This window comes from Cimex lectularius, unplaced genomic scaffold (assembly GCF_000648675.2).
Source record: "Cimex lectularius strain Harlan isolate CLEC.00 unplaced genomic scaffold, Clec_2.1 scaffold28, whole genome shotgun sequence".
Classification (NCBI taxonomy): domain Eukaryota; kingdom Metazoa; phylum Arthropoda; class Insecta; order Hemiptera; family Cimicidae; genus Cimex; species Cimex lectularius.
This window is the reverse complement of record NW_019392712.1, coordinates 1793424-1937602: the sequence shown is the minus strand read 5'-3', so window position 1 is coordinate 1937602 and position 144179 is coordinate 1793424. Positions and strand designations below refer to the sequence as shown.

The window sequence follows — 144179 nt, the reverse complement described above, 5'->3', positions numbered from 1 at the left end:
ATTCATACAAGGAGAGGCTAGGAAAAGCTCATTTAGGCTCCAAAAACAATTAAATTGGAAAGGAACCAAACAATTCGGGCATACAACCATAATCAATAAAATCAGACACCCATTTTTAGAAATGGGGACTGATTACATGATCCCGGAAACAATCTTCACAACTTCCTATAAAGTCTCAACAGACTATAAAGGAGAGGAAGAACACAGGAAAGCACCAGATACAATGACATGGTATACGGATGGCTCCAAAACAAACGAAGGAACCGGATCAGGCGTTTTCTGTACAAGCCCAAAATATGAGCAATCAAACTCATTACGGAAGTATACTTCGGTCTTTCAAGCAGAAATACATGCCATGAACGCTTGTGTCCTGGAAAATCTCAAAAGAGGTTACACTGACAAAAAAAATCCTCATAAGATCAGACAGTCAAGCAGCTATTAAAGCATTGGCATGTAAAAGAATTACATCAAAACTAGTCAGTGAATGTATCCAAAATCTCCAAAACCTGGGAGAACACAACAACCTGATGATATCTTGGGTGCCAGGGCACAGGGGAATTCTGGGTAACGAAGAGGCGGACAAACTGGCCAGAAGAGGATCAGCAAGACCATACATAGGCCCCGAACCTATCCTTGGGATAACAAAAACAAACATAGAATCCTCCATCGCAGAATGGATCCAAACAAAACAAAGAGAGAAGTGGATAAACTCTAGCGGTGCTAGACATAGTAAACTTATGCTGAAACAACCCTCACCAAAATTGGCAAAAACACTGCTGCAATTGGAGAGGGCAAAACTCAGAGGAGTGGTGGGACTACTAACCGGTCACTGGTATCTGAGAAAACATCTACACAACATGGGTATATACAGCGATGACCCCATTTGTAGATTATGTAATGAGGAGAAGGAAACAGCCACTCATATCATCTTCGAATGCGAAGCAACAGCTCAATGGAGGCTTAACCTAGCGTACGAAAAAGACACAGGGAACCAAATTGCAGCAATAACAGTCAATGACTTGATGCTTCTGAGAAGAAGGATTGAGTCTATTGACTAAACTAGGGAACTGGGAAGGTACAATAAGCCAGAAGGCTGCAGTGCCCGGGGAGTGCAAACCCCGCTTCCTAGTATCCTATTCTACCATACCATACCATACCATACCATACTATCTCTAAGTAACTAAGAATCATAATTTGATTGATGACATCTGTTCTGATGTTACATACAATTAATCCTATGCTAAAACAACCCTCAGACAGGAAAACTCATTGTGACAGTTCGAAAGGGCTAATCTCAGAGGAGTGAGAACAATATACCAGTCACTGCATTTGAGAAAACATCTATACAAAGTGGATATATTCAACGATGACCCCATTTGTTGGTTGTGTAATGAGGAGGAAAAAACAGGTACAAGAAACAGGTATAAAGAAGCAGCTCAATGGGGACATAACTGGTATACGAAGGACATCCAAGGAATAGGATTGTAGCAAGGACAGTCAAACCTAGTAGCTTATCTAGTACCCCTTAAAAGAAATATTGAGTGGATTGTACTGAACTAAGAAACTAGGAAAGTGCAATAAACCAGAAGGATGCAGTGCTTGGGAAACAAAAACCTTACTTTGTTGTATCCATCATCATCATATGTAAATACGAGTTTTTGTTGTAGATTTTATAAGAAGAATAGATTTATATTACACACTATTTGAAGACACTTTCTTTCAAGTCCCACTGTAATTTGAAACTTAACAAGATCATGATGACTGTGTTTATAAACTGAAGCCCTAAAGTCAAATAGGTTCTTTAATTTACATTAATGGAATACTTGATCATTTCACGGAAGTGGCCTGTGCAACTTGTAAGAACAAGGTCTTCACTCGTGCGCAGATCATTAGAAACTCTTTTTCAAACTACAGCTTTTAATCAAGAATTAATAAAGTAGGTTATATTATAAATTGAGGCCACTGGATTTCGTTTGTTTTGGTCTGGATCGATCTTTTCTCTGACCTGGGGATGTTCGCACACTTTGCTCCGTTGTAAAATAGAAATTACAGATTATAACAATTCATCATTCTTTTTATCTAATGTTTTTGGTTGAAACGAAAAATAAAAAGGATAATTAATTGGAATAATTACTATGGTCAATTATGACCACTAAACAAATATGGATTAATTGTAGATTATCTTTTATTTACGTAACACTAAATGTCGTTTAAGACAGACCAACTAAGCTTATCCACATGGGAAAAACAACATTTTGAACTTTTCTCAAAAATCGTTAAATCAATTAGAATAAAATTTTACGTGCGCGTTTGTGAACGTGTAATGAACCGTTTTGAAATTTGAAAAAAAAAATTGTTGATATTGATTCCTTTTTAATTTGTTGAAGTCATGAAGAGCAATTGAGAATGAGGTAGTTTAGAAAAACGACTTTTTCATTTTTTGCCGACGTTTCGATCTTTATTCGGGTCATCTTCAGGGCATAAAGTGTGTTGCTATTCTTGTCGAGTCATATTGGTTTTGTGTGAAAGTGTTGTAAGACATTTCTGAACAACTTCATTCTTGACCACTCCTCACTTCAAAAAATTATGAAAAAACAGGTCACTAAGAAAGACACATTCCTTTTTAACTTTAAACTTCTTATAAACTATACAATTTTGTTCTATTACAAGATAAAGGGAATGATTTTTCAGGGCGGCAAAAAAACCCACAAAGCCTTTAATCGTACACTTAAAGACGTCAGTGGGACGTTTCGATGTTATCGTGCGCTCACCTCAATGTTCTAAATCATCTATTAAATGATGTTTAAAAATGCGATATGAAAATGTGTCCGTTCCATTCGGAGAAAAAAAACACTTTTATCCCTGAAAACATGGTTTTTCTGGATAGTGGCAAACTGGAAACGTCTTCAATTCTCGACGTAAAGAAATCGTATGACCGTTCAACAGAACATCAACATCGTATTAGGGAGAGCGATAAGTAGAACCGTTTACTCAAAAAGTTTAAATTATTTTATCATTATTATTCTTTTTTTTTAATTCTTAAAGAAGTTATGTTACTTTCTGTAACGAAATAATTATTCTGACATCATCTCTATGGAGGTATTCCTCCCGAAAATCATTAATTAATTTGGAAACGACTTGTTTACAAAATTCGTCGATCTCAGAAATGAATCAGTCTAAAAATAATAGTCGTCAGTTAACAATTAAATTAATGAATGATCATAATATTGAACTGTATCGTCGTAATAATCTCGGTCCTTTTCCAGTTTGCATATTAAAGAGCAAGACAAAGCAGGGGTATCAAGGTTCATCCTATGGCAATAGATAAATTAATTTTAGTTAGCCATCCGAAAATAAAAGATAAAATAGTTAAAATCGATAGTCAATTCTAAGTAAAGTTTTTTTTTTTTTTTTTTTTTTTTGCATATTAGCCATGGTACGAATTCTTGTGTGTTCAAATTGGGGGTTATCGGGAAAAAAGGACCAGAGGCGACGGTGGGAATCGAACCCACGACCGCGGCGTGAGAAGTAAAGTTAAGGTCGCTTTAGCTGATTTTACAAGCGCAAACTTGTTGACAACATCGACAACTCTGTCGGAAAAAGGATTTCGTGCATTTGTACCAACACATCTTATCAAACGTTATGGGATAATTAGAGGTGTGGACACTACAATATCCGAAGATGAAATTAAAAGTGAATTAAAATCCAGTGTAGAAATTTTAGGGGTAAAGCGATTTTATCGCAAGAATAAAAAAAGACTATGGTAAGTTAGATTCCATACCGACGGGTACAGTGCTAGTAACTTTAGAGGTCAACGCCTACCGGAGTTCATGACGCTTCATTATGTTAGGTGCCGAGTCGAACATTATATACACAACGTTATAATGTGCTTTAAGTGCTTAAGATATGGTCACTTTAGTAAGGATTGTAAAGGTGGTAAGCGCTGTAGTAATGTGCGGGTCCACATAAGAAGGCGGATTGCACGATTGAAATTCTCAAATGTGTGCATTGCGGTAGCAATCATTTTTCAGTGGATATGAAATCGTATCCGGAATATAAAAGGCAGAAAGAAATTAAACAAGTCATGGCTATGGAAAATTTGTCTTATAAGTAGGCTAAGGATAAATGAACAAAAAAACTGTTATCTGACATTGTGAACCCACCTTCCCTATCTGATAAGATGGTCTATCCTAATCTTCCCAACACGATTATATCACCAAAAACACCGGTAAATCTTATAATAAAACCAGTGAAAGTAGGGGTAACTAGAAAACGAACCTCGTCACAAAGTAATTGGGAACCGGAGGTTAAAAAACTAATGACACCCATAACTCCGAGAAATGTGGAAGGGGGTATAATTAAATTTAACTCATACCGACCAGCAATAACTTCTAATAACACTGCTTTAGATAAGTTCAAAATTTATGACATGGTAATTTCGATATTAAATGAAGTAGGTAACAAAATTCCCGTACAACAAGAAGAGCATATTATAAATATGATTAAAGAACGAGTTAAAAGTTTAGCATTAATATAGATATGATAGAAAATCTCAAAATATTACAATGGAACGCTCGTTCAGCTGTAGCAAATAAGGGAAGTTTGTAAATATTTCTTTTTCAAAATAATGTTAATATAGTCGTTTAAGAAGACATGGTTTAAACCAAAACGTGTATATACATTTAAACATTATAACATACTTCGATTGGATAGATCTGATGGCAATAGAGGAGTAGCTTTGTTAACTAAAGAAAATTTACCCTTTCAAGAGTTAAAAGTAGTACATGCGAATAATAATGTTATGGGTGTTGGTGCCACAGTAAAATTTGAAAATGAAAAATATATTAATATTATTTCAATTTACAATCCTCCGTATAACAAAGTTTCCCAACAACAATGGGAAAGCTATTTTCAAAGAATTCCTAGTCCGGTGATAGTAACGGGAGATTTTAACAGTCACCATAGAAGTGTGGGGAGCACCATTACGGACAGTTAGGTAAAAATTTGATATCGGCGGCACAAGAGTCGGATTTGATTTTTCTTAATGATGGATCCCCTACCCTAGTCGGAAATGTAAACGAACACAACAAATCTACTATTTATATTACCTTTTGTTCATCAGCTATTGTGAAAAATTTAGACTGGATTATTCATCCTGATACCTTGGGTTCGAGGATTCAGTAAATCTGGAGGACGTACATGTTTACAAATGTATATACAAATTTGTTGGCGATATTAAAGTACCTTTTTGAACATATTAATAGGTAATCAGAATGGGTTGAGTCTGAGTCCTCTCCAGCGGCCAGTCGGGGGAGGCTGGGGTGGTGGTGATGACGGCGGTGGCGCCCCCTTCGGGTTGTAAAAGTTTGGTTTGCCACATGCACGGGGGGGGGGACACCAAATGAGAGTGTCTTGCGCAAGTAGTAGTTAAGATGTGAAAGATATAACCTAGTATACAGCAAAAGAGTAGTCTAATCGCCGACGCTTTCGGCGCCGCCCGTCTGGCTATTGCTCCGGGGTTGCGGTGGGGACTCAATAAATAAAAATAATCTGGCTGTGGCTGTCAGGCTGATCAAAAAAAAATGTAATGCGAAACCTCTACTAAATGACGCTAAAAGTAATTTTTCAAAATCGGTTTATAACATTTTGATAAAAGTTTACTTTTATGCGTGAAGACATAAAACACCTAAAAACACACATGAGCCCTCTCCAGTGTCTCTAAAGCAAATAATAAATTCTGCTAAAAATGCATTATCGATTCGATAGATAATATCTCCAAAAGTGAATTTTTATAACGTTTATAACTTATAACTTGTAAACGCAAGTTTCGAGGAATGTCAAACTAGAAAAGTCTTAATTCGTCCCATAAAGACGTCAATATGACGTTTCAATAAATGAATGGGTTTTATTCCATGGTTTAACACAATAAGTAACTATAAATTTGGGGGACCGCGGTATCCGAGTGGTTAGCATGAGAGACTCTCACGCCGCGGTCGTGGGTTCGATTCCCACCGTCGCCTCTGGCCCTTTTTTCCCGATAACCCCCAATTATGAACAACATATATAAGAATTCGTCATGGATATGCAAAGATCATAAGGCCAATAAGAAAAAAAAAAATATATATATATATTCACCTTACTAGAAAGTCGAGCTTATTTTTGTTGTGTTTGAATGCAACGAAATTTTCTCACATCGAATCCTCAATTGCCTTGGAATCCAAACTCTGTAAATTCTGTTCAAGAGCTTTCAAAAAATTCGATTTCAGCCAGCAAAAAAAGGCAAGTTCTTAGCCAAATTGAATACACGAATCGAGCAGTAAAGCTAGAAGGAAGATGAGGATGTAGTAGTAAGTAAGGCTAATAGTTAGAGCAAGCTGAGGGTAAGTCTTCATATAGGATGAGCTTGTAAAACAGTAATAAATAAATAATAAATAAGTAGGTAAAAGTGCTTTTATTCTTTAAATATTCTTAAAAATTGTAAGGGATTTCAAAGAAAAGTATTGTAAAGAAAAAATTCAAACATTAAAATTACAAAACTGTTAGTATACAATATTTATAAACGCTTCTTCCCAAGCTATAAAAGATAATTTCGGATTGTTTTATTGAAAATAACATTGGATGTAGCAATGTTTTTGGTTGGAGGGATTGAATGGCGGGATTTTTGATTAATATATATTGTTATGTAGGATGTCACTTTTTATTCTCTTTTGGTCTATGAATTGAAATCAAAATGTGTTCCGGCCTTATCACGTTTATATACATTACGCCGTTCTTGTGTCTGAAAGAGCGGAATTTTTTTTTTTAAATGAAAACTAGAAATTCTTTTAGAATAGATTCCACATTTCGTCGTTTTGATTGATTTGGTCATGAGATAATCGTTGAAGTGAAATGTCCGGTTGAAAAATCCCTAGCTCGCTATCTATTGACCATTGCCAGCCGTTCGCCATTCAATAATTGAAACATGTGACAGACTGGATGAACTTTTGCCAGCCCTTTTACTGATTAACTTTTGGTGATGAGGAGATAGGTTTCACATCGTCAATTTGGGTTTGATGTTCTCGCTCGTTATTTGATTAATCTTTTCGCTCTAACTTACATCAGTCTGGGAAGGCGTGAAAGCCGAGGAAATGGGCTCCTCATAAATTGACCGACCAAGCTTCAGCGTCTAAATATCCTGTATTCGGCTACTCGTGTTACAAACTTTGCCAGTAGATTCTACATTCAAAATGGAACCAAAAAGTCCTAATTAACTGTGGTCCAAATCTTTACAGTTTCGGAGTTATTTCACTTTTTCTGCTTTTTTAAGATTTCACGACCTTTCTTCAAATAAACAATGATAACCGCAAAACTAAAGGGTTTTGGACAAATCCGTTGAGACTATTGAAAAGTACGTTGAATTTCCAATAAGATTGATCAACACTAAACTTGTAAACGCTAGTGAACTTTTAAATTTTTTTTCAAAGTTGAAAAACATACTATGGTGATTCTAAAGTACTATTTTCAAATCTAGAGACCAGCTAATTTCAGAAAACGTACTCGATCTAATATCCTTTTTAGTGGTGCAACAGCTTTTTTATTTATTTTTTTGAAAGAAGAAGAAATTGATAAAGTAAAAGAAAAAAACCGTGGTTGAAGGATCGGTAAGGTGGAAAGATTAATAATAATAAAAAATAAAAACTTAAGGAAATTTTGAATGAATTTATTAAACGTGTTTTTAATTTTGATTCTAAATGCTCTCCACCCTTCGCAATGTATTTTCGACGCACCGCCGTTGCATTAAACCCGCAAAACCTGTACATAGGATGTACATCAGCGTATTCTTCATTAGAAAAAGAGCCATAGTGTTCACAAGAAATCACACAGATAACTACAAATCTTTTGAATCTTAAAACTCTTTTATTCCGGAGAATAATAATGCAATAATCCTTTAATCAAAGTTGCAGTCGTGTTGGTAAATCAGTAAACAATTTCCTTAAATTTTTATGTTTTACTATTATTAATCTTTCCACCTTACCAATCCTTCAACCAAGGTTTTTTCTATTCCTTGATTAATTTTTTCCTCTTTGGAAATGTAATTAAAAAAGCAATTGGACCATTAAAATGGATATTAAATAGAGTAGTTTTCTGAAATTTGCTGGTCTCTAGGTTTGGAAATAGTTGTTTAGAATCACCATAGTAAGTTTTTCAACTTTGAAAAAAACAAAATTTTCAGAGCTCTCGCTACTAAAACGGTTATTTCACTAACGTTTACAAGTTTAATACTGATCACAACTTAAATCTTGGGAATTTAACATACTTTTCAATGGTCTCAACGGATTTGTACATAACCTTTTAGTTTTAGTCGTGAAATCTTAAAAAATCAGAAAAAGTCAAATAACTCCGAAACTGTTGAGATTAGGACCACGGTTAATTAGTACTTTTTGGTTCCATTTTCAGTGTAGAATCTACTGGCAAAGTTTGTAACAAGGGTAGCCGAACACCCTGTATTTGGCTTTCATTGTTTGCACGGCACTAATTAGAGACTTTTTGACCGGATTGTCACATACGACGCAAAACGGATCCTGTACAGTAATACCAGGAGGTCGTACCGGTGACTTTAACCAAATGACTGTCCCATTGACACCGTAAATCAAGTATTCACCAACAAAAAGTGATGTTTTGTGTAAAGTGGAATACGACAGGCATTGTGCACTACGTGTCTGCCACGTGGCCATACGATTACCCAGATAATCTCCTCAGTCCAACGGCAACGAGTAGCTCTTGCCCTGTCCCAGAAAACAACCTCTTGCGAACAGAAAATGAGTCATTTTTCACCAGAACAGCGGGAGAACTCATACGGCTTGAACGAGACACGGGGTGATAATAAAGCTTGCTTGGGAACTCCTAATACACCAGACCACCAACTGACTTTCACTTTTTACTAGCAACGGACTATTGGAAGTTCGTTAATCGCCTAAAGCTGGAAGACGACATGAATTTATATTTGAAGTACAGAGACTAAAATTTTTTAAGAAGTGCAATAACAGTAATCGAAACTTGATTCAATTTAAAAAAATTATCTATTTATCTGTAGAAATATTACGTATATACCATTATGCTCAAACCTCATTTGTAGCCAAATACAAATTCATTTTTCATTTTGGAACTTAACGTAATTTAATGATCCATTCCGTTTGTAGAGGAACCAGTGGTATCGACATTGACCTGAGAAGAGTGGACATCGACCAATGTCCACTGCCGCCAGGAAGCACACAATTAAATATTTTTGCCGCTTCGGACAAGTGCAAGAAAAAGACAACCGAGGTATGTATGTGACATATTCGTAATTGAAATTTTCATTATTGTAAAAAAATTATGTCGAAATATTTTTTTCAAAGATATGTGCGAGAAAAATTTAAGAAAATTATCAACTTTTTTGTCATGAGTTAAAAGTTTCATCGTGGACGATCTGATCTGAGGTTTTTATTTTAAATTTGTTTTAAATATTTCACCCGGCCATAGGTACCGTAACAGGCTATTCTCTTTGGAGCGCTATTCGCGCATACTGAAATTCGAAAATACCCCTCATCCTCTTAGAAGAGACGACGTATCGTGGACAAAAACAGATGAAGAGAAAGGATCGCTATACTCAACTTATTTGAGTACTTGTACAATACGTCCACATCAAAACGGCTTTACGCATAACATACCGCTGAAGTCGAAGCTAAACTAGACAGACCTCTACCACTCGACTCCCATCCCCCAAAGCTTTCTCCCCATCTGATGTCAAACGCATTATTTGCAAATTCCCTCGTAAAAAATCTCCCGGTTATGGGTTGCAAATAGCACTACCAAAGTCTTAAACATGCCCTTATCCACCTGTATAACTCGGGCCCAAGAACCACACACTTCCCAATCCTTTGGAAATTTGCCTCAATTATCATGGCCTCAAAACCCAACAAACCATTGCACAAGGTCTCTTCCTATCTTCGTAACTCTTTCTTCCCATGTCGAGAAAAATCCTTAAAAAACTTCTCATGCAACGGATTTATCCAGTACTTAATTCCCACCATTCCATCATTAAATCCCTGAAAATCAGTTTATTCCTGCCTTATTCCCAGTTTTCTACATCATCACTCTACAGTTCAAAATTCCACCTCGTTGTAGAAGTTATCGCCTTTAAAAAAAAAGTTTCCCGGCTGTCTTTCTCCAGTGTTCTGTCTTTGGGTCTGCCATGTTGGGATACTTTGAAAATTGAATCTGTGTAAAGGCATCCTCCCCACTACCTACTACAATACTTTACTGTTAAGACGACTGTTTCTTCTGTGTCACATAAGCTTCTTCCTATTTACCTATGCATCCGTATAGGCAGGAGTCCCGTAAGGTAGTGTTCTTGGTTCATTGCTTTACTTAATATACTGCTGAAATCCCTAATCGCTCCCGGCCCTGTTCACATTTACCGAAAACACTAAATGCTGTCAATAGAAATGATAAATGATGGAGTGAGTGTGGTGTTCAATACTTTTTAAAAGGATAGTTCCTACTCACAGTAAGTTGTTTTGCAACGATCCGGATTTCGAGCCTTTTAGCTCATCAGGTTGAAGGACTTCTACAACCACGTCTGTCGACATGAATTGCCAAAGTGAACCGCTGATACCTCCGCNAAATGTATTGAGAGTATGGGAAATTATTTTGATTAAAGAACATTGCTTTAAAGTAACTAGTTTCTTTTTTTTTGTTTAATATCAAAATCCTGCATTATTTTCCGGACAACCCAATATAACAGATTTTGATCTACCTCCCATTTTAAATATGTACATAAATAATATCAAACATCCAAATAATTAATCTAATTATATCAGCGGTTCACTTTGGCAATTCATGTCGAGAGACGTGGTTTTAGAAGTCCTTCAAGCTGATGATGAGCAAAAAGGCTCGAAATCCGGATCGTTGCAAAACAACTTATTGTGAGTAGGAACTATCCTTTTAAAAAGTACTAAATGCTGTCCTCTCACAATGATCATGTCCTTGCTGTTCGTTCCTTACTATCTTACCTTACCGTCCTTGAGCCTTGGATAATGAAGTGGAGGAAAAAATAAATGAAAATTAATGCCAGTAAATTAACTTCACATTTTGGCTAGCAATCCTTCCTCCAGTATACATCAACCGTGTTCATCTACCTACGACGAACTGTGTTCGCTACATAACACTATACATCGACAAACGCCTCGGGTGGAATCCCATACTATTCTTAAACGACAGGTACTTAATAGACTATACAAACCTCTATCGCGATTCTCAGGTAGAAGATCGAAACTATCCATTAACAATAAAGACTAATCTACAAACCACTGCATAAACCGATATGGACTTACTGTAGGAAGTATGAGGCTAAGCCAAAGAATCTATCTCCCTTTCAAATCCAATCCTGCCAGTCCAAAACCCTCCGTTGTATTACAAATACTATTTGTTATGTGTCCAATCGTACCCTTCACCATGATCTCAACAGCCCTTATGTTTCCCACGCCATCAATTCAAGATGCAAAAAATTCCACTCCTTACTTACTGGTCAACCCAATCCCTAAGTAACCCAACTTTCCTCAGTCATACCTTCTAACAGTTCACAATACAGACTGAAATGCCGATGGCCCCGTGATCTCATCTTGAGTGATAGCGTGTGAATGCTTAGATTTACTTATATCGGAGTGTCACTTCTGAGTAACTTCTCCGCTCAAGACAACACAGTCAATTACATTTCTCTATCATTATTATATTTCTTTGTGCTATTTAACAGTTGTAACTTTTAAATAAAAAGAAAACAAAAAATTTTTTGCTATTTTTTAAATTCAGATTTGCTTTCGCTTTATATTTAAGATTTTTCACTTTTTTAACATGCCAATTACATGCTGTTGTAATATTTTAATTATTTACATTAAAGAAAAAATATTCGTGTTAAATAGTTACCTTAATTTTCAGTAAAGTTTTTCCCAATTTCAATTTTTTCCAATTTTTATATTTTTTTATCGTTAACTTAAATTTACGGGTTTCCTTTGTATGTGATATATCTGTTTCATTAAATTGCCGAATTTGAAAATAAACTAAGTCAACTTTTATCTCAGAAAAAATAACGAACAGAGAACCCAAACTGGCAGTATATTTTTGATCATTATTAAAAATAGTTAACTAAATCAAGAGGGTTTCTCCCGATTTTTCCAAATTTTACTTGTAGCTTTTCTCAAGTTTCTTCTTAAACGCGTAGAACGGTTGAGATAGATTGCACATTCCTTTCATCCGTTGTACCGATAAAAATTGCCACGTCTACGACTTTCAAACGTATTTTATATCCGAGTTGGATTAAAAATATTGTCTGGACCAGTGTTTTTCGCTTCTCGCCCTAGGAGGTTTTCTCCGAGTGGCCTGTTTTTTTCATAAAAACCTCTCAATATTCCCTTCAAAAAATAGTTGATTCCAAGAACTGGAATAGACCTGAATGTTTAATAGTCCTATATTAAACACATTTCCTCTCTTTAAAATTAAACCTTTTAATTAAAAATTTTTATGTGGACTAAATAATAAAAACGAAAATCTCCCAGGAAATTTCAGAGATCACAATATATTAATGTCGCCTAAGGCAGAAAAATCCAACTGAGGAAAAAACGCTACAATGACCGTCAGAAACTCAAACGTTTTTGAAGCGAGGGATATTGGGAGGGGGAGTGTAAATACTCTTCCATAAGTTGGGAGTAAGTATTATGGTCTATTATGTAGGGGTGTGGAGAGAACATTGGTCATATAAGAGGCGACCTAGTAAAACGGTCTAGATATTTTGTGGTAGAAATAATTTTGCACCTCCCCCCCCCCCCCAAATCATTTATTATATACTTTTAGTGATGCTATAAACCATCTGAATCGGTCATTCCATGTAATTCCGTTGTCAATTCAAAGGCAACACAATTTTTTTTTCGTTTTAGGCTTCATCATATTTTCTCTAACTTATTAAACTTTTCTCAAGTTGTCTAGATAGTCATATGAATTGGTTTCGGAGTTCGCACCTTTTTTCACTTTGTCATTCCTGACAAGAAGCGTATAGATAACTGATCTAAATTCTCTCGTGTGTTCTGTTCTAGCTAAAAGCCGAAAAGCTTCGGGGCGCGGGTTAAAAACATTCATTAAAATTTAAACCATTTGTCCGACTTACGCTGTAGGCTATTTTGATATGTAGTGGTGTATCTCACTCTCTTTCAGTACAATTCTTTTTCCCTTCTGTCTCTCACTTTATCTCTCTCCATCCCCCTATCACCCCCTTGCCCACGTGTGTATGTGCGTTTTTTAATGAGTTTCGGAGTAAGTGACCAACTATTTTCGTCTTGTTTGACAACCGAAAAACTTCAAAGCAAAGTAAAATCTATACAACGCAAAACACATGATATTAGTAGATACGAGAGTTTTTCACACAACAAGGAAAAATATTGTAGAAAAGCTTTCAACAAATCGCCCCATGAAAACTTAAATCAGACTTATTTAAAGTGTAATTCTAAAACATAATAATGAAAGCAAAAATCTGAGTTTTTCCATCATCCTTTTCACAGATTCAGGGTGCCCCGTAAAGAGACGTCAATATTTCAGGAGGTCATCCTAAATGACAAATTGTTCTAAAAACCCTCTCGTCCATATTCTGATTCTCAATTGTATTCGTAATATTTCACTTTTCAGGTCACTTCAATCTTTCACAATTTAATTCCATAAAGTCCCCTCCACCTCATAAGATGTTAATCCTACTGTCTGTTTGACTACGACGAGCGTTGTAAACCCTAAGGGATTCATTATTTTTACAGTTACTTTAAGCTAATAAAATATAAAATCACATAGAGCATCAACTTTTACGAGTTTCCAAAGTTCTTATCTAAAGGCGAAAAAAGTCAAAAACCTAGAGCTTTGTTGCATTTGAAATGATGTATTGTATGATGAATAGCATGCCTTAACATCACTGATTCTATTAAAACAATTCATGCAGCCGCAAGAGAACGTATACGGAGGATGTCCCATGAATATAGTCTTACATTTGGAGGTTATACAACCTGTATATTTGTACTAAAAAAATCGTATTGACCAAGATGCTCAGTTGTATTCGAAATATTTCACTCTTCAGGTTATTTCATATTTTTCCACGTACAGTCCATTAGGTCCGACGTATATATCTGTTTTTTTTTTTCTTTTTTTAGTTTTAACCTCAAGGAAACAAAATACAAAACCACTTAAAACATAAACTTTTTGGTAGAAATGATAAATGATGGAGTGAGTGTGGTGGTCAATCCTTTTTAAAAAGATAGTTCCTACTCACAGTAAGTTGTTTTGCAACGATCCGGATTTCGAGCCTTTTAGCTCATCATCAGGTTGAAGGACTTCTACAACCACGTCTCTCGACATGAATTGCCAAAGTGAACCCGCTGTTACCTCCGCCAACGCGACGTTCCAATTATCAGCTGATTTTTTTAATGACGCTCAATTTGAACGTGCGAAACGCGGAAATTATAACACAAATAAATATTAGAATAATAAATACTTAATATTACTATAAATTACTATAAAAATAATAACAATTAAAATAATTAGATTAATTATTTGGATGTTTGATATTATTTATGTACATATTTAAAATGGGAGGTAGATCAAAATCTGTTATATTATTAATGCATTTATCACCATGTTCAATTTTACATTTTTTAATTTCAAATTTCTCAAACCAATCTAATTCTTTCCCTTTGTTGAAACTATGTAACACTCTTGTATTTAGATTTGAATTGAAATTATGTTTTGTTTCTTTTAGATGGTCCTTAAATTCCGAAAATTTGCTCGATTTAGGCAAGTGTTCTTTTACTCTTGTTTTTATTTCTCTACCGCTTTGTCCTATATATTTAATATCACAATCATTACAATTGAGTTGGTAAACCCCGCTTTTTGCCAAGTTGTCTACTTTGTCTTTAGGTTTTGAGAGGATGTTTTTAAGTGAACCCGTACTTCTAAAAGCTATTCTAAAACCTTCTTGTTTAAAAATTTTACTAACTTTTTCCGATAATTCACCAATGTATGGCAAACAACGGAAACCTAATGATTCATTTGTGGTGGGGTGGCTGAGTCCTATTGTTGATTCGTTTAAAGTTAATTTTTTTATTATTTTAACTAGCAACCTATCAATAAATATTTCTTGATAGCCGTTGTTTTTTGCTAAGGTTTTAATTCTTTTTTTATAGTTATCAGGTGTTAGAGGAAGTTTTAACATCCGGTCTATGAGCCAAATGAAACCAGCGCCTTTTGGGACCATGGGTGGGAAGAATAGGTATCATAGTGTCTTTAGTTGTGGGTTTTCTATATACGTCTATTTCTATTAGGCTGTTTATTATGGACAGTTTTAGGTCTAAAAAGTTCAAACAACCATCTTTGCCAATTTCCAATGTAAAATTTATATTACGGTGTAGAGAATGGAAGAAGTTGGAGGAATTCTTTGGGAGCCTCTAATGTAATAATTTCCGCGTTTCGCACGTTCAAATTGAGCGTCATTAAAAAAATCAGCTGATAATTGAAACGTCGCGTTGGCGGAGGTATCAGCGGGCTCACTTTGGCAATTCATGTCGAGAGACCTGGTTGTAGAAGTCCTTCAACCTGATGATGAGCTAAGGGCTCGAAATCCGGTCGTAGCAAAACAACTTACTGTGAGTAGGAACTATCTTATTAAAAAGGATTGAACACCACACTCACTCCATCATTTATCATTTCTATTAAGTGAAATTCCGTAGTAGCAATTATTCAAAGTTTATTTTATTTTTAGTGTGTTGCCATACCTGGCCTCGGATTTCGCCGAGGGAGCTATATGTGTGTATGTAAAAGAGGATTCTTTTACCCTGACATTAAAGCGCATCACAGATATTATAATGGCACAGTGATGGAAGAGGAATATGAAAAACTAATGTTGGTAAGTATCTTATTCACGTTGCTTGTGTTAAACTCAAAGCAAATTATTCTTAATAAATTTATCTTTAGATCAAAATGTTTTGCTTTGAATAAATTACAAGGAATCTATCCACCCTAGGGAATATATGATTGATTCACCCTAAATTGAACTAATACATCCATCTCAAATTTTGTGTATGTAAAATTCAGAATACATAAAATTACTGTTTGAAATGATAAATTTCAATATTGTTAGGAGATATCAAAATAATTTTATTTTTTAACTTTCACATTAATAATAAACTTTAATAAACATTATTATTATTGTAAATTTTAAAATTATTTTGTTAAATATAAATTTGTTAAATTAGGCTCCGAAGATGGCGTAATATACCTTGAAAGCTAGGCAAGATTAAAGTGTATTTATCTGTTGATCTCCATCCGAATCTGTTTAACTTAACAAAACTGTTTATTGGTTTTGCAATTTAACACTATTTTCAAGCTAATTATAACTGAGTTTAAAGCAGTGATGGTTTCCTGGCTATCCGAAAATATAGCTATGTCTTTGTTTATATACGCATCAAATTGAATTGAGTGGGTTTCTCAACTGCTTGTTCCTCTTAAAATGGCGTCCATGCCCATGGTCTCTGAATGTTTAGTCCTGGAAGGAAATAATCCATCCTCTGTACGTTCTTGTCGTACATCCAATATTTATTGACAGGACAGAGCAAGTGATTGACAGTGCCGTCCGATACTATCGTTGGATACATAAGTTTTCTCTTGAAAAGTTCAGAACAACGTTCAAGTTTTATTTCGGTTATAGAAACGGCCATGATAGGTACTTATAATCACGAAAATTGTCATCATAACTTTTCGGCAAAGCAGATTTCCGTTCGGAGATCTAATCGAGTAATTCGATGGAAATCAATTTAGATATCCCCGTTCGACAAAATGACAGTACGTTTTGACGGGAGATTGAAAATCTCATTTCGCTTACAAAGCTGTTCATTAAACTTCTGGGGTTCTCTCGGTTTTTTAAGGCTGGTCCAGTTCTCCAAAAAGTTTTCTTATTTAAACAATTTTTCATTATATAGAGAGTTTTAAATTATTTAATTGTCTTATGTTGCCCCTTTAAAGATTATTTTCCAGCAAGCCGACTAACTTTCTTTGCAATTGATTTACGTGTATTTATGAAATATTTAGCGTTTTCTTAATCATTTTTCATTTATGAAATGGACGTGAGGAAACTGCAAATTAAAATATAGGCTTATGTTAAAATAAACCTGTTTAATTGTTTTCTCTAAACTTGTTATATTTTCAAATATCTTCTATGATGACTGGTGATAACTTTGAAACCGCCCCGCCAATCTGACGTCAGCTTTACAGGTTTAGCCTACAAACAATGGCACAGATTTGGCCTTCGTAAAAAAATAAAAAATAAATCATTCAAGGAGTTTTTGTTGAATTCTCCTATTCATTTTGATTAACAATGACATAATCTCAAAGCATTGTTGACACAGCACAAAGAAAAAAGTCTAACTTTCCATCAGGTAATCATAAAGTTCGATTTAAATAAGAATTATGATATTTTTAGTGAACACAAGACGTAGGAGAAAAATTGCCCCGTCTCATCCATCCCAAAATTTTTCGTTTGTTTGTAATGATAATTCGAATTTAACGGCTTTAGTTTCTTTGTTCTTTTTTTATTTATTTATTTATTTTTTTGGTGGGAATTGTTGATGATTTTTCATATATCTTATGTTATTAAACCTGATTCTGCTTATTATCTTCTTTCCCATATTAAAAAAATCGACTCACATATAAGCTTGAAATATATGTACACCAAAAGTTTAAAAACCATATTTTCGAAGAAAGATTAAGCAAATTGCAAAAATATTTTTTTCCTCGGCTTGTATTTTAACAAACTACTAATCCCACGTTCTAGCATCAGGTTTGAGTTGTTTTTAGGCAAACCAGGTGGTGTATTAGTAAGTTGCCTCCCTGAATTACAAAATTATATATTGTAAGTACTATTGTTTCATAAGTCAAACTTATTCCCCAATTGTTTTTTTTTTTATTTGCCTTACGTATTGAATTTCAATCTTTATATCATGCGTGCCATTATTCAGGAAAATTATATTGTTCCAACGTGTTATAATAAAATCCAGTTTTAAGTATTATTACAAAATTAATGAATATAATGTTTTTTCTTCAAATTTCAGGGTGAACCAAGTGAATATAACGAAAGCGGAATATTTGAGTGCCTGCCCTGCGCAGAGGGATGTGAAGCCTGCATAGATGGAAGTCCTTGTGTTGTAACCCTCAATTGGTTGCTCAGAACAGCTATCCTAGCACTTTCCTGCCTTCCAATATGTTGTTTACCTTTCGTGCTCGTATTTACCTATAAATATGCAAATGTTAAGGTATGTTTGTGTTCAGGTATGTAATTTTTCCCTCCCGAGATTTTCAGAAGACTTTCTTCATTCCCAACTTGTTTTTATGGTGAGAAGTACTGTAGGGTCCGTCCATCCGACCAGTAGCCTTTTAAGTTGTTATGTGGATTTTTTTGGATAAGACACAAATTTCATATTTTTTATTACATTTCGCTACGAATCAGTTTTTTTGATGATCTCCACTTGGCGTATTTTTTTACACCGTCGTTTGTTATTGAGGCAAATTGAGTATTTTTGTTTTCTTCACTTGTAAATATTATCTATTTTTTGCTCATTATGGTTGTAGCTGAGTTGGTACTAATTACTGTACTCTTACTTAGAGAAAGGAGATATTTTTTATCTAAAATCACCGCTCTATTATATTTTACTGAAAACCGACAAATGTGAGCGCTGCGATATTACGTGATGTTAAATTTAAAATGACAATATTATTAATTTAATAGCACATAACGCAGGAATTCTATTGGACAAAGAATTTAAAATTTCAAAAGGGATAAATACATAAAAAAACAAGGTTTTTGTGAAAAAATAGGAAAAATCAATTGGTGCATAAAGTGCGCCAGCGCGCAGACTCAAGGGTTCAATTACTCACGAATTTTTTTATAAAGTATCATTAACATTAATTACCTGAAAAATAAATTAGCTGCTTTATGCTATATAAGAAATAATAAAAGATGTGTCATACCCCATCTTTGAAAATTTAAACTAAAACTCAATACTTCCATTTCAATTTATAAACGGTTTTGATATCCATTTTGTTGAACGTAAAAGCTGTCAATTCAACACTGTAATTTTAAATATAGCTTAAGTAATATTTGTGGTGATAAGTGACCGTTAATCGATATTTATTTAGAAATCGTGAGATGCGGTCTGGTGTGATGTAGGTTTCAGAAAAACATTTTCTTTATCGTGCCAACGTTTCGATCTTTATTGAGATCATCTTCAGGGCCTGGGATTTACAAACATTGTTTACATATAACAATTACATTTTTGATGTGGAAAAGTCAATTTATACAATGCAAAATATATTTTTTATATATTCAATCAAAGTATACTCACTCAAAGTGTTTGTCTTCTGTGTAATTGTGCCATTCTTGCGTGTCGTGTTGAAAGTGCCAGTGAGATTTTGTTTTGTTTTTTGTTTATATACGTTGGATTTTGAAGGGGTGGGGAAGGAAGTCGGTATAGAAAAGACATTTTTGTATAAGGCGTCGGCTTCTTTGAGGTGAAAAGAGCCGACGAAGGGAAAAAATGTGTTGGTAATGGTTCGGTCAGATTATCCTTTCAGGAATAGGAAAAGGAAAGCTAAAATGTTGGGAAATTAGACTATTTGAAAAATATTTGATGTATGGAATGTAATGTGATGATATAGGTATGTTATCTGTATTGAATTTGATTAATTAATGAAACGTTGGCACGATAAAGAAAATGTTTTTCTGAAACCTACATCACACCAGACCTCACCTCACGATTTCTAAATAAATTAAGTAATATTATTTTCTTAACTTTCCCATTAGTGGACGAACTAGGCAAGCAATAACAAAAATATCAAGGTTTCGATTAAATGCCGTAAATTACAAAGCGGTCCCCACTTCCAACTCCTCCATGAAACATAAAGTTGAACAATAAGCATTTTCTAAATGTATATCTGAAAAATTAGGTGCTACTAATTAATGATTAATTTAGTATTTTTTCTAGGTCGTAAGAGCTGCAAGCCCTGCCCTTTTAAGGGTAATAACACTTGGAGCATTTTTTATTTATTGCACTGTAAGTATAATTTTAATTAATATATTAATTTAATTACTATTCTTATATTAAATTATCAGATTGTGTTTAACATGTCATTGTATACATAGTCCTTTTTCTGTGATCCTCCAAGGGACCTAACAACCACAAATCGAATTAAAACAGTTCAATTTACTTAACGGAATAATTGATTGCTTGGAACTCTAAAACAAGATTTCTTATTTACTTAGTAAATGTGTTTGCTATTCTACTGTGCGGTGATAATTAAATAACGAACTGTTTTTCAGACTATTGTGATGTATCCGAGGCCAAATGTGTTCACCTGTACCGCACGAGTATGGTTGAGAGAAATAGGTTTCTCACTCACATACGGTGCCCTCATGTTGAAAACTTGGAGGTGATTGAATTTTATCTAATCATTTTGTATTATAATAGTAATTATCATTTTTCAAGCAAGAATCGTTAATATGTTTGTACGTACTAATTTACTGACTTGGGTAGTCACCAAATTCGTCTTAAATCAAATACTGATTGTTTTACGGCAAAAAGACAACAGCAAGCTGGGATGCTGGAAGCCTTTCGCAATGGTTGTCAACATCGTCTGGAACAAACAAGGTTAAATCGGTCAACTCTCTGTTTTCTACCTGCTCTTACGACGAAAATTTGCCTGCTTCGCTTCGTGAAGACGGGCGGGGTTACTTAATGTAATATTTTTTTTTTTTTTTAAATTTTTTTTTATTTATTTGTAGCCTATACATACTTGTACATAATACAAATGTTATCTCAATGTATATTGTTTACCGCTCGGTCACAGCACTAACACTGATGCCAGCGCTGCACCCGGAGGACGCATGCCATGAGAAGCCAGCCAGTGCTGGCACTCATTTTAATAGATTAANTATGATGCTTCCACTACAGCGACATCCATAGAACTGAGATTTTTTGGAGGTTACTGATTTCAGCCCCACCATCGTTTTAAAATGTCTAACACCTACGATTTTAAAACAATCACTACCGCTGATACTGAGGCCGTTGCACCCAGTAAAACAGCTAGAGGAGGATGTCGAGGCAGAGGCAGTCGAGGCCGTACTAAGTACAACACCGCCAGGAAAGAATCCTTCCGTGTCGACAAGGGTCGACAATACATGAAGGATATGCAGGCTAGCATCGTAAAAGACTTGTACGTTGGAGAAAAGTCAATAGAAGATGCACTTGCTAAGCTCGAGCAAGACAGAACGTTACAAGCGATCACTACCACCATAACAACTCGTGAGTTTCGTTGGCACAGATCGAAGTCAAAGTCCAAACGCAAAGAAGAAGCATAGCTCACGTTCCGCGCTACTCTGAGCACGTAAGACCATTTACTAATATGTATGAAATGAAAGAGGCGACAAAGGCTCTAACGATGAGCTTCACGCCCGTAACTGAAATTTTAAACTCCATTGGGCCTATCAGTTACAACGAAAAATATTTCATACCAGTCTTACCTCCTGACGCGACTGACGCTCAAGGACGCTTTATTCCACGCCCAGAGAATATCGTTTTGTCCAATCTACGGAAGACCGTAGTCGCCCTCGCAGATGAGAACACGCCGGCTCAATATCGTACGGCCTTTATAAACAATAACTCGATTCCAGGAGCAATCTTCAACACGGCAGATGTATTGACCAACCCAGATGAGATAATACCACCTGACTATTCGTCAGAGAAGTTGGTCGCTGATGTCGGATTTGTCTTTCCCTTCCTATCAAGACTAGAAAAGAAGATACCAAAACTAGTTGGAAAGGCAACGCTCACACCTTCTGGACCCGGCAGTGTATCGCAACTGGTATCAAATAAAATGGAAAATCTGAAGATACCTCCTCGTCACAATGGTGAGGATATGCGTATTTATTATGCAAGATGTTATCCCGCTGGAAACATCACAGAGTATTGGTGTTCCGAGAAACTAACATCTCTCGAAGCAGCTCATGGTCAGTCAAACATTACTGGCGAGCTACCAGTATACACCTCTCTGAGAACTCCCTTATTTCTACCAAGGGAGGAGGCCGTTGCAGCGTATTCCTTTAATGGAACGTATCGCGGCATATATCAAATTAAATACGCTCCATGATTCTAATGTAATATTAAACTAAAAATGGGCGCCATGCTGTTTAATATGACACGGAAACAGCGAACCGTAAAGAAAAAATAAAATAAAAATAAATCAAAGAAAATTAAATAAAATTAAAATTAGCTAAGTAAATAGAACACAATATTTACATCAGGAAAAAAAAAAACATTTATTCCCAAGGAAACCAAAGTACCAAACATACATAAATAATAATTTTCAACGGGTAACATTTTAACAATATGATAACAAAGTTACACACTAAATGAATCTCAATTATCTTAAAATCTAAATAAACATTCATTACAAGTTAAACTTTCCTCGGAACCAGTGTCCATCTATGCTTCTTGTTTCAGACGATTGAAAATCCCCGCTTCCAGGAAAATGTGGAGCGCCTTCTCTAAAGTTGGGTGGGTCCGTTGTCAACTTCGTCGATCAAGGAATTGATAATTTTCTAATGATCCGGCCAGGCCATAGACTCCGTCTCGACGCACAACGACCTCTCTTCCACCCTCTCACCTACACTAATCTAAGCCTAACCTAGGCCATCTTAATTTTTGATTGACTTCCTAAGCGAGGAGTGGAAGGAGAAATGTAATTCTGGAGGTGAACCCAGAAATGAGGAGGGAGTTATTGAGGATAGGGAGGATCAGAGTGGGGTGGGTAACAAGTCGTATAGAGGATTTTACGACGGTTCTCCAGTGTGCAAAGTGAAGAACAAGTTGAAGAATTCATAATAGTGAATAATTTAGACGTTCTAAATAAAAGTGGGAACCTATCAACGTTTTACTACAAGAGAGCATCCACTAACATTGATGTTACGTTGAGTGGGGTGGGGATAACAAAGAATATAAGGGAGTGGTGTGTGAAGGACGTAGAAGTAGGGACGGACCATAGATTAATTTATTTCGAGGTTGAGGTCGGTGGAAAGAGAGGGAGAGGGAAAAAGAGCGCAAAATGGGGGAAAATAGATTGGGTAAAGTATAGGAAAGAATTAAGGAACCCGGAAGTAATGTGTGGAAGGGGAAGTCTAGAAGAGGACATAGGGAAGCTGGACGGGAGGATTATGGGAGCAATTCATGGGACAAGGAGAAGAGGAAGGAAGTGATCTATTCAGCAGGCCTGGTGGAGTAAGGATCTGAGAAAAGAAGGAAAGAGGTTTACAGGTTGAGAAGGAGGATGCAGGCCAGAAGTGAGAAGGAAAGAAAGGAAGAGCTGAGATCCAGATACAAGGAGGCGAGGAATATATATGTACAAGAAATTAAGGAAGCAAAAGAGAGGGAGTGGATGGAGGGGATAAAAAAGGAAAGGAAGACGGTATGGGCTCAACATATAAAAAAGAGGTCGGTAAAGTTAAGGAAAGAGGATTACTTTCTCACTAAAAAAGGCGACGCTCACACATTGACTGGGAAGGAAACCCTGGAGGTGATCTTGGAGAAGTTCGTTGGAACAGATGTCCCGGCTAGAGGACCTGTGCCAAAAGGAAATTAGAAAGGAGTTGGATAAGCTGGAAAAGGATATACCGGAGGAGGAAACACAATCAATAGAAGAAGAAGAGGTCTTAAAGGAGGAACTATCCGGTGACGTGCTGTGGATATTGGAGGAGTGTCGTAGGAGAAGAGTATTTCCCTAGAGATGGAAGGTGGGGATGCTGGTAATGTTATTAAAAGGGGATGACAAAGATAGTAGCCAGGTAAGCTCGTACCGACCGATCTGTTTGCTTCCGATGTTGGGCAAGTTGTGGGAGAGAATTGTTCTGCAAAGAATGGCCACGTAGGCGGAGTTCCTGTGCGACATCTTAGGGCACGGCGAGGTGGACATTTTGCTGTTCCTGTACCTCAGGGTTAAAAAGGATTTATTGGAATAATGTAATGTATTAGCGTGAAAAGAAGAGGGTTGTTTGATCCTGCCTCCTCTTCTGCGCTGAGAATGTGACAGCTGGAGATTAAAAGTAAGTTATTTGGGAGAGTGGATTGGCTCCAGCCGCGCCGCGTAGCATATCCAGTACTCTGGGGAATGAAGGTGATCGTGGTCAGACTTCTAGATTTGTATAGGGTGATGGTGTATATACACTAAGAGGCAGAAAAGGTGGACACACTTGTTTTTTTACGTAAATACTTGTAATCGTTTTAATTTTAAATGTTACTGTATTAATAAGTAAATATAACGATGTATATGAGTATTTTACAACAGTTTATTATAAAACTTACATTTAACAATTTTTTTTTCATTAAATATAGTTTCTTTTAAAAAATATGCATCCATATTTAAATTTTTTTATATAAAATTTTGTATTATTTTTATGTAATATTTAAACAAGAAAAGTTTACTCACCGACAAGCTGCATGGCCAAGATGGAAGGTAGAATACTAGTTATCCTTTGTTATACTTGTCCCGTTTAAAAATGTAGATACTTAAGATTAACAAATATTTTTTTGTTATTTTCGAATAAGTAATGAATTTACTTTTTTAAAAAGCCACATGGAATTGCTTTTTAACAAAGACGAACAATTTAAAAAAGGCGAATTAGTTTTAAAAATCTCCTTGTTATTAAAAAAAAACACCTATAATAATAATATTACCTTATTGTTTATATAAAATAACACTCAAACATATTCCTTGTTAAATACACATAACCATTCTGAAATAATAAAAACTCAAACGTTTTATCAATTTTTCTATAAACTCCTAAAATCACTGGTCGAAATCAGTATCCGATAAATTAGAGGCAATCTGCTTTTACTCCAGAATCGTTTATCGGCTTAACAAACCAGGAAAACCTTTCGATATAATCTGTTTTCCAGCACAAAGTCACTTCCGTAAAGAAGGTCTTAGAGAGGCTAAAGCCTCAATTGAAATGATCACATGGTGCGTTGAAGACACATAAGCGTTTGAACCTCCAGGTTTAATTTAGTTAATAAGCCATTTTGCAAAAATGACCTAGGAGTTACAGCATAATTAAATGTATAAGATGAAGTATTATCTTTCTTTATGATTTCAAACTTTTATAATGTGAAGTATTTTGATGATGTTTGCAGGCTGTTTTATGAAGCTTGATTGTCTTCCAAGCCAGAAGTTGGCAAAGGGTCAAAACGTGCCTAAAGTGTGATCAAAGACAGAAGGAATAATTGCTAAAAATTTATAATTTAAAAAAATTACAATCAAGGGAGGCCATTTGTCAGTTTAAGACACGTCTTGTTTGTTTTTTAAAATTTTTTTTTTAAATTTTTATTTTACGAGAGTTCACAACAGCAGAGGTTATATCAACCCTCGGGGTGCCGGTGTTTTTGAAAAAAAAAGCCCATTTGTAAGTATGTCGGGTTCGAATGCAGGGCCGCTGGATTCGAACCCGGGACCTTTACCTTACAGTGATGAGCGCCGTGTCAACGCCTAAACCGTTGCGGCCACCGACGTCCCCGACACGTCTTGTTAAATTGCAAACATATGCAATCTGAACTCGCAAAGTTTTTTCGTTTCGGAAGATGGAACTATAGTGAAGACGAGCCTAAATGGGCCGAAACTAAAGGAGTCTTATGTCTCGTGGTCCTTCTCAAACTGGCAATTATATTTCATTCGAATTCGAAGATCTAGGAAAGAAGGTAGTAAAAAGTGAATTATTGAAAGATACATCTACACGATTAAGAGTAGGGCATTTTATGAGACGACTTTGTATATATTCAACATAAATAACTCTTTTAAAAAAATTAAAAAACTCTTCAAGCAGACAAATCCGTGCTTTTAATAAGACGGCCGAGAAAATTATTCCGATATCTCTGATTAAATGTTCAGCAAGCGGAGACATAAATACCAAAAACATTAAGTATTACACATATCGTCTAGTTTTAGGCTAATGTTCTTAAGGATTTTATAGCATTGTGTCATATAATTCCCATATAGAAAAAATTGAAGACACATTGAAAACAGTTAACCTAATTGATATGAGCTATTTCATAAATAGAAATTTTCAATACGCATTGGAAATCGAGGCACTATTTCATGGCCTCCTCTATCATGAGAGAATTGACAGCCCTTGATTATTTCCTTTGACGTCAAATATGAAGCTAGTACATATATCGAACTAGAGCATGCTTTCACAAAATTTCAAAGTTTTAAAAGTTCAACTAGACACAATCTATTTATTCTTAAAACACTAAAACACCTAAGTTTTCGAACCAATTGATACGATGAAGTCAACAAAATATTACATTGTTAAAAATTACTGAATTCATTTTTGACAAGAAAATAATAGGCTAATTTATTTGGTTAAAAATGACTGTGAGAAAACAGTCTGATCATTGTGGCAAATAACACCCTACGTATTTAAGAATAACAGTAATTAAAACGACAATGATTCAAGACACAAAAGATTGATACAAATAATTTCTCAAGCGTTGTGCTTCTTTATTCGTATAATATAAAACAATTTGATAATTCCTATTGCGAAACAATAAAGTTACCAGATATTGTTGCACGTTTTTTAAATTAATATTATTATTGTGTGTACGTGACGATATACTGCTAAAAGCGATCAAAGATGTCCAAAAAACTATCAAGATTGAAATCAACTCAAAAAGCGCCTGGATACGACCTAATTACTGATTAGATTCTAAAGCAATTACCTAGAAAGCCAGTGGTCCGGATGTCGAGGAACCAACGCAGCCTTCAGATTTAGACGTAGACATAAACGTACATTTATTGCCAATAAACGTATGTTTGTGGCAAGGGTGCCAAACATATCCAATATTTTTTTAAAGACACGTAGACATTGTAAAGATTTTTGTAAGCAATTGAGATGTAAGTAGGAGCAGGATATTAAGTGTTCGAATTGAAAGTATGTAATTAATAGAAAGATAAATATACATTTAATATGAAATAAACAACAAAATACAAGTGGCATTTTTTCTTAAATAGGAGAGACCACCGATATTTGGACTAAAGCACTTGTATCAATGATCTATAATAAAAAAGGGGAAAAAATATTACCGATAATCATCATCCCATTTGAATTACGTTTTGAAAATCTTTATGCAAATCATTTTAGACAGATTAATTTTTTTCGGATAATGCGATGGGTATCTCCCCTGAAACTCAAAATGCATTTACAAACATGCATTTATACATACATACTGAAGTAGGTGGAGTGACGATTCAAATAACGTCTAACCTGCAAAGAATTATGTGCGGGCCATATATCAAGCTGGAGAATCATTCTTCGTTGTTGTTGCAGAGTAACATCGTCTAGTAGTTTTGGTAAAACTTCCCTCAAAAATTTAAGTTTGAGTATCTTTAAATTATTTTTGTAGATAAGGCCCATAATTTATTTACGAGAAGTCCATTCTGTTGATTCTATGAAACACCTGATGATGACAAGAGTATGAAATTCTCGGATTTACCTCTGCCCACAATACGACCCTATGGTATGGTATGGTATGGTAATATGGATACTAGGAAGCGGGGTTCGTGCTCCCCAGGCATTGCAGCTTTCTGGCTTATTGTACCTTCCAAGTTCCTTAGTTCAGTGCAATAGACTCAACCCTTCTTACTGTAAGTATCAGGTCATTGATTGTCGCTGGTACAATTTCATTCCATAGATTTTTTTTCGTATTTTAGGTTAAATCTCAATTGAGCTGAAATAATCTGCAAATGGGAGGGATCATCGTTGTATATGCCCATGTTGTGTAGACGTTTTCTCAGATGCCAGAGACCGGTTAGTAGTCCTACCACTCCTCTGACCTTGGCCCTCTCCATTTGCAGTAATGATTTTGCCAGTTTTGGTGAAGGTTGTTTCATCATAAGTTTACTGTGTCTAGCGCCGCTAAAGTTTATCCACTTCTCCTGTTGTTTTGTTTGGATCCATTCCGCGATGGACGATTCTATATTTATTTTTATTATCCCAATCATAGGTTCGGGGACTATGTACGGTCTTGCAGATCCTCCTCTGGCCAGTCCGTCTGCTTTCTCGTTACCCAAAATTCCTCTGTGCCCTGGCACCCAAGATATCAGGTTGTTGTGTTTCCCCAGGTTTTGGAGATTTTGGGTTCATTCACTGACTAATTTTGATGTGATTTTTTTAATTGCTAATGCTTTAATGGCTGCTTAGCGAACAGATCTTATGAGGATTTTTTTGCCAGTGTAACCACTTTTAAGGCTTTCCAGAGCACAAGCGTTAATGGCATTTATTTCTGCTCTAAAGACCGAAGTGAACTTCCCTAATGAGTTTCATTGCTCATGTTTTGGGCTTGTAACAGAAAACACCCGATGCTGTTCCTTCGTTTGTTTTGGAGCCATCTGTATACCAAATCATTATATCTGATGCTCTCCTGTGTTCTTCCTCTCCTTTATAGTCCTTTGAGACTTTATACGATGTTGTAAAGAATGTTTTCGGGATCATATAGTCAGTCCCCATTTCTGAGAATGGCTGTCTGATTTTGTTAATTATGGTTGTATGCCCGAATTGTTTAGTTCCTATCCAATTTGATAGTTTTTGGAGCCTAAATGAGCTTTTCTTAGCCTTTCCTTGTATAAATGTTTCCAGTGGAGATAGGTTTAGCAGAGTTTCAAGTGCGCTTGTAGGGGTTGTTCTCATTGCCCCTGTGATACATAAATTTGCTAGTATCTGTATGCTCCCTGATGATTGAGTAGCTACTTTTTGTTGAGCTTTGGTCCACCAGATTAATGATCCTTAGATTTTTTTGGGTCTTATTATTGGCGTGTATAGCCAATAGGACATTTCCGGTTTTAATCCCCAAGATTTGCCTACGGTTCTTCTTGTGGTCGTTAGGGATATTTTGCTTTCTGCTATAGTATGCTGCAGGTGAGGGTTCTAGGTTAACGTATTATGAAAGATTATTCCTAGGTATTTAACCTCAATACGACCCTATGCATCCTGATAAATCATTGGAAAGGTTTTTTTTACGCTGAAAACAATGGTTCAATCGGATTTTAAATTGGGCAAAAAAATACAAAGTTATGGCAAAAAGTTTGGAAAAAACGCATTTCGTTTAATCATTAGTGTATTAGTTGTTTGTTAATTCTAATAATTTGCTTCTTTACTAAAGTAAACATTAATTAACTTTATTTGTGTCATTGTTTTTCAAACTCTCATTTTGAGAGCAAATCTTAATTCCTCGAAGGAAATAAATTTTACACTAGAACCTATGTGTTTCCGATCAACAGCGAGTTGATATGTACAACTGCTTTATAGATAGTGATGGTATTGCACATCATGCAGTCGAGTTGTACTCCAAGAAGTTTCCTGATCTTCCCAGAGTATATTATTAAGCTCTGGTAACTTAAAGGAATCCTACCATCTATACAGTATCTCATCTTTTAATCCTACGGGACCGACAGATATTTTAGAGTATGGGTGGATCCACCAACTCTCTTTTGTACAGGATGGACGCGGGAGTCCCTCAGGGTAGCATCCTTGGCCCACTACTTTAATTAGTAATATTGCTGACATCCCTTCCCAACCCACATCACTATCCGAATTTACGCTTCTTCTAACTCCAACCCGGTCATACCTGACCGAACCTTCCAGACACACCAAGCGAACAATGGTTCAAAAATGATTCATAACGACCTAAATGTTCCCTTTTTAAACGAAGTTCAAGTCATTCTAATCTCTATGTACAACCAATTCCTCTCGATCTCTTCCTAACCATCCTCCTTGACGTCTATTAAGGTACGAATGATTTATAATTTAGAAGTCCTATCACTGGATTGTTCCCCATTCATGGCCTTTTAGGTTTGGTTTTTATGTTTATTTTAATTACCTCGTTATCTATGTAACTTATTGCGCTTGCTGCAGATTGCTACTGTATTACACCAATACAAAAATTGCTGGCCATAACCTAAACTAGTACATAAAAAAAGAATTGAAATTAAGCCAATAGAGGTATTCACGATGTTTGTAAGATGTTAACTCGTGGTAACTCGAATACAGAAATGTCCAGTAAGATCGTGAACGACCCCTTCTTTTCTTAGCAACATCCCCTTCTTATTATTCCGCAATACGGCGCGTGACGAATGGTAGAACCAAAGATAAAGCTATAACAGTCCTTAAAGGCTTTTTGTTGTTATGGTTTTGTTTTGTGTTAAATTGTAAGATGCCAGAAGTTACTAAAAAAGTAAAATTAATCAACTCTTGCATTCAAAACGTTATCTTTGAACTCAAAAAGTTCTAACAAATGACACGCTTCAATTCGTGCATACATACTTATTTATACCGGTTAGAGAATCCCTAAGAGAGGAGTTTGTGGCAAGAACCATGATGTCCGAACATTACACACTATACAGGAATCTAAATCCTAATGTAAAGTGTGCAAGTTTAACTTGAATAAACAAGTAAAATTTATCTATTCGACCCATCGAGTTGTGAAGTTAAGGGGCGAGTTGCTTAACCTGAACTACAAACCGTACCAAGCTTCTGAAAGAGAAGCATGCTGTCTTTGTAACCTGAAAACAAGGGAGGATATTTTCCATTTTATAGCGGATTGCTCTATTCTTTATGAATATGGAAGATTATTCTTCGGGTGCAGTGTACTTACAAGAAAAGAATTTTTAAGTTTGTTGGATGGATCCAATTGGGCTGCATTGGTGGAATACACCAAAGCAGCCTGGATATATAGGAAAGAATATATTGACGGATAACATTGTTTTTACTATTATTTGACGTTATTATTATTTTTTAGTTCTTTTTTTTATTCTTCTGGGTAAACTTATTTCCCTCCTTACTTTTATTCTTGTTTATCCTTATTTCGTTTACTTAATCTATTTTTTCTAGGATTTGTGGCATTTAACTAATTCTTTATATTAGTTTTTATTTAGTTATTTATGTTATTTCGAGAAATTTGTACTTTTGTAAACCATTTACAATAATTTATAATCAGAGAGGTTTATATTATTTTGCAGTGTATAAAATTAGTTATTTATTTTATTTATATATTTTATTATGATTATCATTATTACTATTATTATTATGTCCTCACCGCCTACCGGCAGACGGAGAATCCATGCCGTATTGTTTATTTTTTATTGAGTACATTTATGTTCACTTTATTATAAATTTGCTTACAAATTTAATAAACTATTTTAAGAAACTACACTCCTTTGGATAATTTTATTAATTTTGTTAAATCTATTTTCGGAAATATATTTGTTTTCAATTGGCAACACACCCTCGGACATTTGTTCACCTTGCAATTGAACAAGTCCTTTTTAGTTTAAACTTTGTGCGTTTTAGCGGAATAAGCGAATGTTTAACATCCCTGTTTAATTACTAGGCACAGGGGTTCTCTAACGAAGCGTGGATTACCACACTTGTAACTACAAGGCGTCTTCATCAGGGGCAGTGTTGTCCTATTAAAAAAAAGGCTGCACTTTAGTAGATTGTTAATCAATAATTTAAATAGAAGCTTTCCCGTTATTTTCACGCGGCCTTTTGTAATAATTAAACTAACTATATACTATCAGATCATGTTCTTCTGCAGCAACGACAAAGAATGATCCTCCAGTTTTTGGATGCCCCGCACACAATTCTTTGCAGGTGAGACGTCACTTTCGGGATAGGTGGATCGGGCCATGAGGTCTTATTTGTTGGCCTCCTCGCTCACCCGATTTGACTATTTTCTGTGGGGCCATTTAAAAAACAGTGTCTACGCCAATCATAACCCAGCAACCTCAGTTGAAGAATGCGGCAAAGGATAGAAAATGCTTGTGAGTCCATCTCTTCTGACTCCATCTCCTTTGAGCACCGGTAAAGATTGGTTAAAAAGAGCAAATCTTGGAATCTTTACGCAAGGCTAAACATTTCGAACATAAAATGTTATTAATTGAATTAGAAATTCCACGGATGGGGGTGGGAATCGAATCCATTGCCGCGGGGCTCACAGAGACAAAGTCGGAAACACAAACTATTCGGAATTGGAGTTAAACACAAATATTTGTATTTTTTACTGTTATATTGTTATTTATTAAATTCACTAATTTCGTGGTCCGCTTGACCAATTAATACACTACAATTAATTAAGGTTTTTAGTTGAGATGAAAAATGGCAAAAAGGAGGGAAAACTCATAAGGTCGGGTTGAGATAGGAAGTTGATGTCCGAGTGGATCGAGGTCACGATAGCTCAAGTGGTAGAGCAGCGCGTATCTAGCCGAAGATCGTGGGTTCGAATCCCGCTCGTGCCATTAGCTTTTTTTCATCTCAACTAAAAACCTTAATTAACTGTAAATTATTATTTATGTTCCGATGTTTTACCTCATCTGAACAATACGATCTTAGATAAACAGAAAGATAGAAACTTTTATTTACAACAAAAGAAAAAAGTCTACTACTAAAAAGAAATTTGTAAGTATATACAAAGATGGATTAAAACTGTCTGTCGGAGGTTGTTGCTGTTATCATAAAAACAATACGTAAATTTAAAAAAAAAATAGAAGCTGGCAGGTACATAAAAAAACAAAGCAATACAAAGTACAGAATAGTAAGTAATTAAATAAAAAAATTCAAAATTGAAACTGCCTTTGGAGAGCAAACCAGAGATGAAGTGTGTCGTCTCAGTATTCATAATTAAATTGATGGACTAATTCAAATCCGTACGTCCGTGCATGGTGTGCGTATTCGATTAATCTGTACGGAGCAAATTCACCATCCAAATATATTTAATTAGGAGATCCTTAATTAGCACAATATTACAACACAAAACTAACGTAATTCCCCCAGTACTGTGGATTCCGCTATACAGTGAAAAACTGTTTCCAAAACGTTTCTACGGAGCAAACAATTCAATGATCATAATATGACTCAAATAGTCTGACAATAATTTAATCTAGAACTTAATAAAAATTAAGGCAATATTCTTGAAAATATTAACCGTTTCCCTCCCACAGAAGGATATAACTTTTTTTTACTATCATTTACAATTCAATTCTACGAACCTCTTACTTTCCCCTACTATGTAAATATTCCGTAATCACTCTAATACCTAAACCCCACAAACAGACCTCTTTTTAAACCACCAAATACCCATCCTAGATTTACGTACAGTTCATTCCTTCACCAATTTGGTTTCCGTTCTTGTCATTCCATGATTCAGCAATGTTTCAGGGTTGTTCACTTCATTTCCTATTCTTTAGAGACAAGAGAGTACTGCTCGGGTGCATTCTTACACATGAACTAAGCTTTTGACAGGGCCTCGAACCCGGGAGTTGTGTTCAAACCTAAGCAGTTCCTACCCACTCCTTATTCCACATCCTAACGAACATATCGTTGCTTTAGAGTAAAGCCTAGTACGCACTGAGACTCTTTGAATCGATTCGTGTTGCGGGGCAGAGTCGGGGCTGCGTAGATTCATTGTTGCGATGCAGCCCCGACTCAGCTCCGCGATAAAGCACCGTGTCCAGACCAAGATTCAGTTCACATCCATCAGTGCCTGCGAAAATGACGGAGGAAATCTCTCAGGAATTTCCCTTGCTCTTTTTTGCATTGTACGTAGTGAATCCAATCGGAGGTGCATTAAAAAACGACCAAAAAGATGGTGTGAGTTCGACAAATATTTCACGGCCGGAAAAATCTTTTGGACACGTTGAGATTAAATGATGGCGCAGGGTTCAGAAATTTTTTGAGGGTGTCCCCGACCGATTACGAAATCATTTTAATGAAAGTTGGCGGTCAAATTTCCAAGAAAGATACCAACTTTCGGGAATCTTATCTCTCCGGCAGACAGATTAGCTGCCATTCTCCGGTTCCTAGAGAGTGGAACTCGTATACAAGCCTCATGTCCACCTTCAGGATTTCAAAACAAACGGAACTGTCCTTTTAAAGTGTGTATTTTTTTCAATTTCGACGACGGAATTTTTGGGCTAAACCGTTCAATGTTTGCTTTCCAATTTCCAATTTCTGTATTCCGTGAATGATACATCCCACAAACACCGATGGGAATGCATGTCTTCGATAAAATGTAATGTCAACTCGGTACTCCACAACATACCTTTATACAAGACACTGTCAAAATCTTCAAGAAAACACTCACCACAACGTCAACTAAACAAATGAAGCAAGAGCGCTTGTTCCGATTCACGTCCGCACTAGGAAAATTTTGCGCAACATTGAGTCAAAGAATCCCACATCGGATGGGATTTAAAAGAATCCGAAAATGCTAGCCCGCAACACACCAGGGGGCAGCCCGAACTCAGGCTAGACGCAGCCGAGACTCTCCGAAGATTCAAAGAGTCGACTCAAAGAATCCCAGTGCGTACTAGGCCTAAGGTTAGCAATGAGTTATATGAGACATGACCGAGCGAGGCTGACGTCCCGCAAGGCAGCATTCTCCCATCCGTATATACGATTTATATCTGCTGATACATCCCAACACCATCCTCGGAACCTACGCTGACAATACTGTAATTTTATCTCCTAACTTTGATCCTACCCAAGCCATGTTCAGTATCCACGAACAACTTGAGCCCATTGAAGAATAGAGCAAAGCGTTAACGATGAAACTGAACAAGTAAAACCCTTAGGGCTATACTTATACAGTAGACTGACGTAGAACCCTAACACAACGGTCAACTAAATAGACGATTTGGACAACTACGAAAACTTTTAGGACCGAAATCAGACATGACGATAAAGAACAAACTAACTCTGTAGAAAACATTATTTCGACCTATTTAGACATAATGATATGGGGTTTCGCCAAGACATCTAATTAACGTCCAACGAATCCAAGCATTCCAATCAAAATCCTCCGAAGAATTCCCCATTCCCTTCGTACAAATAAACATTAAAAAAAATTAAAAGGTTTCAGCTAAGCACTTTTTCATCATCAAGCTACAAAAATTAAGATAACCCATTATGTGTAATTGTTTCAGTGGAAAGAAATTTTCAACGGCAAGACACCTGAAATTCCCATTCGCTAATTGTAAGTATTTTTCCAGGATATCTGTAATTTTCCGAGTGAGGTCGGCCAAAGCGGTTAAAATAACAGATCTTGACTTGATGAAAAGACTTGGCATGATAGTTGCCGTTTTCACTGTCCTCCTTGTCATTAGGACCCTGGTTGCTCCACCGCTGGCCATTGTCGCAAGGACGGCAGACGACTTGAAAGCTTACCTTTGTCAGACCGATTGGTGGGATCATTCCTTTACAACTTGTAAAATCAAAAAATAATCTTTTACCATAAATAAATCGGTTTTAAACCAATTATAATTGATTTTAGTGGAAGTGCTATTTCTCGTATGGGGCATTCGACTGTGCATTGTTGTGAGAAAAGCGCCTTCTGAATTCAATGAAAGTCGATTTATTTCAATGGCCATCTACAACGAATTCTTGCTCTCTCTATTCCTCAACATTTCTATGTAAGTATTATATAAAAACTATTAATTATTGACCAGAGCTATTATTATTTTTATTTAATTTTTAGGTTATTCCTTCAATCGCCAGCCAATCCGGATTTGCTCTATATAATATTTTTTTGCCATACTCAACTGACTGTCACGTTATTGTTGTGTTTTATTTTTGGAAGCAAGGTATTAATAGTTTTATTAACACATATTTCGTATTAAAACTATTTTTAATTAAAAAGATTGTGACTGTTGCATGAACAATAAATATACTCTTCCTGAAAAAAGGAGATCAGTCGAATAACTTTTACAAATTGTGAAAAGTTAATATTTGAGTATTTAGTCAACATCAGTCCTGATGGTGCTTCAGATATCCAAATTGGACATAAGAGAATTTCAATATACAATTTTTTTTATTTCTCGAATCGTTGATTTCTAATCTTTTTTAATTTTACCTCTGGAAAACCTCACAAAACACCATGAAATCCCTCTTGTCACATTATTCTTTAGGTATCAAACCTTTTCAGGACAAATTGGAGATCGCAAACTCATGCTATGGAAATTGGGAAAAAAACGTATTATTCGTACGTATTTTATTCGACGCTATCCCTTTGGATTGCGACGTAAGCATTCTTACAAACCTCCCTCAAACATATTGTTACCATTGTAAAGTTTAAAAATCTAATAATTGTGAACGGCTTTTTTCTTTCTTTGTCATTTACAATATCAGGATCCTTCGACGGAAAAAATAATCTGTGAAAAACAGAACACTGTATTTCAACGTTTTCAGATAAAGAGAGCTTGGTCATCAAAAAGAGTGGCTTCTCTCGTCAGATTCTTATCAAAACTTCTTTGCTTTAACTTTGTTTTTCGCGAACGAGTCTCGTATCGACTTGTTATCGTAATACAGATTTGGTAAAGGTGTGAATCTTCTTACCTTTGTTCGTGGCTTCATGAATTAAGTAATTTCAGAGAAGAGAATAGTCTGTATTGTCAGTAGATAATAATAATTTCATTTTCGTAAATTAAATTTATCTTTTTTTGACAATCGAAATTGACGGGCTTAGAATTTTTAACTATTGTTAAAACACACTTGGTTCGAATAGTGATTTTAAATCTCAACGTTAAGAGAGTAAAGGTTAAAAGTTAGAAAGAATGTATCTTGTGTATCGCGATATTGGTCTATTTTGCAACATCCATATTTATCTAGAGCTCAGTAAAGCTTAAGGCTTTTTTCCAGATCCAAAAGCTTTATTTAAGGCTCAAGCGTGTATTCCAGGAGTAGAAATCAAAGCCACTGGTCTCCGTAGCGTCAAAGGGCATCTTCCGCAGTTTTTTTTTCTACTTTTAGGACGAGGCAGTAAGTGGATGTAAAAATGCACTTGAGTTTCTACAGGAAACCCTAGGGCTACACTCAACCTCACGTCTAGGGAAGCACCCATCTGCTAAAGAATGATGCGATGATGTCCACCACTCTGTGACACTATTGAATGACAAAAGTTAATGTTAAAATGAGTCGGCTTCTTTACGACCTTTCCACGAACAGTATTGATCTATTCACAGAAGTAGACTGCATATATACCATCGGAGGTCATGCTCTTCTGTTTTTTCTTTTTCGTGGCAATATCTGCACAGGCTTGTTACTGCTGCTGCGAGTCTATGCATATACCTCCGGAATCTGCAGCATCCAGTTAACAGTCCAAAATTGTAGTCCAAGCCCAATATCTGTTGAATGGTAGAGTAATGTCGACTGAAACGGAATGGGATGGAATGTCTTTAACTTTCAACGATCGGATATAGTTGCTTTAGAAGGGATCTTTCCAGTTTGCCATATAATGATAGTACTCCGATAGTACAATATGTCTTAATGAGATGTGAGGTTTTAAATGCTTGGGAATGGGTTTCACGAATAACATTTTCCATTGGATTGGGATGTAAGTAGTTCCAGGGTTATAGCTAATTAGGATTGTAGGGCTGTTTATTACTTAACGCACCACGAACAGTATTGGTTTAATGTGCTAAGGACGTTTCTGTATGCCTCAGTCGTAGAATACCTAACCATTTAACTGAGGGCTTATTCTGAGCCCAATGGTTGATACATCTTTTACCCTTTGGACAGCAAATTTATAGACCAAAACGAGTTACGGTGTGCTGATCGAGCATACCTTAGCTAATGTATCAACCTCTTACATCTTTTCTTCTCCAAATAGTCGGAAATTCATCCGGCATAGTCCTTCATACTGACTAAGTCTGCACAATAAAACTTCTATCCAGCGTCATGGATATGCCTCCGGAGTTTATAGTGTCTAGTCAGCAATCATGGTATAATTGTAGACTCGTCTTAATTTTAGTAGTTGTTTCTGCAATGTTTTTTTAATGGGCCTTTTTCCATGACTCTGTCCTAGAATACATTACCATTGAACTGATACTTATTATTAACTCATTGCCTGACATATCGCAGGCAATTAGGATTGCAATTTGGTATACCACAGAACGCACTGTTACCCAAACAAGGAAAATTTTGTTGTTTTCTTCAGTATATGTCGGGGCCAGTATGCAAGCACAAACTGCTCTGAGCTTTACTACCGATGAGGTGCTTTTAGTGCCGTCTGGCTGTCCGACTTTTGTTCGTAATACCCAGTCTCCTCCTAAAAGGGAGTGGAATATTGCCCAACCCAGATACATCGGGCATTAGCTGGGATCCATTTCTACTGTCACATTAAAAAAATCATTCACTTCCTTTCAGTACAAAATTAAAGGATTACGTCTTCAAAATGATAACATAAACGTTGAAAATATATTTCATTGTGTACAAAGATGACCTATTATCCCACCTTCAAGAAGGAAAAATAATAAGATTGTGTATAAATGAAAATGCTGTTATCTGATAAATGTTTTTTTCATGATAATTGTTTTAAGCAAGCACTCATCGTTAATGTTTATAAAAATATAAACAAATAATCACTTAGGTTGCAGTTAAGCTGGACGCACCTAGTTCGGTTGGGGGCTTTGTGAAAGTCCGCACACTATGTAGGAACCGCTCTCGGCCGCGTGGGTCGAATTTGTCCCCTCCATCTGACCAGCGATGCGGTTTAGTGTTTATTTTGTATTTGCACTGTCCCACGTGACAATAATTGTATCCATAATAAATAGTGGCGACGAGGAAATTATTTTTCTGGTCGCGTTCGTAGAGTTGGAAGAGGAGGAACAAAGGCTGAACCGAAAACGAAAAGCATGGGTACATGAAATAAACACGAAGCGTTTGGAAAATATCACCATTATTTTATGGAAATGATCTTGTTTTTAAACTTATCTTGAAACAATGCTACTACTATTCCAAAAAGCAGGGTAAACAAAGCAACACATTGGCTTTTCCAATATGGCGTCCGAGAGCAGCAGAATATACACCGCGCCGCAGCTCCGGCTTCCAGAAGCCTGGCAACTTCTCCAGCGCCGACCTAGTGTGCGGGGTTACATTCATTTCAATGTATTTTTCTTGGGGTCGGTTCCGCGCCGCGCCACCCCACCGACCTAGTGTGCGCCCAGCTTCAAAGTGTATTGAATTAGTTATGTTACTTGGAAAGATTTGTTTTAAAATTATTTAAGAAACAATGTGTTAATTAATTGATTTTAGGCGTACATGGTGTTCAAAGGACATGGCAAATCCGATGATACTTTTAATACGGCGCCCAAAGTACATACTACTAAATTCCTAAATAAACCACGGTCTGGGAATTCGCAATACGCCGTTTCTACGAATTCGTCTACAGCCGGCCCGGAAATTAAATTGACGGAGCAAGACATACAAGTAAGTACAAATGAGAAATTATTTAGACCTGTGGTCAATCCACCTTGTAAGTATTACTTCGTATTATGTTTATATATATATATATATATATATGTTTTATATAAAAATAGGTACAATCATCTTTTTTTTTTAAATTGGGAACCCTTCACATATGATTGCGTTTGTCATAAACCATTTGATCCAGCTGAACAACTTTTAAAAATCGTGCTTGTTAATGTTTGACGAATAGTTGTAGCAAACAGAATTTTCCTAAATTAAGTATTTTTAATTTGACAAGAAGTTTAAATTTGAAAAATTATTTATACATTTTTGTAGTTGCAAGAATCTGATTGACCTTATATGTATTGGGATGTCTGCCAAATGCTAATTCCCATCGAAATAATAATAATAACAATAATGTGTGAAGTTTATGGGCCGACAAACGGCTGAGGTTTGGCTTCTTTTTCTGGGTATTCTAACGTATTTTTCAACTTGCGGCCATTTAAGTCAAAACCTCGCTTTACTCGATTCTGTCCGGATAGTTTACGTTCTGAAGCTCTCAGTAAGTTGGAGTCAATAAAGGCAGAAATGCCACGGAGTCGCCAAAAAATGATCAAAAGCTTCAAAATAATAAGTATGAGGCAGGTACAAGCTGAAGGTTTACCTTCCACAGGGCGGTTTAAAAAAAGTTTTGAATAAAACGATCAACAAAATAAATTGGGTTTGTTTTTTTAATATATTTATGAAATCCCAAAACAGTTCAAAGAAAATATATTTAAGATAAGAATAAGAAATATATGCTTATACTCAATTCTTCTAAAGCTATAAAGCCATGATCGATAAATTAAATAATTTTAAAAAATGCTCCTCATTCTCGTGTTCTTTTTTTAAACACCATTTAAATGCAGGAAAGCCTGATTTTTTTAAATGTATTTATTTAGATTGGCAAACGGGGTGAAGTCACTTATCATGTTACTGAGTGGTGGTAACGACAAAATTCAAAATTGAGCGGCAATCGCTGAAGCGATGGCATCGGAATGTTGAGGATGATGTAAGAATTACCGCTCTTTTTTCCAATATGTTCATCGCACGCTCAGTAACTGTGTGAGTTAACTCTTTTCATTAGCTCGTTAGCGGAGCCCCATTTCTACTGGTAACTATTTAAAAGAACTCTTCGACATTATTAACCCTAATCAAGGGAATTTTTTAATGAGAATCAGCGATGTCAACCAAGCCTAATCTCGCCGATTATCCGCTCTTTTGTTCAATACTTTGTCGTAGCAGTCATTTCTACAATGATAGTTTGATGTTATCAAAAATGTAGCTATTGAGAAGCGATTCTGATTTCTAACAAGTATAGAAACCATATAATTGAGAAATGATCAATACTGATTGAATGTCGTGCAACAATACTGTTTCGTTTTATTAAAAAAAAGTACTGAGGATCAATAATTCTTCCAGACTACCTTCTTAAATATAACTCATATAATAGCGCATATAAGGAAAAAAATTAAAACTCCCTTTTAAAAATTAAAAAAAAACCTCTAAAACTGTTATATCATTATCTTTTGTCAATCATAAAAGACTAATTGTCTTCTTAAACAGTAAATGGATTTTAATGGGACGTCTAAATGGAATTGTGTTAAAAACATTTTTCCGACGTGAGAAAAAGATGAGAAAGAAAATCGGGCTTTTCCCTAAACGGCTCTACTTAAAAAAAACCTTTACTGGATTTCTTTTTTCCCAATCTGGAGGCGTGCTGTCACTTCGATGTCAACCTCATGACACCACATTGAACCGCCATTCTATCCAAGGGATGCCAATAAATCCCGCAAGTTTATATCCTAGCTCTATACTAAAAAATTTAAACGGGTGGGAGAATCTGAGACCATTAATTTATTATTACTTTTTACAATTGAACAATTAGGCGTGTAATAAACATCCTGTTTCCTTGATTATATTGATATTAAATTTTACCAAAGGCCAAAAAAAAACTCATTTTTTTTGTAATAGTTAATTAAAATGGTGACTGCATGGATGGAGTGATAAAACGAGAAAAACTTATAAATACTTTGTTAAATGTAAACAATGTTTGTAAATCCCAGGCCCTGAAGATGATCTCAATAAAGATCGAAACGTTGGCACGATAAAGAAAATGTTTTTCTGAAACCTACATCACACCAGACCGCATCTCACGATTTCTGAATACTTATAAATACAACTGAATACGCCTGTGTGAATAAAGCATTTTGTAAAATTTAGTAATTATTATACATAATAAATGGCAAGGGTTCATAAAATTTTCATTTAAATTTCTAATTGAATTTAAAAAATAAACTATATTATTTAACTTTATAAGGTAACTAGAAAAGTTGGTGAAGTTTTTCATTTGTTATTGTTTCATTTTTTCATTTGTTAATACGGTTAAGCAACGGTAGAATGATTAGGTGATTACGTCAAGTAATGCCAAGGAGATAATGCTTCAGTTCATAAAGAAAAGGTGTCACGGTAAATTATGAAATACTTTATTTCTCATAGCTTCAAAACCTCGTACGAATTCAAAATCATTGCTTCTGGGATTGAAGCTAGACTACGGTCTGGTAGCCTTTCTGTCTTGAACGACGTAGTTATGGAACTTGATTCGTGTCAAACATGTCAAGGGCTTGCCAAAATCTTCAACGTTTAGCGACCGTGGTATTTGGTTACCTTCTGTTATGAGTAGAGCCGATGGTCGATGCAGCATGAGTCGGTATACACGGTAGCAACCGTAGGGACTGGTTCAGCATGCAGCCACGTCGGCTGTCGGGAGACTTATCTGCGAGTTTTTAGATATAGCTAGTGATGACGGCTTGCCCCATTAGTATGAGTTGAGAACTAGATTCGTCTCAAAGGGGCATACGATGTGAGGCCAACTTTCTACAAACGGTTAACGAATCGTTTGTGTTGATAAAGGCCTTGCCAAAACATCTTGTACTTCATTTACGATTTGGCGGGGGACCATATTTATGTCCTCCCTTAGCGTCGTAATGCGCTGAGTTCTACTACCAGGCCTCCAATTGGCACTTCCAGTCTCTCAGAATCGGGTTTAAGACCGGGCTGAGAAAGGCCACTGCCTCTGCGATATCTACTTGCCGGTGACTTCAATGACTCATTCTCACAATAATATAGCGAACGTCTAATGATGATGTCTTTTCATTGCTAAAGGGAATGCCACTGGATTAAAATAGTGAAAAGACGAGAAAATGTGTTTGTTTACAAAATGAGTAACGTTTATGTTTACTATTCTTAAGTAAATCCGTTATTAAAAATGCGGATTAACACTGTATCTTCCGTAAATAAATTTAAAGCGGAATAGAATATAACGTTGAAGTGTTTCTTGTTTATTTTTTTCGTTTTGTAGATTTAATCTTTATTCTTCTTACTTATAATAGCCTAATCTAAACATTCCTGAGACAGACTGAAAGAAAATAAATAATTCAAATTTAATTAAAATTGTAATAACGTTAGATATGTATATACAACATATAAAATTCAAGGGTTTTACTAATTTTGAAATGGAACTCAGGACATCGGTGATAAAAAATTCGCCCCCGGCAAATCCACCGGCCCAAAAATGCCTTGTTATTATTATTATTAATTTTTAAATTTTAATTAATTAATTTTTGTACAATGAGAATTCTTATTTAAAAGGTCTAAACGCCGCTTTAAAACGAATAAGAGTTGTTTTTTATAAAAAAAAGTTTTTTTTTTCTACTTTACTCTGGAAGCTAAATTAGATTTTCTGGAAGCTAAATTAGATTTTTGTAACTTCTTATAATATCTAATCTCATTCTCTTCAATCTAGCATATTATTTTCTTATCCTAGATACATATGCAAATCGAATGATATATCTATCGAGAAATATGTGCACAACAAAGGCATAAACACTTATTTAAAATTGACGATCGTCTAGCAAGTTAATGACTTTTTTTACGAATTAAATTATTTCATAAAATCTTCTTCCTCTCAAAGCAAAATTTACATCTCGAGAGCAAATTATGACCGCAATTCAAGTCAATCCTCAAGTGTAGAAGAATGGTGTTTCAGCAATTAGCAATTTGCGCAAATTTTCGGATTATTTAGCATATTTAAATTAATTGAAAAGACGAGATTTTATATTATCGACATATTTATTTAGAAATCGTGAGATGCGGTCTGGTGTGATGTAGGTTTCAGAAAAACATTTTCTTTATCGCACTTTGAGCCCTGAAGATGATCTCAATAAAGATCGACACGTTGGCACGATAAAGAAAATGTTTTTCTGAAACCTACATCACACCAGACCGCATCTCACGATTTCTAAATAAATATCGATTAACGGTCACTAATCACCACACATTATCTACATATTATATAAAAATGTACATATTTTATCATATTTAAAATGAGCGGTTATTGAAGCGATATCTTCAGAATAAAAAAAATTCTTATCATACACCTCTCCAGTACTCAAATTTTCTGGTGGGGAAACCCATCTTCAACGGTATTTTCCGTTGTGAATTTGTAGATAATAGAGTACTTTCAACTTTTGTCGGCCTCTGTGAAGATGTAATTGTATCCATCCCTTACTTGTTCCCAGAAGAACGGCTATACAATTAATCATACGTCCCCAGATATTTTCCGAAAAAAAAACCTTTTTATTAAAGGCTTATTTTGTGTGTTGTTTTTTTAAAACATTCACATGTACGTTTTAAATTTAGCTAATTGAAATCAATCAAAGCTAATTAAAATCACCTATAAATTGTTGAGTATTATAAACCTAATATCAAGGGCTAAATAAAATGTAATTTTTTTTTCGTTTATCATTGTTTTTGCGTTTAAACCAGTAGTGCGCGAATTAATTATGTTTTAAAAATAGTCCAAATTTTCACCAAATCCTAATGCATACAAAGAAGTCAATTTAAAAAAGAATTGTTATCTGTCTTAGTTTTACGGAACCTGTCAACAACATACACCTCCAGGCACGCTAAGCACCTAGGGTTAACCCAATTAAAACAATTTTAAAAACTTATGCATTAAACAATGGTAAATTATGCAGATTAAAAAATGCGAAACTCTGCAAATATTTTTTTAAATTATAAAGCTTTATTAATTTTGTGGGGAAAATTAGGTTTATTTTGTTCTGAGATTTTCTTAAAAACAGTTTCTACATACGCTCACTTTATATATTGTGTATTTACGCCCTAATTGTTCTTTTAATGATCGTACATTTGAACAACATCCCATTTTTGTTGGTTGTCTACTATTATTTATGTGGCTGTAAATTCTTGTCTGACCCTAAGTCTAACTCCTCTTGACCTAACCTTACTTGTACTCAACTTAACCTAACCCAACCATTTCCAACCATGCCCTACCCATGACCCATTTTTGTCTCAATTTTTTTTTTCGTCCCGTAGACCCCGCGTTCGTGGGTTCGATTCCCGCCGTTGCCTCTGGCCTTTTTTCACGATACTCTTCCCCCCAAAACGAATACGCATAATAACATTTTCATTGGCCAATATGCAAAGAACATAAAGCCATTAAAATAAAATTTTAAAAAAACCGTATTGCCCCAATTAAGTATGTTTAAAAAATAATCAACAATTTTAATAAACACAAATGTATTAATGCTGTGATATTTTTTACAGGAGGAATTCAAAAGGTTGTATGTTCAACTGGAGCATTTGAAAGAAAAAAACATGCGGCACGGCAACAGGCATTTGGCTGCAAAAATAAGTGCAATGCAGGAGGCTGGAAGGCTGGAGAAAGCGAACGAAGAAGACGAGAAACCCGGCCAGAAGATTGAAAAGTGGTGTTTAACAGCTGCCAACTTAGAAAGCAAAGTACCTCTGCCTGTGATATCAAAGCCAGAAGATATGTCTGAGACTTCTGGCCGTTTGGCGATCCTCCTGAATCTCGATGAAAAGAGTCAATATACACAGGAGGTCACAGTTTGATACTTTCTTAGCTCTTATTGTTTCAAGACGAACGTCTTTCAGTGAAACACTCGACAAAGTTTCAAGCCATATGGACCTTCCATCTTGAATGTTAAGAAAAATCTCAGGGTTCAAGATTATTAGTAAATCTGCAATAAACTCTTCGAAATAGTAATTTTTAAATGTGCTTTCTTCAATTTTTCTTGTGTAATTTTCTTATTTATTGATACATGTAGGCTAAACACTTTTCTTTGGAAAATTATGTTTATCTACAAAAATTAGAACCTTTGTGTTTTAATCTAAATTAACTTATGGTAAATGATTGATACAAAGTTTGATGATATTTTGTAAATTTATACAATCTTTTTTTTAAGAATCATTCGATACAGTTTTTGGTTAAAATGTTTTTTTTTTTTTTTTTTTTTTTTTTTTTAAATGAAAAAAGAACAAATGTCATAGCAATGAGTCAATGAACAAAACTGTTGTTCATTTAGAAAACTTATATTTGTAAATATCCCTTGTATATATTAAAGCAAAAAGTATTTGTGTTATATTCATACAAAACAATAACTTGAATGATCTCTTTTGTTTATTTTTTTATTTTTTATTTGTGTGTAAATACCTTAGAATCGAAACACTGAGTGTAATATCATAATTGTAATGCTGGAAATGATAAAATGGTGTCAACCATAGGTACGACTGTACTTAATAACACAAATAAAATTGTTTTATAATAAAGTACGTAACAAAAATAATAAAGGTGTTAACTGTTATAAACTCAAAGTTAATAATTTTGAATTTCAGTGTTAGAAGTATTGACCACTTTTTCAGTCATGAATTTTCTAGATGATGATATGGTCTTGGAAAAAAATACAGTTGTTACTGCCAAGCTTTCAACCTATTTTAAGGTCATCTTCAGGGCAAAACAATCATAAATATGTCTAGATGGACCTAAGTTTTATTACAAGCGATCTCAAATTTTCTTTAAGACCGACTCAGTCCTAACATTGCCAAGGACTAAGTGTATTTAATATTGTTTTGCCCTGATGATGACAAAATAGGTAGAAAGCTTGGCAGTAAAAAATATATTTGCTTTTGTCTCCAAGACCATACTTTGATCTTGAGTGTTTGTGAATAATTTTGAAGCTATGTGTTGTAGCTTAAACCTAGATAATAGTAATTATTTTTATCATCTACATATTTATTAATTATTATGTATTTAAAAAGTAATACAACCTATATATGTTAAATCAAGACTGGCTACATTGTTATATCTTCCACTATCTAAAGTATGGTAGAAAATTTTTTTTTTAGCTGTTTGTATAGTGGTTCAATTGTAAATACAGTTTATTTATCTTTGTAAAAATATCCACATCTGCTTTGTGTCACATAGTGATTTAAAACTTTAAAAACATTATAGGATACTCTTGTATGTTTTGTAAATTATTTTTTACCTATTCAGATTCTTCCATTGTACCATTAATTAGTAAGAATAATTGTGATGTATTTTATTGTAAAAAAAATGTAGGGTTTATTATGTACATTATATACAAAAATAAATAAATGAAATATTTCTTCGGGGTCTAAGAAGTAGTCATGTGCTACTAGTATATAAAAATGGCATGGGGATTTAACTTTGATGTAGGAATATATTGATTAAATTATTATGGAATCACAGTGTACAATAGTGTAAAATAATTGTTCCAAATCTTTTACAAGTTACAGTTTTATGCTTGTAACTGAATACAAACAATTATTTTAGTTTTCATCATTGTTGATTTCAGTAAGNAATTGTTCTTATTGTTACATGTTAAAAGTAAAATGAATATGTATTCAATAAAGTCCTTAGAGTTGTTATTCGGGTATAATTATTGCACGATGTGACCTTTGTCATTATTCTGTTTCTTGGTCTCTTAGAGGTTATGTCTCTCTTTCTTTTAATAATCATAAATTATAAGGCAATACAAAAATCTCCTTGAAAAATTTATAAAAAAAAAATCAATGCCTATCTGCCCCATTGCAGCAATGGATACCACTTCCACCCTTACATATTTATGTACAAAAAGTGGCTTTTGGGTTTGCTAACAGACTCCTGAAATACAAGGAAATAAAGTCTCTCCTGGAACCACTAAAAAATTTTGAGAAGAATTAAGAGAAATGAGATGGCTATTACAGCACCTGACAATATGAGAGAAAAACTTAACTTTTAAGGCCCTTACAAGAGGTCTAGTTGAGAGAGAACTTTGGAAGGTAGGTAGCTGTAAGTTTCAGGAATTTCAGGCCCTAATATGTTACACAGATGGATAGAAGAGAGACCAGCGATTAGGTGTAGGGGTAAAAATTCCATACTAAAAAAAGGTTAAAAAGGCAACTAATAATAACAATTGTCCAAGCTGAGGTCCATACAATACAACTGTGTACAGAAGCTAATAAAGAAAAATATGAAAGGTACACAGATTGATACTCTCAGACAATCAGACAGCTATATATGCACTAAATGTACATGCTTTCAATTACAAACTTGTCCGGAAGTTCTTAATTGCCTAATGGGTCTAGGAAAACACAGCATGATTACCTTAAAGTGGGTTCTGGAACATGAGGGTATAGAAGGAAATGGAACAGGCTGACCAACTAGCCAACAAGCCTGTATCTCAGCACGCAGGGTTTGAGAAAAATGATAAGCCTCTATACTGGCCACTGCCCTCTTAACTCCACGTAAAGAAGATGAGGAAACACAGAGACAGAAACATGCGACTCGGTTAGGAGAAACTGGTACCTTCTGCACATTTCTTTTGGTATGTGAAGTATTACCCTGGTTACAGTACAGCCACTTTGGTAAGGCAAGTCTCATACCAAAAGAGATGCTCGAAGGCTCACTGAGGAATGTGCTTAGTCTTATAGGAAAAAGTGCATTTTCAAAGATATGGTTATCCTCATTCCTTAAAAGAAGGTTAATTTGAGCACACCTTAGTGTTTTTAGTGCCAGGCTTTATTTACTTTATATATCTATTGACCATTATGACATTAAGAATGTAAGTAGACCTGTATGCATTCAGGCGATTATAACAAAGGTCTTTGATAAATTACTTTATGATATTCTGGCTCCAATGTGTCATAACATTAAGGTTAGACATAACATTTAAGGCATTTGACCTTGAGCTACAACAAAATCCCACCTTAACCAATACATTTTTCAATGAATGCCCAAACATTGTAAAAAAGGCAAAAACTAAGTAGTTATAATCAATCATTTAATGGATTGACGATATTTACCAGACAATATGGGTTAAACTCTAAAATTTAAGATTTCAGAATTAACTCAAAATCACTAAATAATGACATAACAGTATTTTCTGAAACTTGTCTAATTTCAAATGTTGAAGGTCTTTGAACTGGTAACTATGTTGTCTACAGAAGATATCGTAACTCTGCTGGAAAAACTAGAGGAGGTAGTGTATTAGTTGCAGTAAGCAGTGAACCAGTGAACATCATTTCTCGGTCACATGTGGAGAACCTCATTTGAGTAAATATTTGTTTCCATGAGTGTTAACAAAAAAGTTTATAATTAGTGCTGTTTATTTACCATCTGGCAGTTCAGTTAAGGACTACAGCAGTCAATGTCAAACAAGTGAAAATATCTAACTTGTACATCTTACTGAAGAAATGATTCTGCTAGGTGACTACAACCTTCCTAAAACAAATTGGTCTATTCCCTCTAATGGTAATGCTGTTTACCAAATCATTCTCAACCTCATGTTCGTAGTCTATTATCTCCCTCCACTAGAGTGTCAATATTCATTTCATTCTTCATACTTTTTTAATCAAAGTACTTTTAGCTTCTACAATTTTAGAAATTGTGATTATGATTTCGTTAAGAATTATTTAGCTAATACTTAATAGCAGTCTTCTCTGTTGGTTTCACTCTTATTGGGAAAATGTATATCAAATAGTCAAAGTTAATTTTTCTTAATCTTTTCAATTTACAGTTACTTAAGGTTCCTCCGGGCTCTCATATTAAGACCTATTACACTTCTTGTTTTTATAAATGACATTTTCTCTTTGTTTAATGATATAAATGTTATTCTCTTTGCTGATTACCTAAAAATCTTAAAACCTGTTTTTTTCTTTTCCTGACCACTTAACCGTCCAAAACAATTTGAATTTTCTACATTCTTGATGTTTAAATAATAATCTAAATCTTAATTCTTCAAAATGTTTCCATATCCACTTCTTAAGGTGCAATAATGGTAGCAACTACTACACTTACACATCTAATGACAACTCAATATAATAGAAATGATAAATGGTTAAGTGAGTATGTTGTTCAATCTTTTTAAAAAGACAGTTCCTACTTACAGTTAGTTGTTTTCAACAAACAGTATTTCAGGCCATCATCATCAGGTTGAAGGAGTTCAGTGTCTCGACATGACTGTAAGAGTTAAGCTGGTTTTTGCAAAAATGCAAAAATCTTTTTTTTTCCCCAGGGGAATTCAACAGCTAGCAATATTGCAACACACACTCAATACACAGTCACACTAATAAATAAATTCACACCTATATACATTGATCGCACTCATTCTGTTTAGTAGATGGAGTACTCGATATTTCTCCATCTACCTGTTCGCTATAATAAACTAATCTAAATTGCGGTCAATGAGATACTTGTATAAAATTTCCACCATCAACCCAAGTCATACACACAACCTGAGGGGTGGTGGAAAACCTACTTCACCATCAGCCCCTCCCCATTCACACCAATAAATGCATTCACTCATACAAGACCCAGAAACACAAAACACATAATTTAACTTCTATATACAATAGAAAATTCCTAATTTCCTTCAAAAACGGAACAGGTGTCCTTGAAGCTCGCTGTCGTGTCCGAGAACCTCTTTTAAATCTGGCGGCACGCCTACTCGCGTCCTGTAGAGAGCCAAGGCACGACACATCGAGCAACCTTTCTTTCCATAAGGGACACCTGCGGGGGGATTGGCCACTAGCAAGTGCCCATATATCAACCGCGTATGACCTATTCTTAATCTGGCAAGAACTATTCCTTCTTTACGGCTCAGATCCGCGACAGGGCATCTGCAGGAAGTGCTCTGAACAAGAAGGAGTCTCTCGGATGACCCTGACCACTGACGCTGCTATTTATCTCCCATCATCCTTTTTGCAGCTTTTCGCCGCCGCGTCTGCGCATTCGTTACCTCTAGGCCGATGTGTCCAGGGACCCAGACAAGAACCACCGTTTTTCCGAGGATCTCAAGTTCGGCATATCTTTCTAGTAATAAGAGCACGACGAGACGGCCGGGGGTGGGGAGAATCCGTCACGCAGATCCCAAACAGCGCTCAGACAGTCAGAACAGGAAGGCTGAATCTTCCTCAGTCCGCACCGCCTCAAGAGCGTACCAAATCGCGTACAATTCTGCCGTGTATACGCTGCTATGAGGAGGCAACGGCTAACTTGGCCGCTATACATGGCACACGCCACACCATCGCCGGTCCTCTACCCGTCTGTAAAAAACGAGACGAAAACAGACGTATCTGTTCATAAAACATAATCTTGTAGAGGTATGGCGGTGTACACGATTTGGGCAACTTCGACATATCGTTACGGACGAGTACGGCCGGAAGTGTCCAGAGTGGTGTTGGTTTGTCACTCAGACGGAGCACCGTCCCCAGGGCCAGTCAAGCCCTTCCTAGAGCTTCATCGAAGCAAATCCCGAGAAGTCGCGTCTACCATTGAAGCACGTCGTAGATTTCTCTGTACGGGCATTGAAGGATCTTTCCAGCTAGAGGATACCACGGCTTAGCCAGGAAACCAACCGCGTGTCCGTTCCTCCGCAGTTCGGGAGGCAAGACTCCTAGTTCGCAGCACAAGCTAGCCAAGGGGCTGGTTCTGAACGCTCCCCAGATTGCTTTCAGGACCTGATAATATAGCTTATCAATCTTTCTCATTCGCGTTTTACGGGCCAAGGAATAGGTAATACATCCATAAAAGACCCTCGAACAAAACAGCGAGTCAAAATTTTAGTAGAGTCTCCCTATCCGCTCCCCACTTAAAGTGTCAGACTAACTTTAACAGTGCGAGGGTTTCCTGCCCTTGATCTCAGTGGCGTCGATGTGTGACTGCCCTGTCAATTTATCATCAAAAAGGAGACCGACAAACCTCACCGTCTCAACGTACCATACAGTTGCGCCCCTCAAACAGAGTTGGGGAGGACTATCCGCCCTCCTCAGTATGCAGAAGTGGACGCACACCTTTCCGATGTTGAGAAGGTAAATCCGGTTTTCTCTGCTTTCGGAGCCACAACGTCTATCGCCGACTGCATCCCTCCTCCGACCTCCGCCAGATCCTTACCTGAATGGTAGAATCAGAGGTGCAGAGCATTCTAGTTTATTTGCCCTGATGATGACCTTAAAATAGGTCGAAAGTTAAGTTTAAATTTGTTTTACCTCAAGACCATACTACACATCGGGGCAAAACAATCTTAAATTCATCTACAAATAGACATAATTATGTTTTTCACAGATGATTTCTAATTTGTTTGAATATGTCCCAATCGCAACATTGCTAAGACCTGAAACAGTGCTTTAAGATGGTTTTCCCCTGATGAAGATCTTGGGTCTTTTCTAATCTTAATCTTAATGCTACGACACGTGTAAAAAATGTAATACGTATTTATCAACTAAACCAACTAAGTTTGATAATGTTACTTTCCGGCCAAAGGCAGAATAGATAACCGGGATCCTGCCCCACTACATCAATACAAAGGAAACCGCTCTCAATTTTCTACCCTTACGTATTTGTATAAAAAATTTTTTTTGAGAGTGCCAACAGCCTCCTGAGATACAAAGAAATAAAGCCGAATCTAAGGAGAAATCATTACAAAATTCTTGATAGAATTTAAAATAAATAATGAGATAAAAAGTCAACTTTGACACACCCTTCCAAGCAGTAATATATATGATACAGGCATTTGGACGAATGTAGCCCCAAGGTTTTGGAAGCGATCGTAATATGGTAGACAGATGGATCAAAGATGAAACTAGGAGCAGGTGTAGGGATGAAAGGGCCGAACTATACCTGTGCACCTCCATTGTTGTCTAGGGTTCTTAATTAAGCTTAAGGCGTTTTACCAGATCTCAAAGCTTTTGAAAGGTCTGTATCCTGCAGGCCTGAGCTTTTCTTGTTCTTACCCTACATACATGACTTATGGATCATTAATCTGGTGGACCAAAGCTCAACAAAAAGCAGCTACTCAAACATTAGGCAAGACTAGCAAACCTATGCAACACAAGGGCAATGAGTACAACCCCTACAAGTGCACTAGAAAATCTGCTAAACCTACCTCTACTGGAAATAGTCATACAAGGAGAGACTATGAAAAGCTCATTTAGGCTCCAAAAACAATTACATTGGATAGGAATTAAACAATTCGAGCATACAACTATAATTAACAAAATCAGACACCCATTCATTGAAATGGGGACCGATTATATGATCCCGGAAACATTCTTTATAACATCGTCTAAAGTCTCAACGGAATATAAAGGAGAGGAAGAACACAGGAGACCATCAGATATAATGGTATACAGATGGCTCCAAAACAAACGAAGGAACCGGATCGGGTGTTTTCTGTTACAAGCCCAAAACATGAGCAATGAAACTCATTAGGGATGTACACTTCGGTCTTTAGAGCAGAAATAAATGCCATCAACGCTTGTGCCCTGGAAAGTCTTAAAATAGGTTATACTGGCAAAAAAAATCCCCGTAAGATCTGATAGCCAAGCAGCCATTAAAGCATAAGCATGTAAAAGAATTACACTAAAATTAGTCAGTGAATGACATCTAAACTTTCCAAAACCTGGGGAAACACAGCAACCTGATGATATCTTGGGTGCCAGGGTACAGAGGAATTTTGGGTAACGTGAAAGCAGACAGACTGGCCAGAGGAGGATCTGCAAGATTCGTCGATCGCAGAATGGATCCAAACAAAACAAAAGGAGAAGTGGATAAACTCTAGCGGTGCTAGACATAGTAAATTTATGATGAAACAACCCTCACCAAGACTGGAAAAATCACTGCTGCCACTAGACAGGGCTAAACTACTAACCGGTCACTGGCATCTGTGAAAACATCTACACAACCTGGGCATATAAAACGAAGATCCCATCTACAGATTGGGTAATGAGGAGGAGGAAACAGCCATCCATATCATCTTCGAATGCGAAGCAACAGCTCAGTGGAGATTCAACCTAACATACGAAAAAACTTAGGGAATGAAATTGTAGCAGCGACAGTCAATGACCTGATATTTCTAAGGGGAAGGATAGAGTCTATTGCACTCAACTAAGGAACTAGGAAGGTACAATTAGCCAAAAGGCTGCAGTGTCTGGGGACTACAAACCCTGCTTCCTAGTATCCTTATCACCATACCATACCATACCATACCCTACATACGCCTTCTCACCAACAAAGGACATAATTTGCTGTCTTTTCTCCTTCCTGGCAATATCTGCTCAGGCTTGTTTATGTGAGCCGCTGTGAGTGTATAAAAAATAGGCCTCCAGAATCTGTAGTGTTCAGTTAGTAGTCCAACTATTATTCCGGTTCTAACACAACCTAAATTGAGTAGTTCATTTCTGCGATGATCGTTTGATGAACTTTTTCGTATGTTTCTGTCCTGGGTTACATTCCCATTTAGCAGAGAACCTAGTTTAATCAATTGCGATGGATCCCGTTTTTGTCAGTTTGGTATACGTCAAAAGGGTTCAGAGCCAATAGATGACGTCTTCGAACTTCGCTTGGCCAATTTATCGGGGTCTTCTTTGCCTCTCTGTTCTTTACCCAGGCAAAGGAAATTTCCTTGCTTTCCCCCATGTTTGACAGGGTCCTGATGCAATCGTGAACAACTCGGGACTTTACTACCGATGCTGTTAGTCTTCCGAAGAACTCTAAACAATTGCACAGTAGACCAATATTGGTTTTGGTAGACTCCTTTTGGCCACAACCTAAACCTAAAACTTTCTATAACGTGTACATCATTTTACAAATTTATATTTATATGGTATATGTATTTATCACTAAAGAGCTAAACGTTGGCACGATGAAGAAAATGTCTCTAGCCTACGTCACACCGGACGGTATTTCTCGAACTTTAAATTTCTCTTCTTAACTCTGTAGTCAATTTGTTGAACGAAAAGTAAATAAGAATTAATATTTCTTATCTCCCAGTTCACATTTATTTGGTTAAAATAGTTGGATTTCAATGTGAATTCTATAACCTGGAGAACCCATAGTTTTCACCTGTCATGTCAATTTCACCACATTCATAGTACAAATGGGAAGGTAACAAATAAAGTAAATGCAATTTAAAAAATAATTTTATGAACTCGATAGTACACAGTACTATTGTAAAACAACTTTTATAGAAAATATGTCCAGATGGATACTGTAGGAGGAAACTGTTTACATATATATGAAATACATTTTCCTTCCCTCGTTTTTGAAAAACGAAAATACAGACACAACGTACACTCAATTCAAAAATGTTTAGTGAATGGCACTTTAAAATTGTATTGTTGTAGTTTAGAACGTTAATTATTACACAACAAATCGTGAATTTGTTTGTTTTTCACCATTCCGTGTCCTTTCCTAATTGCTAAAACTATCACAATAGCACACAAACTAATAATCGCTGCAATAGCGAAAGTAAAAACATCACTTTTAAAGAAGGCTGAAAAGTGATCTGACATTTGGAAATGCTGGCCATCTTGATTGTTTATATTTCGTTTTGACCGTGACATTTGTTCACCATCTAGAATATAAAACAAAAACAGGTGTTAGGCTGACATGTACTTGTCTATTGTACAGAAAAGCAAAATTAATCGATTATAAATTATGGCTGTTGATTTACGTACCATGTGTAACAATATTAGGCAGTCCAACAAAACGTTTCATTCGGTTAATACCAGTTTCTTCTCGTTTTAAGCGGGGACCACTGGAAATAACCACTTGTTCAGGTGAACTTTCACCATCAATGGGAAAAGGAGGCAGATAAGTTGGGGGGAACTGGGTCGAAGAAGGTCTGTCAGGTTTAGGACACTTAGGGTCAGGAGATCCAGGATAACAATCATTTGGATAATCTGGCAAGGTAGAGGGTTGAAAAGGTGGGGAAGAAGAACATCTTGGATCAGTTGACGCGGGATAACATTGGGGTCGTTGAGTAGGTGCAGGTGTCGCTGGCCTAGAAGGTTGAGGTTTCGGGCAGCGTGGATCACTAGATCCCGGATAACATAGAGGTCGTTGAGTAGGTGGTGGAGTTGGCCTAGGACATCTAGGATCTGTCGATCCAGGATAACATTGAGGTCCTTGAGTAGGGACTGGTGTTTGTGGTCGAGAAGGTTGAGGTTTGGGGCATCGTGGATCACTGGATCCGGGATAACATAGAGGTCGTTGAGTAGTTGGTTGAGTTGGCCTTGGACATCTAGGATCTGTTGATCCAGGATAGCATTGCGGTCCTTGAGGAGGGATTGGGGTTTGTGGTCGAGAAGGTAGAGGTTTCGGGCATTGGGGATCACTAGATCCTGCATAACATAGAGGTCGTTGAGTAGTTGGTGGAATTGGCCTGGGACATCTAGGATCTGTCGATCCAGGATAACATTGAGGTCCTTGAGTAGGGGCAGGTGTCTGCGGCCTAGAAGGTTGAGGTTTTGGGCAACTAGGATCACTCGATCCCGGGTAACATAGAGGTCGTTGGGTAGATGGTTGAGTTGGCCTTGGACATCTAGGATCTGTTGATCCAGGATAGCATTGCGGTCCTTGAGTAGGGACTGGAGTTTGTGGTCGGGAAGGTTGAGGTTTCGGGCATCGTGGATCACTAGATCCGGGATAGCATAGAGGTCGTTGAGTAGTTGGTTGAGTTGGTCTGGGACATCTAGGATCTGTTGATCCAGGATAGCATTGCGGTCCTTGAGTGGGGAATGGGGTTTGTGGTCGGGGAGGTTGAGGTTTCGGGCATCGTGGATCAATAGATCCGGGATAACATAGAGGTCGTTGTGTAGTTGGTTGAGTTGGCCTGGGACATCTAGGATCTGTCGATCCAGGATAACATTGAGGTCCTTGAGTAGGCGCAGGTGTCTGCGGCCTAGAAGGTTGAGGTTTTGGGCAACTAGGATCACTCGATCCCGGGTAACAAAGAGGTCTTTGGGTAGATGGTTGAGTTGGCCTTGGACATCTAGGATCTGTTGATCCAGGATAGCATTGCGGTCTTTGAGTAGGGACTGGGGTTTGTGGTCGGGAAGGTTGAGGTTTCGGGCATCGTGGATCACTAGATCCGGGATAACATAGAGGTCGTTGAGTAGTTGGTTGCGTTGGTCTGGGACATCTAGGATCTGTCGATCCAGGATAACATTGAGGTCCTTGAGTAGGGACTGGGGTTTGTGGGCGAGGAGGTTGAGGTTGTGGGCAACTAGGATCACTCGATCCCGGGTAACATACTGGTGGTTTAGTCGGCCGTTTAGTGGGCACAGTAAGTCCTGGGGGCAAATATGTCGCAGGGGGTCGGGCTGTAGGCGGGGAACATCTTGAGTCTGTTGATCCTGGATAACATTGAGGAACGTGAGTGGGGACGGGAAGTTGTGGTCGAGAAGGTGGCGGTTTAGTACATTTCGGATCATTCGATCCAGGGTAACATACAGGTCGTTGTGTAGTTGGCTGAGTTGGCCTTGGACATCTAGGATCTGTCGATCCAGAATAGCATTGTGGTCCTTGAGTAGGGACTGGGGTTGGTGGTCGAGAAGGTTGGGATTTCGGGCATCTTGGATCACTAGATCCTGGATAACATAGAGGTCGTTGAGTAGTTGGCTGAGTTGGCCTGGGACATCTAGGATCAGATGATCCAGGATAACATTGAGGTCCTTGTGTATGGACTGGTGTTTGTGGTTGAGAAGGTTGAGGTTTGGGGCATCGCGGATCATTGGATCCTGGATAACATTGGGGTCCTTGGGTAGGCGCAGGTGTCGGAGGCCTAGAAGGTTGAGGTTTTGGGCATCTTGGATCACTGGATCCTGGATAACATTGGGGTCGTTGAGTAGTTGGATGAGTTGGCCTTGGACATCTAGGATCAGATGATCCAGGATAACATTGAGGTCCTTGAGTAGGGACTGGGGTTTGTGGTCGAGAAGGTTGAGGTTTCGGGCATCGTGGATCAATAGATCCGGGATAACATAGAGGTCGTTGGGTAGATGGTTGAGTTGGCCTTGGACATCTCGGATCTGTCGATCCAGGATAACATTGGGGTCCTTGGGTAGGCGCAGGTGGCGGAGGCCTAGAAGGTTGAGGTTTTGGGCATCGTGGATCACTGGATCCTGGATAACATTGGGGTCCTTGGGTAGGCGCAGGTGTCGGAGGCCTAGAAGGTTGAGGTTTCGGGCATCTTGGATCACTGGATCCGGGATAACATTGGGGTCGTTGAGTAGGTGCAGGTGTCGCTGGCCTAGAAGGTTGAGGTTTCGGGCATCTTGGATCACTCGATCCCGGGTAACATTGGGGAGGTTGAGGTGGCTTCGGACACCTCGGATCATTTGATCCAGGATAACATTGAGCTGGTGGAGTTGGTGGTTGGGGTGGTGCAGTTGGTGGTTGAGGTGGCTTCGGACACCTCGGATCATTTGATCCAGGATAACATTGAGGTGGTGGAGTTGGTGGTTGAGGTGGCTTTGGACACCTCGGATCATTGGATCCAGCATAACACTGAGGTGGCGGAGGTGGTAGGCGAGGTGGTTTCGGACACCTCTGATCATTTGATCCGGGGTAACATTGTGGTGGTTGTGTTGGTTTTGGACATCTTGGATCTGTGGAGCCAGGATAACATTTTGGACGTCCAATTGGAGCAGTAGTAGGTGGTGCAGGAGGCAAATAAGTAGCAGGCGGTCGAACTGTTGGTTTTGAACAATGAGGGTTTGGTGATCCCGGATAACACAGAGAAACAGTTGTGGGAGGTTGACTTGGCCGTGGGCATCTTGGATCGGTCGAGCCAGGGTAACATTGTGGAGCTTGAGTTTGTGGCGGCTGTTGTGTGCTTGGCCTTGGGCATCTTGGATCAGAAGAGCCAGGATAACATTGAGGACCTTGAGTTTGTGGCGGCCGTTGTGTGCTTGGCCTTGGACAATTTGGATCTAATGATCCTGGGTAGCATTGCGCTTTTGGAGCCGTTGGAGGTTGTGTTGGCCTTGGGCATCTTGGATCAGTAGAGCCTGGATAACATTGAGGACCTTGAGTTTGTGGGGGCCGTTGTGTGGTTGGTCTTGGACAGTTTGGATCTAATGATCCTGGGTAGCATTGAGGTCTTGACGGTGTTGGCCGTGGAGTTGGTCTAGGACATCTAGGATCTAATGATCCCGGGTAGCATTGCGGTTTTGGAGCCGTTGGAGGTTGTGTTGGCCTTGGGCATCTTTGATCAGTAGAGCCTGGAAAACATTGAGGACCTTGAGTTTGTGGGGGCCGTTGTGTGGTTGGCCTTGGACAGTTTGGATCTAACGATCCTGGGTAACATTGCGGTTTTGGAGCAGTTGGAGGTTGTGTTGGCCTTGGGCATCTTGGATCAGTAGAGCCTGGATAGCATCGAGGTTGTGGAGACGTCGGCGGTTGGGTTGGCTTTGGGCATCTTGGGTCAGTAGAGCCTGGATAACATTGAGGACCTTGAGTTTGTGGCGGCCGTTGTGTGCTTGGGCTTGGGCATCTTGGATCAGTAGAACCTGGATAACACGGTGGTCTTGGAGACGTCGGCGGTTGGGTTGGCCTTGGGCATCTTGGATCAGTAGATCCTGGATAGCATTGAGGTCGTGCAGACGTCGATGGTTGTGTTGGCCTTGGGCATCTTGGATCAGTAGAGCCTGGATAACATTGAGGACCTTGAGTTTGTGGGGGCCGTTGTGTGGTTGGTCTTGGACAGTTTGGATCTAATGATCCTGGGTAGCATTGAGGTCTTGACGGTGTTGGCCGTGGAGTTGGTCTAGGACATCTAGGATCTAATGATCCCGGGTAGCATTGCGGTTTTGGAGCCGTTGGAGGTTGTGTTGGCCTTGGGCATCTTTGATCAGTAGAGCCTGGAAAACATTGAGGACCTTGAGTTTGTGGGGGCCGTTGTGTGGTTGGCCTTGGACAGTTTGGATCTAACGATCCTGGGTAACATTGCGGTTTTGGAGCAGTTGGAGGTTGTGTTGGCCTTGGGCATCTTGGATCAGTAGAGCCTGGATAGCATCGAGGTTGTGGAGACGTCGGCGGTTGGGTTGGCTTTGGGCATCTTGGGTCAGTAGAGCCTGGATAACATTGAGGACCTTGAGTTTGTGGCGGCCGTTGTGTGCTTGGGCTTGGGCATCTTGGATCAGTAGAACCTGGATAACACGGTGGTCTTGGAGACGTCGGCGGTTGGGTTGGCCTTGGGCATCTTGGATCAGTAGATCCTGGATAGCATTGAGGTCGTGCAGACGTCGATGGTTGTGTTGGCCTTGGGCATCTTGGATCAGTAGAGCCTGGATAACATTGAGGACCTTGAGTTTGTGGGGGCCGTTGTGTGGTTGGTCTTGGACAGTTTGGATCTAATGATCCTGGGTAGCATTGAGGTCTTGACGGTGTTGGCCGTGGAGTTGGTCTAGGACATCTAGGATCTGTAGAACCAGGATAGCATTGTGTCTTTGGAGACGTCGGAGGTTGTGTTGGCCTTGCGCATCTTGGATCTGTCGATCCAGGGTAGCACTGGGGGCTTGTTTTTTGACATCCCCCTTGACATTTTCCCGTACATAACTGTAACAAATTAAATGTATGTTATTAATGGGTTTCAAAAATTTGTATTGCCGAGGTTTATGTGCAATAGTACCTCAATGTTACAAGTTAAGTAAACTTGTTGCCTGTCTGGAAATTTAAAAGCTGTCATTTCATTGTATGCTACCATTGTAGCGCCATTTGGTAAATTTGTTTTTGATGTTTTCCAATTTGATATCAGTTTAGGTTTTCTGCAAATTAATGATTTTTAGTGATTATTTCCATTACCTCTCATTTTGCACATGTATATATCTATAGCCCTCACTTTGGACATCCATCAACATCAGTAAGTTGAAGTTTTGTCGTTTTGCCATCATTATAATTTTCATTATCATATGCATAACAATCGTGTACCAAAATGTCATATTTATTTTCTCTGTCTTTCACATAAACTAGAAGACTCAGTTTTTCACCTATTTTGATTATTCCTTCAATCGGTGTTACCTGAAATGTATAAGTTGAATTTTTATATAATAAATAATAATTTGTTAATTTGCCAAGGTATATTTGACGTTGCAACCTTATCTAGACTTACATTGTTTTACACTGAAAATTGTCTAATTATACCTCAGTCCGATAATTGTACGATTAGCCATAAAATTCTTGGATTATTGGATATTGGAATGTAGGAACATTTAAACGTTTAGTTAAGCCCCAAAGGTCTAGTCCATAAGTCTGATGTTATTAAAGTATTGTCATTAGGGGATTTGTTATTCAATGACAGTTTAGACCTTAGAGATTAAATAGTGCCACCGTGCCATACTTAATCGGATGTGGGGAAGTCATGTAATATTATGGCAGAGCATTCTTTAAGCCCAAGCCAGCATGTGATGGCATTGCTCTTCAGTGATGCTCTGTACCTGACGTCCACTTTTTACACCAACCTTCGATGTGGGACACCGGCTTGTATTGGCCTGATTTCAGAGAACTCGTTACCGCACCTCACTCTGAAGCAGCGGTCTGTTAGGTAGTATAAGGTAATAAGGAGTGGGTAGGAAGCGTTTGAGTTTATAAAGTATGCCCGGGTGTCACACCCTGTCAAAAGCTTGTGCTGCATCGAGGAACGCACCCAGGCAATACTGTTTGTTCTCAAGAGCAGAGGAAATGGTGTCCACAACTCTAAAACCTTGTTGGGTTGTAGAATGATTTGGACGGAAGTTGAATTGGTGAAGGGAATAATATAAGTATCTAGGATAGGGATTAGTCGTTTTAAGAAGAGCCTTTCAAGGATTTTGGACATTGTAGGAAGACGGCTAATGGGTCTGTAGGAGGATATCTGGTCGGGAGGTTTATCAGCTTTAGGAATGAGGATAACAACGGAAAATTTCCATAAGAGGTGAAAATAAGTAGTTCGTAGGATGGCATTATATATGGTGGTTAAGAAGACTATGGTCTTTCGTGGTAGGTATCGGAATATGGTGGAAATGATTAGGTCGTGCCCTGGAGATTTTCTCTTTGACGATTTGTGAATGTAATATATTACTTTAGAAGGATGAAAAGGTTTGAGGGGGAGATGAAGTGGAAGTCGAATGTTAAGGTTATCCATTACATCTTGTGTGTGAAAGGCACCGCTTATGTTTTCACGAGGAGTAAATGTGTATTCTAAATGGGCTGCAAGTAGGTTTGATTTCTCTTTGTCGTTCCTGATCCAGGATCCAACAGGTAAACGGATGGGGGAGTCAACTGCTTGATATTTTAATAAGGTTTTTGTAGCGGACCAGAGGGAGTTGTCATGTGTGGAAAGGGTTTCGAGATATTTATTGTATTGAGAAGATCGGTAAAAGGATAGTTGAGTTCGAAGAGTCACAGTTAACCGGTTGAGAGTTCTTAAAGAGCGGATGTGACTTGGAAGATCATCTTTACGTGGGAGATGGTGGGTTCTAGGGGTTGAGGATTGAGGAAGGAGTACTGTATAGTGTTGGTGAGCTTCAAAACAGCAGCATCAACCTCGTCGGTTGATTTCAAGGAAATTTTTAGGTTTAAAGAGAAATTCATGGTATCTTGGAAAAGTTTCCAGTTAACTGTGTTTTGTAAAAGAGATGGTTTTGTAGATTTGGGGAGTGGAGTTATATTTAGAGTAAGTAGTACTGGGGAGTGATCTGAGGATGTGTCTTGTAAGCACTGGATAGATGAGAAGATGGATCCTACGCTAGATGCAACAAAGAAATCCAAAAGATCAGGAAGACGATTGGGATCGGACCAATAGGTGCCGCCAGCCCAGATTAGGGGTAATGCAGCCGTATCGGCAGCAGTAAGTGGCAGGAGCTTACCTCCAGACCAAGGCTCAAGCAACGCCCGATGTCGGCGTAGTCCGTCGAATGCCCGCCGAATTGAGAGAGGGCTTGATCGGGTGAGAGCCTTTCAGGCGCTGGGTCAAACCCAGCGCCCAAATCAAGGGAGGCAACCCCCCCTCACCATATCTCCATCCAGAGCCAGTACAGCAGCAGTTGACCACCCACGATATGATGGCCCATCACGTGGCCCTTTCCCGCTAAACTATGTTTATGCCATTAATAGCGAGGAAATTGGCTTGGCTAATTTTATCGATGAGAAGTGACGCACTATCACTGCCGGAGACCCGCAACTGTGCCGCAGATTACCATTCTACATGTACCAGCACTACATTAATGAATTAGGCCGGACTGCCCGTATCTCCGAATCGATCAAATGCAATAAACACACTAGGTTCGAGGTGACTGGGGACCCCTCTGACTTTATGGATGTGACGTAGTACCACATACCATGCCCGATTGCAGAGTACATCGCCGGAAGGACGACCCTTCTTTCCACCGTACGTATTTTATCATAATCTCCCTTTCGCTGCCATTCCAAAGACGTATATTACAGGAAATGCTGGCGCGGAGCCAATGCCCAGCGGTAGTTTTGGTACGGCTGATACCGGCCACCACAACGCATACTAGTGTTACCACTCTTCCTTGGTAACCCGGGATTACATACGTGCAACTATTGAGGCGAACACCGCAGGAGGGACGATAGGGCAGCCCTGACCGAATGATGAAAATGTAAGTTACGAAGAGTAGACCTGTTTTTGGGATATGGATTTATGTATCTTTGAGGTTATGAGGTCGAGGCTTTTTCGTAGGATGCTTAATCGACTCTAAGTATCAAAGATTTATACCTGAGGGTATTGTCCTCGTTGGATATCCATCCAGCAATCTATGGATCCGCTGTCACCTGGTACTGACACAACTTCCAGCATATCAACTAATATTGGTTTAAAGTGGACAGCATTTGAGTTGGTGTTAGGGCTTCCGCAAGATATTTTTCGCGCTATGTCCCAAGCTTCCTAAAAAGCCACCAATTTGATTATTCACTAAAACATAATTAAAATTAAATATATAATTTTTAAATGCATCACCTGAACGTCTTGATCGGACTGTATGATGATAATGTTTTCAACAGAATGGCCCAGTCCACACGACTCTGATTTGCAGACACCAGAGGCCCCATTGGAGCCACATTTGTTCGTCGGTATCACAATAGTATATGATGTCTTGCCAGTACCCGATTGAACGTACCTTCAATATTTATGTATTATTTCTAACACAAAGTTATTTTAAAGCAGTGGAACAAATAATTTTCTATAAGGATGTTCATTGATTTTAATTTATAATAATTTGGAAAAAAAGTATTATTAAAGTATGGTTTGATCTCTCCTCAATGACACTTCACGGGTAGTTGAATCTGAAGCCCTCCTTCCATAATCGGTCATGAAATTGTGACCAGTGTAAAAAGGTCAGTAAACGCATCCAAAATCTCGGAAAATAGAACAGCCAGACAATACCTTGGTTGCCAGGAGGCAAAGGTGTTCTGGACAGTGAAAAGGCAGACGAACTGAGGAGTTAGAACGTCAGAGATGCCAGACACAGAAAACTTACTGTTAATCAGGCGTCGTCAAATCTAGCACATTGCTACCGGCAGAACGACGATGAGATATGATAGCCAAGTGGCCCTAAAAGCAACAGTCAATGAATCCCAAATCTGGGAATTTCGGATATTGAAAATCAGTCAAATTGGCCAGAGGAAGATCAAGGCGACAGACTATAGATCAAGAACTTATAATCTGGATAACTAAATCAAACATAAAGTCTTATTTCAGAATGGTCCGCGCAAAACAAAAGGAAACATAGACCAACTCTAGCGATACCAGGTACAGTAAACTTATGGTTAAAGAAATCGTCAAAGCTTACATTGTTATAGCAGATGATGACTGAAACTCATAATTAAAGAACCCACACCAAACACTGGCAAACACATTGCTACAGGGTAAAACTCATGGGAGTGTTAGGACTATATACCGTTCACTGGTATCTGAGAAAAACACCTACAGAAAATGTCATAGTCTATAAAATTGAGAAAGATATTAAAAAGTAATTTACCTGCAGTTGGGGTCACTGTAATACCCTTTGCTATAAATAACTCCATTAAAACGCTCCTTAAACTCCACGGTTACGGTGATACTGTTAGATGCGCATACAACATTATCTATGTTGACGTCTACAGTATGTCCATGTTTATATTCTGCTATTTCATTTGTGCCATACGCTCTTACTTTTCGGACTGGCATTTTTACCAGCTGAGTGGAGTCGTACATTTCAATGAGTGTGTCATTCTCAGATGACCTTTCCCCATCCTCAATCGTTTTACTGAATGAAAGCTGAAAAAATAAAGCTATTATATATTATGGAAAGAATGACTACTCATTAACAAAAAGATAAGTGAAAAATAAAGTTTTTTTTTTCAATATGTGATTTTAACGTGTTGTTTTTTTGCAATATTAACTTTTTCTGAATCAATTTTCAAGTGGTTTTCGCCATTTTACCGAAAATGGAATGACTAAGAAGAATCTGAAATTTGAAAAGAAATTCATCTTAAAAATATTGTTTGATTTTTTTTAATGTTAAGTAGTTTTTGCGATAAGTAGGTGAGACAATAGCATGTTGACACCCAGTACAGAAAATTTTCATAAAATTATTATAACTTGTGCAATTTAAATATTTTAGTCAAATCTTGTGTTAGTTAAAAGAACAAACTCGGATGTTCCACATGGCAGCATCCTTGTTCTTATTCTGTATTCAATGTACACTACAGATATTCTTTTCAATCCCGATACAGTACTCCTTACATTTGTACACAGTACCGCCATCCTTTCTGCAAAATCAAGACAATTCCAGGACCACCTTTCCTGTTTGGAAGAATGGTTCAAGGAATGGAGGATCTAATTCGACGAAATCAAATCTCATCAAATAACTTTCACCCTTAGAACGTCATCTTTCCTCCCATCTGTTACAACTTTGTTTTTTCCCTAGCAACCAATGTTGGTCGTTAGTTGGGATTTTACGTCGCAAAAATACTATTTGACAACAGATTGCTATTCTCACTACAGATCAAACATATTATTACGGTCAATCTGGAATCAAACTGTCGGGTCAACCAAACGTTCCAACCTCCAAACAATCCAATCCCCTAGTCCAAAATCCTTCAAACCCCTCGTTGCCCAAGCTCTCTACTTCATATTTGAAACACTTAAACTTAAAAACCAAACGGCTCATTCGCACATCATTACTACAACCAATCATAACTGGACTGTTTGGTTGAACCGAGTCGTTCCGACCTTCAGAGAATTCACTCCAGTCCAAAATCCTCGAACCTTTGAACAAACATCTTTATTCGTATCCAATTTATGGACACATCTCCAAATTTAATTTGTCCTTGAAGTAGCATCACACCTCCATAAAATCCTAGACCCTCTTCCGATCCCCCAGTCAAACTCTTCTCATCCCGAACCTTTCCCATAAATCCTCTAAAGACCTAAAGGCCTAAAGCGCCAATGGTTTCTTTATTGAGACTGAATAGTACTGTGACAGGAATGTAATTAACAGATTAGTACCTATTAGTTGGAAGGCGTTTTGTCCACCACTTTTGCAGATATGATAATAAATGATTTGATTGATTGGGTTCTAAATCTGGTTATTTACCGTATTAAGCTCATTTGCAAGTATGTTTGTTGCTTTTGCCGAAGACTAATTTAGACAATCTTCTCAACCCTTTTTTAGTTATTATGGGAAACAAATTCTTTTCACGCCGAAACTCCAATAGTGTCAGGTATTGCTGAAGGTTGGAATGGAAACGACAGAGTTGATTGATAGGATCGCTGGCCTGACGATAGTTTGATGATGGGATGCCAATTAAGTAAACTTTAAAAAATGTAAAGTGTGCAGGCCCAGAATGCAACCGTGATGAAAACCCGGAACTACAATGAAATTTGTCAGACGTTGATCCTTCAAGACGGTACTGATTAGTGAGGTTACTGCGTAGGATAAGATAGTAGGCAGGGTGTTTTAGATGAGAAACAGCAGGGCCGCGGGCGAAACGCGATCAAAAGTCTCATTTAAATATTCAAAAGTCCAAATTACACCGAGGCAAGGCCGGGACGTCCCAACCTCCGGTCTTAACCAGCCCGATGACGCTAAAAATACAAAAACAACATGATTAAAAGAAGGTGGAAGCGTCGGTGACCGAGTCGGCAGGCTCTCACGGAGAAGAGAACTGTCGATAGATGGTGACCCTCGGAGATCTGGCTTTTAGAAGAGGAGTCATCCTCACCACATTAACTTTCATGCGGGCGCGACTTTTTTTGTCACTCCTAGGCTCAGGGCTCTACTGGATACTCGTTTTCGGGAGTTTTCATCCAATATCTCATCCCAATCTTTTGAAATAGGTGTACCTTTGATAGAAACATTGTAAAAATTTATTCAAAATGACAAATTGACCAAATAATAAATCCCGAGCAATACGAGATCAACAGACTATATCAGTCTTTAGAAGTAAATGTATTGCACAAAAAAAACATGCATGAAAAAATGAAACCTGTGAAAGACATTTTTCATTACCGTCTAAATCGTTTTGATTCAATGAATATCCTCAGGGTTTTAGAAACGTGCCCTAAAAAGGTAAAAACCACCCACTTCCTTATGAGGAGAAGACAGATTTACACATTGTAAGTTGTATATTTGAAAGAGATAATATTAGGAAAATAAAAATAATATAAGATAATGATATTAGAGAAAGAGAAAGATATCAAATAATAATGAAGAGAACAAAACAATCTTAACGTTGAAAAAAAATTGATAATAATACGGATTTATAAGAAAAACTTGATAATAGTGCATAATTATGATTCTTTAGATAATAATGAACAGCGTAATGCACTGAAAAACGTTAATATATTACGGTTAGTACTCTTAAACGCAATAAACTTACAAAAATAAAATTGATAATTACATTTCGCTGTGAGGGTCGATGAAAAACCGAAACTTTACTAGCGCAAGGCGGTAAACTACCGGCTACAAATGTTTGACTGTGAATGATTGGCGCGACCCGCCGATCTGGAAGATGATTACTTCGCAATTTAGTTTCATATTTTGTAAATTGACAATGCAACACCCACATGGCCCTCTGCACGACCGTAGAACAAAATTGGTAACATTTTGTGGCGAGGGCGGTAGACTACCACCTGTGCGCCCGCAACGTCAAGGATATGCCAAGCGAGATAGGCATACGGACAATTATTTTGGGGCCAAAGTCCGTGTATGTGTCCGGCATGTGGGAAAGGTTGCTCCTTGGCTCTAGATAGAGAGCGTTTAGGACTGCGGGTGGTAGGAATATCGAGTTCTCCACCACCCTAATTGGATGGATGGTATGTAGATGTATTTAAAAAGGAGTGAGTGTGAATGGGTTTGAATCAGGAACTGCATGCGTTGGGTACTGAATTTACCTAATTGTTGCTGTCAACAACCTTGTCTCCAATCCCGGTAGTTGGACGGATATGGATGCCGACATACGGGGAGGGTGATTCTCTATTCTCCTGCCGGCCAATTATTGTGAATTACAAAAGCTCAGCTATGTAGATGTGTGCTGTATGTACATACCTTACATACATGTGTGGATTTGGGCTATATAAATCCAAATCCAAAGTATTGGTTTTGCCAAATAAAGGTTTATGTAGCTGGTTTTTTACGCAATCTGTTGTAATTACGCATGAAAAGTCTGCGTTTAAAAGCAAAACAGCAAGACTTCAATAACCTTTAACTATAGGCGATAAATAATCATGATACCCCAATGAATCTCCTTTAAGATTGTCGAAAACAACATATTTTCAGGACGAAGTGGCATAAAGGGAAAGTTGAAGAAGATGGCAGAGGTCAGGGGTAAAACTTACATATAGAAACTTGACTTCATAACAACTCCTAGTTCTATTACACAATCTCATCTACTACTATTATTCATTTAAATGAAAATAACTTAAAAAATAATACAACGATCTGAAAAACGCATTGTACAAATAAAAAAGCCCAACGGATCACGCGTCTGACGAGTTTGACGAGAAAGGGAGAAATGGGAGAGTCTCGTTGGATGAGTGCTTAGTCCTTGACATTGAAAACTGAAAGTAGGGTCACGAGGCTACGCGAATTCTTTCCCGTTAATACATTCTAATTCTATTCAACCATCTATTCTGCGATTTCATAATCTCGTTGAATTTTACTGTTCAATTACAATTATGTGCAAAAATATCTACTTAGAGCTTGAGGGTGACTTGAATCTGTGTAAACGTTCACTGAGAACAAAATTTGGCTGACAATGTTAAAATAACTTCATCAATCTATAGTCCAATTTATAAATATGGTGAATAAAAAAATTATAATATTCACACAGTGAGAGTTGTGTCTGGGGGATGATGAACCAGACTTTATGTAAGAATTCATTTTTTGACATTTTTTTCACCTTTTCAATTGTATAAGGCTTGATATATATAAACAATATTTTGGCATATTATCCGACTTGTGCTTAGTCTTGCGGCATAGTAGCGGGCACAGATCGTTTCAGTACTTCAGGGATATAGTGATTTTCAAATGTATATAGTGTTTATATGTGTTTGTATTGTATCTATATTGTGTTTAGGTAGCTGATTGGAATGAATTTAATTTATTAGTGTGAAAGGAAGGGGTTGTTTAACCCGGCCCCGAGGAATGTGTGGGGAGTGTGTGACGTCTGGAAAGTAAAGTAAGCTATTAGCAAAAATGAAATAGGTTCAACCTCGCCCCGTCGAATGTAGACGAATGAATGCGGACAGTCTTCCATGTTTATTTGGGTATATACAGGGTGAATTGCTACTCGTGCTACAAACTTCTCCAGTAGATTCTTCACCCTAAAATGAACAAAAAAGTTCATATTGTCCATGGTCCGATTCTCAACCATTTCAGAGTAATTTCGCTTTTTATCGATTTTGAAAGATATCACGTCCTGGCGTCGGAAAATCGTGATATCTTTTAATCTAAACATTTCTCTTAAAATCTATAAGCACCGTTGAAATCCCCGTTAATTTTTAGAGAGAATCAAAATCATAATTCCATTGAAATTTTTTAATTTAATTTAATGCCCATTTAGTATGTAATGCTTAAGAAGTTTACAAACAGCTAGAAGGTCAAGGAAGAAAGACCCAAACGTTTTGCCACCTTCATCTTCTTATTGAAAAATTAACGGGGATTTCAACGGTGCTTATAGATTTTAAGAGAAATGTTTAGATTAAAAGATATCACGATTTTCCGACGCCAGGACGTGATATCTTTCAAAATCGATAAAAAGCGAAATTACTCTGAAATGGTTGAGAATCGGACCATGGTCAATATGAACTTTTTTGTTCATTTTAGGGTCAAGAATCTACTGGTGAAGTTTGTAGCACGAGTAGCAAGTCACTCTCAAACATTAGCAATCCTTGAACCACCATTTTTTCTCTTTTTGTCATCAACATCTTGGTCTCACAACCACTAAATAAGAAAATGACGAGTGCGTTGGAAGCGTTATTAAATCAGGTAGTTTTCCTCAAATTTGCTGCCTTCTGAGACTAAAATTAGAAACTCTGGATTACTTTATACACTTTCCGATTTACACAATTTTCCACTCTTTTTGTAGTTCTGGCTGAAATAAAACACAAAAAATTAGCCCAAACATTTTGCCACCGTCATCTTCTTATTGAAAAATTAACGGGAATTTCAACGGTGCTATTAGATTTTCAGAGAAATGTTTAGATTAAAAGATATCACGATTTTCCGACGCCAGGACGTGATATCTTTCAAAATCGATAAAAAGCGAAATTACTCTGAAATGGTTGAGAATCGGACCATGGACAATATGAACTTTTTTGTTCATTTTAGGGTGAAGAATCTACTGGAGAAGTTTGTAGCACGAGTAGCAATTCACCCTGTATATACTCTATATATGCATGTTTTGTGTCTTTTCTGTAGTTGACAACCAAGAGGCTAGCGTTTTAGGATATCCAGTAGTATACACATAAAAGTAAGAGAGTCAGTAACTACATCGAGACACTCAAATGGCTTTTTAAAACAAAATGGGGGTGAAAGACCAGAAAATGAAGGAAAACACGCAGAGGGCCGGCGATGACGTTAGCTGTTTGTCGGCCCAAAAACCTATCACTTTAGATATAAAGTTCCAGGAGTTCCCCACTGAAGATAGCGCAATGCCGAAACGCGTTTGAATGAATCAAAAAACCCGCGAGTGGGGACAGACCCAGTAAGTGACCCAAAAGGCCAGAACCGGTTCAATGTGAATTCACCGACTCGCAGACCAAAACGCATAATCAACTTAACAGTTTTACTAATCCTTTTACACTCATTAGAGAAAATAATGAAGGAAATCAGTGAGGGGCGTCAGTGGCCGCATCGGTTTAGACGTGACACGGCGCTCAACACTAAGGTAAAGGTCCCGAGTTCGAATCCAGCGACCCTGAATTCATACTCGACGTACTTACAAATGTAATTTTTTTTAAAGAATACCGGTACCTCGAAGGTTTATATAACCTCGTACTTGAAATACCATCGTTTAAAAAAAAAGTTAAATTTCATTCATTCCAGAGCCAACATGTTGAGTGAGTTAATTCGTTTTTTAAATTGTTTTCTTCAATGAAACAATACGTTTGACTAAAGCGTGGTTTTAATTCGAGAAGATCTTATTGCTTATTGGGAGTTTCCTCCTTCTTGAAAGAGGACACACCATCGATTTGTCTGCCGACAGAATCATTCCGTTTTCAGCCATCCAAGTTTTGACCTCATACATTCCCTCGTTTATTTTATTCACTGCATTTTTTAAAATCTTTAGCCTTGGCATATAAACATATGTCGTCTGCAAACATCAATATATTAACTCCTCGTGGAATAGTTTCATTTAAGTCATATGTGTAAATGGCAAACAGAATTGGGCTCAGAATTCCACCTTGGGGGAGACCCTCTTGAGTGAAACGAGGGCCCACTACAGAATCTCCAACTTTTACAAAAATCTTTCTAATTGAAATTAATTTAACAATATTGTCTACACATCTGGCAGGTAGACCTAGGCTAGTCATTTTGCGAGCTAAAATAGCAAAATCCACTTTATCATAAGCTCGCTCCAAATCTAAGAAGGCTGCAACTGTTGACTCGTTAGTTGTAAAACCAATTTGTATATCTAGGATTAGGTTCGTTAAACTAAGCAGTGTGGATTTACCCTATCGGAAACCGTACTGTTAACTAGGCAGTTTAGTCATCGATTCCAACCACCATTCCAATCTACATTTGATCATTCTTTCCATTGACTTCATTGCGGTTGAGGTTAGGGTATATACCTCTGTATGATCTTGGGTTGTTAGGGGGCTTATTAGGTTTAAACAACGGGATTACCCATGCACTCCTGCCATTGTGTGTGATAGTTACCAGTTTTCCACATGCTATTGTACAGGTTTAGTAATGTTACTTTTGTTGTATATAGTAGGTGTTGTATGTAACATACTGTAAGGTATTTTGTCTAGACCCGGGGCAGAATTATTAGACTTTATTATTGCCGAATCCAATTCTTGTACCGTAAAGGGTTTGAGTACAATATGGTTTTCGTCCGACGGTGGTGTTAGTACAAATATTATTTTGTACGTAGTCGGGTGTAATTGATTGTAGAAAGTACTCGCGTCTGTATCGTAGGGAACAGGGAGTTGTTATTTGTTTGCAAGTTTTTTAATGACTTAATTTGTCTCCAGACTTCAATAAGCTGCGTTTGCGAGTTTATATTTTCACAGAATTGTTTCCATGATTCTTTTTTAACTAATTTAATGTATCTTTTAGATTCAGCATTACATTTTTTTATATAGCTTATATAGTTCTCATTGATAGGGTCCTCCATATATTTCTTAAAAATTGGTTTTTTGTTCTTTTATTTTCCATGCTGATTCTTTGTTCCTCCATATGCAACTAAATGATCTTTTTTTAATCTGTGGGATCGTAATTGCTGAAATTTTTCCCAGTTAGCTTTCTCCAAGTTCCATTTTCTAAGAGGCTGTGTTTTGCACATTTGACGATAGAAAGATGATGTTAGGCAGAATCGGTAGATCGTTTGATCCAAGTGGATCGTCCCCCAGTGTCCAGTTGACGTAGCTCGCTAAGCTTGAGTCACATAAAGTTATATTGACAGCCGAACGAATTTTTTGTTTTATTGAGGGAACTAGGGTTGGATAACCTTTGCTAAGAAAGACTAAGCTAGATTCATTGATAGCTTCTAATAATTATCGTCCGTTATTGTTAGTAAAACTACTACCTACCGCGGTATGATGAGAATTGAAATCGCCGCATATTAATACAGGGTTGGGAAGAGATTTTAAAAAATTTCTCCCATTGCTGGGCCGATATTTTATTATTTAGGACATTATATAAGGAGGTGATATGTATGACTGACTGTACCTGTTTTTATTGGGAACTTGGCGCCTACGCACATTAATTTGTCCGTTTTATAGGCAATTGGAATTTCACTGAAGGGTATATCTTTTTTTATTAATAATGCTACCCCTGATTTACCATCATATCTGTCTTCCCTAATTATATTGTAGTCTTTAAACGAGCACGAATGGTGTTGTTGAAACCAAGTTTCTGCAACCGCTATAACACTTACTGATTTGTTATGCAGAAAGGCCTCGAGGTTTCCTTTATTGCTACTAAAGATCTCGCGTTCCATTGTATTATAGAGAATTGTTCTCTCATTCTTTAAATAATGGTAAATTAACCACGTGATGTTCAATTGATTTATTTATGTTCGCGGTATCTCTAATTTTTCCAGGGTGTTCAACATTATGCTTAGTACAATTAATTAAGGTTTTTAGTTGCGATAAAAAAGTCAATGGCACGAGCGGGAATCGAACCCACGATCTTCGGCTAGATACGACGCTGCTCTACCACTTGAACTATCGTGACCTCGATCCACTCGGACACTAACTTCCCATCTCAACCCCACCTTTTTGAATTTTCCCTCCTTTTTGCCATTTTCCTTTCATGGCCATGAAGTATACTTCACTAAAGCTCTCCGTGGCCATTTCATTTGTCGTCGAGAATCCAATCGGATTACAGGACATTTGAAAAATGGCAATGTTCTTTTATGTGACCGAATCTAAGATATCTATAACACTGAATAACAACACTATCAGGTAATGATTGCCCTCTAAGTGATATGAGTACTTTCAGGTAGTTACTCCCTGTGACTATAACTATAGGTCTGATGATGACCATCGTAGTCTAGATTGCTTCACCGATGGCTCACTCATTAAGGATAAGGGAAGTGGTGCTGGAATACACATACCTAAATTAGGGATCAGCATCTCCTATCCTCTTGGTAATAACACCTCGGTCTTTCAGGCAGAGGTCTGGGCCATTAATGTTTGCTGTAGAACACTGATGGATAACAAGATTAAGGGAAAAGATATTAAAATTTTTTCCGACAGTCAGGCCAGTCTAAAATCATTACAAAAAGAACTATCAACATCTAGACTGGTAGAGGAAACCGTTGAACTCATTAATAGGACTATCACCAGGTATGAGAATAGGGTAACCCTCATATGGATACCTGCTCATAAGGGGCACTATGGCAATGAGGAGGCGGACAGCCTGGCCAAGGAAGGATCAAATACTGAGTTCGTCGGACCACAACCGGTATTACCCCACTTTTTAAGCACAGCAAAAGAGAGTATAGGTAGCTGGGGCATGAAACAATTCCTTAAGGAATGGAATATGTCCCCAGGATGCAGGCAATCGAAGGAGTTTCTGAAGGAAATCAAACCTAAAGAATCGAAATGGCTATTCTCTAACTCTAGGAGGGGAATAAGGAGGCTGATAGGTATCCTAACGGGCCATTGCCCCTTGAAAAGACACCTCTTCATAATGGGTACTCTACCAGACCCCTTCTGCCGCTTCTGCGAAACAAAAGAAGAAACGGCCCGACACTACCTCGCAGAATGCGATAGGTATGCTAGGGAAAGATTTAATACTTTCGAAGGAGAGGACATAACCAAAACACTCCCCAGGATAAAATGGTCCACAATCCTGGGGTTTGTGAATAGGTCCAATAGGTTTATGCAGGACTCGTGAGCCGACCAGGTCCCGGACCTTTTAGGGATGGGGTACGGGCCTACTCAGGCTTTTAACCCCTCGGGTCCTGGTCGCCCGCCCTGTGTAATATATATAAGTGATATGAGTATTGTTCCTGTAGGTATTAGTGGGTTATTGTCACCAACCGGATTATTTTTATCTGATTTACGTTTAAATCGTTTTATTTCAACGATTTCCATGCCTGTTTTTTTTGTATTTATAGCCTCCAATATTTCATCTTCAGACAAATTAGTGTCAAGACCTCTAATTATACCTTGTCTAATTAGTAAAAATTTGGGGATATAAGCTCTGATGTTTCTCTTTTTGACGTACTCTGATTCCATTAGAAGATTTGCTCCTTGATAAGTTTTCAAAGTTACTCTAACTCTATTTTTCCCAGCTTTCTCCAGACTTATGATTTCTTTTCGTAGTTTCGGGTGAAAATCAAAAATTATTTTCCCGATTGTCACGGGGTGTAACCGTGATAAACCTTTATTTTCCGTGTCCACCAACCCACATTCCAGATAAACTTGGAAGGGACCGGTATCTATTTTACGGAAAGAGTTTATGAAATTAGGTATTGCACTATTGTTTCCCGAAATTTCTATATTGTTTCCTAACGAGTTCGGTCGTATATCGGTTAGTCTTGAATTTTTGGAATTTTGAACGATGTCAGAACTCAAACACAAATTTTTCCCTTCCGGGAGTTTTCCTCCGCTATCCGAGGACATGTTGGTTGGCTATTAAATAGCCAGAGACGGCGTTAAATTTTGTCTTTGAACAAATTAAAATTCAGTTTAATCTTTTGAACGGATTTCCAATACCATGTAGTATAGATTTATACGTCTTATCGCTACAAAGATCGGAACGCAACTGCCAACTTGCGTTGAACAGCTTCGAACCGCTTTTCTTGAAGACAGGGATTCTATTCTATAAGACGAAATCCGATCGTTTATTTACTTAATACCTACGAGACCTTAAGGCCCTTCGTGTTACTACATATACAGTTTGATATGAACAACAAAATACTAATGTTCGCTTTATTTATTTATTTTGTCTTTGAGTATATTTTCCTCACTATTAGTTGTTACCTAATTGATAAGAGATAAGAAAGAGTGTTGATAAGAGAAATATTTATGGCATTCTTTCTTCACTTTCAAAGTTATAAAAACAAATCTCGATGGTTGTAGTGTCAAACGACTGAATATATTTATGATTTTATATAAGCAAATTGTGTAACATCACTAGTTCATATTTGGCGTATTACCCTTAATGGTATTGCATTTATAGTTAATGGAGTAACTTATCATATTTGCATACGCATTAAGTTACTCTACCGAGAAGGAAAATGTTAATCATACTTTATACTCTGGAATTTCATTCTTTAATTAACCATTGCGTATTATTGAAAGATCGGCTTGAATGCTAATTTATTGTAATACGTTTGCTAGTACAAACCGTGCCATATCCTTTCGTCGGACGGATTTATTTATCTTCATGTTACACGACCTTATGAAAAAATATCCTTTTAAAGACCGACATTATTCTTCAGAAATGCCGAAGTTTAATTGTGTAAGGACTGTTGGAATATGTCAAGGTCATGGGGGATGATGGTGATGAGAAAGACGTGAAAGTTTAACACCGCTGGTCAACCGGAAATGGCCAGGCGGTTAAAAGTCAATCAAAACCTAGTCTAATTTTAGAAAGAAATCCCTTTTCATGAAAATCGAAAATCAATAGAAATCGACTGCGAAAACGTGAATTGTACATAAAACTTTCGTGTGAGTCAACTGAATACTTCTCCAAATATAACCATCCGGCCGAGTACTACTTATGGAATCCCACAGGAAAGTTTCTTATTTCCAGTGTAACGGATGTATTTCTTCCAAATAATTTTTTTTAATAGAGGCACGAGAATTATTTTTTCAACCACTGTCGATAGGCATCTTTGGAGGGACAACACATATATGACCCACTATAGCAATGTAAACCGCACTTGACCCTTATATATTTAAGTACAAAACGTTTGAAAGAGTCAAGACTCCTGAGGTGCGGAAATAAAGGCAAGAGCCAGCTCAAAAGTCTGGGAAGAATAAATGAGAAAAAGCCAACCTTGACTCAACCCTTCCAAGAGGTCATAAATAATAGAAAACGTTGGAATAAAGGTATCCTCAATTTTCAGGAGGGGCCCTAATATGGTACACAGATGGATCAGGGAGAAGGTGTAGAGGTGAAAGGGCAGAACTCTAATCCTAACAAAGCTCCTTGGACTAATCCTAACAATTTTCCAAGCTCAGGGCCATGCAAAACAACTCCGTGCATAGGAGTTAATAAAGAAAAATTTGAAGGGTGGACAGATTTACATACTCCCAGACAGACAGGCATCTATAAAGGCAATAAATGCGTCTGCTTCAACTCCAATTTTGTCTGGGAGTGCCTAAATTTCCTAATGACTGTGGGAAAACACAACAAGATCACTTTAAAGTGGTTCCGCGTCATCAATAGAATGTAGAATGAGACGAACAGGCTGACCAACTAGTCAAAAAAGTGCAGCCCTTCACGGTAGTGTGCTAACGTTAGAGCTTAAAAAAATTGCTTGAGAAAGAAAAACTCAAAGACTGGACAAACGTATCAGGTATGAGGCAAGCCCACAATTAAGATTACTGAATTCCCCTTGCTCTGCAGGCAGGATATGAGGAAAATTATAGACCTCTGTACTGGCCTTGCCCACTTAACTAGCACCTAAAGAAATTGGGCAAAGAGAGACAGAAATACCGACTCTGTAAGCAGGAACCAGAGACATCGGCACATAATCTTTGTGAATGTGAAGCATTAGCCCGGTTCCGGTACAGACGGTGCGCGAATTATCTAGGAAAGTGCTTTGGTGCCGCCCGTCCGATCTAGTGTTCGCCCAGGTTTAAATGTTTTCCAGATAAAGTCATCGTGATATCGTGTTCTCGAGGTGGTTAAGGTTTTGATTGCAATAAATATCGAGTGAGTTCGTGCTTTGCAAATATAATGTAAATGTGGTAGTTTCAATTTTCCTTTTCGCCGTTTCTTCTCACTTTAACCTCGACCTTGTTTAAGTTGATTGTCATATCATTTTTAAGTCTGAATCTGTCAATAGATAACACCTTGTAGTAGTAGGAATCAAGAATTCTCAAAACGGTTATTTAGAGATCGTGAGGTACGGTCTGATCCCTAAAAAATAATCAATTAAAGGTCATTAAACACCACACATATTCTCAAAGCCTTAGTAATTAAAAAAGTACGTTTACTGAAATGAATCATCGTACATTCCCTAATTGCTAGATTTCTTTCTTCCTTCCATATCAAGCTGATTCCAAAAGGTACCATTCAAAAAGTGTAGTATGTTTACTCTAAAAGCACCCTCTAAAAAATAAAACTATAACTTACTCTGGGAACAACAGTACATCAAACGTTCATCTGCAAGAAACGTTTAACTGTCCAAACGTTTAAACAAACGTACTATAAAAGTACAAAATAGCGAAAGCCATAACAAAATCCAGGTTTGCAGGAAAACATGATAGCGAAAGCCATAACAAAATCCAGGTTTGCAGGAAAACATGAGGTATAAATGAGAAAATAGTTTACTGGCTACAACTACGAGTAGACCTTCGGTCACATATTTAGCCCTAGCATGAAGGTTAAAAAGCTTTGAAAAAAATATATAAAAACTTACAAAGATAGCATGTCTTGATTTGCAGGTAACATACGAAAGTGCAAAGAAACTCTTAAGATAAAATGAAATAAAACCTGAGCTAAGAGAAGGGCTTTATTAAGGTACAAAGATTAATTTAAAATGAAACTGGACAGGAAAGAAAGGCGTAAATTCTGACCTAACAAACATTTCGACCCTCCACCATGAATTTCCATGCAATGCATATGTGTTCTGTGCAGAAAAATTCTTAAAGAGGGATTGAAAGGTGCACTTACGTATTCCAGATCCCTCCACATTCCACTCACAGCTGGTCTGGAAAACAGGTAACTTTGGTTGTGTCATGACACGAGGATATTGAAAACAACGAACAGATCATGCGAGGTTGACACACGGACACTTACATTTAAGCCAAAGCCCTCGTATGTGTTTCAAGTAGAAAAAGATTGTCGATGTGTCTTACTTAATTGAAAGTTCTCATTTCTTGGCTCCATATAGAGTGCATGTAGCCATACGATATGAGAGAGAATTGAGCTTGAGCACAACAACGAGGCTTTTCGTTCCCTGGAGGGCTGTTTTATTGTATATAGTATTGATAAACATTTCGTATTATGTCTTCTTTTGCGAATATTGAGATTGAATATAACCGTGAATGAGTTGAGAGGGCAGATAGAATATTAAATATTCCATTCACCTTGTATTAGATGTATATACTATACGTTATGTATAAAGCGGTGGATGAAAAAATTCCACCACCACTCAAAGAATGGTATGGAATAGAAAACAATGTATATAAGCAAAAACCTTACGCTAAAAGGGTAACTGAACAAACAGATGGAGAAAGAAATGATCACACACTGGATAAATTCACCAGGTGCAGAACTATTAAAGAAATTCTCCCGATCAACTTTTCTCTTATCATACATAATTTGAGGAAAATAACAGGCTTTTATACTGAACCATTCAATTACCTCACTATAAAGACGGGAAAAAGTTGAGTAGCCCTGTAATAGGGCAAACAGTACAGCAAAGGAAAGACGATACTAACGCCTAGAAAAATAAGCGAGGAGCAACCCTGAAAAGTGGTCAACTACCTTACTTGTAGTGCACTTTTGAGGGATGAATGTAAAGAAGGATCAATTCTTTCATCAAATTTTCAAGTAGCAACGAATCACAATTTGGCTCAATTTTTCACAGCTAATGATCGAAAGTTTTACAAACTCATTCTCGTATCAGCTGAGTGTTGATGCAAATTAAGTCTGAAGTCAAAAGAGCATGAAGCAAAGATATTAGATCATACCTTCGTATTTATTTTTTGAAGTATAATTGCTATTTTATTGGTCGTAATATCGCAAGTGGTCGATGATGTGTTGCCAAAACATCTTCATTGTTCATTGTGAACTTTATTCTTCGAGGTCGTTTCGTCCCAAAATTTCTATGAGGCTTTGTTCCTGCCGGCTTATTTGAAAAAGTAAATGAAGATCAATTTCTTGTAATGGTTCAGATGTGAGGAGATATTAGGAAATTCGGAATTAATCTGAAGGCTCCTTGACATTTTATAATAATTTTAAAAGCACTAACGTTAATGTTGTCTCGATTGTTTCAATCCTGCGGGAATGGGTGAAAGAAGTTGCGAGGGAGTCGTGGAATGGTTCGGAAGGAATCCTCGTTAAAGCATAGCCTATGACATTTATAGAGAGGCAATCTCAAATTACACCGCGTAAGTCGCACAGTCTGTACGTTCGGACTGGGATGTCACTCTCACCGATTTCAACCCACCGAGATATTGCATTTCACTTTCTCATCCCAGAGTGAGAGTTGAGTCAAAAAGTAAATCGGTTTGTTAACGACTTTTATCGAAATATATTAATTTTTTTAATACTTGACACAAACATGCGATGAAACAATCAAGTAGAGTGATCATCAAGTCCGATCGATTAAACATATTTAGGTTGTATTAGATTATTTGAATAGAGTAAGAATGTGCATCTTTGGTCAACCTGAAATGTTTATACTGTTACGATATCAAGGGGTCAGTTAAGTCACATTTACCAACTATTTCTTACCTAACTTCAGCCAAACGTCACTTAACTCGTACCAGAACGGTAAATTTAAACCTACCTAAAATAGCATTGCCATATTTTAATTGCAAAAGGTATGAAAAATGTTTTCCCATTCGGTTAAATGCCAGATCGAGGGTCTGATCGGTTGCGAGCTTAAAGACCTTGTGGCTCGTGTCAAATCTGCTTCGTGATGAAACATTTCCCCCAGCATAAAACGGCAACTTATCATAAATTCATTCGCAACCTATCGTGAATTGAAACTCCTAGACAGAAAATTATATATTGACGTGAAGAGTTTATATTAAGTTCAAAAATACTAGATAAGCGTCCGAGCATTCTTGCCAATGGGCCCCAGGTACCGAAATTTTTTTTACAAGTAATTTTAATAAATGCTTGTTTAATTTTTTTAAATTTCTCCAAATATATGTATTCAGGGGTTTTTGGGGGTGAAAAGAAAACGAATGCCAACTATGTTTCTCGCTAAAAAAAGTATTCGAACATTACAAACTACATGTAATGGCATAAACTTGGCCTCCGGAACTGGCAATATAAAATAAACGTTTGGAGGAGTGATTTTGGATTTCGTAATTACTTTTCTCAATTTTGCTACCGTATTATTAAAGGTAGTTAACGGAGGATGAAAGACGTACAATCCAGACCAAAAAATTTAAGAAAGTTAAATTTGGATAAAATTCAGAGGTGTTGCGAATTTTTAAGTGGAACACCAAAACACAACATAAAATTTTGACGAAAATGAAACAAAGTTGACTGTTTTTCGTACGCAAATATCCCTGAATACAATTTTTTGGGAAGATTAAAAAATAATTTTTTGTCATCAAAATAAATATGATAGGGGGCCGCGGTAGCCGAGTGGTTAGCGTGAGAGATGTCGGCTCGTAGACCCCGCGGTTGTGTGTTCGATTCCCGCCGTCGCCTCTGGCCTTTTTTTCACGAACCCCCCCCCCCCTTAAAAACGAAAACGCAAATAACATTGTCATTAGCTAATATGCAAAGAACATAAAGCCATTAAAAAAAAATAAATAAATAAATATGATTATAGGTAAAGACATAAGGAATTTATTGATCCACAGAAAACTCTACAGATGTTTAGAATATAATAAACCAAACGTTATTGTTCAAGCTTCATGTAAATAAATAAATAAGAACAAGAGATTGATTAGAAAAAAGGTGGATAAATTTTGTTGAATTCATTCTTATCACTTATATTCGCCCAAATCCTAAACATTGTTGACACAGGCTGATAGAGAAATAATCCAGCTTATAAAGGTTGTCATAAAGTTGAATTTGGACAAAATGCAGAGAAGTTATGAACTATTAAGTGGAACACCGGACATCGGAAAAAAAATTCCCCTGCTGATCTAGCCTAAAATGATAGATTTTTTGTTTGTAATAGCAATTCGTACCTATTTAGGACCTTTAAAAAGTGCTTAAAACTAATCCGAAATGTTAAAAAAGTTTATCAAAGCGTCTTTTTGTTTTTGTGAAAACTCATTTAAAACATTTCTGCATATTATTTTCTTAACATATTTAGATAAAGAAAAAATCGGTATACAATAATCTTAACATATTGTATATGCACAACAAAGGCAGAAAAACATGGTTTTTTAATTACTTAAAGTACTTAAAATATTTTTTCCGCTTCTAAGCTAAATTGGCAAGAATGCCTCGGACAAGTCTCCAAAATTTTCAGCAGAAAAAGGTTTCATGAAAATCGCCGATCCTTCGTCGGAATCCTCTGCTTGTTAGTAGTTGCTTGATTTTTTTACACAAACTTTTCAATAAAGAAAAAACGTAAAGAAGTTTTATTTAAGCATAAGCTCTAGTTTCTAAATGTCTAACAAGTCAAACATCTGTCAATAATCGGTGTGCCTGTTTAGTGTATAATTGAGTAGAAACTGTATACAATTCAATATTTAAAAAGTTTCTAATCACTAATAGACCGAGGGCAAACAACGAGGGAGAGAATACAGAAAGAATTTATCGGTACAGAGAGAAATGCACAAACGGGTATATAAGACATCATGTAGTTTGACAAGTGTAGATAAAATTTTATTATAACAGAGAAACCAGTAGTATTGGTACTAAAACAATTAAACAAATAAAGGTCTTCACGAGAGTTCCACTATAACAAATTAGGTAATAGTAATTAACTTTTGAAAACTGAACGTTTATAAAGCGCATCGCTTCCGAGGAGGCGTGCATTAGAATTGGATACGGTAGAAATTCGAAATTCGGCAAGATCCCCGCAACTGAAATTACAATGTTTTACCATTTCGTAGAGGCTTACAACCCTTGGGTGGATGGATCCGCGGGTAATCCGCCCATTGTTGGACAAGAAATTAAAAAGGGGTATTGGGAAATTTGTTAAAATTTCCTAACGTCTGATAGCCATAATTTAACCGCATTCAGCATTGCCGTCGTAAATACCAAACCCTTCTCACGACTACTTTTACACATGCGATGTACTTTGTTCTACTCGTCTGCAGGTGTAACCACTTAAGAATGCACACCTGACGTAAACCTCTTCATGAAATTCTCGAATCTGACATTATAAACAAAAATTAATTGCTGTTTTTTCGTAATATATTAAACTAGTGAATGTTATTTGCTATAGATTGTGTAACCGAAGGAAAACTTTTGTTTTGGATGTTTCAATATAAACTTCATAACTGTGTAGTTTACTGAGCTGGACCTAAAATAGAGATATAAACGGCCCAATTGCTCTAAGAGAATTGTCCAATTTCATTCGTAAACTCTACTTTCAAACATTGCAGTAATTACCGTGTTTCAGTATACTTAAGAAGGTTAAATATTTTTTTCTTTTCAAATGGTAACCTCCATTTTCATTTCCACAGTTCAGCAAACGTAAAATTTTTCAAAAATAACACGATTAATCAAATGCTGCAAATATATTTCACTTTTTTTAACCACATATACGTTACATTCAAACTATCTCGTTCTAAAGGAAAACTTCACTATTTCAAGAACGAATCGATGAATTTTTGACTTTCTGGTATAGTTTTTTTCTGGAAAGGACTTTCAAAATGAATGAGAAAAATAAGACATTACAATCGAGAAAAAAAGGTTAATAACCTAGTCGGCTTAACGTATCAATTTGTAAAAATTCTAACAGCATCAGCATATTTTACGTGAAAGATTTGCAAAAACTGCATCAAGTGCATTCTATTTGATGAAAAATGTCAAAAACCTTTGCCAAATTTGTCATGTAAAGCGTTAAATTTTGCGACAATAACAGGTTAAATTAAATATTGCAAAAAATATTTCACTCTTTTTTCATCAATTACAAGATAAATTGAAATTATCTAGTTCTAAAGGAAAACTTCAATATCACAGGAACAAATTGATGAACTTTTGTCATTATAATATCAGATCTTTTATTGCTAGGAATTTCGAATGTGAGAGAAAAATAAGACATTACATTTCAAAAAAAAAATATATGTAACCACGACGGCATAATGCGCTAACTTATCAAAAATCTAATAGCAACAGCAGATATTACGTGAAAAATTACCTTTGGACCACAGTTAGTTTTACAATAAAGTAGCCAACGTAAAAATAAAGGCGATGACTTTCATAAAAATTCACACAGCATAGACTAATATGGATGTAACATTTAGATGCAGTAAGTGTAGACGTTCGGATAAACATTACGTAATTTTAAGTTATTTTTAACTGTTAATGTCAGTAAGATTCATAGGACATAAAAAGCGATTGAACCATGAAAACATGACTGAGTTAATAATTATAAAATGATGATGAGTAGATCATATATCGCCACCCTTTCACGAAATCTTTAGAAACATTTCTACGTCTTTCCGTTTTGGAATAATGGTTCAAGAAATAAAGGATCAGAATCAACGAAACCAAATCCAAGGGAATAACCTTCATACTCATCTTCGCTCTTTCCCATCTGCTTAAAAAATAACTTGAAATTTAGTCGTCGCAGGACATTTTGACATCGGAACATCAATTCTCGTCGTTCACCGATGGGACCAGATGGTACTGATGGAGCCTAGAGAAGGACATTGACAATTGGAGGATGGTGTGGGGTATCGAGTTGTTTGGTAGTCCATATCCATCCGGGGGGGGGGAGCTTGAGTAATTTAAGACGTGTGGAGAAGATCCAACAAGGATTATTTCATACCTTTTATGCCCTTCTTATGCTTTGAATCATTGCTCATGTTTGATAATGACCACATAAGGCAACATGTATGTAAACACCACAGCCAAAAACCCTTAATTGGTTGAGAAGTTCCGACATTAATCCCTTATTGTTAATTTTGTACTTTTAAATATTTTTGATTTTTTTTTACGTTAAATCATTAATAGCGTATTAGTTAGCAAACGATAATTTAATGCCAGTATACATCGCAATATCCACGTGCTAGTTTTTTCTCTAATAAAAAGGGCAAAAGTCAAAAGGACAATTCCAAGGTTAGGCGCCAGAGAGTTGAAAAATTTCGGTTTAAAACCGGTTTCCAACTTTTTCCGTCTTACTGTATGTACCAAGAATGCTTTTATGAAAAATTAATTTCTCACCTCCGTTAGCCTTCGACCTTGTAAACGTGCTTCATTATTGCACAACGGATTCGTCTCAATTCGGACAGGATTGATATATTGAAATTCTTTGTTATTCTTCTCATTAATGAGCGATATATTTACCCTGTGACCTGTTACATAAAACATTTTGAAATATATTTCGTCCGTGTGTAATCTGTTACGAGATGTTGACATGAGAGAAATGAAACTGTATTTACATGAAAACGTGCTTCCTTTTAACCTGAATGGATTCCGTTGAATGCAAATCGAAACCCGAGATACTGATATTGTGATCTCTGGCTTAATGGAATAAATCTATTATGGGAATCGTAATTTATCATTAAAAAAGTACAGCATATATGAGTGAAAGTTTGACTGTTGTGTACGATGTGACAAGGGCCACAATCACAACTGATCCCCTAATTTATGTACCAAATTTCACATTGGACAGATTGCCCGGGAAATTATTAAGAATAAATCTTTAAATCGTAGTATGTCTTTCTTAAAATCTACAATAATTAAAATATAGAGAAGTTTATTCTTGAGTACTGTGGGCGATGATGAAATTAAGTCGTTTTAATCTGCCAATTCTTTTTAAGCTCAGTTAAGTGCGTAGAAACCTTTTTTCAAACCAAAAAATGCAAAATCCATTGTTGTGCACAAGGAAACTTGTTCCTTGAGATTCCGAGCTTTAAAAGTGCTCCAATTAATTTTTGAATGTAGCTAATCAAGTGCCCTTTGATGAATGGCCAACCCACCTTTAAAGTAGTGTTCATCGTATTGAAATGATTTTTTTTTTCATTTTATAGAACAATTGTAGATCAATAATAGAGAAACAATAGGATCGAGGAAAACTCCTCTTTAGAAACGTCCGTTTATTATAGATAGAATATTGCTTGGATGAAAAAATCTAAAATCTGGTAAAAATTTAAGTTGTTTGACAAATATAATGAAATTTTATAAACAAATATAATCACTTTCACATGTACACTTTCGCTCGTATGCCCTTAACAACGCGTAAATTTCATGGTAAACAAAGTTCGTATTTTCAGCTGTCATCAAATTCCTGTAAGTTGGTGGTGACTTGTTGACCAGGTCCGCGGTGGCCAGGGCCATACGGAAGTTTCTCTTTCATTTTTATTCTTCGGGCATTCCATCAATATGTGGTTTAAATCCACGTGCCCCACAGGTGTCGCCCCATGGCGATGGTTTTATCTCAATTTTGTGATAGGAAGCAATACATATTCTGCGTTCACTCCCCAACCGGGTCATTTTTGTGCACAAGCGTTTCGGCACATTTTATCCCTGGAACCAAGGCGCGCTGCCTAAAAGTAGAAATAAGGTTTTATATTTAAAACCTTTATCATTCTTGAGATATGCGAGCTGCCAATTTATAATTATTTGTATATTTTGGATTGGCCGCATATCAGATATTGGTATAGCTGTAACCTGTAATGCGAGTAGGAAGCCAGTTGTTATGACGCTTTTTGCCAGTTGATCCACCACTTCACCAAGTCTAAAACCCGTGTGTCCTTTCATCTATGTTATAGTTATTCCTCTCTTACCAACTTCTTTCAAAATTAATATTTGTACAATTTAATTTCTTAAATAAACTGTTTCTGTTTCGTAATATATTGACACTGCTCAAACAGATGAGTTGTAGTAGAACGAATAAAATTTGGGAAAACGGAACTGAGCAATGCCAATACTTTTGTTCAGTCTTTGAAAACTAAACGACCTTGTAAAATTGCTGAAATACGGTTAAAGTTTAGGGCTTGTTATTTACAACAGAAAGTAAACACTATCCTAGAAAGGAAGTACCTACCTACACTAATTAAAACGCAGGCAGTAATAGTGGAATTGAAGGGGAAAGTAAGAAAAAAAACCAACTATTCGAACGAAAAAACGGTCACTACCCTCTAAAGGCTATAAACAAGACGTTATTAGCAAAACCTAATTCGAATAATATATGGTGACAATTAAATCTTAAAATAGAATATATAGGACAGACGAACTTAAATAGAATTTAAGACACATGTATTATGTGTATGTATACAAGCACTAATAGCAACTTATATTTTCAGTGAGTATTTAAATTACACTATAATGTACTAAAATGTGTAATTAATTAAATTAGCAGATTTGTTGTGTAACATGGAGTATGTAAAGAAAAAATTGAATTTTGAATATAGTCGGTGGGGGGGGATGTTGCGACTGGTGACCTACCGACCCCCTTGAACCCCAGAAAGCACTTCTTTCAACATTTAAGTCACGTTTAATGTTTTTAATTAAATCTATTAACGCCGATAGCAGTGAAATGCAACTGTGAGGAAGCTTCTAGAACTAGGAGAAAAAACTTATAAACAATTTACAACTAATATGACCTCGTTAACTTCACACCACAGAATAAGTATTTTTTAAAATTGTTGTACAAAGTGATTTTCTATGAGATGCAAAATAAATGGGTGATAGCAGACTGTAAATAGAATGCCACAAAAAATGGTTTTTCTAACCCATTCCATTAAGAAAAACGATTTTTATATAAAACAAAAACCGATTTTTTTCTCCTTTTTCTACGCTTTTTCCCTCAAAATTGAGGTAGCTTTTAAAATCTACCATTAATTTAAACATTAGAAGAATTCCAAAATTTCACTACGGTGTTACAGAACTTCGTACAGATTTTTTTTTTTTTTTTTTTTTTTTTTTTTTTTTTTTTTTTTGGCCCGGCGCTCATCACTGTAAGGTGAAGGTCCTGGGTTCGAATACAGGGGCCCTTCTTTCGAAACTGGCATACTTACGAATGGGCTTTTTTCAAAAACACTGGCCCTCCATGGGTTGATATAACCTCTGCTGTTGCAAATACTCGTTAAAAAAAAAATTATAGCAAGTCTTAATAACATTTTCCTTTGACGGAGATAATAATTGGGATATCGATTCTATAAGAATATTTTGCAAGAATTTGATGGATAAATTTTCACTCTAATGTATTATACCTTAGGGCGACATATATTTTACTACTACGCCACTACTAATTCAAAATGTAAAGATCACCAGGATAATTTTGATAGGATCGACCATTTCTAGATTATGCCCGATTTTTTTTCTTTTGCAATTAAAAATATGTTCTTACTTGTTTTGATCGAGTAATGGTATTATCTTCAATTTTATTTTAGCTTTCTTATCTAATTCTATGCCGTTAGCATTTACTAAAATATGAATCGTATAATCGCACGAAGAGTGAAGAAAGCTTCCAAACCAACGAGTGCAAAGGAACGATTGTAAATGAATATATCAACTGTGAGTATAAATTTCTGTTCAAATTGATTAATTATTGTTTTCCGTGATGTCCACCTTTAGGATGGAACCTTTACACAGCGTTAAGTGACAACTCTGTCAGTATACGCCTTAGAAAGTTGTGTGTACTGAGAAAGCAAAGATTATTATGCAAGACGGCTTCACCTCTTCAACCCATCTGGCGATATTTTGTTCCCCCGCCAGGCAACGTAGTGCACCTGCCAAGACGCACAGATTCCACGATCTCTCTCATGAATTTCCCAACCCTTTGAAATCTCCGGTTTGACTAACCTAAGAAAGGGAGACGCTCGTATCACAGCTATGGAAGGACGGACCTCGAGTCGTGACGGAGATGGACCGCTGTTCACATTTTTTAAGCAACCTTAAAATGAAACAATTCTGAAAGTCTATATAAAAGAAAAGAAGCTTAGACTGCCGCTCAAACAAATTTTGATGACCGTTTAATAAAATCTTTGTCAGGAACCACACTCCGAGCCTTCGCCCCGGTATTATTAATGAATGGGATACCTGAGACTCCATATAAAATTCTATCTTTTCGATCTAATCTTGTGCTAGCTCACGTCATCCAGGGCCCAAAGTTCAATTGATATAATTAGGCCTATAATATAAGTAAACGAACAGGCCCAAAACAGTTGGGAATTTTCGTGGGAACTGGTTCGAACTGAACCATTCTTCTTCTACTCCACAAATGCACTGCGGAAAATTAATTATTTTTTAGGGGAGAGATATATCTGTGAAATGAACGAAAAATATGTTTACAACCCGTTTCTAGCATAGATTGTATACAATATTAATAACTAATAACTTTTAAATGTTTTTATTATTTATCATATGTTTTTTAAATGTAAAGTGGGTCAATGTAAACAACCTCGTCAATTACACTATAAACACCTCAAAACATACTTCCATTGGAAATAATTATACAAGGTGAAGGTAGGAAAAGCTCATTTTGGCTCCAGGAACAATGAAACTGGATGGGAACTGAACACTTTAGACACAACAATAATTATTCAAATCAGACACCCATTCTAAAAAATGGGGATTGACTACATAATCCCGGAAATACTCTTTACAACATCCTATAAAATCTCAACAGGCTACAAAGGACAAGAAGAGTTCAGGGGTGGGAAAAGTCACATGCAATGATATGGTTGGTAGAAAGATGACTCCAAAACAAATTAAGGGACCGGATCACGCGTTTTTTGTACATACCCAAAACATGAGCAATTGAACTCATTAGGGAAGTACACCTCGGTCTTTCAAGCAGACATACATGCCATCTGCACAACAGGGGCATATTCAATAATAACCACATTTGTACGTTATGCAATGAAGAGGAAGAAAAAGGAAGACTTCGAATCCGAAACAACCGCTCATGGAGGCACTACTAATGCTGTACTTCTTAGGAGAAGGATCAAGTCGATTGCACTGATCTAAGGAACTACGAAATTACAATAAGCCAGACAGCTGCAGTGTTTGGGGAGCAAAACCTCCACTTCCTTGTAACCATCATTATCATATATGTATTGTATCTTCCAAGGAAAAAATTTCACAATCAAGAAGGAAATTATCGGTTTCTTATGAGATTAACCCATATCTCCATGAGATCTCCAGAAAAATTAAGCATCCAATACGCACCAAGATAATGGGTGTATTAATAGATAAATTACACCAGTGTGATAGTAAGTGTTAGGAAATAGAACACGTTTTGTTACCTATTAATTTCTCTTTAAATTTTATTTTACCTGTTCTCTTAATGCATGAACTGAAAAATAGTTAAAGAAAATTATACATGGATACAACGTTGTTTCGCATTTCACAGCTTTGGTGACAGTGGACGCTAGGCTTTACTCATTGTGAAAAAAGCAACGAAGGTGTTAATGATACCGCATGGATCTTACGTAGACGTCAACGTTATTTCATTATGAGTCGTGAAACCTTGCCGATAAAAACAAGCCAGCGAAAGTCGTTTCTCTTAAAAAATACAAGCCATCTTCAAGGAAGAAAGGAAGAGTGATGGAAGAAACGAAGCGATCTTCGGCCGGGTTGTACGGGAGAGAAGGTTACGCAGTTGCGTCATAACTGGCATCGTGAGAAATTGAAGAAACTGTGTGGGAGATATGTTTATGAACATTTTTCAACTAACAAGATACAGACGATTTGTCGAATAAATACGGCCTTTCTCGATCAATCCTGGCACCTGCCAATACCAAATAGTAGTAGAATTTACCCCGAAAACTCAAACGTTTTTCTAAGGTAATTCATTTATCAAACGTACACTTTATGTAATTCGATCGTAATAAACAACTCGAGTTATTCCATATTATTCCCTTGTAACTTGCCAGGAAATTCGATCTAACTTACAATACAATACATAATTATTTTGCCACTGACCGACTTAGCAAAGTAGGTAAAACATTTTCTGTCACGAAACCACGTATGAAGTCGTTGTTTGCATCCTTGATCCTATCCTACAAAATCCTATAAATAACCTGAAAAACAACTAAACTGATCCACCAGAAACTCTGAGGGCTTTAGAACCGTATAAACTACATGTAATAGCATAATCTCCGCCCGAACTTAGCAAAGTAGGTTAAAATATTTTTAGCAAGAAATCAAACATACAGTCGTTTTTCTCACCGTAATAACCCTTATATCCTATTTTCTGGTACAATCGAAAATTAATTTTTTGCCTTCAGCTCGGATTGTTCGAAAATCACAAAAACGAAGATAACTTTGAACCAATTGAGCTAAGCCATCGGAAATTTAAAGAGCATTAGTATCAATAAATTACACGCAATGTCATTCATTTGTCCTTTGGACATCGGACAGCAGGTGTGTACAAATATNTTTATTTATTTATTCACCTACTTTTCGATATGCATTTATTTTATCAACAAACCAACATATAGTCGTTTTTTGCGCCCAGAAAAGCCCATGAATACTAATTTTTTGAAAAAACGAAAAACCAATTTTTTTCGTCTTCCCTTCCTCGGATTTTTTATTTGTTGAAAATCACAAAAATGAGAATGAGTTTGGAACTACTTAGCATCCACTGGAAACTTGAAAGGTCGTTAGAACCCTGTACACTACACGCAATGACATAAATCTGAACTCAGTACATAAATTAGAATTATAAACATATTACAATTAATTAAGGTTTTTAGTCGAGATAAAAAGTCAATGGCACGAGCGGGATTCGAACATACGATCTTCGGCTAGATACGCCGCTGCTCCACCACTTGAGCTATCGTGACCTCGATCCGCTCGGACATTAACTTCCCATCTCACCGCACCTTTTGAATTTTCGGTTGAGACCCGAAGTTAATCCGTGGCCATTTCATTTGTCGCCGAGAATCCAATCGGATTACACGACATTTGAAAAATGGCAAAAAGGAGGGAAAATTCAAAAGGTGCGGTTGAGATGGGAAGTTAATGTCCGAGCGGATCGAGGTCACGATAGCTCAAGTGGTAGAGCAGCGGCGTATCTAGCCGAAGATCGTGGGTTCGAATCCCGCTCGTGACACTCACTTTTTTATCTCAACTAAAAACCTTAATTAATTGTAATATATTAATTGGTCAAGCGGACCACGAAATTAGTGAATTATAAATATAAAATACAAAGTTTGAGTATTTTTTCTTAATTGCATTACGATTTTTCTCTATTTTACTGCCAAAAATTTAAACGTTGTTGACAAAGAACGAAAGACGAACTATCCAGCTTTCCAACGACATTGAATTTGCATAAAATGCAGAGATGTTATGAATTTTTCAATTGATCAACTGTGAGAAAAAATTTGCTTCCGCTAATCTTCCCTAAAATTTTCTATTTTTTGTTTGTAATAAAAATTCGTATTTAAAGCGTTTACAAGGAGCTTAAAGGCAACCGGAAATGTTAAAAAAATTGTCTACTTCATTCGAACGTCTTTTGGTTTTTGTAACAGTTTATGTATCTTATCTCGTTTAAAACATTCCTGCATAATATTTTCTTGTCCTAGATAAAAAAGAAAATTTTACAGTATGTAATAACCTTAACATAAATGCACAACAAAGGCAACAGTTTCATAAAAGTCGCTAATTCTTCATCCATTTAATAGTTGCGTTTTTCACCCTAGAAAAACTCCTGAATATAAATTTTCAAGAAAATTAATTTTAAAAAATTCTCGCCCTTGTCTTTTTTTGGGAAAATCTCAAAAATGATTATAACTTTGGAACGACTCAACCGATCCACTGGAAACTTAGTAAGACTTAAGAATCTTATAAATTACACGTACTATATTTGACCATATATTTGACCTCAATAAATAAATTGGAATTAAATGTATAGAATAAAACGTTTGAGGAGTTTTTATTGATTTCATTTTTATTTTCTTACCTATAATCAGACAAAATCTAACCATTATTGCTAAAGGCTAAAAAAATATATATTCTCAATGGAAGAGCCAATATGGATTGTACTACTATATGTTATCTAGTCAAAATTCCTAATTTGTTTATTTAGTTTTACTTATTTACAGTTTTTGTCTTTCATATCCTCTATTTTCATAAACAATTCGAACAATTGTACAAACGTCGAATTTGGATAAAACCCAGAGATGTTATGAATTTTTAAATAGAACACAGGATATCGGCGAGAAAAATAAAACACCGGCTGATCCATCCAAAAAGTCTATTTTGTTTTATGTTATGAAAATATATATTTAAAAATTTCAAAGGGTGTTTAACACGAACCTGTAATAAAAAGGCATTTTGACCTATTACACTGGTAGTGTATTTTGGTTTTTGTAACTTTTTACATATATTATTTTATTTGTTCTTACTTTCTTATCCTAGGTTTAAAAAAATCTGCTGATATTTACATATCCTTGAATACCCTTGAAAAACATACTCAAGACCAATTTTTTCTCAGCTCCTAGGGCCTATTGGCAAAATCGTTGTGATGCGAGTCTAATATAGCATTTCTAAGTCTATTTGAAGATTTCCCGCACCATGTAAAACTTTTTACAAATGAAATGTAGCCCTTTACAAGTCGCAAACTACCCTATCAATATTAGTTGAAACCCTTTCCAAAACATATGTAACTCTTGTAATGAATTGTTACTCGTTTAATTTCCATTTCAGTTGTTACCCTTGGAAAATAGTAAAAAAATGACGTACTGGAGAATGAGTAAAATTTGGGACCCAGAATGTACAGAAAGAATTCAATTCAGAGAGTTTAAATGTGTATTTAGTTTCCGAACTACTGAAGGTAGGGAAGCCTTGTATTATTCATGCGGGAAGTCAAAAAACATCTTTGCACTCCAAATCAAAATTTCCACTCGCATTTTGTATTTCAGACCCTTCTGAACAAATTTGGTTCCATGACTGTCTGTCTGTGATCAATTCCTCGTAACCTACAAAACTGCGCAAACATGAGAAAGCCTATACCGCCCATCCATTTGGAAGATTTTTCTTTTTCCCAAAACGTTTATTAATACAAATATACAGCAAACTAATGTAAATTAATTTTCAGAGAATTTTCCCTAAACTTAATAGCTTCTTCTTAGTTTCTTTACAAAAATTACAAACTCACAGAAAAATTACAGAAATTGTTGTTAAGTTCAGTTTACTATATCTTAATTTCTGAGAAAAAAAAACTCTTATATTTGTTTTCTAAGTTTTTCATCGTTAGTTTGCTTTGTTGTTCTAATAAAAGTTTAAAAAAATAATATGTATATATTGCGTTCATTTCTGCCGGTGAATTCTGGGACTTCAAAAAATTGGTTATTTGTTGGTTAGCCGGTGGCAAGGCTTTGGAAGTTTTTTAACAACCTGAAGATAGCCAGTGATTTATAAAATTAGATTAGCAAAATAGATTTATTCAGGTGGAGGTGCAGAAGGCCTTGTAGCTACTTGTTTTATCCCTATGTCTGTATCCTTACTCTTGACTTGGGAAAGGTTCAAATAGACATGAAAATGCTATATATTTCAACCGAGTACCATCAATAAAATTTCATTAAAATCGATGAATTTACCCATAGAACATCAATATTATAATGGTTATTAGGGAGAAGGATAAGAAAGAAACTCCTCTCATAATGAATCGATGAAGTTCCCACGACCTCGGCTTTAAATAAAATAAAATCATTTAATCGTTGTGTTTTAATATCCTTGAAAAAAACCTATGTCTTTTGAAATTAAATTTTTACCCTGGGGGTCGAATCTCGTTTATCGAAATTTCCTTTTTAATTTTACGCGTGAAAGAATGTTTGAAGAGTTGCAAAGTATTGCTCATACAAGGCTACTGGAAGGGCTGAATTTGCATTTTTTAAGGAAAAACTATTATGTAATTTATCACTTTACAATTTGCGATACATTAATGTCCTTAGTTCCTTTGATTAACCGTCTGGCATTCCCAGATACGCCACGTTTTACGGCATTCGACCCGTATAATTAGTCATATTTCTTTTTTTGGAGAAAGGACTGATGCGTTAGTGGTTATTTAATTCGATAATATCCATGAACCGTTTTAAAATGTCAAGGATTAGTGGAAGCGAGGAATTTTCGCGATGCGACTGTACATAGTGCAGTTACAAAAGTACGTAATACTTCTTCAAATAAATTATCTGTATTGTCTCAACTCACAATAAGAGAAACAACTTCAGACATTACATAAACGGAAAAATAAATGTATTTGATGATGACGGTGCTACCTTTACACTAGTATACAAAATCAGAGATAACATTAACAGAAGTAATTTAATAAAAACGAAAGTAGAAAGACTAGATATATTGACTGTGAACCTATTGTACGGTCTTATTTCATACAAAATACAGCTTACACAATAGCACCAAACATGGTAACTAAAAGACCTCTGTTGAATTCAACATAGTTTGGTTATAGGCATAATAAAGAGGAACTCGTTAGCCGAACGGTCAATTACCTTCTGGTATCGGTTAAAAAAATTCTCTTTAGAATCTGAATTTTTCAATCTTTAATTAATCTATTGTAAGAAAATCTTCAAATTTGAGTACACCGGTCTTATTTCATACAAAATATAGCTTACACAAGAGCACTAAACATGGTAACTAAAAGACTAGACGCTAGACACTAAAAGAAAGGTGTATATACAAGGCCTATGTTTCTACAATGAAATGCTGCAATTAAAATTATTAATTATTAAAATAAATTGAAATAGAAATATAAGTACATTATAAATTATTTAGGCTTCATATAGGCTCAAATCCGCACATGTACGCACATACATACAAACATGTGCTGAGTTGAGTATATTCGCTTCTCGTAGTACATCGGCAATTTCAGCTTTTGCTATTTACAGTAAATTACCGTCAGATTCGAGAATCACCCACTCCGGGTGTTGGCAGACCTAAGTCGGATGTCCGGCACCGATGTTGGGCTCCGTGGAAGGGGGTGCTGTCAACAGCTAGGTCAATTTAACACTCAACGCATGCAATTCCATACCCATTTGTACTCACGTTCATTGTTAAATACATTCACTCATATTTACATACCATTCATTCAATTAGGCTGAAGGAGTACTGGATATTCCTCCATCATCTTTTGCATTATGTATAACTAACTTAATTGAGGGCCGATTGGGTACTCGACATTCTGCCATCAACCATTTCACATCATACATTCACTCTTAGCACAAGTTAGGTATACAACTATCATTACTATATACAATAGAAATACCCCGTTTCCTCCACGAATCGGAACAGGGGACCCAAATACTCGCTGCTGTGCCCAGACACAATTCTGAAATCGGGTGGTATTCCAGCGCGCTCTCTGAATGGAGCCAAGGAATTGCACCCTTCAATTACGTGAGACCCATCGAGCAACCTTTCTCTGCATACGAGACTCATACGCATGCTTTGACCCGAAAGTAAGTGTGACAACCTTGCATGGTCTATTCTTAATCAAGGGATGACGACCCGTCTTCTACGAGTCAGATCCTCCGAGGGCCACCCGTCGGCAGCGCTCTTGGTGCGTGAGAGCTTCTTTGTCTATCCGGCGCATTGATGCTGCCACCTTCTTTCAATCATGTTTATTGTATTCATAGCGTCAGAGAGCCGGACAGTGGGACGTCCAGGCCTTAGCTGCCTCGTCTGGCTTTTCATAACCCTCCAGACCTATGTATCCAGGTACCCAGACAACATCCACCGTTTTCCCGAGACGTTTCAGTTCGTTGTATCTCTCCTGTTACGGAGCGCAGTGTGCTGATGAAGTCCATGCAGACAAGGTAGGCAGAGCCGCCATCGTCTCGAATCACCCCAGCCGCGTGCCAAATCGCATACAGTTGTGCCGTGTAAACGCTACAGTGCGACGGGAGTGACCGTGAAGTAGACGCACCTTCGCGACACTTGGCACACGCCACCACCTTCGATGGTTTGGCAAGGAACCCCACCGCATAACCGACGGTGACCTGTTCCCCTAATGTCCGTTGAAAATACTTTTTCAAGGAGAAATTCCAGAAACAATCAAACTGGACAGGAACTAACACTTCAGGCACACAACAATAATCAATAAAATCAGACACCCTTTCTTAGAAATGGTGACTGATTACATGATCCTGGAAACACTCTTTAAACATCCTGAAAGTCTTGACAGATTACAAAGGTGGAATAAAATTCTATCAATGCTTCTGCCTTAGAAAATTTTAGATGTGTTGCACTGACCAAAAATTCTCAGACGATCGGACAAAAATCCGGATACGATATGATTGCTAAGCAGCTATTAAAGCATTAACATGTAAAAAAAAATCATATAATAATTAGTCAGTGAATGCATTCAAAATCTACAAACTTGGGGAAACACAACAACCTGACGATATCTTGGGTGCCTGGGCACAGAGGAATTTTGGGTAACGAAAAGCAGACACACTGTCCAGAGGAGGATCTGCAGGACCATACATATTCCCTGAACCTACTCTTGGGATAAAAAACCAAACAAACACAGAATCCGCCATCCCAGAATAGATACAAAAAAGGAGAAGTGGATAAATTTAAGAAGTGTTAAACACAGTGAGCATATGTTAAAATAATTTCAGCAAGACTACCAAACTTATTGCTGCAGTTAGACAGCGCTAAAGTCAGAGCAGATTTTACCGGTCACTGGCATCTGAGAAAACAACATAGGTATATTCAATTATTACCAAATTTGTAGGTTATGCAATGAGGAGGAAGAAATAGCCACTCATATCATCTTCGAATGCGCAGCAACCTTTCATGGAGACATTACCTGGGATATAAGAAAACACAAGGAAAGGAATTGTATCAACAACAACCAATGACCTAGTACTTTTTAGAAGGATCTAGCCAATTGCACTGAACTAAGGAACTAGAAAAGTACATGAAACCGGAAGCTGCAATGCTTGGGGAACAAAAAACCCTCTTCTGTGAATCTATCATCGTCATTATACAAAAATTTGTTATTGAATGAATTGTATTACTTAAACAATTTAAGCTTTACTAATTGAAAAATAATCCATTTATAAAATCAGAAAACTACTTCAAGAACCATTATTATTAAATTATACAATTTTATTTTAAACTAGAGATTTATATGCACTAATAAAATCTCAAATATTTAATAATATATGCACCGAAAATGTTGAAATATGCCGTATAATTTGCACTAAAAATATTAAAATATGTATGATATTTCTCTACGGAGATTTCAGTATAACTTGTTGACCACGTAGGTTACGTACGACATCTAGACAAATAAATTACTTGGAAGCCGCACACAACACTAAATCTAAACGAACTAAACAGACAAACTTTTCAACACTACTCGACAGATGATCCTAACGTCCAATTAACTACAAACGACTGATATGTACCACGTACTCAAACTTATGTAGACGTATGGTGTCGAACTCTGGGGGGGTCAACGAAACAATATCCTAAGAAAATGTGGTTGAAAATATGAAGAGGACTAGACGACTCTTCTGGTGTATCAAATGATGCTCTTTTCCACAACCCGACTACTTCAAAAAACTAATTTTTTAGGAAAGGCAAAAAACTACACCTAGACTTTTTGGAAATAGGAGCCTAAAAACATACCGGTTATTTCAAAATAATTCTATTGTATAAGTTTGTTGTTAACGTCTTTTTTCCTGGAAAGTTAACTGAAATCCGGATCAAATTTTAGACTTATGTTTTTCTTCCCATTTTCTTGAGTTACCTATTTAAATTTTATTTTTTTAAATACCAAATCAAAATTTCTTGAAAAATATGCAGGATAAAACTAGAATGATTGTACCACGGTGGTATGGGTCGGATAAATATCTGATCACATCACAATCCGTACTTCAATTTTAAGTCTTAATCACGAATAATCTGGATGTCAGTATAGTCTAGTGGATGGAAAAGCAAATTAAATTGTTATCTGCCAAGCTTTCAACCTATTTTAAGGTCATCACTACGGCTAAACAATCTTAAAAATGTCGAAATATTGACATTATTAAGTTTTTAAAAATGTTTCAAATGTCTTTGAACGTATACACTTATGCTGTATACACGTATGCTGCCAAGGACTGTACCGTAGTGAGATGCCTAGTTTGACATGTTTATTGGTTTGTTTTACCTTAAACTATATGCTTATTAATGTTTGTAATATTTTATAATGTTTGTTCTTCAAAACACATTTATGTATTCGTAAATTCTTTTGTTAGTTATGCAAAATAAAATAAATAATTGTTATTTCATCATTGCCTCCTGGTAAAATGCCCGCATATTCAAAATGCCGATCCCATGCCGTGTTCATCTACATGTTCAATTATCTAAATTTACATTGACTCCCATTTAAATTTCAAATAATAGTTTATGACATAATGTTAAGCCAAATAGAAACGATAAACAAAACATTATTTTTGGCTTAAAACCAATGGCGAGGCAATACCTAAAGTTTCTGGAACCGATTTTCAAACTTGACTTCACATGAAAATGTAGACCACTATTTCAAAAATAAAAATGTTATTTGTTAACTTCTTCAAGAAAGTCGTGTTGCACTAAAAACATTTCATTTCTAAATTGAGTAATTTTTTAGAATTCCAGTATGTACATAGGTAAGATGTCACCCTGTGTAATGTTTTGTATTTACGAGGTATAAAATAAATATAAGTAATAAAAATATATAAATAATTACAAGCTTTAAAGCTATTTTTAAATTTATATATAATTTAACATTTTATATTTATGTTTGCAAGGGTACAAATTGCGTTTTCATATAAACTCTAATGTTTAGATGACAACATAGCATGGAGTGTAACTGTTGTACAATATTATTGTCCTTAACTTAGTCATTTTTCATAAATGTCAACGTGAGAAGTTCTTAAGGTGTCCAATTGGGAAATCCTTCCTGCTTAAGACTGAAACGCTGATGGTCCGTAGCTATTATTTCGACATATCTGCGATGAGGTTTGAGCGATTACCCTCCATAACATCGCTTTGCGCGAAACGGGTTTTTTATATACGAACTCTCGCAATACTCTGGAAAGCTGTAATTTAAATGAAAATTTACGTAAGAATTGCAAAGGAACAAATAAGTAAAACGAATTATTCAGTCCTTCCGATTTAAATATTGTTTCTGAGGGCCAAACCGTGTTTCATAAACCGTCTCCAAACGACTGAAGCAACTCGGGCTCCTTAACCTTTGACCGCTTCTGCCCCAACAAAAGCCTCTTATTTATATTCCCAATATTCGATCTCTCTCAGGGAGAAAGAAAAAATGTTTTCGCAAACGTTTCGGCTCATTACCTCGTACCTATTATATTTGTTGCCAAATAGGATTTTAGACACTTCCTTGGGGAAGGTCACGTAATTTTGTTTAAGAAAGGATTTTAATAAGGATGGAGACGTTTTTGGAAGTTCCATTATCTAAATAACATGTCGTGGTAAATTTTTGTGCAGCGAACGGTGAACGGTGCCATTTATATTGCGTCAGTTATGTTTTTACCATAAATTTGTGTGTACTTATATATATAAAACCTTCACACCATTTCAATATGACTAACACTTCGACAATTTTTTCCCCTATTATGGAAAGGTAGTATTCCAAATCTTAAACTCTCCTAAAAGGGCTCGTGGAATTGGCCTGCTGGAGACGCACATACCGTTCCCTGGGCGAGTTTAGCCCCAGATTCCTGTTTTCTCTCATAAATGACAATAACAAATTCCATCTAAGGTAGAGCCTTGGGGTGCCTCCCGGTCGTAGGTGCCGTCTGCCGGGGCTTTTTTTTCCAATCTATGATCAATACGAATTGCCTAGGGTCAAAAAAAATTCTGAACACATTTCTGCAAGGTGAAAATAATTAGTTCGTCAATTTTACTTGATAATAACAGATCAGGGGTTCGATGGCCAAAGGTTTAAGCGTAGATATTGACACAGCGCTCACCACTGTAAGGTAAAAGTCCTGGGTTCGATTCCAGCGCCCCTGCATTCGTACCCGACATACTTGCAAATGGGCTTTTTCTCAAAAACACCGGCACTCCGTAGGTTGATATAACCTCGTAGTTGAAATACCCTCGAAAAATAAAATAAATTCCTGTCGACGTCACAGTATTTACGAACGTTTTAATTTTAAATGATCAGGGCAAATCGAAAACCCTCCGACCTTCCTCCGCTGTTGCGAAGCCTCGTAAAAAATAATAAAACATAACAGATCACTGTTTACTTTTTGTAAAAGCTGATGTTCTTTTTTGATAATCCCTTCAATTTCGAACGGTTCACGTTGTCTATACTTCAAACTGTGTTTTATTTTCCAATTTTGGTTTTCTCATCCCTGTCCTTCGTAAATAGCAAATTTTTATCTACCCGAGTATATACTTTCCTCACATACGTAACAAAAAAAGACGATTCAACTTCCTCCGGATAACCCAAGTTAGAAATTCAGCGATAATGACAGCAAATATTTTTGTTTTAAGTTGTGTTAAGTTAAAATGAAATTTTCGTTCTATTTCTATCAATATGAAAATTATTATTATCACTTATATTAAGTTTCTAATTTTCGGATCTTGCTTCATTTGCAAGGGGCACATTATACGATAATCAGCTCTTAAGCTGTCGAACTTAATATCATAAACAACGATGACAGAGCAATATATCAATTTCAAAATTGACAATCTATCAATAATGGCTATCTCAATCAATGACTTAATAGGCTCGTTAAAGAAACGTTAAAGAAATGTTACTCCAGCCATGTACAGATACTTTAAGACATTATGTTAATTGCAGTTTCGTCTCTTTCTTATTAGTTTAAGCATGTGAAAAATGAGCCTAAATCAGTTAATTTTATACTTTTTTCTGTTCGATTATCGACACTAGTTATAATAATTGTGGTCTGTGAATAGTTGTGCCCTTTCTCTATTCTCTGATAACCGTTTAAGCTGTTTATTTCTATTTATTCTGTTTAAGCTGTTTCTCTCTGTTTAACTGTTTAGCTATGTTTTGCTTACCACGTTCCATCAATAAAATGGCATTTTTTATGTAGTTTATTATTGTAAATCGCATTCCCACGATGGTTAATATTGCGTCATAATTTGCGGACGACAGTTGTATTGCAAAAGACATCTGTATTTCAATAAGCCTCAATATGACAAATGGAGCCACATCAGACACTTTCACTGACAATTTGCCGTCTTTCAATTTTTCGTTCAACAGTATTAAAAGAATAAATGAAATTCTATTCATCTAACTACAATTAACATTTAGCTTGGGAGTATTTTTTACACCATCATCCAACATAGAGAAGTAAATTACATATATCAATAAACACAGGGTTAAATCAACTCTCTAGATTGAGATGGATTTAGTTTGTCATCCATTTGGCATTTAAAACTATTAATATGGCAATTCAGCCTTATCGTTTAGTCGCCGTAAATATTTATAGCGTTTTCGTATGGTCAGTAAAGATACGAATTTTAAAATTGCTTTTTCTTTGTAGGTATTGCAATAAGTATTCGTTCTATGAAGTTATTTATTCAGCTTTACGATTTGTAGAGAGTGGTTGCAGTAAAGTCCTGTATAAGGTTAATTTAGTATTCATGGTAAATGATTATTTGAATATCGTGAGATGCGTTCTCTTGTGACGTAGGTTTTAGAAAAACATTTTCTTTATCGTGCCAACTTTTCGATCTTTATTGAGATCATCTTCAGGGCCTGGAATTTGTAAACATTGTTTAAATTTTACAAATACAGATAGGATTTTAGATTTAAAAAAAATTAATTGGTACAATGCTAGAAAATTTTAGATTTTATTTCTAGATTATTTCTATCTATTTCTAGATTTTATCCAAAATTTTCTAGCATTGTATGAATACATTTTTTTTAATCTAAAATTTTCTAGTATTGTATAAATTCATTTTTTCATCGAAAATTTTCTAGCATTGTATAATTTTTTCACATCCAACATTGTATTTGTAAAATTTAAATGATGTTTATAAATCCCAAGCCCTGATGATGGTCTCAATAAAGATCGAAACGTTGGCACGATAAAGAAAATGTTTTTCTAAAACCTAGGTCACACCAGAACGCATCTCACGATCTCCAAATAATCATTGACTAACGGTCACTAAATACCACACATTCATGTTAAAGACGAATTTCGGTCCTATAGAAGTCTCCCTAATTCTCCAAGTCTTCTCTTAATTTGTTGTCTCTTAAGTCTTGTATGGGGATTGTACGTCATTCCCTGTATTAAGTATAGTCCTAAGTAGTTGACGTGTATTACAATTCGGTATATCTTAGCTATTGACTGGAGGGCAAGACTGTTTTTTTTTTCAACGTGAACGTGCGCACTGAGGACATTCTTCTTCATTCAGTCTTGCCCTCCGGCAGGAAGTCGACGCGGCAAACCACCATCCCATGGTTTTCCACCATTTCACTGCCTGTATAGATCCGGCGGTTGGTTAAAGCAAACATGTTCAGTTTAATGGTCGCAATCTCTTCGGTTTTCAATGTTTTCTTTAACATCCTAGCGCAATGGAACACCTGGCATACCTTCAGGCCAAAATGAGTTCTTACGTCAAAAAGTACTTAGTATCTAGAAAAAAGTGCACTTTCCAAAGTTTGGTGTACCTTGGGTATTCCAGTGGGCTTTCTATTTAGTTGTTCTATTTAGTACATAGAAAACAACCGTCAGGTTCAGCAAAAGTTGTATTGTTAACAACAGTATCTAAATCTCGTCGTGCAAAATGATTCAGTGGATAGATTTTGAGGTAGTAAAATTGCCTGTTTTGTATTTCTTCCCGTCAAGATTTTTTTTACAATTTCTGCCTGAAGCTACTTTATTACTTCCCTGACAGTCGGTCAAATGATGCAATAATGCAAATTTGAATATGAAAATATTAAAAAGAACCTATTTTCAAACACGCTATATTTGTAAACATGAAATATTATTTTTTCTTTTAATGTCGGTTGATATAAAATGCAAGTTTACATTTCATTAGAATCATTATGATCCTATATTGAAAAGTATCCTATATTGTGAATTCCGTTAAATAGACTTTTGCAAGAATAGATCCATAGCTGCTTGACTGACAGGGGAAATTCTAGGCCTCCGTTATCCTAAGGACTAATGTTTTTATTATCGCTGACAATTAATCATTTAGATGTGGGAGCCAGAAAGTCGGTCTCATTTGTAACGCAGCCTTCAAAAGACTTCCTCAGCTTTTATTTATTTAGCTGCCCGTTGCAGAACATCAAAGAAAGTGAGAGCTTCAAATTGTAGTTTTTTTTTAAAGTTTATTTTTCTTAATTATTCTTCCGTTGATTTTTTTTTATATGACACCCTGGATAGAACTATTTCACACAGTTCGTGTTTAGTTTGTTCAGATGAGAATCACCTGTTACATTAAGATTGGGTTCTCAGATTAATTATAAGAACACCATTTGTTTTCTCATATTTTTGCTTTTCAGGCTTATGCGAGCATTTCAAAACCCAGACTTAGATAATTTACTTGGAAAAATGTATCGTGGGAAAATTAAATTATCAAACGTGCACGACCAGATAGGAACTATACATGAAACCAAGAAGATTTCGATTACGAAAGCTTTTTAGATAATGCCAACTTAATTTATTGTAGCAAAAAAAGTATTGTTTTTATTTCTATTGTTTTCTGTACAAAAAACTACACATTTAATAATATGTTGTTAGTGAAAGACCTGGTAGCAACATGTCAGACTACGGAGATGAGGATGGTGGAGAGGAGCAGGCCATCGCCGGAACTCTCAATATTCTGGATTGTTGATTGAGGTTTAGGGTTGGGTTAGGAGGTCACGCGGCCCGTGTTTCAGATGCGGAGAGGATCGTTAGAATGGTACGTTGAAGGGAGGGCTCGTGGATTTGCGTGGGAAGTTGAAGTTGGAAACCTTGGAGTGGAAGCAATTAGATAATGACTGTCACAAATTGGATATCTAGGTTTTTGTGGATGGCATGGTTGGTGACAAAGAAGGGAGCGTTGAGGATGCGACGGAGAAATTTTGATTGAAGGGATTGGATTCTTTGGATGAATAATGGATTGGTTGAACCCCACAGCTCGGCTGTAAGTCCAAATTGGTCTTATCAGTGTCTTGTACATCGTTAGTTGGTTGTGTGTACTTATTGTAGGTTTGGGTCCACGTAGTCCAATTTTTTTTTTAATATGATGTTCCATGTAAGTGTGCTGTCCAAGTAGAACCCAAGGTAGCGAATTTGCAAAACCAAATGTAAAATACTATGAGACAACTCTAGTTTATTATCGGTTAAGTTTAAAAATCTCTTTCAATGATCCTTGTAGAGAAGTAAACTTCGAGCACAAATTTTAAAACGCCTGGAACATACGAATGATTCAATTGACGACTATGTAGGGACACGCCATGGCTCTTAATGGTGAACACATAGTCAAAGAATAAAATTATATGCTAGTAACTTATGATAAGAAGCTAGGAAGATTTAGCGTTTATTGCTTCAACCGCTGAGATTTTATTGGAGTCTGTCAGGGAGATCGGCTTAAATATGAAAGGTGTGATCTGTTTTCTTTCATTTTTAAACAAACAAATAGTGTTAATTTTACCTTGAATACACAGTGAAACATTATTCATTCATTAATCAGTATTCTCATTTTTGGAACGGTACAATAACTTTGGTATATAATTTTATAAACTTAAAAAAAATCACCTTGCTTACTACGCTAATTTTATTCGAAAGTATTGCATAAGATCAGCGGCAGTCATAATCTGTTATTCCCTGTAAATTCCCACTAGGATAAAAGAAGAGGAGAAAAAAGGAAAGGGACAATAATGAAAAATTGCCTCGACTTCCTCATTCTCCAACAGAAACAAGACGGCGGGATTTCAAAATTATCAAAGGCATTGATGGCATTGGCAATATTATCAAAGATATCTGAAACGGCACAAACGAAACTGAATCATCTTGATGTGCCGAATATGAACTCGTCAATATCCTCTAAATTCTGCTTATAACATTTATTGTAAACATTTTCCTCTTTTATGTGCATTTGCAACTACATAGAATTAACTAAAATAAATATGACGGCTATGTTAAAATAATTTACTTTATAGTCCTGAGCGGAAAAGTCACTCAGTAGTGACACTTCCATGTATGTATATATACGTCCCCTTTGTCACTAATCACTTAGGATGAGATCACGGGGCCACTGAGGCTTCGGTCAGGGTCGACGACTATCCGAGCTGAGAAAAGTTACTATGGAATCGCGTTGAACAGTGAGTAGAGAATGCAATTTGTTATGTCGGGATTATACGGCGTGGAAACGTAAGGGACGTTAATGTCATGGGAAGAGACAAAGGAAGGACAAATATGTGTGTGCAATACCACGGAGTATTTTGGACAAAAAGGATTATATTTTATAAAAGTTCGATGCTTTGGCTGAGCAGATAGAGATAAGTGAGTTGACAGACTAAGTCAAAGTTCTAGTAGTGTGACGGAGAATAGTGGTTTGCTAGTGAGGTGTTGTCGTCTGTCTAACAGCCGAGAGAGAAGTTTCATCTATTAAATTATTCTCGTATCAGTGTACGATGGCTATGAGGATGTACAGTCCTAACTAGGGAACATAATCAGTCGTGGGTAGTTTGTTGAGGACTACAGCAGTAAGGTCGCCGTAGTGTAAAAGCATTGGCGTTCATTTTCGTTGACTATGTATTAGAGTATAGGGTCACATATAACATCTTGGAGAACTCTTACCCCTGTGGGATGGATGAGCAATGAGAACAGCACGTTACCCTGAAGTAATGGTCAGCAAGTCTACCTTGCTTCAGGATGAGATACAAAATAGTGATGAGAATGTATTTGAGTTTACAATGTCTCCAGCATGTCAAGCAGTCTTCTATAATGAGGTGATAACCTCTAACGGGTTTTGAGGTCATGGTGAAGAATAAGATTGGAAACAGAAGCGTTTGCAAGAATTGTATGTATGTATAGTCCAAAGTCACGATCACAGTTAGTCTTATGTACAGGAACACCATTTAGGATGCGAACTCAAGGATGGTAAGGTGAGACTGTAAGAAAGAAACTACAAGGACAGAATTGTAGTATCGTCTGCAAATGAGAACAGGCCATTGGAATGATTAGGGATGCGAGCAGTTTATACTAGGTAAAGTATAGTTACAATACTAGGGGGACTCCTAACCGGGATGGGTAGATAGGTGAGTGGTAAAAACCCGTAATCAGGGATGACCAGCGAGAACCATATCATTGGAATTTTATTGGGTGGGAAACTTAAGGGATGCTGAGATCGTGGTAAATAGTAAGATTGGGCACATATGTAGAAACGTGTAATACACCGTCGTGTTTTAGCAGGATTGGATTCAACAAGAGTTGAATGTTTAGACTGAGACCCATGTAACTACATTGTAAGTTCATGTCGATTTGAGTTGCGTTGTAGATTAATAATTTGGTACTGAGACATACTTTCAATCGTCGAAAGGGATGTTTGAGTCGTCTATTAGGTGCTTTTCCTGTAGGGCTACTGTGGGGATTCCAGGTGAGTCATTTGACGATGAAGCCCTACAGATCACAGTTAGTCTGGGTAGAAGGATAAAAGAGGAAGGATAGCTAACCGTAGTATCTTAAGCTTCAGCTCAAAGACAATAAGGTGAGGGAACGAATAGCCAGATCAGGATGGCAGTAACATATGTAAATGAGAACAGGGAAATATTTGAATGATTAGCGATATCAGCAGAATATTTCAAGCTTCCTCCTGGACTTGGCAGATGTGTGAGTGGGAAGAACCGTATGTTACCAAGAAGTAACACACGGTAGTACTTTAGGACGAGATAGTAGCCTTGCGCAATGTTGAGTAAGTCCGCGTAGTGAACTTTTTGTTCTCAAAAGAGGCGATAACGTCTAAAATGCAGTGGCATTGCTTAACTAGGGATTGTAGGTGTTGTAAATCGAACTAATGATCAGAGAAAATGAAGGAAAACAAGACGATGCGCATTACCACGAGAAAGAATCCAACAGCAATCAATCCAAAAGCGAAAAAATGCCAGATAGCGTTCAATTTATAAACTATTTTTACAAGGTTGTTAAAAATAAATTTAAAAATTCTGGCATATTTATGATGTAAAAAAATGTCGAGGTTACGTATTTGGACGGTTGAATTTGCGAGTATTACAAGTTATCTTAGTAAATTTAGTTAGTTTTGACGCTTTGTTTCATTTCTCCACCTCGATTTCTCTTTAGTTTTTTAAATTAGTTAATATCAGCTTAGTTGTTGTTATTCATGGAACAAAACCAGACGTTGACGTTTTTTAGACTGTTTTCTTAAAACGTTAACATTTTAAAATCCGAAAAAATTATCCTTGGCAGATGAATTTCTTGCTCAACCCCGGTGCTCATTTATGATCATATTTGTCGAAAAAAAAAATCGTTGGGTAATAAAGATCGAAATCGTTGGGTGTATCTTTGGAATCGAAACGGTCTCACAGGCCTTTAGTATCGCTTTGTCAACGTTGTCAAACCGTTTTTCTATTTTGTTTCAAAATTGTTTCAGTAAGATGCATATAAATAAAAGTAATATATGTACTTGTGTCTTCTTAATTCACTTTTTAATTGTTTCATTAAAATAATAAATATCATTATCCGGGATTTTCGATGAAACCCCCCTCGCTATCATTATCCAGGATAATGGAGGTTTTCCTGTATTTTGTTAAATATCAACAAACAGCGATACCCTGGCACCCTCACTTTCTAAACAAATAAATTGTTACACACTTGTTGAACTTTAAACACTTTTAACGGGTAAGAACAAAAGGTCGTTTTGTGATTATGCTACGCTTAGAGGATAGTCGAATCGTGATCGGTTTTTCTAGGATATGCACGTTATAATTTCTCATAGAATACGACTCAAGTTTAGATGTACATCGTTGAACCTTCAATTTACCAGATAATTAACTGTCAGTTAATTAAATGTTCCGTGAATTTTTACCCTTACAGTCTATAACAACGAAAATCCTTTACGTACTGGTAAATTACATTTAAATCTTCAAATTGCAATATATACGAATTAAAAACCTTTATATTACATATTAATTTCGGTAAAGTAGTACAGTAGTATAAAATCATTTTATTGAATTTCTTTTACATCGAAGATTTGTGGGAAAATATTAAACTATCCTATATGAGGATGACACCTGCTCTTAGAAGCTCTGAAGAAGGGCCTGTGGTAAGACCGAAAAGAAAATCAATGATTTTTTTAAAAAATCAAAAACGCTGATTTTGGCGATTTTATGATTTTTATGAGTTCAACATTTTTACATCCAACCTAGGATTCAAAAAGAAATTAATGACAAAAGAAGAGAAAAACCGAAAACACCTAGAGACCAGGTTATTTTAGATTTTATGTTGTTTAATAATTTAAAAAAATATCCTATCATTCATTTATTTATATTCTTCTTTTGCATATTTTGATCGTTTGTGATATTGAAATTGTTAGGTACTAGGAAATTAAAGCTCTCCGAAACATTTTTATGACAAGAACGTCGTATGGGCAACATGAAATACATTAATTAATATCAATATAATTGAAAAAACATTTTAAAAAATTAAAAACCAATAATAAGATAGCCTATCAATTAAAAGGGTGTGTTTTCGTCAATTAAGCCAGAGAATGAATGTTTGCCCTTCATCATGCCGTATAGTCTCGCTAGATGTTCAAGTTTTGTTGGAGGAAAGAGTTCAATATATTTTTGAAGGTTTTCTTTTGATTTTAGAAAATCATAACACTTTTTCCACGCAAGAACTTTTTAAAAATAAATTTAAATTAATTTAAAACTTTTTAATGTAAGGGTAAAAATGAAAACCACCTAATTTTGGAGTTCCCCTTCAGTTTACCTCGGTTTTATAATAAAAATACTTATTCGTAATATAATGTATTACTTTAGATATAAAACCTCCTTTTAAAGTGTGGAATTTTTTGGAAAAACCGTTAACAGTCTGCGGAAGTCAGGAAGCATTTTTGCTGCAGGAACGATCGAACAGGGATAGTTTCTGTCTTTAGATTCCATATGGTAGGCATACTTGCTTCTGTGCTATGTTGAAATAATAAATTCGGCTTACGTAAACATTTAACACATGTGTATTACGAGGGCTTGTAATTGTTTATATTTAAAATTTTATAATCAAAAAATGTAAAATCACCAGTTTTTGGTGTCCTCAGTTTACCTCAATATTTAAGATAGTTTTATAATTAAAATCATAATTCCTCTTAAGTGTATGTAAGGTAAAAAAGTGATTTCAAAAAGGTACAATTTCTTCACCACTAGCAATGTGTCTGTCGGGTACATCAGTGAAATAAGAATCAAGAGGAAAGAACAGTGGAAAAAGGATGTCTCTGTCTTTAGATTCCACACGGCACAACAACTTGTTGTATATATGTTATGATCAACAAACAAATTCGCCTGAATTGAATAGCTAACATTTATGTAATTTTTACTTGTGGGTATTTTTATAGTCCTGTGGCTATTTTGCATATTAAAGACAAGAAAAGTGAAAACTTTTATAATTGTAAATATAAAACTGTTTTTCTTTACTGCAAGAACCGTAGAAAAGAGATAATTTTTAGTCTTTAGATTCCATATGGCTCATCTATCTGCTCTATGTTATGTAACGTTCATAAATTCACGTTTGTTTTAACATTTAACATTTATTTTATTCTTACATGTACGTATTTTTGTAGGCTTTTAACTTTTTTCTGTATAAAAAAAATGAAAATCACATTTGGGTCATCAGTTTACTTCGCCATATTATATGATTTTATAAAGAAAATCATTTCTATCGTGTATTATTTTATGTATTAGAAGTGCCTTAAAGAAAGGAAAAGTTGGTTATCGAAAGCCCTTGGTATTTTGTCCGTCGTTGGTACGTACGGTCGAAGTTGAAGTCACGAAGGCAAGAAGGTCCAAAAGGGAAAAGGAAAAGCACATCGTGATTTCGCCGTCTGTCAAATCGTGAATAAAAACGAATAAATAGTATTAATTGCCCTTTAATTTTTTTTTAACTCCATGTTGAATCAATTTGACATTTAGGGGGAAAGAGTCAAGGATTAGGTACGTTTTCCCTGTATGCTTTTCATGGATTTTCATTTGAGAGTCATCGCATAAAATGAGCCAATGCCATCATGCAATTCCCTAAACTAATATAAAATATTTATATTCTTTACATAATTAATTATTCAAAGTAAATTCAGATATATTTGATTTTTCCTTTAGAGTAGTAGGGATTTCCCTCTTTTGCAACGTACAAATTTTTGTCAATTGTGTTCCATCTCTTTTTTCTTGAATATTTTTGTTTCTAATGTTCAGTAAAAGAATTCTCAGGGGTATGGTAACAAGGTCTTCATTTCTCAGGAATGCTTTTCTTAGGTACAACAGCCTTTTTCCTATCTTATTTTGCTTCGGTATCCTCCAGACATAGTCGATATAGTCATTTGTTAATTGACCATTTTTTTACGTCATATTAAATACTTGCTAAAAAAGTGTTTTTAATACCTGCAAACCTTAAAATTACCAAATTACTGTTAAAAATTCCCGAAATATTGATAAAATAATATCCAAATATACTCATCGAGAATCGCGGTGGTTGAATGGTTGGGAGTCCGTTTTTGGCACTCTAGCGGTTCTGGGGATAATAAGCCCTACTTCATGACTGGAATTAATTTCCTTATGGAGATATAAAAAAAATTATGCAATACTTACATTAAAACTGTACACCATAAATAAATAAGTGCTTAAAATAATATTAAAATTAAATACATAATGACAACTCGTTATTTTATTTTTATTTCGTTTCTTTGTTAATTCTCCACTATTTGCACGGAAATCCTTGCCATTGTCATTCTTTAACCTTGTATGATCTTACAAAATTTAATTAAACAAGCAGTAAGAATCAGTATGTATGTAATTAATTTTTATTTAATAAAAAAAAATTTAATCAGGTTTAGTGATGAACTAAAATCTAAAATCTAATTGATGAATCTAAAATCGACTGTCAGAGGCTTCGGAGATGTAAAAACATTTATACGGAACCAAATGAAATTTATTCCTCGAGGGAATATTAAATTTCAATTTACCACTTAAATGTATGATGCTGTTTATTAAGTAAGATAAGATCATCTTGTTTGGAATGAGTCAGTCGTGTTTTAAAAAGTAAAATACAGATGGGAAGAATGGCACTCCCCGTGTCTTCACCATGTCCTTTGACCCACTGCATAATCGTCAAGCCACTTTCCAAATCTCAACTGTTTCCTTTAGATATATTATCTTCAAAATGAATTTATTTTTCTTGAGTTATAGAGCTAGGAAATAAACAGATTTTTAAGAAAGACCAAATCGAGCTGTTTTCGAATTATGGATGTCAACATACGACATTTATCATCGAAATTATATGCCATTTTTAGTGTTCGAACTCTGTGCCACTTGGGTTTACGACGTGCTGTCGTTTGAAGAATATTTTTAAAGCGAAAGTAATCCCCGTTCAATACCTGTAACATCAAGTGACGAAATGGTCGTCTTCAAAATAGCAAAAGGGTGTAATTTTATTATTGCAAAACGTCCTAATAAGTCCGGCCTTTGCCACAATTAAATACGGATTTACATTTGCGCCTTTTCTCACGGCCAGCATCAGGTTTTAAAAACAATGTTGCCTGTGTAATTGTGAAAATGAAAGTGAATGTGAGAATCCACGGCTTGAAGAATGCAATTACCAGTTGGAATAAAGATTATCATTTTTTTAGGAAAAAGTGTTTAGCAAAGTACAAAACAAATAAAATTCCTGCAATTCTGGGCATTATTTATATAATAACGTTTTGCTATAATTTTTAGACATCTATGGAATTTAAAGAAGAGGAGGTAAAACAAATTTCGATGACGCCAAGCATATGAAATTGTGTAGTTACGTACAGATCAATTATCTTAAATTGTAAACTTCAAAAATACCCAGAAGGAATTTGTCATATTATCTGAAATAATTGCCTATAAGAGCTGGAAAGGCTGAAAGTGTATTCAAAATAATATGTACAAACATACACAATGAACACAAGTTAGTGCGGAGAAGGCCAAAATACCAATTTTTTCAAGTCAGTCGAGGTTTGTCAAAATGTATAAAAATAGTACAGACATAATATATAGTATACAGTGTGTATAAGACAAATATTATCCGTATTAGAAGTTCTCATGGTAATACCACAAACAAACTGTCAATATTATTATTTGTTTTTTGTTTGTATTATATTTGTGTTAAAAAAATCATTTGATTTATTAATGGTTTAATAACGTGTAATATTTTATTTACAGGTTTTTTTGTCGTAAAATTACTAAATTGTTTAAAATATCTGCGTGCGGACTATTATTTTAAAATTTTGAAAATGTCCTACAATGCAATGTTTAAATTCGATTAATTATTGCTAAAAAATTAAATAACACATATTTCTAGTAGAAAAACAATACATATTTATTCATTACTATAACATATTTACAAAGAGTATTTATAAAATTAAACGTTCAACATTTACCCTTCTTAAGATATTAATTAGTGCAAAAAAATGAAGGTGTTCTGTCTAATTTTATATTTTAGTTTCTATTAGCCAAGGCCACGAGCAATGATCGAGATGTCCATGCCTTGGAACTAATAAGATAAATGTTCTTTAATTTTAATACTGCTTTAATTTTAACAAAGTTCCTTTTTTTGTCTTTTGGGCCAATATTTAATTTTCCATGTATTTTTATTTTGACAGTAATTGTTAAGCAGTACGTTTTGATTTTAAATCGTTGGGAGGTAAACACATGTAAGAATGTAAAAATATTTCAAATTCTTACCTGCAGAATCGTCAGTAGAAAGATGAGTTGGCGATACATTTGGCCGCCGCGCTCCTTACCTAAAAAACACGGATTTAAATATTTTAACTAGCAAACAAATTTCTTCTAATTAACTATTAACCAGGCCGATGTCAATGAGTAACAGAATGAAAATGTTCCCAAATTTTAATTAAATTTAAAATAAGTAAACAATTTAGAAAAATATTCGAGATTAAAAAAATTAAAGTTTTAACGTGATTATATTATTCGTCTTTAGTCTCTTTTCATAGTCGTGAAAGAAGACTCACTTATGGGAAGATGCGGCGATGTTTTGAGAGAAGACAGTGCAAGTGAAAGTATTTATAGTGATGTTGGTACAATATGCCCTACCACCTTGCCCCTACCACCCCCGAGATGGGAAAAATGTATTCGAATAATGGTTTTACCTTTAAACTTTGAAACACGGAATTTCGTCGTTCACAGAAGTCCTTTGGTTTGTATTCGTCCGGAGAGCGAGACCCGTTACGCACGCGGGTTCATGACTCAAGTTTTTGAACAGGTGAACTATTTATTTACTTTACAATGAAATGAAAATTTAGTCAAACCTATTTTCATACTGGTCACATGTTTCACTTTCAACTAGTTTATCTTACTACTACTACTAGTGATTTGTTCCACCCCGTTATGCTGAATCAATATTTATCACTTACAGATCGTGGCTGTTGGTCTGACATACAGCAAATAAAGCTAGAATGAAAACGTCAAGAGGACAACAACCATAAATCGTAACGACCTTTACCACAAACTTTTGTGTTATTCAAAAAGAATATAAATGAATAATTTACCAGATTGTCGTCCTTTAGAGTAAAAAAAGTATATAAGTAAATAAGTTCATCTCAACCAAAAACTTTAGATGAAAATAATAATTAATTGGAATAATTAATATGGTCAATTATAACCATTAAACAAATATGGATTTAAGCAAAATAAAAAATAAAAGTATGCTTCTAGAAAATTTTGTTGGCAGAGAGCAAAACAATATTTGTTAAAAATTATGTGAGGTGATTAGTGACCGTTAATCGATAATTATTCAGAATTAGTGAGATGCGGTCTGGTGTGATGTAGGTTTCAGAAAAACATTTTCTTTATCGTGCCAACGTTTCGATCTTTATTGAGATCATCTTCAGGGCCTGGGATTTACAAACATTTATTTAAATTTAACAAATACATGTAGGATGTTGAAAAAAGTGATTTTATACAATGCAAAATATATTTTTTATGTTCAATCAAAGTATTTCTACTCACTCAAAATTGTGCCATTCTTGCGTGTCGTGTCGAGAGTGCCAGTGAGATCTCAATAAAGATCGAAACGTTGGCACGATAAAGAAAATGTTTTTCTGAAACCTACATCACACCGGACCGCATCTCACGATTTCTGAATAATTAAGTTAGAAATTAAGTTTTTTAACATTAAAAAAACTGAAGGTCTGCTTATTATTTTTGTTTTTAAGTAAAAATTAACAAATACACAATAATTTATAAATCCGAAATGTCTTTTTTAACAATTACAATTATTGTAAGCTTATGAAGATTTATTGAACTGATACTGGGCCAGTCTACACTCGCGGATTTTGATGTTGCTCAAAGGAATTTCGGCTTTGCATCATCATCAGTAAGTGCCCAGTGTCGGTTCAACATGCGCTCATTCACTCGCCTAACACTACCAACCATCATGAATCATAATAATCGTTGTAACGTACTACTGACACTTCTTCTCAAAAATTATTCAACGTAGGAAAATAAATTATCATTTTTTTAGCATGGGCTCTATTTTCGAATATTGCAATCATTACAATTAAATTCACTAATTTTGTGGTCCGCTTGACCAATTAAATCATTACAATTAATTAAGGTTTTTAGTTGAGATGAAAAAAAGTTAATGGCACGAGAGGGATTCGAACCCACGACCTTCGGCTAGATACGCCGCTGCTCTACCACCTGAGCTATCGTGACCTCGATCCACTCGGACATCAACTCCCCATCTCACACCCAGCAGCGGCGTATCTAGCCGAAGGTCGTGGGTTCGAATCCCTCTCGTGCCATTAACTTTTTTTCATCTCAAACTAAAAACCTTAATTAATTATAAACCATTACAATGTTTTTTCGATTTCTTGAAACATTTAAACGATTAATTTTTGTTATTTTCATTTGCACGTTCATGAAGTCTATTCGAAGTTATGAAAGAAAACCTATTTAAAATCCGAACAAAAAACAATTTCTGATTTAACGTATTAGGTTTTTTAAACGTTGTTCTGAACCGATCTTGAAATGGTTTTCGCCATTTTTCTTGAGGTCTAATTACGAAGTGTAGCGTACTCACTGGCGACCTTAGCAATTTTTCATATGCCAAACATAAATTTTATTTCCCATATCCTAAAAGCGTGTTCTCGCCATCCAACTTTTGTTAATCAATAGCTTATCCAGTGAAACTTTTTTAGTTAAAATTCCGTTCAAGTCTAGCACTTTAAAGTTGAAGGAAGACTTGAACGATTCATCAACTAAATTTGAACAACGAAAGTTGGAAGCGTTATGAATCAGTTTTGTTTCACACGTTAAAATAAAAGTTGTTTAGCTTTCGGTTTTCATATCATCACATCCTCAGCAATATCTGACAATTTGCATTTTTCTTTGTGTTAGAACTCAACGAGTTTTCTCTCACATCTTTTTTTATATGCTCATCAAGTCAATTTTATCAAAGGCATTAATGCCAACACTCATGTATTAAAACATACAGATTAAAGAGAAAATGCATTAGGTCTATTGGCAAAGAAATGGAAATTACCGGATTTACTAATACAAAATTAAGACGTCTGCCTGTTGCCTAGGATTACAAGACTACGCGGCGCATTTGGCACATAAGTTGCCGACATTTATGATTTATGAAGCCGTGGCCAAATGATGACTATAATTAAATATGCGAGAAAAAATGCGTTCAGGTTCAGTCGAAAAAAAAATTGAAATTGCCAGACTTTCTATCGCAGATTTGAAGTACATGTATTAGAAAGAGAATTATATTCAAATAGACGTAGAATCTTAAGACTTAAGGGACGATTTTCTGGAAAAAATTCTTAAGTAATGTTTCATCACTTCCAGAACGCCTGCTGTTAACCCGATCTTATCCAGCAACCTCTGACATCCACGAACAATTTGAATTTATCAAAGACTAGTGAAAAAAGCAGACGACAATGAGAAAAAATGTACCAATAGTATATCTTCATTGAAAAACAGACTTGCTATCCACTGTAAATACAACAAGGAGGTATATATAAACTTCCAGTGAAGTCAGATACTGAAATACGGAGCGGAACTGTCGGGTTCCACCAAGCCAATCTAACCCAGCGTATTCGACGCTTCCAATCAAAAGTGCTCAAACGGCTTGTCCAAAGCTACTTAGTGTATCACTAACCTTATTGTTTACAATGACAAGTTCCAATCGATTCTAACCCTTTAAGATTACACCTTCGCATTCAGAGAACCTCCCAAACCGCCTTACATTGCGATGCTCTCGAGTCCTTCTCGCCCCTTATCCGCACATACTGATTGCCATGGCTTGTTTCTCATGTGTCCTCCAGGTGCAGTACTGGCCATAGTTTCAGTTTTGTGACCAGGAAATAAAAAACATACACGCACATATTTATAACAGTTATAGAGTTTGAATCTCTCGCTCACGCGACCGGTACCTGATTAGATTATTATTTTCGCAGTGTCTTAGGTTCTATTTACTGTTTTAAATATTACAACATATAATAATACTCCTATTATACGTCTGGGTACCCTGACACATAGGTTTGGAGAGTAAGGAAAGGCGGACGAAGCGGCGCGGCCGGAAAGTCCAAACCTACGCAATGATCTTCAACGTACCACGCAGCCGGCAAGGAACCCTTCACGAAGATCAAGTTTGTGCGACCTTCCATAGAAATGCCTGCCCAAACCATAACACCACCACCTCCATAGTTTCTCAGGAGTGAAAATGTTACGAGGATACATCGCTCTCCAATTCTTCTCTTCTCTTGGCTGTCAGAAGACCTCAAACTAAACCCTGATTGACAAGATTTTAGGCCAGTCTTGCTCAGACCAATTGATGTGGTTTCTTGCGAACTTTAACCGAGCTGTTCTGTGCCTTGTCAGAAGTTCTGTACCACTGGCAGGCCTCACACTCTTCTGAGAGTCTTCGCCTTTCAGTGCGTAAACTGACATTAACATTTCTAACTTGTTGAAGTCATTGCTTCATCTCAACTGCCGTGAAAAGCCGATTAGCGGTACACTAGAAACAATAAAACGAGATGTGACTTGATGGCTGACCTGATCCTTGATGGATTGCCTCTAGTGTCTTGGCAGCGATTGAAGACCTTTCGGATAGTTGTTCCAGGAATTTTAAGGACCCTGGCCAGAAACGCTTAACTTATTCCATATTCCAACAATGCTATGATTCTAGCCGAATCTATATTATTTAAAACATCACTCAAACAAATATGAAATTTAAAAATTGTACAACATAAAAAATTAAAGCTCAGGAACGTTAGAAAGAAGCTTACAGAAAAACCAACAAAGATTGACTATTCAAAGATTTATTTACAAAATCTGATTGTAAATACAAGTGGGGAATTTTATCTATTTTTTATTTACCTCTAATCCTTTAAAACGGACCATATATTGTTGTAAGATAAGAAATGGATGATTGTCTAAACGATAATTTAAAATATTAAGGGTAGCCACTTTTTTACATCTCAGTGTAGTTATTAGCGAATGTGTAGTGTGAAATAGTGCTCAATATTTCACCAGAAAAGAAAAAGAAAAGTGGAAAACTTTTGCCGCATTAAGTAAAATTGTACCTTAACAGGTATAATTCTAGAAGCTGCGTATGGATGTTCAGACTCGTACCCAATCTGTAAATTTTACAGCAATTATTTAATCAGCTAAATGTAGCCTTAAAGTCGAGAAAAGAATCGACACAATAGGAAGAAAATATTTCTCAACCTCGCTTAAGGGGGTAAAAGTCGCAACACTTTACTAAAACTTTGAAGTTTTTCCTTGTTTAATATTATCTAAATTGAAGAAATAAATTGCCTTTAGACTATAAAGAATAATTATTTAGAAAATGTATGTACATAAGAATAATTAGTTACAATAATAAAATAAATAAAAGAACTGTTTTCATTTTAAAAATAACAACCAAACGAAATATAACTACGTATGTCAAAAAAAAATATCTTTCTTCAAAAGTACACGTTTTAAATAATTTACAAAGATTAATATACGTATCTTGAAAGAAGAAAGCCAACTCATTTAATAATCAACAATTCTGAAGTCAGTATATTCTGCCTCGTTCCGCTCTTTTGGAAGTCCCACGCATACCTGAGGAATCCAGCCAATCGTCTGCAGAAGGGGCGCTCTCCCGGCCGCTTGAGGACACAGGCGTCCTTAACTTTTTAGTAGATTTTTATATTTATTTTCATATTTAGAAACGTCATGCAATTTTGAAAAAAGATTTTTAAAAAATCGAATAAATATTGTATTTGCATTTAAAACGGCGATATTGTGATTAAAGTGGGACTTTTTGAGTGAGGGCCTAAATTTATGTGTAATTTAGACATTAAAGGAAAGCGGTATCCGGGTGGTTAGGGCGTCCGACTCGTATTTGCCACTATAGCAGTACCGGATTCGCATCTCGGCGTAGCCTATCAAATTTTAATTGATAATGATATGAAAACAGTATAACAAAGTGCTTTTTAAGTAATGTGTCACTATACGCGATACAAAGTAGTTAGACGTTAAGCCTTCCTTAAGAGAGGAATTACATAACATTCTTAACTAAGTGTCTATTAAAATATCCCACTTCAATTATTCAAATTCTCAAGTCAATATTGATCTACAGAACTCATCATCAATATTATATTTTTATGCTTTCCTTTTACATCTTTTAAAATAGTTTTTTTAAACGTTCGTCTCCGTGGACGGTTATAAAATATCCCGCAGATCCATAGGAAAGTCAATGGAAGCATAAACGTATAAAAGCGATTCTGTGATAAATAATTTCTATGTACATAATATTTATTTATTTCTTCATAGACAAATTTATTTATTTATACATCCATCTGTTTATCTACTTATTTAATTATTGTGATTTTCCAATTCATGTCCATATTTTCATATTCCCTATTTATTGACATATTTAGTTAAAATTTATTTATGGATATATAAATTATTTCATTCTGTCATGTAAGGCTTCCACTTAAATAATTCTTAAATTGTTGTTATAACTTATTAATTTTAACTCTGAATTGCAAGTGTCAGCGGGTTTTTCAAGCAAAGAAAATAATGTCATAAAGTCAATGTAACATAGTGATAGACTTCACTATTTTTCGTGGTCCGCTTGACCAATTAATATCAATGAATTAATTAAGGTTTTTAGTTGAGATAAAAAAGTCAGTGTCACGAGCAGGATTCGAACCCACGACCTTCGGCTAGATACGCCGCTGCTCTACCACTTGAGCTATCGTGACTTCGATCCACTCGGACACTAACTTCCCATCTCAACCCCACCTTTTGAATTTTCCCTCCTTTTTGCCATTTTTCATCTCAACATTTTTTATCCCAACTAAAAACCTTAATTAATTGAATGATATCAATTGGTCAAGCGGACCACGAAAAATAGTGAATTTGATTAATTAAAATGAAGTATACTTCACTAAAGCTCTCCGTGGCCAATTAATTTGTCGCCGAGAATCAAATAGATTACACGACATTTGAAAAAGGTGGGGTTGAGATGGGAAGTTAGTGCCCGAGAGGATCGCAGTCACGATAGCTCAAGTGGTAGAAGTAGCGGCGTATCTAGCCGAGGATCGTGGGTTCGAATCCCGCTCGTGCCATTGACTTTTTTATCTCAACTAAAAACCTGAATTGATAGTGATAGACATTTAGTTGAACGTCATAAAGAGCGGCTGCCTTTCGCACTTCAATGTAAAAGAGTCAGCATGCATATTGTGATGTGATAATTATGATGTTAGTAAATGTTTTATAATTTTTACTAAAAATACCCCGTCCCATTCTTCTATACTGCTCACTTGGTAAAATTCTCACGACTTACGAAGGACGATACCGCAAGTTTTCCCTCTAACTTGAATCCTAACTAAGCTACTTTCAACATCTAAAACTCTTGAACTTACCGAAGATTGGCGCAAAAAGTGCAGGACAGGACTGAATGAATAAAAGTGTAATCTATGTACGTTCGACCCAAAGTGATACCAAATTCCACTCAAGTCAAATACATAGGACTATGTCTAGACAGCAGAATGACGTGGAATCTCCACACAAGAGTCAAGAGACAACAGCTTAACAGAAGACTTCGACAATTACGACGACTAGTAGGACCTAAATCCGTCTTAACCTTCAATACTAAACTAACCTTACAGAAGAACTTAGTCAGACTACTTTGGACATAGGGAGAACTGGGCGTCCTGCCATACCAGCCAATATCAAGTGAATCCAATTCTTTCAATCAAAAGTCCAACACTAACCTCACTATTCACACCGACCTCAATATTCCTTTTGTCGATGAACTGATCCGTTCCCGATTCCTCTCGATCCATCCTAACCCTACTGTTCTAGCCCTCTCTAAACATTCCCATCCTAACAACAAGTCACGACGCGAAGCCGCGAGACCTCCTTCTTTAATCCTTCATAATGAGTACAAGCAATAGCTGGTGCTGCATGTGTCTTCCTACGGTGCAGCGCTGGCATTATTGTTAGTGCTGTGACTATGTGAAAAAAAAAATCCTTTTGTGATAACATTTGTATTATATACAAATATGAATAGGGTACAAATAAAATAATTTAAAATATTCGTACATTATTACAGGAATTACTTCACTTTACTTTATAATCAAACAAACACTAGTAGTCCATTTCATTCGTCTTAAATTTCAATTCTTTTATTATTTCATAGTAATGAAACAAACTTTATTTGCGCAAAATGTATTTATTTCTATATAATGAAGAAGGGATCGCAACTGGAAAGTTAAATTCCACGTTGGTACATACTAAAAAAATTTAGATCTCAATAAAAATTATGAAACTGGACCAGGAAAGAATAAATAACTTAATTATCAATGCGATGGATCATTATCTTATCATGACAGGAATGACTGGGTCGTTAATATATGTTTCTTTCTTTAATTGGCTGTTAAATTACAAAGACGTTCACACCGGGGCGAAAATCACAATACAAATGATGTACATTTCCCAATATTGTGCTATTTGCTTTTAATTAAAACCTGAAATGTTATATAACACCAAGGGATAACACTGCATTAGAACTTTCAATTAATTCGATGAACCTGACTAACTTGTTGGATAACACTGAAAAATTGTTTTACGTGGATTTATTTCCCATAAAATATCATTATGGGATGGGAGAGGTCTAAATGCCAAGATTCATATCACTCATGTGTGATAAAATAGTTTCATACTAAATTAATGAAAAAAATATTATTAGTCCAAGAATCTTGGGTACACAACGGAACTGAGGAGGGAATAAAACCCCAACCGACGCAGGTTGTATACCAGAGGACATCAATAAGACTACGGGCTTGTGTAATGTTTAATATAATAATTAGATGCACACTAATACTTTGTTCCGGCGCCTTTGTTACGCCCGAGAGAAAAACCGTGCCCACCCAAGTTGCTGGACGACATCAGGAGGTACTCCAGGGAAAAAATGAAACTAGTCATTGGATGTGATTCAAATGCTCACCGCATTATATGGGGAAGTATTAACATCAAAACTAAGATGGGTCCTTATCAGTTTACCTTACTGGTGAATGGTTAATAAACATTGCTAACATCGGCACAGAACCCCCCTTCATCACCTGATGCAAGCAAGGAGTCGTAGACATGACATTACTTCGCAAGAAGCTGATGAAAATATCTTAAACTTGAATATATCCAGAGAGCCATCAAATTCTGCTCAAACAACTGAGAACTCGAGTAAGTACTTTATTCAACCGAGCCAAGGCCCATATTGAGTGAGATACATACAGAAATTCCTTGACGTTGTACAACAAAGAAATTCGAAAAGCTAAATGTACTCCATGGCGGGGATTTAGTGAGGACATCACAAAAACACATCAATGTGCCCGCAGACACAACACCCAAGCTAAGTATGGTAAGAGAAGTTTAGCTCATACAAGGCGCCAGGAGAAGACGGCGGCTACCAACCCTACTACAAAAAGGTCAAGAGGACCTCATGCATTACTTAGGGAGAATATTCAGAGCGTTGAGCTACATTCTAGGATACGAGTGGTGTATATAGCAAAAGTAGGACGACCAGTCAACTAAAAGCCCAAGTATAGACCTATACGTCATTCTTGATAAAAACATTAGAACACTGGTAGAGAATCACATCCGAGAGATAGCAATGAAGAACAAACTTCTCAGTGAGCGGCACTTCGCAAGTGAAACAGAAAGAACAGGATAATCACAACCACCTTGGGCGGTGCATCCATTAATCTGGGCTAAGCCAGCCAGGGGATGACAACCAGGTGGGTTGCTTTCCCGTATACTCAGTCGTCCTTAAAAGAACAATGAGGATCTTTAATCAACAACTTAACAACAACAAAAATCAACACTAAGCGCACCGCTGGTTAGATGACGGGAGAAAATTCGACCAACGCGGCCTAGAGCGAATTCCGACCCACTCCGTCCCACCGATCTAGTGTGCGCCCAGCTTTACAGTGATTCGTAAAGCGTGGCGCCCTGTCAACGCTTTAACAGTTGCAGACACCGTCGCCCCTAATCTGTTATTATCGTGTAAAATTGACAGAATAATTTCAGCTTGCAGAGAATGGTTTAGATTTTTTTTGTAACCCTAGGCAATGCAAATATTCACAAAAAGGCAAATGGCAACCGCCACCACCTCACAATCGGCAAAGGGAGGCAAAGGAGAACAGAGGGGGTAGTCGAGATGTCTGATTTACCGTGCCTGTAAAATACCCTTGAAATACATACACAACAATAGAAGAACTTGTTTTAACAATGTTTCGATCATTTTACAAAACTTTGCTTCTCCTAAGAACACCTTTCTAATATTTTTCAACCCAGTATCACTAAAAAAGTTTTATTAAAATCGGTAATACCACACTGTAGCCTCATTTTGTCAGTTCTTTCAAGCTTTTGAGTAATAGATGTCATTCATCAGGACATTAAAACAATTATTAATAAGTCACAAGATTAAAAACTAGTTAGTTAAGGTGGCCATTCACGATCGCTCCAAATGGAACCGCGCCGCGCCGCATAGTTCCATTTGTAGTGTCTGAAATTTGAGGGGCATTCAGGACTCACAGCCCATCGCTTGGGTCGTCATCTATTGAATTACTTCCTAAAAATGGATGACGATCTCTTGTACTACGCTACTGTTTGTTTATATATAAAAAGCAAAAAAACCGAAGAGGAAATGGTGTAAAAAGTGGCTGCTGTACAGAAGTTGTAATACCCACCTCAATTTTATGAATGATCTTTCCCTTGAACCTGCTGATTGGAGGAACTATTTAAGGCTGGATGAAACGTCTTATTTATTCATTATATTTAGTGTTCTATTGACCACATTACTTCTTTGAATGAATTAATCTTTTTTTTGTAAGGTTTTGGTTGAAATGAAAAAGCTTTTGCCACGAGCGGGATTCGAATCCATGACGTTCGATTAAATAAGCCGCTGCTCTACCACTTGAGCTATCGTGACTTCGATCCACTCGGACACCAAAAAATGGCAAAAAGAGGTAAAATTCGAAAGGTTGTGGTTGAGATTGGGAGTTAGTGTCCGAGTGGATCGAACTATCGAAGCCACGATAGCTCAAGTGGTTAGAGCAGCGGCGTATTTAGCCGAAGGTGGGTTCGAATCCCCCTCGTGACACTAATTTTTTCAATTCAACTAAAACCTTACAAACACGAAGATTAACGTCTTATTTATATTTACTCCAGCTTGTTACCTCCTTGATTAGAAAACAAAAGACAACAACATCACTCCACATGAGAGGTTGACAGCCACATTACCATTTCTCGCTATAGGGATGAACTACGAAGAACTTAAGTTCTCTACTACGATTTCTGCTCAGCGCTTAGGGGTTATCAATACTGCATCTCTCGTTGCATTTTTATCCTTTGTTTTGAAAAGTCTGGTGCAGGACCGAATTTCTTTTATTTCTATCGCAGTAATCATTGTCCACTACTTTCCATAAACATGTAAACTTTTGTACAATTCAATCACCTCAACAATAAAATCTCGATTGGATGTCATTACCAATAAAGAATAAACGTCGTCGACTTTTTGAGAGTGTACTACGGAAATGTTAGCTCAGTGACAGAAAGACGGAGACTGCGCCAAAAAAACGCGGGTTTTCCCATTTACGACCAAGCCCGCGCTCCAATATTCCACCGTTCACGCCAGGTTTCCCATTCACGAACGCGCAATGCCGTCGTCGCGACGTAGATATTTGGAGTGGCGCGATGGAGTTTGGACCGGTCGAATATTCGGCGCAGCTCGGCACGTCAGTTCAGTTTTGCCTTTGACGTGGTTTTTGGAACGGCGTCGCTCCGTTTGGGGATGATCGTGAATGGCCACCTTTATATACATAATCTTACAGTTTCGTATAAAGGGAATTAATTTACAAGTTGACAGTGTAACAATATCTTTTTAGGTGATAAAACAATATTATTATAAAACTAATCTTCAACAATTCTCCTTTGCCAACAACGCCCGCCTATGTGTCCGGCATGTAGAAAAAGGTTGCTCGATGTATCTCACCAAATTGAAGGGTGTAATTCCTTGGCTACACGATATGAGAATTGTTTTGAGCACGGCAGCGAGTATTTGGGTCTGTTCTTCCGATGTTTTTGAAGTAACAGGGTTGTTTTATTGTATTTAGTACTGATCGTTTTGAGAGGGAATGTATTTATTAGCTTGAATATGTAGAATGAGAGGGTCGATGGCGGAATGTGGAGTACCCCATCGTTTATAAATTAACTTAGTTATATAATATGCGTAGAGGGCGGTAGGAACATCGAGTTCTCCACCACCCTAATAGGAAGAAAAGTATGCAAATAGGAGATTATGTATTTATGAATGAGTGAGAGTGTGAAAGAGTTTGGATCTAGAAACTGCATGCGGAGGGTGCTGAATTGATCTAGTTGTTGAGAGTATCCTTAGCCCATCCCCATAGTTAGACGGATAAGACCTCTGCCCGCGGACATCGTACCCACGGGGTGGGAGATTATTGAGGCCTGCCGGTAATTTATTGAAAATTACTAAATTTGGAATTGCCAGTTGATTGCGAGAAGTGATACAATATACGATATACTACAATTAAGTGATTTTAGCTTACATAAATCCAAAATCCAAGTTCTACGTTGCTTTGAAGGTAATAAAGTTACAGCAAGCAACCCAAGCAGGGCAGGAACCCATTTTTTACAGTAAAAATGGCATATTGTATTTATTTATTTATTTTTTGTTTGTTTTGCAGAAAACTTATGAAAATTTGAATTTTGCGATTTTTATAAGAAAAAACACGTACCGATTTAAGTTGTTATTTACATGCTGTAATTTGTAGTTACGTGACTTCTTCTTTAAGTGCCGACATGTATGGAATCGTCTTTTACACAGTTTCTAGCTGATGGAGATGACTGTGGAAAATTTGACCGTCGATTTGAACCGTACTTCCTGCATTGGAGGCGAAGGTAAGCGAGTCCACAAGAATAATTGTCAGTAATGATCGTAATTTGTTAATCAAACAAATCGCTTCTTGTAAGACACGTCGTTGCAACACATAAATTACACTTTCACTGAAAATTATAACGCATTTCTATATTCTGGCAGTGGAAAAAGTACAAAATCCTAATTAAATTTGAAACGGTGTTTTCCTTCTTTTATTTCGTTCTTATTAAGTAAAATACATACAATATACAGATAAGCCAAAAGGAAAAATTAAGAATTCATGACAAACGGTGTCAGATTTAGTAGTGTCGGTACTTAAATGTTCCACACTATGAACACAATTGAACTTTGAATTTTGAATAAGAAAATTTTTCCCACCAGTCTGAGAGAGGTAATTTTAAATTCAATAATAAATTCAGTTTAATTTCACTTCATTATGTTTTAGTTAGCTAGAAAAAAGTATTACTTGACATAAATAATTGTTTATTCTGAACGTTATATGGGAAAAAATGGAACGAATAATTACCTAATGTACAAATTTAAAATCCGAAATAACAATAACTTGATTTTTTTTCTCCAAAACTATACATTAATTTTACAAATACTAACCATATTTATTCAAAATAATATATATAATTTTACAACTTCAATGAAATTGTTAATAACACAATCGGTCCAGTTGTTTGTTGTCCACCGGCTAGAGGAGATGACATACGTTATCTCTCGGCCTTAACAATTATTTCTGCGCTTTCTGTTAAAACCTGAAAATATCAATTTTCGTTTGGAGAACGTAAACTTTATTGAAAGGAAGAGTGTGATGGAAAATGAGAAAGAACCACCTGATAGAAATGTTGACGATACGGACATAGTTTGGCCTCAAATGGTTTGGCCAAAAATAAAATTGCCTGGTGTGGATTGTAAAATGAAATTCAGCGTGAATGATCCTTGACCGTTTCAGGTCTTCCTCGAGAGCAAAATTACTGCTGATGGCAGGATGAGAATAGGCAAACTAATTCATTTGGTTTGCAAGGAAGTCGCCGATCACGTTAAATCTGTCACCAAAGCAGGAAGAAACAGACTAAAAATAGACTTTATCAATGCCGTCTCTGCCTTTTCTTGCCTGTTTCTTCACATGCAAATTTTGTAAGATAAGAACTTTGAACCCTAGATTCCAAACCATCTTTTAACCAGAAAAGGAATCATTAGAGGTGTTGAAGTTGCTATAACGGAAGATGAACTGAAAAATGTTAAATTGGACTCTTTTAGCAATCCGCTTAACTTGCTCCCTGTTAAAAGATTAAATAAGAAGGTAAGAGATGATTTAGGCTCTATGAAATTTATACCAACACAATCAGTTCTAATCGTAGTACGAGGGCAATGTATTCCTATTAATGTGAGGGTACATTATTTCCAATGCAATGTGGACCCGTTTATTCAGCGAGTAACACAGCGAGTAAATGGCTTCCCTAAATTTTGGTGATCAGTGTAAAGGTCACATAAGATATCTAGATTGTGGCGAACCTCACGGAGCAGAAAAAACTGCTTGTTGGCCTACAACACAAATCGGCAGATACTAATCAGGGTAAAAAGAGAAAGAAATTAAGCAAATTATGTAAGTGCAATATTTCATATATGGAAGCGAGAAACATTTTACAAGGTAAATCGTTTGCACAACTTACAGAAATCAGTTCTATATACAATGATTTAACGAAGTTTTCTTCTTTGAACAGCCCAGAAAAACATAAAACACCAATAGCCTCTGCGTCTTCATACAAGAGAACCATCACCAAATCGAGATTCCTATCTCCTTCAAAAGCAGAAATCAGCAAACGATTTCAGTATGACAATCTAATGCATTCTGAAAACGCCCAAAAACGTTTCAGGTGGACTTATTAAATTCAATCTTCACAATAACTCTGAAGATCACGAATTCGAAATCATTGCAAAGGATGCGATTTTCGAAACTGTCTTTTCAGTTGTCACAGCTATTCAGGATGAGATAAACATGAAAAACCTTGGAAGCCTAGAAATTTTATATGATGTTAGTTTGAAAAAAAAAAGTGAGCGATAGAATCAGATTCCTAACATAAAACTTTAATCCTTTTTTAAAAAATAGTTCCTACTCACAGTAAGTTGTTTTTCAACTATCCGGATTTCGAGCCCTTTAGCTCATCATCAGGTTGAAAGACTTCTACAACCACGTCTCTCGATATGAATTGCAAAAGTGAACCCCCCAACGCGACGTTCCAAAGAGCAGCTGGTTTTTTAATGGCGCTCAATTTGAACGTGCGAAAAGCGGGAATTATAACACAAATAAATATTATAATAGTAAATACTGTAAGAAATTAATTATAAATTAGTGATTAAAGATAAAAAATAAAAACTGATACCTTAATATTATTAAATTATTATAAAAATAATAACAATTAAAATAATTAATTTAATTATTTGGACGTTTAATATTATTTACTTACATATTTAAAATGGGAGGTAGATCAAAATCTGTTATATTATTAATGCATTTATCACCATGTTCAAGTTTACATTTTGAATTTCAAATTTCTCAAACCAATCTAGTTCTCTCCCTTTGTTGAAACGATGTTTCAAATAGTTTGAATTGTCAATATTGTTTAAATATTTATTTGTGTTATAATTCTCGCTAGATTATTTCGTTAGTGCGTGGGGGTGTGGGGTGACATTGAGTTCAAGATTGAGGGGCGTTATGTCGTATTTTGTCTTTGGATACAACTCGCATCTATTGAAAAAAATTCGCATGGGTTTTTATGTTTGGCCAATAATATTTATTTTTTATTTGGTTATACGTTTCGTCTATTCCTCTGTGGTTTGTATTTCCAATATGATAACTTCCAAGTACTTCCAGCATCTTGTTTTGTTCTGTTACGTCCAGTAGTTTTGTACAGTAAGGGAATAGTATTAACTCAGATTCCTTAAAGTATTGTTTGATAATATGGCAAAAGTATTCGTAAACATTCGTTTCCAAATAAATTCCGTATTTTACTTTTGGTACAATAAATTCTTTGATAACGTTTACTATGGCCGTGGCATTTTTTTTTTTTTTTTTAATTTCAACTACTAACCTTGTTTTGTTCTCGAATAATTTCATTACTTTAAACTTTTTGGGTTGGAAGTTTACAAGTGACATTATGATTTGGTTTTTACAATAATTTATTGGACCTTCAACGATTGGTACCTCAATTTCCATGTTGCTTTGGTTGTGATGACCAACGTCAGGATTATGGGGTGTAGACTGGGGTAGAAGTAAACTTACACGGGCTGAGGAAAAATTAAGTTCTGTATTAAGAAATTAATAGCTACAGGAGTGGAGGGCTTACGGGAAACAGACTCCTCAAATATTACAATCATTCGTATTATATACTCTGGTGGGTGGTCTAGGGGGGAATTTGCAATGGTGGGAGTGAAGGGTGTTGGTAATGTCTTATCTTGGGAGTCGGTACAAGGGGAAAAGCTTTTTAAAATAAAATATTTATGAATAATTGGAATAAGGGATATTACACTCCTCCCATCACGGTGAGAAAAAAAATTAACAATGAACAATAAAAATTGTTAATTTTTTTCTTTACATTTATTTTAACAAAATTTTTTTTATACGCAATAATAAAGTATGAGTATGAATAAGATAATAGCAATAATAGTAGTAAGCCCTCCAGATCATATTCAACATAGTACAATCATATAGTTACAGTTAGTTTAAATATACTAAGAACATAAAATTCACTGGTATAAGAGGAATAAGCACACATATAACAAAAATTACCTACATATTCCTAAATGTATTATAATTACATAAACATAATTTCTAAAAGATATTAAAACAAAAATTTATATTTCTAATCCAATATAATTCTAAATTCTAAATTCTAAATGATATACATAAATTCTAAATATAATTCTAAAATATCATACGAAATGATGTACATATTTTTTTTTCATAAAAAAAATTTAATTGGTTAAAAAATTTTTGTTGTTGATAAATTGTTTATTGTGTTTTGTGTAATTGTATTTTGTGGTAAACGTACGTTTTGTGTGGTAGCCGTGTATTTGTGTTGAGCTCATGTGTATTTATGTATACATATTATTTTTATGTACATGTACCTTTAATACTTTTAGTATTTAATTATAATTCTCTTAGTATTTATTCGGCCTTTAAAAACAAATTGGGAACCCTTTTAATTTACTCTTTCTTTTGCAATATTGTGAATTCATACCCCTTTTTTTAATTTCTTTTACAACAATTCATACCCTTTTTATTTCATTCTTTACGATATTGGGAATTTATACTCTTTTTTTAAAATTCTTTTACAATAATGGGAATTTATACCCTCTTTTATTTCATTCTTCACAATACTAGGAAATTATACCGTTTTTTTTATTTCATTCTTTACAACACTGGTAATTTATACTCTTTTTTTTTATTCTTTTACAATAATGGGAATTTATACCCTTTTTTTTATTTCTTTTACAATAATGGGAATTTATACCCTTTTTTTAAATTTATTTATTTTATTTATTTATTTATGCATATATAAATATATAGGAATTCCATTAATTACCCTTAATTTTTTTTTCATATTTTTAACAATCATTTAAATTCACTAGTCTTTTATCCATTCATTTTTTCATTATTGAATTATCTTAATTTGTCCTTTTTTTATCAATACAACATTAATTCCTTTGTTTGTTCTAATCGGTGAAGAATAACTTAAAAAAAAACAATTTGGTTTTTAATTAACAACAATTTATTATTAATATTATTTTTTATTTAAGCTCAATGATAAAAAATCAAAAATCAAAATATGTACAATCAATTGAAACAAATTCATTATTTAATTAATTTTTTCATCTTCTAAAAATAATATCTCCAGCGCGAGTGCGCGCTGAGCTCGGTGCAACCCTCTCATCGGGTGCACATTCGTTTTCACTATTATCTTCATTCGATGTTTCTTCTCCATTTGTATCTACCCTTGGCGTGCGGATTGCTAAATTAGGCAATTGAATCATCCTACGTTTTTCAGTACCCTGTCTACGCATTCTTAATGTGTAACACCTCCCTAATTTCATTACAAAATAGAGCCCAACAATCGCAGTCAAAGAAATAATAATATAAATCAAATAGTTAGAATGTTGTTCTTGTTGGTTTCTAAATTTTTCGCGATTTATTCGCTCCATGATTTGTTCTATTTTATGATTGGCTATATCTAATTCAGGAGTATGAAGCGATTTTATATTGTTTCTTTTAGAAAAATCCAAAAATGTTAAATTTATTTTTTTTAAATCCAGCTGTAAATTGGGGACAGTGATATTTAACTCAGGAAGGATCTCTTTTTCCTGCTTTATTATACGCCTTGGAATTAATATGTAATTGCTCGTATACAATCGACAGGTTTCATGCATTTCAAAAATACCTGAATCTTCGATCGAAATATCTTGATTACCTAACTTTGGGCAATTTAGCGTAACTACTTCTTTTCGAATAGATGTATAGATCCATCGATTTGAATTTTTCAAAGGAGTCAACAAATTCTGTTTAAAATTAATAATTCTAATTTCGCAAAAAATTTCCATATAGGTAGGGTCTGAAGTATTGTACCGCCCATAAAATATCGAGTAGTTCTCGTTCTATTGTGGATAAATTTGTTTCAGTGAATGAAAGTGTTCTGCTAGCATATGCTACAGGTAAGTCTGACCTGTCGAAGTCTTGCCTCAACACAGCGCGAAGGGCTATGTTGGTAGCGTCAGCGGTCAAATGGAACGTTTTGGTAAAGTCTGGGTACTTTAGGATAAGTTCGTTGATGAGTAAATTTCTGCATATATTAAATGTTTCCAGGTATTCCTGGTCGTGCATGTTCATTTTTGCGCCTTTTTTTAAACATTTGTTAATGGTTTCATGAAGTCTGCGAAGTTCGGGATAAATTTTCTGCAATACCCTAATAGACCGAGAAATCCTTTTATTTATTTGGTCGTTTTAGGGAGGGGATAGTTTTTTATTGCACTTATCTGTCGGGGTTAGGTTTGACTCCTTCGTCTGTCACAGTATGTCCTAGATAGGCGACTTGGTGATTTAGGAATTCGGTTTTGTCTAATTGGGCTTTGAAATTTGTGTCCCGTAACCGTTGGAAGACTTGTCGTAGTCTGTCTATATGTTCTTGTAAGCTTGTGCTGAATACAATTATGTCGTCTAAGTATACCGTGCGTATCATGTTGTTTAGTCCACGTAGTATGTGGTCTATCGTTCTTTGGAATGTCCTTGGGGTGTATTTTAGTCCGAAAGGCATTCGTAGGAATTCATACAGGCCACTTTCCGTTCCAAATGCGGTCTTTTGTATACTATTTTCATCCATTTCGATTTGATGAAATAATTACATCGGCCTAACTTGTCGAGTAGGTCTGTTATATTTGGTATCGGATAATATTTGTCTTCAACAGTTTTTTCGTTGAGCGACTAAGTGCCACTTTTTCGCCCAGAGGCGTCAGCTGAGTATGGGGAAAACGATGATCTTATTATATTTTGTTTTAACATTTTTTCAATTTGGTTATTTACTTCGTCTTTAAATATTTGCGGGTATCTGTAGGTTTTAGAGTAGACGAGTATTTCATCTGTGGTTATTTTGTGCCTAATTTGATTTGTGAACGTTAATTTATCTCCATCTAAGTAAAAAATGTCAGAAAATTCCGTTACTAGGTTTGTTATGGCATTTTTTTCTTCGGCATTAAAGTGTTCTGTTTTAATTTTATTGGGATCAAATTTGCTTTGCTTTGAGTCATCAAGTTGAAGTTGTTAGTCTCTTTTTGTATAACGAAGTCATTTCGTAGTAATATCTCAATGTTCATCAGTGTTTGTGGGTTTCTGGTCGCCAAGTTATTTCGCCAGGGATCTCTGAGACGAGATATTACATGTGAAACTATTAGTTTTTCATTGTAATCTCCGATAGTATTAGCGTTGGCGTTATTTTTCGTGTAAAGTTTGGATTTGTAAGTTCCGAACTTTTCTATTATTTCTTTAACATATTCTAACGGATCTTTTGTGCATTTAGAGTTTAATATTTCGAATAATAAACTATGAGAATTTTTTGTGGTTGAAATTTTGTTATTGGGAAATTTTTTAATGTATTCCAATGTGAAAAATCTGAATCTTGGAGGATTTCTGCCGCTCTTCCGATTAATTTTCCTTTAATCGCGCGGAAAGCACTTCTTTTTGCAAGTTCGCTGATTGTGAAAACGAATCGAATTCAGAATTGAAGTTACTTCTTCCACTTTTTTTTATAAAATGTGCTAGTTTTTTCGGATTTCCGTCATAGTACGGAATACTTTTATTTCTGTTATCGACGCCATGTTACGTGCACTAATGTCTGTTATAGAAAGTTTGTTTAATTGTGTGATTAATTGCTCAAATGTGAATTAAACTTACAGAACGTAGATTGCAGAGTTGCACATCACAGTTTCTTCACAGCAGGAAGGATCTGGTAGGTCATTGCAGATCGAGGTAACATGTACACTGTTCCCGTGAATCTAGTCCTATTCGACTGCGCCAGTTATAAATTTGACTCAACGACACTCGTTTAAAAAAAATTATTTATTATATATTATTAAAGTTTACAATTAACTTTACATAAAAGTGAATAATTTGTAAAATAAAAATTAGACGAGGTCGTGATTAAGATGCGGTTCAACTCCGAGTCTGCGTCCGTGTACGAGTTTGAAATGTTGAAAATGGTGGGAGAGGGTCTAACACAACCTCTGTAGAGTTGCTGAGTCTGCAGGATCTATAATGATGACAGAAGCAGCCGTTGCGGATGTAACTTTTATATATATATTTTATATATATATTGAATATTTATATATTGAATACATATAATATTGAAACCAATTTGAACATACTGCATAGAAGCATAGAATTATGTAGATATACAAAGTCTTACAATCTCCACAGAATTCACCTCATACAGTCACGAATCCTCAGATCTATTGTCAACGTTTTGTGTTTCCAACGGCACCATTTATAATGACTTAACGCCAGGCCTTTATGGTATTGCATACGAATTTTCCAAACATCCCCCGGACGATTTCATTGATCGCTTACTAGCATTATTTAACTATATTTATGAAACAGGTCAAGTGCGCCCCTCGTTCCGACCGAGCAAATATTCACCCCCTCTTTAAAAGTGGGGATCCAAACGTAGTCTCAAACTACTGTGGTATATCCTGTCTAGGTGCTGTTAGTAAAGTTTTCACTGGTTTACTACTCCGGCGTATAGAGGCATTTGTAACAAAACGCAACCTCTTCAGCGAGTTTCAGGCTGGGTTTCTGAATGGTTTTTCGATTATGGATAATTTATTCGTGCTCTTAAATATAATGAATTTAAACTTTTCAAAAAGTAGAAAAGTATATTGTTTTTTTGTCGACCTTAAGTCAGCGTTTAACTCAGTTGATATTCGCTAATTCAGAAACTTCCCAATCTGGGTTTCTCTTTCAAAAGATTGAATACTCTGTTTGGTTCTTCGGTTTCAACCGTGCTATATAAAAATGATATTTCGGAGTTTTTTCAGATTAAAACCGGTGTGAAACAGGGTTGTTTGTTAAGCCGTACCCTAATTTCCTTGTTTTAGATGACTTAAGTTCCATTCTTGAATGTGGCATCACCACAGGGGACAAATTCATTTCAAAAGACACAAATTGTTATTGGTTTTCCAAATGGAACAAGTTGGCACATGATTATGGTAGTCCTTTCACGTTTACAAGCGAAAATGTAAATGATTGGCGAGGATTATGTGAAATCCTCCTAAGCAGAATTAGGGAAGTCCATCACGAGAGTTGCCTAAGGAAAGCGTCATTATCCACTCTTTTCCTCCTTTATAGAGATTTGGACCATTCATCGTGTCTCTTCTATCCACTAAGTGAGCAAACAAACCTTTTACGCTTCTCCGAGATGCGGTGGTTCTTACAAATGCGTTGCGAGCAAATATGCCTCAATTATGTACCTTGGAAACCTAATGTTTACGAATTGGTGTTCCTTATGCAATTCAAAAAAAGGAAGGTGTTTTTCACACCTTTTGGCTGAGTGCTCCATTTTGTCAGAATATCGCCTTCTGCAGGGTGTTCCTAGCCTTTCCCGCGTTGCATTTGTCCAGATTTGCATTAATGACAAGAGAATGACAGACAAAACCTCTTCCCCCTGGTAGCTCGACCTCCACCCTAGCTTCGTGAAGTTAAACAGCACCCGAAAAAATATGCGTGACAATAATTCGGCTCCGAAACAAATCATGGAATATGTAATGTATATGTATATAAAATTTGGAAAAAATTTCCTTCTAACGTGTGGGACATACGAACATTTACACCATATAATCTCTCTCTGTACAAAACACACAGAAGAACGAAGAAGATTACACCAAAGATTGGCGAAAAGGAAATTGAATTTACATCTCTCTCTGTACAAAGCACACAGAAGAACGAAGAAGATTATACCAAAGATTGGCAAAAAGGAAATTGAATTTACCACTGGGTCGGATCCATAGCAGGGTCCATTGCGTCTTCCAGCATCCCAGTACATAAAGAGATAATGCAGCATTTCTCCGAGGAGGGGCTTCGAATTTAAAGAAAAATATGAAGAGAAGAAGAGAAATGTTTTAAAATAAATATGCGAAAAAATCTATTATTGTTAAAATATTAATTTAAAACTGTATATTTATGGTAATTAAAAATATATTTATATTTTTGATCTACGTATTTTTGAAATTGTATTAAAAATATTTATATGAGTTATTTAAATACGTATTTATGTTATTGATATTTTATTGTATAAATGACTATATAAAGTTTTTGAGTCAATAAAATTTTTTTACACAATTTTTTTTTTTTTGAGGGGCGCAAACCACCAAGGGTCTAATATGTTAAGAGGATCCCCCTACGGAAAGAGGATCGAGGAACCAGTACACACCAGAAGAGCGCAGCCGCAACGAACCAGGCCAGAATCGTGCGGGAGGCGGCTGTTGTTGCGTCCACCATTTTTCTGACACAGGTATGACGGCAAGTATGCCGCCACCCAAATACCGCGCACCTGGGGTTTAAAAACGCAAAACCTCTCGTACCCCGCCCGACCCCCTACAAAATTAGGCACGCCACAACCTCCCAGCATGCCCAGCCCCACGACCCGGCCCTGGCCACATGCAGTCTCATGTTGCACACTGCTCGTTTATATTTTGTTAAGTAGATTAGCTTCATTTAAAAAGTGAAACAGCCTTGTAAGTGTGTTCTGATCATCCTCTAAAAGTTTCGGTAGTGTGTAAGGTAAAACGCACTTATTTCTGATACTGTGATATATAGGTGACATGATATAAGCTTATGTTTTATAGTCACAATCTCATTGCATAAATGACAGATCGGTGGTGGCCGGCATTCACGGAGGGGTGAATGTGCGAGAAAGATGAGCATCCCCCTCTCCAACATATATCTAGGTTGTTTTTTGGCCGCATTGTATTTATCAAGGCTGTGGGTTGAAGGGCGACGTATAAATTGTCTTAGACACTTTTTCCTACTTTTAATTGATTGTTAACGTAGCTCCGTGACTGTGTGGGCGGGAATCTAAACGGAGAGTCGCACAGAGTTGGTTGTTGTTCATGGAGGGTCTTTGACAGCACTTGCTATGTGGATGAATTTCGAATAAAACTATTTTAGAACATCATACGTTGCCTATCCTCGACGAAATCAAAGACAATTCTGTTCTCATGACCGATAATGCCCGTCCACATGTCGCTCGCATAGTACAATCGTACCTTCAACAACATAACATCAGGGTCTTATCCTGGCCAGCCCACTCTCCAGACTTGAACTCTATCGAACATTTATGGGATAACATCAAAAGACGAATAGGGGCCCGTCCATCACTTCCTGATACACTCCACGATCTTTAAGGACTTTTCGTGAACGATGGGCTAACTTCCAACAAAGAGATATTTCCAGGCTAGTAGGAGCCGAGGCGTCTTCGAGATGTAATTATGGCAAGAGGAGGAAATACACGATATTGAAATATTAATTAAAAATCTAAAACCAAATTAAAACAAATTTTATCTGTCCGTCTTTAAAAAAAAAATAAAAAATAAAACGTTATAAGGTGTAACAATAAATAGCTTAAATTTAAAGAATCTATAATCAAGCGATTTAGTAATGCAATAGATGGCTACAAATTGTTATAATTTGGCTGTCAAACAAATACAACATTAGTTTTAAATATGTTACTATTAAATCAAACAATGAACAATTTTTAAAAAATCTATGTTACGACACCAAAATTGGCAATCTCAGGCAAGGGTGGATCCCGTGAGTGGCCATGTCTCCACCTGTCCTTGACGTCGACGACCTCTCGTCCCTTCCGAGCTTCTTCGGTTCAGCTTTCTCTTACGCTGTTTTCATCTTTGTCAAATAATTAGAAATCGAGAAAAAAATCGAAATTCAGATTGTTTTAACTGGGGGAGAAAGCTAAATTTGAAAGCAGTAAGTCCAGCGGAGTACAGGAATTGAGTGAATTTTATTATATAATATCGTCTTTATATCAGAGGCCATACCTACTGGCTCCCAGTAAGAAGCGACGTCCACTCTTCAATTAGATGTGACACATATACACATATTACAGTTTGAAGGCAATCAGGAAGCTTATTCAACTGTTTAGTGAGGCAGGTTTCGGCAGACTAGAGTTTGTTATGAGTGCGCACTCCCGTATGTCAATAAGCATCGAACTAAACAGTTGGTTGGTTAAACGTCTGTAGTGTGTAATGGCTCTAATGGGCCAAGGCATGGCACTGTTCGAACAAATGTGACACATTGATCAACCTTTTTCTACAAAGGGAACACTTGCGCCGGTTTTGACCCAAAAGTGTCCGTGTGCCAGACCGGTATGGCCGATCTTCAATCGGGTCAGTACGAACGACATCCAACTATTCTTCATGGAAACACGGTTGGTTAATTAATTGCACATAGTAATGATAGTTTGGAGTCCCTAGCGTGTATTGAGAGTGAATGTATTTATAGTATAGTTTATAGTATTATAATGTGTAGTATGAGAAACCGATGGCGGAATATTCAGTACCTGATCGACCCTCAGTTTGGTTGGTGTGTAACATATAAACCCTTTGAGAGCAATTGTATCCCCCGTTCTGTACCTATAGCTAGAGTACTGGTTCATGAAGAAACATGATTAGTAGGCTTGGTTTCAGTGGTTAAAATTCTTCTAAGATTACATTGTTCCTGAAAACACGTCCTCTTGCTAGTAAATGTGGCGCCACAGTTTGTTAGTAGGTGTGTTGGTGTCTCCTCAAGCTGCAAGTGCCGAGTCGGGTTATACCAATCTTCTTGAAATGCCCATTCAGTCTGCAGTGTCCTGTTAAGAATCCTGTTAGAATTCGAAGTTGTTTCCTGCTTCCTTTGATGCATTGTGATGTTTCTTTCTCTCCAAAATTTGCTAGAAACTTCTTGGATTGTTTATGTCCGATGAGTGAATTCCACTGTTTCTTCATTTACACATTGTTATATTCAATACCTATGCCTCAGGAGGGCTCAGGACCTATCAGCGGTACATAGCCCCTTTCTTTGCAAGGGCGTCCACTCTCTCGTTTTTCTCTGCTCCCACAGGTCACGGGATCCAGCAGAGGGTGACCTCAATTAGGTTAGTTGTATAAAGGTGTAACCCTATGTGTTGGAGGAATATCAAATAATTCACCACCGGAATTGATTTAATCGTATATTAATAAGAAAGAATGTATTTAAGAATGAGTGAGAGTGTGCATTGATTTAGGAAATGATTGCTTTGGGGGCTGAAATGACATAGCTGTTGGTTGCACCTGGAGCTCTTCCTTGGCGGCTGAACGGACACGACCCCGGACTGCCAGTTGGGTGATTCTAGAACCTGCTAGTAAAGTAAAAGTTCGTCGTCGATCCGAGTTGCATACGGCCGTTAAAATTTCGGAGGGAACCATTGCTGCTAGGCTTAACGCCGTATCCACTTCCATTAAAATCGTTCATTGTGTTAAATGAAAGGCGGGAAAAATTTGAGTGCCTGTTGGGGTTAAATCTTTCTTTCGGAGACGGCGAAGCCTATTTGAGCAATTGAAACGTTCAGTCAATCAATGAATTCGTGGCACGTACGGCCGGTGTGAATGAGAAATTATACACCCGGCGACTTTCTTCACGAGTCGGAATCCGCCTCGACTTCACGCCTTAAATCCGACATAACTCACCTCCTGAATCAATGCTTTCATCTCCGTTAGTGATACACGTTTAATAATACATCTGCAATCCGAATATTACAAAAATGTGATCATAGTGATAATATCGTAAAATTGTTATTTAGGATGACAAGCAATGAGATTTCATATAAATTTAAAATTATATTTTTTTCTAGCAGGAGTCACTCCGGTAGTATGGAAAATGCAATTAACTATTCAAATTTGTACATTATAACTGTGTTCACATACACATACAAATAGCAACACATACATAACTTAACAATTTAAGTTAACTCACAGAAATTTCAACTTCACTGTTTTATATATAATAAATAAGTAGTCTAGTAATGTATACAAATAAGTCAACTTCGCTGGTTGATTCCTTTTTAAAAACTTTATTTGCGAAATACAATTGACAAGGATGAATTAAGTTTATCAATTACAATGGTGTGCCTTCACTGGTTTCTAGGCAAGGAATGTTCTTACCTTTTAAACTATAAATAATTACGTTTCCCTGGAGGGGGAGAGTGCTGATTGCAATTCTGAGAATGCCACCTGCATCTTAGCATTGTAATCTGATAATATCCGTTAACTTACATACATATATACACTATCCTGTAGTAAATAAATAAATAAATAATTGAACAAACAATGAAACTAATAAATAAAAAAATTAATAAATTATTTTTCAATTAGTAATAAATTAATAAGTTAACAAAAAATTAGACTAATAAATAAATTAATAAATCAATTTTCAATTTGGTGCAACCATGCTTGTCATATTTTTGTATTTACCTTTTCTATTCATTTAATTATATTCATTTAAGTATGGTAATCTATTTTCTTTATTCATACTAAAAACGTATTTTATAAATTTTACAAATTACATGTAGTTACGTTTGTTTTCTGCCAGTATTGACCGCTTTCTATCATCTTTTATTTGTGTTTTTATTTCAATTTCCAATTCCATTCTCTTGTTACTGTATATTTAGCAATCCTTGATTAAGTGTTCTACACTTTCAACTTCTCCACATCGACACAAATTAGTACTTTTTCTTTTGTAGTAGTGTAGATATTTGTTAATTCTCCAGCCCAGTAAGGAACTGAGTGGTTATATAATTTGGATGGATAAATGAATTAATTTTTATTCTTTGTTTTATTCTTTTATTCTTGGTTTTGGATTGGCATCGACGTTCGGGACTCCCAGTTTTCCAGTATTGGTACCCCATGTTGCTAGCCAGTACCATGCCCAAGACGAATTAGGGTAATACGTTTACGTTACAGTGGCGATTCGTCTGCAAAACACGAGGGAAAGTTCTTAAACGGCGTAACAAGGGGAAGTTATTCGTACGTTGATGGAAACGGTTTGGTCCAAAGCGCGGTAAATGTGTCAGACCCAGGAAATAGCTTTATAGTAGGAGCTACCAACCTTACAGTAGAGCCTGCTGTTCCGAATAAAACAGAAGTCGCTGTGGCTGTTCCTGACCTACATTTACACTTACCGCTACACAAGCAATCGCTGGGGCACATCGATCAGCAGTCACCGTAGCACATGGACCAACAGTCGCTGTAGCACATGCACAACCAGTAGGTGTAGCTCCTGCACCAGAAGTCTCTGTAGCACCTGCAGTCGGTTCGTGTCTATTCTGGCAATGCTGATAATTCTGTTGAAACAGAAAAAGAAAACAATGCGAGAGGTGGCACTCGCGTTGAACGCAATAATTCTCGAAACGTAAAATAAATACTTCTTGAATATAAGAGAAAAACTATAGCAATATAACTTTTGGAGGCTAATTAATTAGTGGGCTGTACGGAAGGGATACGGATGCGAACAGGACTAGAACAGGATCAGAACAGGGTAGACAGCATCTTCAGGGCTCAATAAAGATTGAAACTTCACTAATTTTGTGGTCCGCTTGACCAATTAATATATTACAATTAATTAAGGTTTTTAGTTGAGATAAAAAGTCAATGGCGCGAGCGGGATTCGAACCCACGATCTTCGGCTTGTTACGCCGATGCTCTACCACTTGAGCTATCGTGACCTCGATCCACCCGGACACCAACCTCCTATCTCAACCGCACCTTTGGAATTTTCCCTCCTTTTTGCCATTTTTCAAATGTCGTGTAATCGGGTTGGATTCTAGACGACAAATGAAATGGCCACGGAGAGCTTTAGTGAAGTATACTTCATTTTTAATCATTAAATTCACTAATTTCGTGGTCCGCTTGGCCAATTATTTATTACTGTTATTATTATTATTACCTATTGTTATAATTATTATTAATTGTCGTCGAGAACCCAACCCGATTACACGACATTTGAAAAATGGCAAAATGGAGGGAAAATTCAAAAGGTGCGGTTGAGATGGGTGGTTGGTGTCCGAGTGGATCGAGGTCACGATAGCTCAAGTGGCAGAGCAGCGGCGTATCAAGCAGAAGATCGTGGGTTCAAATCCCGCTCGTGCCATTGACTTTTTATCTCAACTAAAAACCTTAATTAATTGTAAAGGCAGAAACGTTGGCACGATAAAGAAAATGTTTTTCTGAAACCTACATCACACCAGACCGCATCTCACGATTTCTGAATAATTTATTTACAATATTTACACGTAAGGAGAGTAGGCATATTATCACTTAAGTACGCCTGGTAGCAGGACTAGACCAACCAACGAGCGGGTATATTGTCTCTAAGCGATTCCGACACTTTTATTACACTTAGGAGGAATATGTACGTAGTCCTACCTTTCAAACTTGTATTCCATCTAGCTTGCCACCTTCTGATGATATCATTTCCAATTTGTTTAATTATTTCTTTTGGTCTATTGACGTGGTTCGATAGCCTTTTGAAATACATTTTAGGGCACATTTTTGTATTGTTAATATTTTGTGAACCTGAATTTATTTGATTTCTCTGCCCATGCAGGTGCTTACATTGTATATTATTTCACTGCTTTCCTATTTCATTCCCCAGGGTACCTTAGCCAGGTAGTTTTGCTTTTCTACCAGTTTCATACTTATGTTTTCAAGAGGCTGCTTGGATTGAAACTGTTGTCAATTACTACACCCAAGTATACTATATTTCTTCGAACTTTTATTCCTTTTCCATTGAGCACAATTTTAGGATTATTGGAGCTCGCAACTTTTCCTTTTCTTCATTACATCTATCCAATAATTGATCTTTAAGTAATTTCACAATTTTTTTTACAATTATTCGATCAATATTGTCTTTTGCGGGGGTTTTCTTGATTTTTATTTTCCCTACTGCATCTACTGCATCATCCATTTCTTCATGAGTGAAAGGTAGGTGGTCGCTGGAGAGTTATTTATTATTACATAGTTTTTAGATTTCTTTTTGTGTGTTTGTTTCTCTTTCAAGAGGCTCACGTCAAATTAAGTATGGTTTTAATTGATCCAGCAGTTGTTTGAGTCTCATTGATTCCATCGTTTATCCTCCTATTTATATCATTTGGTTTATCTTTTTCATTGTTATTTTAAACGGAAAACCCCCAAAGTTTTTCATAAACTTTAAAAATAAATAAATAAATAAATAAAATAATAATAANTATATATATATCTTTCAATCAACGAGATGAAAATTCGTATTTAATAATATTAAAAGGTGGTTAAAACAGATGCTAATTAATTTTTTAAAACTTTTTTTGGCCTGTTTTACTCCTAGAGACTTTGCGGGGGGGTTCTTTTCAACTTAAAAATGTGTTTTATACCGTGTTTTATGCCATAATAATTAAGGTAAATATGTTTGAATTCAACTAACGCTCCGCCAACCTTTATTTTTTATCCTGTTCTCATTTAATAACGGAGTCTAACTTTGAGTCATTACGAGATTTAAATAAGGTTCTCAACTAATTAAGTTCCATAAAGATCGGTGAACTCGTTTAATTTAATACCCAGTTTTGTAATTTTCAAAATAATTCTGAGGCTCCAAAGGCAATATGGGAGAAAAAATATTTTTTGATTTTCTCAAAAATTGGCATTCTGAGGTTTTGGGGTGGAAAAACGAAGATCAACTTTATTTCCTGTTTAAAAAAAAAATCATTTTAAGCTAGTTTGGTTCTACGAGCCATAGCATAGGTTTCGTAGAAATATTTAATTTGTGACTAAGGGAGGTAGTAAGTGGGTTAAAATATTTCTGTTAACTTGGACCAAGTTGATAACTTTTTTAAACCTTAAAATACCCTTGAATACAAATGTTTTCGAAAAATAAAAAAAAATTCCTCAAAATGTTTGCCTCTGATATTTTTTCGAAAATCACAAAAACGGTGGTAATTTTGAAACGACTCCACCGATCCATTGGAAACTTTAAAAGAATCTAGATCTTGATAACCTGCAAGTAATGACGTCGCTTCTATAAATAAATTTAATTCGGAAATAAAAACTAAAACGTTAAGGGTGTTTTGTTGAGTTCATTGTTATATTTCTCATTTATAACGGCAAAATATCAATGCATCATAGACGAAGTATGAAAGAAGAATGATCCATCTTTCAAAATTACAAATTTGTATAAAATCCAGGAAAGTTATGAATTTTAAGGGGAACACTGAACATCGGAAACTAAA

The 144179-nt window shown here is 36.2% G+C and overlaps 2 protein-coding genes and 1 non-coding gene across 12 annotated transcripts in view; 1 reads left to right on the top strand and 2 right to left on the bottom strand.

The window, feature by feature from the left end:
• LOC106669197 (probable G-protein coupled receptor CG31760) overlaps positions 1-45503 on the top strand; it is a 437919-nt gene extending 392416 nt beyond the window's left edge. Inside the window, exons 3-12 of the mRNA XM_014398513.2 lie at positions 9180-9303; positions 15806-15949; positions 18150-18350; positions 20079-20147; positions 20414-20523; positions 35179-35393; positions 35460-35598; positions 35664-35769; positions 39218-39391; positions 45038-45503. Coding sequence (XP_014253999.2) covers positions 9180-9303; positions 15806-15949; positions 18150-18350; positions 20079-20147; positions 20414-20523; positions 35179-35393; positions 35460-35598; positions 35664-35769; positions 39218-39391; positions 45038-45346 — 1591 coding nt within the window. The 3' untranslated portion in view covers positions 45347-45503. The remainder of the gene's footprint in view (positions 1-9179; positions 9304-15805; positions 15950-18149; positions 18351-20078; positions 20148-20413; positions 20524-35178; positions 35394-35459; positions 35599-35663; positions 35770-39217; positions 39392-45037) is intronic.
• Positions 45504-54694: 9191 nt separating this feature from the next.
• Positions 54695-117066, bottom strand: LOC106669202 (mucin-2-like). Of its 10 annotated transcripts, none has more exons than XM_024226412.1 (10): positions 113888-113914; positions 113601-113659; positions 64553-64830; positions 63532-63691; positions 63292-63459; positions 60418-60596; positions 60208-60343; positions 59200-60134; positions 55250-58560; positions 54695-55146 (listed from the first exon to the last, which is right to left on the bottom strand). In XM_024226412.1, exons 2-10 carry the CDS (start codon positions 113637-113639, stop codon positions 54926-54928), a joined length of 5427 nt encoding a protein of 1808 aa, XP_024082180.1. In that variant the 5' UTR covers positions 113640-113659; positions 113888-113914; the 3' UTR covers positions 54695-54925. The 10 variants fall into 10 exon arrangements, with proteins under 10 accessions (XP_024082180.1, XP_024082175.1, XP_024082177.1 ...); XM_024226407.1 differs by having other exon boundaries at positions 55250-59155; positions 59225-60134; XM_024226409.1 differs by having other exon boundaries at positions 55250-58942; positions 59225-60134.
• Positions 117067-141571: 24505 nt separating this feature from the next.
• Positions 141572-141644, bottom strand: Trnav-aac. Its single transcript has one exon. It is a non-coding gene; the product is annotated as a tRNA-Val (tRNA).
• Positions 141645-144179: the final 2535 nt, after the last annotated feature.

Coding starts and splice junctions, on each gene's coding strand:
- LOC106669202 (XM_024226405.1), bottom strand. CDS start 113,639: ATGTATCGCCAACTCATCTTTCTACTGACGATTCTGCAG. Junction 60,344..60,417: donor GATGTTGATGGATGTCCAAA/GTGAGGGCTATA, acceptor ATTAATTTGCAG/AAAACCTAAACTGATATCAA. Junction 60,135..60,207: donor ACTTAACTTGTAACATTGAG/GTACTATTGCAC, acceptor AATTTGTTACAG/TTATGTACGGGAAAATGTCA.